At 42.6% G+C, this 121112-nt stretch overlaps 1 protein-coding gene and 1 long non-coding RNA gene across 4 annotated transcripts; both read left to right on the top strand.

Annotated features, from left to right (window-relative positions):
* Positions 1-4874: 4874 nt before the first annotated feature.
* On the top strand, positions 4875-99467 carry arih2 (ariadne homolog 2 (Drosophila)). Of its 2 annotated transcripts, none has more exons than XM_072280289.1 (15): positions 4875-5042; positions 19409-19756; positions 37196-37263; positions 41907-41970; positions 42071-42218; positions 49048-49169; positions 72133-72242; positions 80444-80561; positions 83717-83767; positions 83862-83883; positions 86801-86952; positions 87675-87818; positions 92662-92730; positions 96481-96564; positions 97531-99467. In XM_072280289.1, the coding sequence occupies exons 2-15, from the start codon at positions 19517-19519 to the stop codon at positions 97606-97608; spliced, it is 1470 nt and encodes a 489-aa protein (XP_072136390.1). In that variant the 5' UTR covers positions 4875-5042; positions 19409-19516; the 3' UTR covers positions 97609-99467. The 2 variants fall into 2 exon arrangements, with proteins under 2 accessions (XP_072136390.1, XP_072136391.1); XM_072280290.1 differs by lacking the exon at positions 4875-5042 and adding an exon at positions 11801-12155.
* Positions 99468-104195: 4728 nt separating this feature from the next.
* Positions 104196-112094, top strand: LOC140210828 (uncharacterized). 2 transcript variants are annotated; one of them, XR_011889302.1, is made up of 3 exons: positions 104196-104639; positions 107068-107133; positions 111873-112094. It is a non-coding gene; the product is annotated as an uncharacterized lncRNA (long non-coding RNA). The 2 variants fall into 2 exon arrangements; XR_011889301.1 differs by lacking the exon at positions 111873-112094 and adding an exon at positions 108265-109201.
* The last annotated feature ends 9018 nt before the right edge of the window (positions 112095-121112 follow it).

A 121112-nucleotide genomic window follows, 5' to 3' on the forward strand; every position in this document is an offset into this window, starting at 1 on the left:
GGGAGTCCAGAATGAGGGGTCACAGTTTGAGGATAAAGGGGAAGCCTTTTAGGACCGAGATTAGGAACAACTTCTTCACACAGAGAGTGGTGAATCTGTGGAATTCTCTGCCACCTTAAACAGTTGAGGCCAGTTCATTGGCTATATTTAAGAGGGAGTTAGATATGGCCCTTGTGGCTACGGGGGTCAGGGGGTATGGAGGGAAGGCTGGGGCAGTGTTCTGAGTTGGATGATCAGCCATGATCATAATAAATGGCGGTGCAGGCTCAAAGGGCCGAATGGCCTACTCCTGCACCTATTTTCTATGTTTCTATGTTTCTTGTGTCTTAACCCGAATGCCAGGAATCTGGCCCTCAGCAGGTGGCGGGGGATTTTATGTTTAATCCAGGGCCTCCAGTTGTGGAAGACTCTGAGGAATTTTGTGGCTATGACTGTTTATTTATAAAGTTCTTCACAAACATGATGTTTTCATTTCAATCCTCTGATGAGTCCTCGAACATGGTCAAGACCACCCACATGAAGCAGTTCCTCAGCTGCTCCTTTGCTTCCCACAACCACCCCCTTATTGTCCTTATTCCCGGAGCCTTGCCCTTCAACCTCTGTCTGTATGTAGGTGATCAGACTTCCCAAAATGCAGCCCGGGCATGACATGGTAGGTACTCCTTGTGGTCGAGTGTGTTGGGACCTCTGGTGCCGATGGTAATTGGGCAGGGATTTCTTCAAACGAACCTGGTTGAAGTCCCCAGCTATGATTTGAAACACGTTGGGGTGGACTGTTTCTTGTTTGGTGTGGCAGCGTTCATTATCTCAAGTGACTGACTATTTTGGTGGAATGCAAACTGCAGTCAGGTTCACAGAAGAGAACTCTTGGTAAATAGAATGGTCAGTACGTAATCGTTAGATATTCCATGTCAAGGGAACAAGAGTCTAAAAAAAACTGCCCCATGTGGATAGGGTGGTAAAGAAAGCTTTTGGTATGCTGGCCTTTATACATCAGAGCTTTGAGTATAGGAGTTGGATGTAATGTTGAAATTTTACAAGGCATTGGTGAGGCCAAATTTGCAGTATTGTGTACAGTTCTGGTCACCGAATTATAGGAAAGATGTCAACAAAATAGAGAGAGTACAGAGAAGATTTACTAGAATGTTACCTGGGTTTCATCACTCAAGTTACAGAGAAAGGTTGAACAAATTGGGTTTTTATTCTTTGGAGCATAGAAGGTTGAGGGGGGACTTGATAGAGGTATTTAAAATTATGAGGGGGATAGATAGAGTTGACGTGGATCGGCTTTTTCCATTGAGAGTAGGAGAGATTCAAACAAGAGGACGTGAGTTGAGAGTTAAAGGGCAAAAGTTTAGGAGTAACATGAGGGGGATCTTCTTTACTCAGAGAGTGGTAGCTGTGTGGAACGAGCTTCCAGCAGAAGTGGTTGAGGCAAGTTCGATGTTGTCGTTTAAAGTTAAATTGGACAGCTATATGGACAGGAAAGGAATGGAGGGTTATGGGCTGAGTGCAGGCCGGTGGGACTAGGTGAGAGTTAAGAGTTCGGCACAGACTAGAAGGGCCGAGATGGCCTGTTTCCGTGCTGTAATTGTTATATGTTTATATGGACAGAGGCAAGACTGGGGTTGCATACACGAGTCAGGAGCGAGACTGGGGAGCTGCACGCACGGGTCAGAGGCGAGACTGGAGTTACACGGATGGGTCAGAGGCGAGACTGGGGAGCTGGAGGCACGGTTCAACGGGGAGACTGGGGTTACACAGACGGGTCAGAGGCGAGACTGGGGCTGCATGCACGAGTCAGGAGTGAGACTGGAGTTACACGGATGGGTCAAGGGCGAGACTGGGGTTACACGCAGGGGTCAGAGGAGAGACTGGGGAGCTGCATGCATGGGTCAGAGGCGAGACTGGGGAGCTGCATGCACGGGTCAGAGGAGAGACTGGAGTTACATGGACGGGTCAGAGGCGAGAGTGGGGAGCTGCACACACGGGTCAAGGGCGAGACTGGGGAGCTGCACGCATGGGTCAAGGGCGAGACTGGAGTTACACGGACGGGTCAAGGGCGAGACTGGAGTTACACGGGGGGGGGTCAGAGGAGAGACTGGAGTTACACGCACAGGTCAGAGGCAAGACTGGGGAACTGCATGCACGGGTCAAGGGCGAGACTGGAGTTACATGGACGGGTCAAGGGCGAGACTGGGGAGCAACACGCACGGGTCAGAGGCGAGAGTGGGGAGCTGCACGCACGGATCAAGGGCGAGACTGGAGTTACATGGACGGGTCAAGGGCGAGACTGGGGAGCAACACGCACGGGTCAGAGGCGAGACTGGGGAGCTGCATGCACGGGTCAAGGGCGAGACTGGAGTTACACGGACGGGTCAGAGGCGAGACTGGAGTTACACGGGCGGGTCAGAGGAGAGACTGGAGTTATACGGGCGGGTCAGAGGAGAGACTGGAGTTACACGGGCGGGTCAAGGGCGAGACTGGAGTTACACGGGCGGGTCAGAGGAGAGACTGGAGTTACACGGGCGGGTCAAGGGCGAGACTGGAGTTACACGGGCGGGTCAGAGGAGAGACTGGAGTTACACGGGCGGGTCAAGGGCGAGACTGGAGTTACACGCGCGGGTCAGAGGCGAGACTGGGGTTACACGGGCGGGTCAGAGGAGAGACTGGAGTTACACGGGCGGGTCAGAGGAGAGACTGGAGTTACACGGGCGGGTCAGAGGAGAGACTGGAGTTACACGCGCGGGTCAGAGGAGAGACTGGAGTTACACGCACGGGTCAGAGGCGAGACTGGGGTTACACGGGCGGGTCAGAGGAGAGACTGGAGTTACACGGGCGGGTCAGAGGAGAGACTGGAGTTACACGGGCGGGTCAGAGGCGAGACTGGAGTTACACGCACGGGTCAAGGGCGAGACTGGAGTTACACGGATGGGTCAAGGGCGAGACTGGAGTTACACGCACGGGTCAAGGGCGAGACTGGAGTTACACGCACGGGTCAGAGGAGAGACTGGAGTTACACGGGCGGGTCAGAGAAGAGACTGGAGTTACACGGGCGGGTCAGAGGAGAGACTGGAGTTACACGGGCGGGTCAGAGGAGAGACTGGAGTTACACGCACGGGTCAGAGGAGAGACTGGAGTTACACGCGCGGGTCAAGGGCGAGACTGGAGTTACACGGGCGGGTCAAGGGAGAGACTGGAGTTACACGCGCGGGTCAGAAGCGAGACTGGAGTTACACGGGCGGGTCAGAGGAGAGACTGGAGTTACACGGGCGGGTCAAGGGCGAGACTGGAGTTACACGCGCGGGTCAGAGGCGAGACTGGAGTTACACGGGCGGGTCAGAGGAGAGACTGGAGTTACACGGGCGGGTCAGAGGAGAGACTGGAGTTACACGGGCGGGTCAGAGGAGAGACTGGAGTTACACGCGCGGGTCAGAGGAGAGACTGGAGTTACACGCGCGGGTCAGAGGCGAGACTGGGGTTACACGGGCGGGTCAGAGGAGAGACTGGAGTTACACGGGCGGGTCAGAGGCGAGACTGGAGTTACACGCGCGGGTCAGAGGAGAGACTGGAGTTACACGGGCGGGTCAGAGGAGAGACTGGAGTTACACGGGCGGGTCAGAGGAGAGACTGGAGTTACACGGGCGGGTCAGAGGAGAGACTGGAGTTACACGGGCGGGTCAGAGGAGAGACTGGAGTTACACGCGCGGGTCAGAGGAGAGACTGGAGTTACACGGGCGGGTCAGAGGAGAGACTGGAGTTACACGCGCGGGTCAGAGGCGAGACTGGGGTTACACGGGCGGGTCAGAGGAGAGACTGGAGTTACACGGGCGGGTCAGAGGCGAGACTGGAGTTACACGCGCGGGTCAGAGGAGAGACTGGAGTTACACGGGCGGGTCAGAGGAGAGACTGGAGTTACACGGGCGGGTCAGAGGAGAGACTGGAGTTACACGGGCGGGTCAGAGGCGAGACTGGAGTTACACGGGCGGGTCAGAGGAGAGACTGGAGTTACACGGGCGGGTCAGAGGAGAGACTGGAGTTACACGGGCGGGTCAGAGGCGAGACTGGAGTTACACGGGCGGGTCAGAGGCGAGACTGGAGTTACACGGGCGGGTCAGAGGAGAGACTGGAGTTACACGGGCGGGTCAAGGGCGAGACTGGAGTTACACGGGCGGGTCAGAGGAGAGACTGGAGTTACACGGGCGGGTCAGAGGCGAGACTGGGGTTACACGGGCGGGTCAGAGGAGAGACTGGAGTTACACGGGCGGGTCAGAGGCGAGACTGGAGTTACACGCGCGGGTCAGAGGAGAGACTGGAGTTACACGGGCGGGTCAGAGGAGAGACTGGAGTTACACGGGCGGGTCAGAGGAGAGACTGGAGTTACACGGGCGGGTCAGAGGCGAGACTGGAGTTACACGGGCGGGTCAGAGGCGAGACTGGAGTTACACGGGCGGGTCAGAGGAGAGACTGGAGTTACACGGGCGGGTCAGAGGAGAGACTGGAGTTACACGGGCGGGTCAGAGGAGAGACTGGAGTTACACGGGCGGGTCAGAGGCGAGACTGGAGTTACACGGGCGGGTCAGAGGCGAGACTGGAGTTACACGGGCGGGTCAGAGGAGAGACTGGAGTTATACGGGCGGGTCAGAGGAGAGACTGGAGTTACACGGGCGGGTCAGAGGCGAGACTGGAGTTACACGGGCGGGTCAGAGGCGAGACTGGAGTTACACGGGCGGGTCAGAGGAGAGACTGGAGTTACACGGGCGGGTCAAGGGCGAGACCGGGGCTGCAAGCACAGATAAGGGGAGGAAGGCGGCTGCGTGTATTGATCTGGGACGCGCGAGCTCACGTCGACGCTACTTCCGGCCGACAATCCCCGGAAGTGACGGGGACTGGTGAGTTCCGCTCGCGCTGCGTTTCCACGGCGGCCGCAGGAGTGGATCGCGGGCCTGAGGCGGAGTGGGAGCGGCAACGGCAACGGCGTCTGGCTCCGCCGTCCGGGCCTGAGGTGGGCAAGAAACGGGCTCCGAGGACCACCGAGCTGAGTAAGTGCGGCTGCCCGTGGCCCGAGTCTCTCCCGTCACCCCAGGGTAAAGCGTGCAGGGGGTGAGGGACGCGGCTGGTTACCAGTGTCCAGCATTGGACAGGCCACCAACAGGATCACCAAGCTGTACAGCAAAGGCTTCCAGCCTGAACTGAGGAAACAACATTTATTATTAACGTCTAGAACATATCACCATTTCTGGTATTAACGAACATTAACTAGGTTAAAAGAGACTGTTAGCAAGATTGCTCCAGTGAATTAACTAGATTAAAGATAAGGCAGGCAGAAACATTATTAGTTAACCCTACCAAGACTAGTTAAACGTTTCTAGAATTAACCAGAGCAGTGAGATTCGCAGCTATTAACAGCAGCACTACTAACTTGCATTAATCAAATTAGGCTAATAATCTATCAGCTATTGAGTAAATCAGTGGACACCAGAAAAGCTAAATTTTAACCAGAATAACACAGGCAATGCTGGAACTCAAGTCGGACAACATCTATAGGGAGAAATGAACTGACCTTAATGGAAGCTGCCTCACCTGCTGTGTTCTTCCAACAGTTTGTATGTGTTGCTCAAGGTTTCCTGCATCTGCGGAATCTCTTGTGCCTCTGATTAATGAGAATAAAATTACACTATCATTAACCATTCCTAGCAAAAGCTCCTTGTATGAACCACAACACTAGTTATCAGTTGGAGGAATAGTTACCAGTAGTTTAAAGGAAAACATGGATGAGTGGCTGGATAAACTTGGGTTGTTTTCTCTGGAGCAGTGGAGGCTAAGGGGAGATCTGATGGAGGTTTATAAGATTATGAGAGGCATAGATAGAGTGGGCAGGAAGTATCTGTTTCCCAGCATTGAAATGTCTAATACCAGAAGGCATGCATTGAATGTGAGAGGGGGTAGGTTCAAAGAGGATGTGAGGAGTAAAGTTTTTACTGGGAGAGTGGTGGATGCCTGGAATGCGTTGCCTGGTAGGGTGTTGAAGGCAAATGCATAAGCCTGCAGGAGACATTTAGGCAGACCCATTAAAATGAGGAAGAAGGAGCGATATGGACAATGTGTAGGCAGGAGGTGTTAGTTTTTGGGTTTTTTGGATTTACTTTTTAGCTGGTTCGGCACAACAAGTAGAGTTGATGGTGGTGATGAGAAAAGAGCATGGCCTGCATGGTGGGGCTCCCTGATGGATGCTGCTTTCTTGTGGCAGTGCTCCATGTAAGTGTGTTCAGTGGCATGGAGGGCTTTGCCTGTGATGGACTGGGCTGCATCCACCACTTTCTGTAGCCGTTTCCTTTTCTGGGCATTGGTGTTTCCGTACCAGGCTGTAATACAACTATTTAGGATCCTCTCCACTCTGCATCGATGGAAGTTTGTCAAGTTATTGGTGACGTGCTGAATCTGCGCAAACTTTTCAGAAAGTAGAGGCGCTGTTGTATCTTTTTTGTTATGGCATTTGCATGTGCTGGTCCCAGGACAGATCCTCTGATACGTTAACGCTAAGCTGCTGACCCTCCAGCTTCTTTGTCCTTTCATCGGTAATCAGCTCTTTGGTTTTACTGACGTTGAGCTTGAGGAATCCTTCCTTGAAGATGTCCTGAATGCTGGGGAGGATAATGCCAGTGATGGACACAAAACTGAAAAGCTGCAGCATTAAGGGATGGGTTGGGGGAATCCTTGTGCATAAAACAGGAGGCTAATAATTAAGTGCAGTAGACAATAAGGAGGGCTAAATAATTTTTTTCAAGAAGGTTGAAGTAGGAAAGTCTTAATGCAGCTATATATTGGATTAGTGAGACCACTGTGATCAGTTATGGTTCCTTTATTTCAGGAACGCTGCTGGGTATGAGAGATTGTCAAGTGAGGGTCGGTGAGCACGTTGGTGCCATAGTTATTGAGTGCTAGGAGGTCTCATTAAACAATGTAAGATTCCTCGGAGGTTAGATAGATGATAGAAATTTGAGAGAGCTGCAAGCTGGAGAACATTGTTTCAGATTAAGGCGGTGCTTATTTGGGGAAGATCATGGTGGGAAGATCATCTCTGACAGTTGAGTGTTTGCTATTCCTTTCTACAGAGGCCTATGGAGGCAGAGTTTGTGTGTATATTGAAGGCTGAGATTTCAAAAAGGAAAGGAATTAGATTATGAGGAAAATGCAGAAAAGTGATCTTGAGCAATATCAGATCATCCAGCATTCTATGAAAGAGACTAAATGGCCTACTCGCAATCTTCCTTTTGATAGGTGTTGGCCATTAATAATCAGTATTAACGAATGTCAGTGGTAATGATGCCAGAATTATTTAGTGTAATAATAACAATGCAAATTCATGGCTAACTGAGCATTGAAGGCTGCTGTGAGATAGATTAACACTCACCTCTAAAGATCCAGTGAACTGCTGAGTGTTCTGTGGTGCCACTGAGCATCAACTGTTGTAGCTGCAATAGTACCAACAGCATTAATACTGCCAAGAAAGGTTTACTGTGTATGGCAAGACCAGCATCATTAAATATTCTAACTCAGCACCTTCTCTGCAGGGTAACAGCAAAAGTGCTCTGTTCTCAGAGATATATTTTCTGTCAGTGGCCTTTTGAGTTATGCCAAACAGTCTGATGTTTTAAAGTTTGCCAAAACATTACCCATATTGGTACTCTCCAAGAGGTGAGTGGAATGCAGCAGAAGTACAAGTTAATGGCCATTAAGAACATCAACTGAAGTTATGTTTCAGGATTCTTTATCAAATGCTAAAATAATGAATAAGTATTTTTTTTGGTATTAAAGGGACTTTCAGTGTTGGCTTTAGAATGTATATTTACAAGATTTAATTTTGGTTGTGAGGTGTTAGTAAGGATTATAATTGTATTGAAGACATGAAAATTTATGCATGTCTTTTGAGGAAATGTTGAATCAGCTAGGGCCTTTCTCTTTGGCTTGAAGGAGGGTGAGAGATGATTTGATAGAGGTGTATAAGATGATAAGAGGCATAGATAGAGCCAGTGACTTTTCTCCAGGGCGGAAATGGCGAAACCAGGGGCACAAATTTAAAAGTGATTGGAAGAAAGTACGGGGGGAATGTCAAGGTAGTGTGTTTTTTTTTTACAGAGTGGTGGGTGCATGTAGTGCGCTGCCAGGGGTAGTGGTAGAGGCAAATACAGTATATTAGAGAATCTAATCTCTTAGATAGGCTCACAGATGAAAGAAAAGTGGAGGACAATGTGGGAGGGAAAAGGGTTATTAGATTGATCTTAGACTAGGTTAAAAGTTTGGCACAACATTGTTGGCCGAAGCGTCTGTACTGTGCTGCACTGTTCTGTGTCTGCCACTATTTAGTATTTCTTTTCTCCAGTTCCCCTGTGCAGCCTTTGATTACTATGCTGGATGCTGCTGGAATTGGCTCTTTTCTCAAATTAATGTTTGAGCCTAGCTGGTGAGTGTGATCAGGCTGTTCAGTGTAAGAGTTCATCAAAGGTCCGTCTTGTCACCATAGCAGAACGCTACTATTTTCTGGACATCACTTGACCATCTCAAATCGGTTCTGAGAAGGTGGTAGTTACCTGTTGTCTGTCTTAAACTGCTGCAGTCCTTCCAGAGAGTGCGCTTTCAGTGTGATGTTAACTTGGCAGCTGCGTGATGATCAAGCAATGGTGATATTTCTCCGAGTCAAGATGGAGGGTACCTGCAGGCACTGAAGTACTCATGTGCCTGCTGCCTGTCCTTCCTGGTTGCAGTTCTAGGGGAGGTGTTTGTGCAGGTTTTGGAGCTGCTGTTGCGTTTATGTTATTTCATCCTGGCATCAATTTCCTTTACAGGAATTTCTTAAGCAAACAGTTTTTTTTTGAGAGTTCTACCTTCTTGGCATTCAGTAACAGGAGGGTCTTTGTAGATATTCCCTGTAACATCTTTGCAGGAATGTTACTAAGCTTCTTCTTGGACCTTGTGATGCATCAGTGTGATCATTGAAACCTATTGAATGTTGAAAGGCATAGATAGAGTGGATGTGGAGAGGACGTTTCTTATAGTAGGTGAGTCTCAGCAAAGGGCACAGCCTTAGAATAGAGGGATGTCCATTTAGAACAGGGCTGAGGAGGAATTTCTTTAGATAGAGGGTAGTGAATCTGCGGATTTCATTGCTACAATGCTGTGGACGCCTGGTTATTAAGCATATTTAACGATTAGGTTGATAAGTTCTTGATTAGGTTGTCAAAGGTTACTGGGAGAAGGCAGGTGAATGACCTATTCTGCACCTGTGAATTATGGTCTTATGGACCCGTTGCTCCGGTAGGCAAATCAGAGTGGATCTAAGTTGCTTCTCAGGCAGGAGTTGATGTGTTTCATCACCAGCCTCTGAAAACACTCCATCACTGTGGATGTAAGTGCTATTAGGTGATAGTCATTGAGGCAGGTCACCAAGCTCTTCTAGAGCACCGGTATAATTGAAGCAGATAGGTATCTCAGACTGCGGAAGTGAGAGGTTAAAGATCTCAGTGAACACTCCAGCCAGTTGATCATTATAGGATTTTAGTTCTGAGCCTGGTACCCTGCCTGGGCCAGACGCTTTTTGTGGTTTCACTCACCTGAAGGCTCCTTACATGTCGGCCTTGGAGACTGAACTCGTAGGATCATCGGGGATTTGGGAGTTTGTGATGGTTTCTCCATGTTTTGACAGTCAAAGCGAGCATAGAAGGCATTGAGATTATCTAGAAGTGAAGCCCCACTGTCATCTTTATGGCTTGATTTAACTTAAGAGCTGATAATATTCAAGTTTAGTCCCGAATTGCCACTTAGCCCATGAGATTGGTTTTTGTGGTGGACGAGCTGAAATCTGGGCAGTACTTTCGTCTCATCTCTCTGTTTCTTTTACTCAGACCTTTCATTGCATTTTTTTGTGGGCAAACAATGCTGTTTCTGGATCCGTTACTTTTAAATCAGTCTTGGTGGAATTGCGTGATTTATTTTACAATCCTACGGATCAAAAGAAGGTGCAGCACAGTTAGTTCTGGTGTGGAAGAAACACTCTGTTGTCAACTGAGATGTCTCTGCAATTTCAGAACGTGAGATTCTTCAAACAATTAACGAATACAAGCTTTCATGAAGGCACGATGAAAGAAAACGGAGTGCATAAAAATAACAGATTGTAATCCAAAAGCAAGATACTGCAGGTGCTGAAAGTTTGAAATATCTGGAAGAAAGTGTTGAAGTACTCCCAGCCTCCATTCCGGGAAACTTCTGTACATGATATTGGTGAGACACTGCCTGGAATATTGTGTGCAATTTTGGTTGCTATGTTAACGGAAGGATGTGATTAAGCTATAGAAAATGCAGAAAAGATTCCTGAGGATGTTGTTGGCACTTGAGAGCTTGAGTTATACAGAGAGACGGGATAGGCTGGGAGTGTTGAAACATGGATGAATTAGGATGAAAGGCCTGTTTTCTGACTGTATAACTCTGTCTTTGTGATTAACAGAGTTGATATTTTGGATCGATGATTTTTTTATTGGTGTGCTGCAGGTGCTTTAACCTTGAAATTGGGCTCACAATGGTGGTGATCCTTTTGTGGGTCTCCATTTTGGAAGGAAATTTCCAGTGTCATGATTATTTTGAGTTTTTCTGTGAAATCTGTGTTACATATTGCCAAACAAATTGGTGTTATTTCTGCATCCCATGCTGATTTTTCATATATATAAATATCACATATTTAATGTTAATACTTAAAAAAAAAATCTGTGCTGGAGCTTTGGCAGATCCCTAGCCAAGGTCATTGCAAGGAGAATTAGTGGACATTCTTTGGTTGCATTGAAGCATGCTTTTCAGACAGTTGATGATAGTGCAGGGTAGCAAAAAGGGTAATGATATTCAGAATCTCTTGGGAAGGGTCAGAGCATAAAAGCATGTGTTTGTAGACCCAATTAGTATCAGAGCGTGGAAAAAATCTACAAGGACAAAACTGAAGACTCATTATCTAAATGTATTCACAACAAGGTGGATTAATTAAGATGAAATGGAAATAAATGGGTAGGATCTGATAGCAATTGTAGAAACGTAGTCATGCAGTGACCAAGATTGGGAATAAAATATACCAGGATACTTGTAGAATAAGAAGACTGAATGGAAAGGGAAGAAGCTCTTTTAATAAACAATATGATAAAGGCAGTTGATAGAATTTTGACTTGGAAAATCAGGAAGTAGAATGTTTGGAGTTTAGAAATATGAGTGTGGGTGCTATCTTTAGGCCCCCAAACAGTTGTGATAATTTAGGGCAAACCCTCTTAAGCTCATCATCCCAACTGGGCTACAGGCTGCTGACAGCAGTTCATTGTCGTCCTCTGTCCCGGGCCTGTGTGTGATGTATGTATGTGTGTATATACATACAACAATATTATGGAGGATTTATTTCTAAAGTGTATAGGGAACACTGTTTGAGATCTAATGTTTAGATTATTATGTTGATGAATCTTTGAGGGGATAGGCCATTTTAGACTTTGTATTGGGCAATGCGAAAGGGTCAATTAATATTTGGGTAAATTGGCCTTTTGGGAAGAATAGTCCAAATATTATAGAATTTTATATCAAGATTGAAAGTGGTTAAAACCAAAGAACACTGCAGAGGTACGAGGTATGAATTGGGAAACTATTGTGCTGAATGAGCAACAAATAATCTGCTAGGGGAACACAGCAGGTTGAATGGCATTTGTTGGGTGGGTTTGGATGGAGGGGGGAGGAGGAATTGTCAGCATGGAATGAGCATATGAACACATAGTTTACCGCAAATTTATCCATTTTAAGATGCACAACCCCACAGCACAAGTGGATCATTCATGGCTAATAATACATTAAAAGGAGTACAGTTGAGCACCTTTATCAGAAATTCCAAAATTCAAAAGCCTCCAAAATCTGAAAATTTTTTGAGCGCTGACATGACATCACAAATGGAAAATTCCACAAGGTGATGTGCAGATCTCTGCACACTACAGATAGTTCTGAGAACCGACCTCGCATAAGTAATGAACAGAAGTTAATGAAAAATAAAAAAATCATTGTAACAGTGAAAAATGAAGATCTTGAGGATGTATTGAAAGAGTGGATTCATCACCGTTGGAGTGAACATGTGCTGCTTAATGGTATGTTGATGTTGAAACAAAGGTCTATCACAATAAACTGAAAATTGAAGGTTGTTGTGAATATTCAGCAGGCTGGTTGCAGAAATTAAGAAAAGGCACGGCATTAATTTTTTACAGATTTGTGGTGATAAAGTGTCTGCTGATCATGAAGCAACAGTGAAATTCATTGAGGAGTTTGCCAAGATCGTCGCTGATGAAAATCTAAGATGCTATATGGCTGAATCAGTGCGTATGTGTGATAAGCAAGTGTGAGACAAAGACTGCTTATCGGTAGCACATAAATTTGAGTTGGGAATGATGACGATGTCACTGACTGTCCACCTGGGCGGCCTAGATAGTGATAGCTTTTAAAAAAAAATTATATAAAACTACCTTCAGAGTATATGCATAAGCTGTATATGAATTTTGTGTTTAGACTTGGGTCCCATCCCCTAGGGTATCTCATTCTATACTGCAAATATTCCAAAATCTGAAACATTTCTGGCCCCAAGCATTTTGGATAAGGGGTGCTCAACCTGTGTTATGTGAAAAGGAAACACCCAGTCCCTTTTGGGAAGGAGCAGTAAGCTTGACGACTGAGGTAGTTTAAAAAACTAAGAAGGACAAAAGATGGATAAGGAAAAGGTAAAATATTGACAGGAATCTCATGGGCACGATTAAAATGGGCTGTTAAAACTTTACATATATGTAAAATGGAAACAAATTTAACGCAGGTTTCTTACAAATTTGGGAGAAGTTATAGTAGAAAATAAGGACAGAAAATATTTTTTAAAGTAAAAAAAATTGCAGATGCGGGAAATCTCAAAAAAAGAAATTCATAGAAAATTCATCGTTTGGCTCTTTTAGAATTGATGAGGATAAAAAGTTGATGGCACAGCAAGGGTGGAGCAAAGGGAATTTTTCTGATCGAAATCTTGTTGAAGTTGGCATAAGCTGAAGTGTGATCCATTGAATGTGGTTACTGGTGGGGTCATTTGTACTTGCATTATAATAATCATACTGATAACTGGTGAAAGATATATTGCTTTATTCAAACTCTTAATTGCAAAGAAAATGAGCAATTTCACAGCCTGTATATTACTTTCTCTAAATCCCAGACTACAGATTTCTCCTTTGATTGTTGATCTGAGAATCTCGTGGTTTCGGGGCTCAGTAAAGAAGTAAATCCTGTTTGTGAGACCCATCCCACTCCTATTCCTCCTCTTCCTCTCAAGTGAATCGTTGATCATCCAGTCTAGAACTAGATATTTCATCCCCCTTTAACTCATTGCAGCTGACTATTGATTTCTGCAATTTGATCTCCATTTTCCACTTTAGTTGTGTTGCATCTTTTATTGGTTCTGAGCCAGTCACCTACAGAGGTATGATTGACGTTTCCTGACAGTCTATATCATGACTTTGCACTCCAAATGCATTTGACCAGGCCTCAGTACTAAGGCACTTTTCTGCCTTAGGCTAGGCCTCTAGTTATTGCATTCCCTCAAAGTTGCAATGTTAGTTAATGGGCTGGTTAAGAAGGTATCTGGTTTGCTGAGTCTCATTAGTTGGGAAGTTGTGTTCAAGAGCCATGAGATAATGTTGCAGTTCTGTAAAACCCTGGTTAGAGCACACTTGGAGTATTGTGTTCATTTCTGGTTGCCTCATTATAGGGATGATACGGAATCTTTAGAGAGGGTGCAGAAGAGATTTGGTTGTTAATACAAAAGATGCATTTTACCATGTTTCGATGAAAATGACATTTAGATCTGAAGCTGTCTGTGGCAATTCCTTCAAGAAGCTTACCACAATCTTTTCATCGATGCGTTACCTTCATTTTGAATTTCTCATCCTTATTTACAACACTCCACATTCTGTTTTTTTTCTTCCTGCATTATCACCCTTGGATGTCTGCTGTCTTCCAATTCTGGCCTTATGTTTACATTTGCATTTAAGGTTTCCACCAACAGGTGGTTGTCCACATTTGCCAGACCCTTCAGCTTTGGAATTCTGTTGCTAAACCCCTTAACTCCTTTGCCTCTAATTTTTGGACAACTTTGAAAACCCATCTGCTTTAATATCTTTTAAATTGGATTTTAATTTAATTTAGTAAAAATCATGTGAAGCACCTTTGGACTGTTAGAAGTCCTGTGCAATATAGATTGATCTTTGCAGTGCTCATTCAGTTTTCAAAAGTTAGAAACGATGCCTGTGCAAATATGTGATGGCCATTTCTCAGGTTCAGTTTCTCCTCCAATTTAAAAAAAAAAGATAATATATATAAATTCAATATTCTTGAAAACTATTTAATACTTCATGGTTGCAATATGTTACTAAATTTGTATTTCCCATTTACTTCCGCTTCTGGACATGTAAACTTCTTCGAAAAAGTATGGTGAGGTACTGCCAAAGGAAATTAGTTATCAAAGTATGTATATATGTCACCATATACTACCTTGAGATTTACTTTCTTGTAGGCATTCACAGGAAATACAATAGATTTTATGATCATATTGTGCATGTATGAAATTACTTAGATATGTTTTCACTTGTAGAGAGTCCAGATTCCTTGGAATGTAGAAGATTGAGAGGAGATTTGATTGAGGTATACAAAATTATTAGAAGTGTAGGTAGAGTAAATGCAAGCAGGCTTTTTCCACTGAGGTTGGATGGCTATATAACTAGAGGTCAGGGGTTAAGGATGAAAGGTGAAAAGTATAAGGCAAACAAGAGGGGAAACTTCTTCACTCAGGTGGTCATGAGAGTGGAGCAAGCTGCCAGTGCAAGTGGTGCATGTGAGCTTGATTTCAACGTTTAAGTGAAGTTTGTATAGGTACATAGATGTGAGGGCTATGGTCTCAATACAGGTCGATGGGAAGAGGCAATTTAAATGGTTTCAGCCCTGGCTGGATGGACGAAAGGGACTGTTTCTGTGCTGTACTTTTCTATGACTCTTAACAGTTAAGAGTCTGTAATTACAAGGGCATTACCAGTAAATCTCAATATCAATTCTGAAGAAATTTTGCCAAGTAAATGGTTACAATGTGAGATTTGTTTTGACATGGAACAGTTGGATGAATAGCAGAGATGTTGTTCAAGGGAAATATTAGGCCTCTATGAAGGAGAGAAGTTTCTGGAAGAAGCGTTAAGTGAAAAGGGATAGGAAGTGGCTGGCATGGAGCATAAACACCAGTAATTGCCCATGTGGAGAGTTGACGTGTTTCTTTCATATTTTGCAATCTGCAGAGCAGCTTCTCCTTTCTGTGTTAAGGAACAATGCACATTGAACTTCTGTTATTCTAATTTTATATGCATTTGCTTTGAGAAGATGTTGATTTTAGGGGACTTCTTTTTCCTTCCCTTTTTGACATGAAGATTGGTAGCTATCCTCTACTTGATGGGTTTGGCAATTTGGCGCACCAGGAAACATAGCACAGTTATGCATCTTACCCCTTTCACACAAAGTATTTAATTGGAATTACCAGTGGAATAATGCTTTGTAACCAAGTTCTTGTATTTGTCAACTTGAATTCCTATTTAAGTTCCAACAGTTATATTGTTTGATTGCTGGTTTGTACTGCTGCTAGGTGTGAGTCAGCTCAAAAGCAAGTGGCTTGCATTTGACTCTGTTTATGATTGGGCACTTGGCTTCCATTCCAATGATGGGTTTGGTGGACAAGTACTCTTTGAGGATATGGAGTGCAGAGTTGGAGTTAATTTACCTCATGTTGTTCAAGTGACTGGAAGGTTTACTTTTGTGGCCAGTTTTCTTTTCCTGTTTCAGCAGACCGCACCCCCCCCCCCCCCCCCCCCCCCCAGCATGGTAGTCTGCCAAGATGACGGCTTGACAGTTTCTGGGCATTGAGTTTAAGAACAGTCGTTAGTTGACTTGCTACTAGGATAAATCTACGCAACTGTTCTAACTGAGATTACTGGCTGTCTACCAGCAGGAAAATCTAGCAATTTTCCAGCCGTTTTTCAAATCAGCAACCTTCTATCCATCTCCCCCATTTCACGTACATCTGCTCTCACTCCATCCTCCCGCCACCCCACTAGGAATAGGGTTCCCCTGGTCCTCACCTACCACCCCACCAGCCTCCGGGTCCAACATATTATTCTCCGTAACTTCCGCCACCTCCAACGGGATCCCACCACTAAGCACATCTTTCCCTCCCCCCCCCCCTGCATTTCGCAGGTGTCGCTCCCTACGCAACTCCCTTGTCCATTCGCCCCCCCCCCATCCCTCCCCACTGATCTCCCTCCTGGCACTTATCCGTGTAAGCGGAACAAGTGCTACACATGCCCTTACACTTCTTCCCTTACCACCATTCAGGGCCCCAAACAGTCCTTCCAGGTGAGGCAACACTTCATCTGTGAGTCGGCTGGGGTGATATACTGCGTCCGGTGCTCCCGATGTGACCTTTTATATATTGGCGAGACCCGACACAGAGTGGGAGACCGCTTTGCTGAACACCTACGCTCTGCCCGTCAGAGAAAACAGGATCTCCCAGTGGCCACACATTTTAATTCCACATCCCATTCCCATTCTGACATGTCTATCCACAGCCTCCTCTACTGTAAAGATGAAGCCACACTCAGGTTGGAGGAAGAACACCTTATATTCCGTCTGGGTAGCCTCCAACCTGATGGCATGAACATCGACTTCTCTAACTTCCGCTAATGCCCCACCTCCCCCTCGTACCCCATCTGTTACTTATTTTTATACACACATTCTTTCTCTCACTCTCCTTTTTCTCCCTCTGTCCCTCTGAATATACCCCTTGCCCATCCTCTGGGTCCCCCTCCCCTCTTTGTCTTTCTTCCTGGACCTCCTGTCCCATGATCCTCTCGTATCCCCTTTTGCCTATCACCTGTCCAGCTCTTGGCTCCATCCCTCCCCCTCCTGTCTTCTATCATTTTGGATCTCCCCCTCCCCCTCCAACTTTCAAATCCCTTACTCACTCTTCCTTCAGTTAGTCCTGACGAAGGGTCTCGGCCTGAAACGTCGACTGTACCTCTTCCTAGAGATGCTGCCTGGCCTGCTGCGTTCACCAGCAACTTTTATGTGTGTTGTAACCTCTATCTACAGATTGATTTGCGTTAGGGATTCAATTGAACCCTTTCCCAACCTGTGTTCCTCAGCTACAGTCAGCTGCAAAGCTCTTTCCCCCCTCCATTGAACACATCTACATGGAGCGCTGTCACGACAAAGTATTATCTGTCATCAGGGACTCTCACCGTTGGGCAGGGCGTACAGGAGCCTTGGGTCCCACACCACCTTTTCTCATTGAACTTATGTTCCTGCTTATACAGACCAATTCATTACAACAGTGCATTGAGGTAGAAAAATGGGTAAAACAACAAGAATTCAGAATCAGGTTTAATATCATCAGCATATGTCGTGAAATTTGTTGTCTTTGTAGCAGCAGTACAATGCAATTTGTAGTAATAGAGGAAAAACTGAATTACAGTAAATATAGTTAAATAAGTAGTGCTAAAATAGAAATAAACGTAGTGTTCATGAGTTCAATATCCATTCAGAAATCGGATGGCAGAGGGGAAAAAGCTGTTCCTGAATCATTATGTGTGTGCCTTCAGGCTCCTGTACCACCTCCCTGATAGTAACATTGAGAACAAGGTATGACCTGGGTGATGAGAGTCCTTAATGATGGATGCCGTCTTTCTGAGGCACCACTCCTTGATGATGTTCTTATACTACAGAGGCTAGTGCCCATGATGGAGCTGAGTAATTTTACAAATCTGCAGCTTACTTAGATCCTGTGCTGGTACTCTCCCTCCCCTGTTTCCACCCCCCCAACCCCCATACCAGACAGTGATGCAGCCATTTAGAATGCTCTCTACGGTACATAAAATAAAGCGCTAGAGTTACAGGGAACGTGTAGTTCAGGTAAACAATAAGGTGCAAAGTCATAATGAGCTAAATTGTGCAGTGAAGATTCCATTTTATGTACCAGGGAACCTTTCTTGTAACAGCAGAATAGACAGGTTCATGTAGATTGTGGTCCACTATCCGGTTATCAGTTAAAATACACAAGGGTTATGCTAAAGTCAGATGTCAGGATTGCTGTTGGAGTTGTAGCATCAATATATTCATTTTGTTGATCTTGCCTTCTTGCTGGAGAAGGTTTCACATTAAAGAATAAACTGCAATGTTGCACCGTTGGAATTTCTCCAGTGCTACATAATTAAATGTTGACATGCATTTGACTTTGGATAAGCCAATGTGTTGTCACCTTTGCACATGAAAGGACAGCCTATTGCTGGTGATGCTAGTTGAAGGCCTTACTGTGACCAAAATGTAGAATTCTTTCTTGATAGCAAACAGATTCCATTTTTTAATTGATGCCATTAACTTAATCCTGTCTGTAAGTTGGAAAATGTACACAAATCACATGAAATGTTAGCTGTACCCTGTTGTAATGAAGATACTAAAAACACATAAGACTGATTAGAATGAACAATGCTTAAAAGTGGAGAGGAGGGAGGAAATTTGTTTTGCTGTTCGTTGGACTTCTGAATTTAATAATATTGCAGGAGCTTGTCTGTATGTAGAGAGTGCCTGTTTTTTTTTAAAAAAGGTATCCGTAGCCTGGAAGGGAGTAGGCAGCCTGTAATTCTTAATGTCCATATGAGCAGGAGATCATGATGTCAGTGCATAGCATCTCAGTATTGCACAGACAAGTTGAACTAAGTTTTTTCCTCATAAGCACAAGAGGTTCCGCAGATGCTGGTTATCTCAATCAACACACAGAAAATTCTGGAGGAATTCAGCAGGTCATGCGGCAGCTATGGAAATGAGTAAGCAGTCACCATTTCAGACTGAATCCTGAAGAGGGTCTCTGCCCGAAACGTTGAATTCATTTCCATAGATGCTGCCTGACATGCTGAGTTCCTCCAGCATTTTCTGTGTGTTCTAGCTTTTCTCCTCTCTAGCGCTGGCCTTCAACTCAGATCTCTCAGACTAAGACTTGAAATCAAGTAAAAATCTGTGTAATGGAGGCTTGTCTTCTTCCAGAGCAAATATTTTGCATGAGTTTGTATTGAATAATTTACCAGGCTTGGGGAAGATATTAAACTGAATTTGCAAGTTCTCTTTATTTGATATTTGGATTATATGTGGGTGTATAGTAGAATTGTGCCTCAATACAATTCATGTCCTCAGGACAGGAGGAAAAGAAATAAAAAGGAAGTATTTAAATGTGAGTACCTCACCTTTGTTTATACTATTAATGATTTGTTTCCCCCTCTTTTTCTAGTTAATCAAAAGACAGATGAAGAGCGGACGTGAGCAGGGACACTTTGTAAATACAGCGTTTTGCTCTTGGATATCATAAAATTTGTGGTCTATTATAGCAGCCTTGACCATGTCAGTGGATATGAATAGCCAGAGTTCTGATAGTAACGATGACTATAATGGAGACTCTGAGGAGGAGGAAGAGGATCAAGGGGATATGCGTGACTATTATGATGGGGTAGCGAATGATGTGGAAGTGCAAGGTGCAGACTCCTTTGATCCAGAAGAATACCAGTACACGTGTCTGTCGTACAAGGAGTCAGAGAATGTACTAAACGAACAAGTTGACTCAATGGCAGATGCTCTAAAGGTAAGACTTTGGAAGAGATTTAGTAATGCAAGTCTGATTATTTTGATATGTCAGGGGTCTTCTATTAGGGACTGCAAAGCTGTTGTTCTGATGGATTTTCAGTCTTAATGTTATTGCATGTGTCACGTTTCATAATGGCATAGTTACTTGAGTAGCAGCATCTGAACTATGAAATGTGTGTGCACTGAATTGATAGCAGGCAGTCGGGCAGGTAGATTCCTACCTCCACTTGCTGTGCTTTTCAACACACTTTAAAAGTTGGCATTTTCAAAGTTCAAAGTACATTTATTATTAGAGTATGCACACATTTTACAATCTTCAGATTCGTCTCCTTACAGGCAGCCACAAAACAAAGAAACTCAAAAGAACCCATCTAAAAAAAAAAGACCGTCAAATATCTGATATGCAGAGGGGGAAAAAAAAAACAAATTGTGCAAACAATAAAAGTAAGCAAATAGTTTTCAGAAATGAAATTTTATGAAAGTGAATCCACAGACACGAAGCCAGGCATCACTGCAGCTGGAGCAGGCCACAACCTCAGTTCAGCGCAGAGCGGAGTAAATGTCGTGGAGCACTGAGCAGAACCACTTGTGCTTTCTCTTATTTCTTAAGTGGTCGTTATCTTGCAGTAACTTGGAATCATGACAATACAGGGCCATTTGTACAATGGCTTTGAAAGAACTATACTTTCATTTCGAGTCATAAAGTATTTTCATTCTTGTGTCACGTAGAGTAGCAGTTAGTACACTGTTATTACAGTGTCTACGACCCAGGTTCAATTCCGCTGCTGTCTGTTAGGAGCTTGTATGTCCTCACCAAAAGCCACATTCCAAAGATGTGCATTTAGGGTTAGCGAGTTGTGGGCATACTATGTTGGCACTGGAACCTGTTGCAATCAGACCTGTATCTACCACTTTGGCTGGCAGCTCATTCTCCACTCGCATCACCCTTTGTTCAGCCTCTCCTTGTAGCTAATATTCTCTAATCCAGACAGTATCCTAGTAAACCTCATCTAAACCCTCATGAAAGACTCTAAATCTTTTTTGTAATAGGGCAAACAACTGCACACAATACCTTAAGTGTGCCCTGACCAAAGTTTTATATAACTGCAATATGACGTGCTGTCTCATGTACTCTATGCCTATAGTGAGAATACTTTTAGGTAGGTATGGACTTGGACCAAGCTCCCTCTGTGTGCGAATGCTCTTAAGGGTCCTGCCATGATCTATATACTTTACCCTTTCATTTGACCTCCTGTAGTGCCACACCTCACTGTGTCTGCCCTAAGATATGTACTAATTTGTAGCTAATTAATCCATCTGTGCAACTTCTGTGATCTCAGCCAAGAATGTTTTCAACTTTGGTTTCTGGGCAGTTCTTAGTGCTTTACATAACCTGGGAGTGTTTATACTTATTCAGGATGGTGTGTGACTTGGAGTACAGCATATGAAAGAGCAATTCTCCTGCTTGGAAGATGATGTTAATAGGCAATTTTTGTGGTCTGGACTTATGTGACCTGGCATCAATCAGGTCCCAAAGCTGGACATGTGTTTCAACCTGTACTTCCACCTGTTTATTTTTCCCAGTTTATTTATTCTTTTGTGGGATGTGAACCCTGCCTGCAGTGCCGGCTTGATTATTAACCTGCAATTATACCTGAACTGAGATGGTGGTTAAGAGTCAACCACATTGGACCTGGAGAAACAACTCACTCACACATGTAAGAATGGCAGAATTCCTTCCCCAAAGGATTTTCCTGAACCCACTGTTAATGATAATCTCTGATATTCCATTTTTCAAACTGAGGGTGAGAATTGAATTCAGATTTATCTCTGTTCCATTAAGTTAGATGGATATTTATTACTTTGGGATGAGGTCACTTGGTCAGTGGCTGGCCTTCTGTGATTGAATAGATCAAATTAAAATTTGGTTTTCAGTAGTGTCTAGGAATATGTTTGTATTTTCTTTAAATTTTGTTACAGCAAATGTTGATTCTGTGCTTCACAATTCAGTTGCTGCCTGACATGAGTATTTCTAGCATTTTCTATAATTTTGTCCTGATCGATTCTATTGTCTTGTTTCAATGTTTTAAAGTACTGATGCATGTTAATTTAATCTTAGAGTGATTCAGTGTATTTTGAAATCTGCCTTGTTTTGGTAACAGTAAAAATGCAAACTTGTGATTCTTGTTTCAGTCAGAATTTTGTTGTCAATTAACGTTGGGGCTAATTTATTTCTGGATTATTTCAATATTGTGACTGCTTCATTAATCGATGAGATCAGCAAATTTAGGATCGTCAAACAGTCCTGTGATTTGCAGTTCCTGTGTTTTAAATAGCTCTTCCTCCTGCTCTGTAGTCCTATTTCCCGTCAGGTATTCATTGGCCTTTTCTCAGACAGATAACAGTAGGAGCAGCAGTAGGCAATTCACCACTTGCACCTGCTCCACCATTCAACATGATCTTTTATATTGCTTTCTTTCTGTCCTACATATTCCTTGCTTTCCTTGCATCCCAAAATCTACTGATCCCAATCTTGGTGTACTTAAAACCTTAACTTCTGCAGTCATGCAGAAAATCCCAAAGATCCAGAAGATCCCAAAGATCTAGCCTCTGAGTGAAGTTATTTTGTCTCACCTCATTCCTGGATGGTGGAATCCAGAATAATCTGCTCTGTCAAGCCCTGTAAGGAGTTTATGTTGATAAATGACCCATCATCCTTTAAAACTCTGAAAAGCAGAGGCTCGATCTGCAGAGTCTCTTCCAGAGGACAGTTTCCTCTCTTACCCATCCTCAAATATCCCAGGAATCAATCTGATGAGCCTTTTGTTACCCCCTTGTCTATTGTAAATGTTTTTCGTTTGGTAGGGAAATTACACCAAGTGCAGTTTTAATAGTGTCCTGTATGATCCTAGTAAGACACCTTTACTCTTGTGCTCAAGCTGACTTGCAATAATGGTCTACTTTACCATTTACCTACCAAATTGCTTGCTGTACTGGCTTGTTAACTTTTTGTGGGTCATGCGTGAGAACATGCAATCTATCCTGGATAGTTTTTCATCTCTCGTTGCTTATGAAATACATAGCTTTTCCTCACAATACATGGCCTTTACTGTATTGTCTCCTCAGCTTTTTTTCTGCAGTCCTGCCGGAGGCTCTTGGCCTGAAATGTCAACTATATTCTTTATCATTGATGCTGCCTGGCCTGCTGAGATCTTCCAGCATTTTGCGTGTGTTGCTTTACTGCATTATATTCATCTGCCATGTCTTCACCCATTGACGTGATCTGTTTTTATTTCCAACATCCTACTCACACGATCAGCATATTTAGACTTACTGAGCATGACAACAAAGTGTAATCTTTTGAGGTAGATCATAAACAGCTTGGAACCCTAGCAGTGATCCATTAGTCTTAGTACAGCTAAATGTGACCTATGCCCATGGATGAATTGTTGTTTCTTTTTGGTGTAGTGCTCCCAATCCCATGTGCTTGGATTATTTCGTAATCTTTTTGGTGCTACTCCAGTATTTAAAGGCTTAGATAAAGTGGATGTGGACAGGATATTTCCTACAATGGTGAGTCTAGGATCAGAGGACACAGCCTCAGAATACAAGGACACCCTTTAGAAAAGAGATGAGGAGGCAGTTCTTTAGTCAGAGGTTGGTGAATCTTTAGAATTCATTGCTACAGGTGTCTGTAGAGGCCAAGCCATTGGGTATATTTAAAGTGGAGGTTAATAGTTTCTTGATTAGTAACGGTGTCAAAGGTTATGGGGAGAAGGCAAAGGAATAGAGTTTAGAGGGATAGTAAATGGTGGAGGAGTCTTGATGGGCCAAATTTTCTAATTCTGCTCCTATGTCTTATGGTCTCTTGGTACTTTATTGAAGAGCATTTTAAAGTTCAAATTCATTACATGAAATGGTTTTCCCCTTATCTGTTCTTCAGTTAAAATGACAAACTCTTAACAGATTTGTTAAACGTTTTACTTTCTTAAACCCAAGGAGGAGGAGCAGGAGCTTTGTTAACGCAAACTAGTATTACATCAGTTTCTTGAACGTTGTTTTTATCTTGATTGAATTCTTTTTAAGCTAAAGGGTGGGGAGGGGTGGGGTTCATAGTAAACAGTTTTTTAGACTGTTTCAACTGAATGTGAATTGTTAGAGCTGCTTGGCAGATTGAGGATATTTCATCACACCCTTGACTTTGTGCCTTTTAATAGTTTTGAACTGGATGATGAGTCATTTGCCACAGGATGTCCAACTTCTGTAACAACAGTGTTTGTGACTGATCCAAACACGTTTCAGGTTAACATTGGAGAATGTTTTGCTATTTGGAGCCTGGCATCTGTGATGCAAGTAAACCTGGCCATATCAGTCCAAGCCTTGACTGAGTTCAGAGTCAACACATTAGTGGATGTGGAGTAGCAAGTAACTTGCACCATATATTCACCTCCCCACTCTCACTGCGACCCAATTATCTGTGCATGCTATACTATTACAGTCAGGCCCAACACAAGCTTTTGGAATAACAGCTTATCTACAGTTTTGATACATTGCAGACTTTCAGAACTGATTTTGAATTCTGGAACTTTAGGTAGATTGCTTTGGGTAAACTTTGGGCAAGTCTCTCCAGGCTGGACATTCCTGCCTGTCATCATTCTGTGATTTTTGGCTTGGCTTTGCTCTTTCTTCTGACTACTTGGGAATATTTCACAATTTTGCAATTAACAATAGACACCACAAAGAGATATAATCTCATTCTAAATGCCATATCAACTCATTTCTCAGAGGTATTCTCTTTGTTCCACCCAGAACATTTTGTAGCATTTTCTATTTTAACTTCATATTTAAAGTTTGTTTTGCTTTTTTTTTAGTTCATCACCTGATGATGAGATATTTTTGGGGGACATGTATGAATCCTGATAGATTTCTGCTTCCCAGTTGCTCCAGTAAAGGTGGTTGCTGTGGATGTTCTCAGTAGTTAGCATTATGCTTTTTTAGAGTGGTTGGCAAATTGTCTGGATGATTATTTGTGCATATCCTAAAGTCTGGGATTATGAGCTACTTTGGCAAAAATACCCATTTTGTTACTCCTTACAAAATTGATGCAGTTTGTGAGACAGCATATCAAATGTCAGGGCAAGGTGACTAGTTGGAAATTAAACTATTGTTGACCTTGTATGATATTTGCAGCCAGAAAATCCAACTGAAGGCAATAGAGGGAGAGGGAAAATAGGCTGGTGTGAATGAAGTGTATTTATTGGACATTGCAGCACACCAATGTAAGTATAAGGACATCCCTGAAGATGTGGAATTTCTTTAGCAAGATGGTGGTGGATAGGTGGAATTAATTGCTATAGACAGCTGAGAAAGCCATGTTATTTCATCTATTTAAAGTGGAGGTTGATAGGGTCTTGATTAGTAAAAGCATAAAAAATTACAGGGAAAATGGCAGAGCGGGGTTGAGTGGGATAATCAGCCATGCTGGAATGGTGTAGCAGACTTGATGGGTTGAATGGCTTAATTCTGCTTCCATGTCTTATGGTCTTATGGTGTAACAAGACAATAATCTAATTTGAAGTTTATTTTCTGGCCTTCACTCGCCTAATAGCTTTGAACAGAATTATACAAGCTAGAAGCGAGGGACCTCGGACACAAGGGCTAGAAAATTACACTTGGCCCTCCTTATCCGCGAGTTCCGCATGCGCGAATTCAACCAACAGCGAGTCGGGAAAACCCGGAAGTTCCCTCTCCAGCACTGGTTGTTCGAGCAGTGTTTGCCTCACATCTCGTTCGTTCGTTACTTTGTTTCTGTGAAAAAAATGCCTCCTAAAAAGCAATTACGTGGTCAAAGCAATTCCTCAAAGGCTAAGAGGGAGCCTAAAGTGCTATCTTTCGCCGAAAAATTAGAAATATTAGATCTGTTGAAAAGTGGCATGTCGCATTCTGAAGTGAGCCGTAACGTCGGTTAGAATGAATCGAGCGTACAATAAAGCAGAAAGAAGCTGAAATTCGTGGAAGTGTTAGTGCTAGGGATGGCTGGTTGGCAGCGTAAAGCGCTACAGCCTCAAGAACTTAAAGGTCAAGGGAGAATCGGCATCGGCTGATGCTGAGCCGGAATCAGCGTTCCCAGAAGAGCTACGATAGTTGTGTCTATACTGAACATGTACAGACTTTTTTTTCTTGTCATGATTCCCTAAACAATACAGTATAACAACTATTTACATAGCATTTACATTGTACTGGGTATTATAAGTTAACGGAACAGAAACACTGAGGGCGGCGGGTCCTGTGGTGCCCTGGGCCCTAAAGTAAGTCCATCCGCACTGAGCCAGGTTAAATAAGGGACTTGAGCATCCGTATTTTTTGGTATCCGCGGGGGGGGGGGGGCGGTGTCTCGGAACCAATCCCTCGCGGATAAGGAGGGCCGACTGTACTTGTTTTCATTTTGCTGGTATTATATTTGGACCACATTTCCTAAGTTGGTGCTGGAGGCAAGTACTCTTACAATATTTAAGAAGTCTGTCAGATTCAAGTTGATCATCACTAACTTGTGTGACATGAAATTCCCATTCCCATTCCAATATATTGGTTTATGGCACCCTTTCCTCCTCTACTGCTGCGATGCGGCCACACTCAGGGTGGAGGAGCAACACCTTGTATTCTGTCTGGTTAGCCTCCAACCTGATGGCATGAACACCGATTTCTCAAACTTCCAGTAATTGCCCTCCTCCACCCTTCACCATTCCCATTCCTATTTCCCTCTCTCTCCTCTTCTCCTTACCTGCCCATCACCACCTTCTGGTGCTCCCCCCTTATTTTCCTTCCCTGATCTTCTGCCCTCTCATCAGATTCCCCCTTATCCAGCCCTTTATCTCTTTCACCTGTCAGCTTCCCAGCTCTTTACTTCATTCCTCCCTGTCTCCCTTTTTCAGTAATCATCTGCCACCTTGTACTACTTCCTCCCCTCCCTTCTTGCTCTAACTTCTCATCTTTTTTTCCAGTCCTGATGAAGGGTCTTGGCCTGAAACATCAACTGTGTACTCTTTTCCCTGGATGCTGCTTGCCCTTCTGAGTTACTCCAGCATTTTCTGTGTGTTGCTTCAATTTCCAGCATCTGCAGATATTCTCATCACTGACATGAAATTTGTTGTTTTACAGCAGCATTTCTGTGCGAATACATAAAAACTACTATAAATTTTGAAATAATAGTGTAAGTGAAAGGAGTAATGAGTTAGTGCTCATGGACCATTCATTATGTCCCACAGTGACTGTGGGTCATGCTGAGCAGAAAATCTGTCGGTATTTACTGACTTATCTCAGCTGAAGGAGCATTGGTCAGGAAAGTCAGCAGTTGCTATTCAGTGCGATCCTGCCGTAGATTGACAGGAGCTAGGCACAGAATTAATCTCAGCTCTGAGGCTGTCTAGCTGCTCAGTTAAATTAACATAAATGATCCTGAGATGGTCCTCTAATCTGAGGAAAGGCATTCTTGCCATAGAGGGAGTACAAAGAAGGTTCACCAGATTGATTCCTGGGATGGCAGGATTTTCATATGAAGAAAGACTGGATCGACTAGGCTTATACTCACTGGAATTTAGAAGATTGAGGGGGGATCTGATTGAAACATATAAAATTCTAAAGGGATTGGACAGGCTAGATGCAAGAAGATTGTTCCCGATGTTGGGGAAGTCCAGAATGAGGGGTCACAGTTTAAGGATAAGGGGGAAGCCTTTTAGGACCGAGATGAGGAAAAACTTCTTCACACAGAGAGTGGTGAATCGGTGGAATTCTCTGCCACAGGAAATAGTTGAGGCCAGTTCATTGACTATATTTAAGAGGGAGTTAGATATTGCCCTTGTGACTAAAGAGATCAGCGGGTATGGAGAGAAAGCAGGTACGGGGTTCTGAGTTGGATGATCAGCCATGATCATACGGAATGGTGGTGCAGACTCGAAGGGCCGAATGGCCTACTCCTGCACCTGTTTTCTATGTTTCTACCTCTTGAACTGGCTAACATTTAACCTGAAATGCACACCACAAGTTTCCTGAGCTCCTCTTGTTTTCTGTGCGACAGTTTATAACAGTGAATACGATTGGAATAGCAGCCCAGGGAATTGTGATGGCTGGCACAAATGTCTTTTAGGGGGAACCTGGATTAACACTGGAAGGTGAAGGGATGAGAAGGATGTGTTGATACTGCAGAATGAAGAAAGGTGGAGGGATCTTTTGTGAGGTGTGGATACTGTTCCCAGTTGTTAGCTTGAATTGCTGGCTTCTGTACTGAAAACAGTATAAGAGGTTTACGATGTTGATTGTGAGTAGTGCTTTGTTTTACTTGTTCTCCTTCATTTTTGCTTTCTTGTTCTCTTGTTTTATTATGCTTACATTACATAAGCAGCTTTACCTGCAAATATGCAAAATCGAATGCTATGGGTGTTGTAGATCTGAAAGGGTAAACTGCTGGAAGCACAGTTGGGCAGCATCAGTGCAGTGATAAACAGTTCCATTTTCAGCTTGATGAGTTTTAATCAGAAGGGGAGAGAACCATAGAACATTACAGCACAGAAGCAGGCCTTTTGGCCCTACTAGGCTGTGCCAAACCATTTTTCTGCCTGGTCCCACTGACCTGCATCTGGATCATATCCCTCCGCACACCTCTCATCCATGTACCTGTCCAAGTTTTTCTTAAATGTTAAAAGTGAGCCCGCATTTACCACTTCATCTGGCAGCTCATTCCACACTCCCACTACTCTCTGTGTGAAGAAGCCTCCCCCAATGTTCCCTTTAAACTTTTCCCCTTTCACCCTTAACCCATGTCCTCTGGTTTTTTTTCTCCCTTAGCCTCAGTGGAAAAAGCCTGCTTGCATTCACTCTATCTCTACCCATCGTAATTTTGTATATCTCTATCAAATCTCCCCTCATTCTTCTGTGCTTCAGGGAATAAAGTCCTACCCTATTCAACCTTTCTCTGTAACTCAGTTTCTCAAGTCCCAGCAACATCCTTGTAGACCTTCTCTGCACTCTTTCAACCTTATTAATATCCTTCCTGTAATTTGGTGACCAAAACTGTACACAATACTCCACATTCGGCCTCACCAATGCCTTATACAACCTCACCATAACATTCCAACTCTTATACTCAATACTTTGATTTATAAAGGCCAATGTACCAAAAGCTCCTTTACGACCCTATCTACCTGTGACGCCACTTTTAGGGAATTTTGTATCTGTATTCCCAGATCCCTCTGTTCTACTGCACTCCTCAGTGCCCTACCATTTACCTTGTATGTTCTACCTTGGTTTGTCCTTCCAAAGGGCAATACCTCACACTTGTCTGTATTAAACTCCATCTGCCATTTTTCAGCCCATTTTTCCAGCTGGTCCAAATCCCTTGGCAAGCTTTGAAAACCTTCCTCACTGTCCACTACACCTCCAATCTTTGTATCATCAGCAAATTTGCTGATCCAGTTTACCACTTTATCATCCAGATCATTGATATAGATGACAAATAACAATGGACCCAGCACTGATCCTTGTGGCACACCACTATTCACAGGCCTCCACTCAGAGAAGCAATTCTCTACTACCACTCTTTGGCTTCTTCCATTGATCCACTGTCTAATCCAATTTGCTACCTCTCCATGTATACCTAGCAATGGAATCTTCCTAACTAACCTTCCATGCAGGACCTTGTCAAATGCCTTACTGAAGTCCATGTAGACAACATCCACTGCCTTCCCTTCATCCACTTCCCTGGTAACCTCCTGGAAAAACTCTTAATAGATTTTTTTAAGCATGACCTACCATGCACAAAGCCATATTGACTCTCCCTAATAAGTCCCTGTCTATCCAAATACTTGTAGATCCTATCTCTTAGTACTCCTTCCAATAATTTACCTACTACTGACGTCAAATTTACCAGCCTATAATTTCCCGGATTACTTTTAGAGCCTTCTTTAAACAACAGAACAACATGAGCTATCCTCCAATCCTCTGGCACCTCACCCGTAGATACTGACATTTTAGATGTATCTGTCAGGGCCCCTGCAATTTCAACACTAGTCTCCTTCAAGGTCCAAGGGAATACCCTGTCAGGTCCTGGGAATTCATCTACTCTGATTTGCCTGAAGATAGCAAGTACCTCCTCCTCTTCAATCTGTATAGGTTCCATGACCTCACTACTTGTTTGTCTTATTTTCATTGACTCCATGCCAGTTTCCTTAGTAAATACAGATGCAAAAAACCCATTTAAGATCTCCCCCATTTTTTTTGGTTCCATACATAGCCGACCATGCTGATCTTCAAGAGGACCAATTTTATCCCTTACTATCCTCTTGCTCTTAATACACCTGTAGAAACTCTTTGGATTATCCTTCACCTTGATTGCCAAAGCAACCTCATGAATTCTTTTAGCCCTCCTGATTTCTTGTATTTTTTTGCACTTTTTGTACTCCTCAAGCACCTTATTTTCTCCCTGTTTCCTTTACATGTCATACATCTCTCTTCTTCTTTATCAGAGTTCCAGTATCCCTTGAGAACCAAGGTTCCTTATTCCTATTCACTTTGCCTTTAACCCTGACAGGAACATACAATCTCTGCACTCTCAAAATTTCTCCTTTGAAGGCTTCCCATTTACCAATCACATCCTTGCCAGAGAACAACCTGCCCCAATCCACACTTTTTAGATCCTTCCTCATTTCTTCAAATTTGACCACCTTCCAGTTTAGAACCTCAACCCGAGGACCAGATCTATCCTTGTCCATGATCAAGTTGAAACTAATGGTGTTATGATCACTGGAACCGAAGTGTTCCCCTACACACACTTCCGTCACCTGTCCTAACTCGTTTCCTAATAGAAGATCTAATATTGCATCCTCTCTAGTTGGTACCTCTATATATTGACTTAGGAAACTTTCTTGAACACATTTTACAAATTCTAACCCATCTAGACCTTTAACAGTATGGAAGTCCCAATCAATATGTGGAAAATTAAAATCCCTTACTATCACAACTTTGTTTCCTGCAGCTGTCTGTTATCTCTCTGCAGATTTGCTCCTCCAAGTTTTGCTGACTATTGGGTAATCTATAATACAACCCTATTAATGGGTCATACCTTTTCTGTTTCTCAGCTCCACCCATATGGCCTCAGTAGACAAGCCCTCTAATCTGTCCTGCCTGAGCACTGCTGTAACATTTTCCCTGACTAGCAATGCCACTCCGCCCCCCCTCCCCCCCCGCTCTTCTTCTTTCACGTCTGAAACATCAGAACCCTGGAACATTAAGCTGCCAGTCCTGCCCCTCCTGTAGCCAAGCTTCACTAATATCTATAATGTTGTAATTCCATGAGTCAATCCATGCCCTCAGCTCGTCAGCCTTCCCCACAATACTTATTGCATTGAAATAGACACACCTCAGAAGATTATTACCATTGCACACAACCCTTCTATTTATGACTTTGCATGAACTTTTAACATCATTTATTTTCACCCCCGCTCCACTATCTGCTCTGGCACTCTGGTTCCCACCCCCCTGCAAATCTAGTTTAAACCCTCCCCAACAGCCCTAACAAACCTCCCTGCAAAGATATTGGTCCCCTTGTAGTTAAGGTGTAACCTGTCTCTCTTGTACAGGTTCCACCTGCCCCAGAAGAGGTCCCAATGATCCTGAAATCTGAAACCCTGTCCCCTACACCAGTTCTGCAGCCACATGTTCATCCGCCAGAGCATCCTATTTTTACCCTCACTGGCACGTTGCACAGGTAGCAATCCTGAGATTACCACCCTCGGGGTCCTGCTTCTTTCTTTCTTTTTAAATCTTTTTATTGAATAAGTATACAAAAAGGTAAGCCATAAAGGCACTAATACACTGTTAGAATATAATAAAATTACAGGAGGTATTAATACAAAAAAAATGATACAAACAATGTAATTTAAACATAACATACTAAGGTAACATAATAGTATACTAATTTTTATATATATATACACCAATAGAGAAAAGGAAAAAAAAAACCCCAAAAAAACCACCGTGCAACTAACTAAAAGCAAAGCAATGGGCTAACTTGGAACCAAGCAGAGTTAAAAAACTTAAAATCACGTCCTCAATCCTGACCTCCATTAAAAACAGTAAAAAAAACAAGAAGGGTATATAAATATGGAGCAAAAAAAGAGGAGAAAAAAAAATTACATTAAATGAAAATATTGAATAAAAGATCTCCAAGTCTGTTCAAATTTAAGTGAGGAATCATAAAGATTGCTTCTAATTTTCTCCAAATTCAAGCATAATATCGTCTGAGAAAACCAAAAAAAGGTAGTTGGAGCATTAAGTTCTTTCCAATGTTGTAAGATACATCTTTTCGCCATTAAAGTAAAAAATGCAATCACTCTACGGGCTGAAGGAGAAAGATTACTGGAAATTTTAGGTAATCCAAAGATAGCAGTAATAGGGTGAGGAGAGATATCTATATTCAATACCTTGGAGATAATATTAAAAATGTCTCTCCAAAAAGTTTCCAGAGTAGGACAAGACCAAAACATATGAGTTAAAGAGGGTCCTGCTTCTTAACTTCCTACCAAGCTCTCTATACTCACTCTTCAGGACCTCCTCACTCTTTCTTCCTACATTATTGGTATTGATGTGTACCATGACATCTGGCTGATCACTCTCCCACTTCAGAATGCTGTGCACGCAATCAGAGACATCCCTGACCCTGGCCCCCGGGAGGCAATAAACCATCCGGGAGTCTCTGTCACAACCACAGAACCTCCTTTCTGTACCTCTAACTATCGAGTCCCCTATCACTACTGCTCTCCTCTTCTTCCACCCTCTCTCCTGCACTGCAGAACCGGACTCAGTGCCAGAGATCCCGCTGCTGCAGCTTGTCCCAAGTAAGTCATCTCTCTCCCGCCCCCCCCCCCCCCCCCCAACAGTATCCAAATCTGTATACTTGTTGAAGGAAATGGCCACAGGGGAACCCTGCTTTGCCTGCCCTTTCCCCTTCCGTTGCTTGACGGTAATCCAATTATCTGTGCACTGCTCCTTTGGCATAATTACCTCCCTGAAGCTACTTATCTATAAACTCCTCATTCTCCCGAATGATCCGGAGATCATCCAGCTTCTGCTCTAGTTCCCTAATGTGGTTTGTTAGGAGCTGTAGCTGGATGCACTTCTTGCAGGTGAGGCCTCCTTGACTTCCCACATCCTGCAAGAGGAGCATTCCAACATCCTTCCTGGCATTCTCTCTTACTCTAAACAAACAAAACAGAACTTACCGGAACCTACCCTTGCCTCTGTTTGTTCACACTGAAACCTGTTGAGCCAAAGCCGTCCCACTCTGCTCCCTCTCACTGTGCTGCTCGCTGCTCCGCTGGAGAACTAAAGTGACAGGTAACTGGAATTGGATCTGTGGATTGAATGGAGGTGTTGTGCAAAGTAGTTTTCCAATCAGTATTCAGTTTCCTTGATGTTTAAATGGGGATGCTGGTTTAATCAAGAGAACAGCTGAATTTTCATTTTGTTCTTAAGTGCATCACTCTGACTAGGGCATAGGCCTGCAATAGTAGTTCCCTGGAGTCCCTTGTCCTGGACCAGTTTTTCAAATTGTCTCCAGGCGTCGTCCATCGTTTTGGTGTATCCTTTTTCAGGGATGAGGTCTTTGATGCTTCTATTAACATTACTGTAGCATGGGGTTTTTACGGGATGGGGTTGCCAGCTCCATACCCAACTCCCCTTTCGCAGCCACGCTTGGGACTGTCCATGGTAGAGTTCTCAACTCCTTTAATATCAATAAACCTATCAATTTCTGCCTACAATATGAAGGCAGAAGAGGCCTCAGATGCTGGAAATCTGGAACAACAAACAAAAGCACTGGAGGAAGTCAGCAATTTGGATAGCATCTATGGAAGAATAGGACAGTTGACATTTCAGGTCAAGACCTTTCATCTGGGTTCCTCCAGCACCTTTGTATGTTGCTCTGTCTTCAGTGTAACCATACCACTAGAATAGCAAATTATAATGACTCACTGGAGTCTGGGTGAAGAGATTTCTTTGCAAAAGTGGCCATATACTGAGATTGGGACTTTTGGATCAATAGTCCCCAGACAGGTAAACGTCAATTCTGCATCCACCTGACAGGGCCCCTAAGACTTAAAAAAAAGTTTGAAGTAAGTTTATTATCCAAGTACATATGTGTCACCATATACTACACTGAGATTCATTTTGTTGCAGGCATTCACAGTACAACCAAGAAATACAACAGAATCAATGAAAAACTACACACAAAGACTAAGAAGCACCAATATGCAACAGATAGGCTGTGTAAATAAAAACAATCAAAAAAAATAAAGAAAGAAATAATACTGAGAACATGAGTTGTAGAGTCCATAAAAGTGAGTCCGTAGATTGTGGAATCAGTTCAGTGTTGAGGTGAGTGAAGATATCCACATTGGTTCAGGAGCCTGATTGTTGTTGGGCAATAACTGTTCTTGAACCTGGTGTTCAAGGAACAAAGGCTGTTGTACCATCTCCCTAATAGCAGCAGTGAGAAGAGAGCTTGGCCCGGATGATGGGGCACTTGATGATGGATACTACTTTCTTGTGGCAGTTCTCCTTGTATTGTGTTCAATGGCAGGGAGTGCTTCTCTTTTGTTGGACTGGATTACTTCCACCACTTTATGTAGACTTTTCAGTTCAGTCAGTGGTGAAGCATGATCTCATTAAACAGCAGAAAAGATTAAACTGCAGAGTGTAGTCTGCTCTCTATTTTCCTGAAATTTATGGATATTTAAATATACCAATATCAGTATTTATCACAAACACAAAATACTCTGCAGATGCTGGGGTCAAAGCAACACTCACAACACTCTGGAGGAACTCAGCAGGTCGGGCAGCATCCGTGGAAAAGATCGGTTGACGATTCGGGCCGGAACCCTTCGTCAGGACTGTAGGGGGAAGAGGCAGAGGCCCTATAAAGAAGGTGGGGGGAGGGTGGGAAGGAAAAGACTGGTAGGTTCCAGGTGAAAAACCAGTAAGGGGAAAGATAAAAGGGTGGGGGAGGGGAGGCAGGGAGGTGATAGGCAGGAAAGGTGAAGAAAGAATAGGGGAAAACATAATGGGTAGTCGAGGGAGGTGATAGGCAGAGTGACATAGGGATAGGGGAAGGGAGGGGGGGGGAATTACTGGAAGTTGGAAGTTCAACTATGTGATAAACAGTATTTATCACCTTTGGCTGGGAAGGCAGCCAGGTGAATGCTGGAACCACCAAGTCTACAGATGAGCTGAAGTCCGGTAGAGTCGCGGGTAGAAAGGAATAATGTTGATGGTGCTGATGTGTGGACATGAACCAAAGTTTCAGACTGGCATAGTTTCAACAGAGAAAGATGCAGTTGGTAGTGTAACACTCAGCTCTATCAACCCACGTTCGTCTAGGGGAAACTGCCACCTGCCCGCCAAACTCTGTCTCACGTTTGCATAGATGCTGTGTGATGCACTCCGGTACAACCCACAATGTAAAATATCAGGCAGTACACAATGTACGTTTAAACGATTACACTTTATAAATTTTACTGTGACAATGGGGTTAGTAGAGAAACAAAAATATAAAATAAAAACGCGCCAAGAATAGGGATTATACAGTTCTTGCACAACGTTGGAGCTCATGCAATCTCCTCGATCCACCATTTGATTTTCTCCGAACTCCACGACCCTCGGACTGGGACCAACCCTGTGATCTACCAGCGCGCGTCCCACATGTCCTTCCTCTTTGCCTCTCCTCGCCGATCTCCCACGCACTCACCCAGGTTCCTACGCATACAGATAGAATAACATGACTTCCATTGGTTAGTTCCCCGTTATCTATAACTATAACCCAAACATTTCAGCTACAAAGAACATTACCTCATCAGTTAACATTACAGAGAAGTCATTTCATTATAGCACTACAGAGAAGCCATCTTATTGTTAGCAGTTAACAGTTACCATTGCCATTAATATTGAGAACATTAACATAATACATTAGTTATGGATTTGATTTTAGTTATGGGACCATTGAGAATTAAAGCATGAAAACGAGTACTTCAGTCCACTGAGTACATGCCAATCATCAACTGCTTGTTTATAGTTAATATTACAGCATTTTTTTCTAGTTCTCTCCGTATTCTCATGTCAAATTATTCTTAGTAAGAGGCCTGGCAATCTCTTGTTAAGTGTGTAGTTCACCCAGCACTCTTCAACACTAATTGAGGTTCTCTTTGTAGCAGCATGGATTTTGTTGACATGTTTATTAATTGGTATCAATGGATGCTCCTTTTGGCATAAGGCAAAGCAGCAGAATTGGGCCATTTAGCCCATCGAGTCTGCTCCACCATTTGATCATGGCTGATTTATTCTCTCTCTCAAACCCATTCACCTGCCTTCTCCCTGAAACCTCTGATATCCTTACTAATCAAGAATATCTTAACCTCCAAAGACTTGGCCTCCATAGCAGTGTGTAGCAATGAATTTCACCAATTCTGTACTCTCTGGTTAGAGAAATTCCTCCTCATCTCTGTTCTAAAGGGACATCCTTTTCTGAGGCTGTGCCCTCTGGTCCTGGACTCTATCACTATTGGAAGCATTCTCTCTACATCCATCCTTATGTAAGCCTTTCAATATTTGGTAGGTTTCAATAAGATCCCCCACATCCATTCTTTTAAGCTCCAGTGCATACAGGCCTAGCCCATCGATTGTTGCTCGTATATTCTCCCTGAATGGGGAGAAAGCAGGAGGGTGGAGCTGAGAGGGATAATAAATCAGCCATGATGGAATCGCAGAGTGGACTTGATGGGCTGAATAGCCTAATGTTGCTCCTATATCTAATGGTTTTATGGTCTTTCATTCCCAGGTCATTCTTCTAGACCTCTTCTAGACCCTCTCCAATACCAACATGTCCTTTTAGATATGAGGTCCAAAACAGCACACAATATTTATTAAAGTAAATAATTGAATATCTCTACATTTAGAAATCTTCATAAAGGTGTGGAACTGTGCAGTTCTCATTTTGAACTTGTGGCCAAAAATCAAACTGTCTGACTATTCTCACTTATACTAATGTAGTGGGGGAATATTGACAACACTCTTTATCAGATTACAAGTGACTGATTTGAGAAGTACTTGACTATTTGGTTTAGTTTGACAAGGATGCGAGAAGAGCTATATAACTGAAAGTGCTTTCTTGCATTTGTGATAATGGTAACTGTGCCTGTGGCGATATTGGGGTGTTATATAGAAATACAATTAAATATAGTGGCAAATCAGTCCATTCAACTGGTTTCTATTATAGGCATTGAAGATGCAGAGGATTGCTTTGAAGCTTCAGTGTTTTAGACTTGAATTGCTTTCTGTTGATCACTTGCTAGTCCATTTAAATTTATTCATGTTATTTTCTTCTGTTTAATTTTAGGTACAGCCGTCTGTAGCCAAGCTTATTTTAGTTAACTTCCACTGGAAGACCTTTGATATTTCAGAAAGGTAAGTAACATCTTGGTCTGATATTTTGTCATTAGAGTGAGATATGTTTATTTATTTAGAGGTACACTGTGTAATAGGTCCTTCTAACCCTGCAAACCGCACTGCCCAGCAACCCTTGATTTAACTCCAGCTAAACACGGGACAATTTACAATGACCAGTTAACCTACTAACCGGTACATCTTTGGACTGTGGGAGGAAACCAGAGAGCCCGGAGAAAACCCACGCATTCCACGGGGAGGAGGTACAGACGCTTTACAGATGATGTCAGAATTGAACTCTGAACTCCGATGCCCTGAGCTGTAATAGCATCGTGCTAACTGCTACACTACCATAGTGTTCCACGCTTTATGCCTATGCTTGCAAAGTAGCTTTATTCTGTTTTTATTTGCTCTTCATTTTGTTTGTAAAAAAAATGTATACTTTAAAGTTAACTACCTTGACTTCAATCTATTCATGCCTCACCTTTGAAAAAACTTCATAGTTTGTTAATGCTGTGGAATATATTATGCTTTTTTTTTCAGTAGAAGTTTACTTGGATTTACAGGTGACTGTTTTGTCAGTGACTCCTCTCTTTTTGGGACTCTTTGCAAGCTACTTAAAGGGTATCTCTAAAAGTTAAAGAATTTATTTGTAAATTTGGAGGAGCAACAAGAATGGTGAAGGTACATCAATGGAAAGTCAAATTGTGTAAACCAAGTATAAATGGAATACTACATTGTAGAACAAAGCGTAGCACAGTGGTGCTGTCTTAGAGTTCTAGTTTGTACCTGACCTCTGCTGTCTCTGTGGAGTTTGTATATTCTCCCTTTGATTTCATGGGTTTTTCCCTGGGGTGCTTTGGTTACTTCCCACATCCCAAAGGACTACTATAAATATCCCTTTAGTACTGGAGTTCCCTACCTTTTTTATGCTATGGACCAATACCGTTATGCAAGGGTAGTAGGCAGCTGCTGAAAGATCACTGGAGAGAACCTGATTACATGGAAGTGAATGGGGTTGGGGTGTGTGGAAGTGATCCAATCGCTCTGAATGTTGGCAGAGCTTTGATGGGCTGAATTGACACTTTATTCCTAGGATAAATGGGAAAACAGTGTGGAGGAGAGGATGGGTTTTCCTGTTGGTGTTATAGACATAGACTATAATCTCCCCTCGATCTTACTCATTTTCAGTACTACTCTGCTTAGACATTAAACATTTGAACGGGCAGGACTCGACAGGGTGTCCTTTATTTCAGGAAGGCTTGTTATTTGTAATAGGTAATGGTAATGCATTCACATAGACCAAGTTAGTTTTTACTATCTCCCTGTTGCTTCTGCTCATCGGGTTTCTGATTCTAATTTGGATGACATTTGAAGTTGTTCTGTTACCTTGTATTTTTAAAGAAGCAAAAAACAGTTTGGCAAGTAGGCATTGGTAATAAGAGAGGGAAACAACACTTCAAGTATATCCATTGACCAAAACTGTATTTCACTGTATGAGTGCAATAGTTCAAGAAGGTTGCTTTACACCATTTTCTCAAAACTGGCTAGGAAAGAATAATTCATCACTGCACTTTTCCAGTTAGCACATAGAGTGAAACTTACTATCCCAGGCACTCTTGGAAATTTGAATAGTGCTGGACCACAGAAAATGCCTCCAGTCATCATCACCTGAACAGGAGAAATGTGTTTCTTAAGGGAACTGTTCATATCCTGCAGTTCCCTAACATCAGAAACACTATTGGCTGAGATTGCAAAAACTGCAGTGGTAGGATAATTAGCTGTACACTTGGACAGATCTTAATTTTAAATCTTAGTTGGAAATGGTTAATTAGTACAGATTTCTACTAGAGATGTAACATTTGGCGGACTAGAGTGTTTCAAACTATTAGAAAAATGTTGATGTAAATAGAATTGGTCAGATTACAAAGACAAGGATAGGAGAATCTATTACTCAAAGACACAGATATCGCTTGTTGATTGCTTTTGGTGAAGCTACGGCCCAGATTGTTTTGTTCGTACACGGCAGGCTAACAGCAGTGGGAATGTTACTTCATTGTCATGTTATATTCAGTTTAAGAGGTCTATGAAGATGTCTGTGACCTTCCTCCCACTCTTTTTAAAGTTCATTTTTTATCAAAATATTGCATGTATATTACAAACAACCTTGAGATTCGTCTCCTCACAGGCAGCTACAGAACTAAGAAACCCTCTTGAACCCCGTAAAAAAGACTGTCAAACACCCAATGTGCAAAAAAGTAAAAGTAATTGAATAACATTTAGAACTAGTGTTCATGTAAGTGAGTTCACAGCCATGAGGTCGGTCATCACTGCCACTGCTCCAGGAGCCCATTAGTTGCAGCTCACAGCCTCAATTCAGCACAGAGATGAGTAAATGTAGCCGAGTAGCGAGCTGACCGCCAGCTCATCTCAAACCACCAGCCCCGGCACCCTGGACTTTTCAATCTGTCCTGGCATTTAAATTGTCCAAACATTGGCTTGTTCCTCGCTCTCGGACCTGAGCCCCACTGTTTTAATATGCTCTTGGGCCCAGACCCCACTATCTCAATTCAGCATAATAACATAATCTTCTGTTCTCTGTATCATTGTAATAACAATCTTCTGTTTATAATATATATAACTAAACTGGGATGTACAGTATCAGTATTACAGTGGAGTAAAGGGAATTGGAGGCATGAGAGAGGAGTTGGCCAGAATTGATTGGAGAAGAATACTGGCAGGGATGATGGCAGAGCAACAATGGTTAGAATTTTTGGAAGCAATTCGGAAGCCACAGGATATATACATCCCAAAGAAGAAGTTGTTTTCTAAAGGAAAGATGACACAACCTTGGTTAACAAGAGAAGTCAAAGCCAACATATAAGCCAAATAGAGGGCATATAATAGAGCAAAAATTACTGGGAAGTTAAACTTTTGAAAATCAACAGAAGGCAAATAAAAAAAGTCATTAAGAAGGTAAGGACAGAGTAAGAAAGTAAGCTAGCCAATAATATTAAAGAGAATAACAAAAATTTCGTCAGATACGTAAAGTGTAAAAGAGGTGAGAGTGGATATCAGACTGCTAGAAAACGATACTGAAGAGGTAATAATGGGGGACAAGGAAATGGCAGACAAACTGAATAAAGTATTTTGTATCATTCTTCACTATGGAAGACACTAGGAGTATGGTGGAAATTCCAATATCAGGGGTTATGAACTATATGAAGTTAGCATAACTAGATAGAAGGTTCTTGGGAAATTGAAAGGTCTGAAGGTAGATAAGTCACTAGGTGGTGTACACCCCAGAGTTCTGAAAGAGGTGGCTGAAGAGGTTGTGGAGGCATTAGTAAAGATCTTTCAAGAATCACTAGATTCTGGAATGGTTCTGGAAGACTGGAAAATTGTAAATATCACTCCACTCTTCAAGAAGGGAGGGAAGTAGAAGAAAGGAAACAATAGGCCATTGGCTGATTGGCAGGAGACAAAGAGTGGGAATAAAGATAGCCTTTTCCGGCCGGCTGCTGGTGACTCGTGGTGTTCCATAGGGGTCTGTGTTGTGGCCGATATCTTTTTACGTTATATATCAATGATTTGAATGGTGGAATTGATGGCTTCATTGCAAAGTTTGCAGACGAAATGGAGATAGGTGGAGGGGTTTTGAAGGTTTTGAAGAAATAGAGAAGCTACAGAAGGACTTGGATTAAGAGAATGGGCAAAGAAATGGCAGATGGAATACAGTGTCGTGAAGTGTATGGTCATGCACTTTGGTAGAAGAAATGAAAGGGTTGACTATTTTCTAAATGGAAAGAAAATATAAAAAAACTGAGGTGCAAAAGGATTTGGGAGTCCTTATGAAGGATTCCCTGAAGATTAATTTGCAGGTTGAGTCTATATTGAGGAAGGCAAATGCAATGTTAGCATTCATTTTAAGAGGACTAGAATATCAAAGCAATAATGCAATGTTGAGAGTGTTTATAAAGCACGAGTGAGGCCTCATTTGGAGTATTGTGAGCAGTTTTGGGCCCCTTATCTTGGAAAATATGTGCTGAAAATGGAGAGGGTTCAATAGAAGTTCACAAAATGATCTCAGGATTGAATGGCTTGTCATATAAAGAGCATTGATGGCTCTGGGTCTGTATTCAGAAGATTGAGGGTGACCTCATTGAAACCTATCAAATGGCGAAAGGCCTTGATTGAGTGGTTGCAGAGAGGATGTTTCTTATGGTGGGAGAGTCTAAGACCAGAGGAGACAGTCTCCGAATAGAGGGGCTTCCTATTAAAATGGAGATAGGAATTTTTTTTGCCAGAGAGTAGTGGATCTTTGGAATTCTTTGCCAGAGGCAGCTGTGGAGGCCAAGTCTTTATGTATATTTATGGCAAAGGTTGATAGATTATTGTTTGGTCAGGACATGAAAGGAAACAGAGAGAAGGCAAGAGATTGGGGCTGAGAGGAAAGTTGGATCAGCCATGATGGAATGATGGAGCAGATGCAATGGGTCAAATGGCCTATTTCTGCTCCTATATCTTATGATCTGATATCCTGGTTCTCAATTATATCAGTGCTGTTTGCTTTAATAACCAGGTTCCATCTTCTATTAAAGATTATATACATCAGGTGTGAAGTAGGCATCATTTGAATTTTATTGTTCTTTCATTTTTTTCAGGCATAAATCTAACCCGACTCAGCTGCTGGTAGAGGCCAGAGTTCAGCCAAAAACAACAAAAAGTGTAAGTGTTTGGAGCATAGCTATACAATATTTCGATATGGAAAGCAACCAGATTGAAGCAGTTATGTCAATTTAGCTTGTGTATTCAATTTGTTTTTCAGACGTTTAGCCATTCTTCCCATCATTGTGGCGTGTGCCTGCAGAATGTTCGGAAGGAGAACTTATTGTCCTTGCCCTGTCATCATTTGTTCTGCCGCAGTTGCTGGGAACAGTACAGTACCGTGCTAGTCAAAGATGGCATTGGAGTCGGTAAGTTAAGACTGGATCTGCTTGCTCAACAGAGCTATGATGGTCATTCTTCCTAATGCTGGTCAGCAAATCTCTTGGAAGCATTCTTCTATCTGTAGTTTAAATGGGTTGTTGCCCAGAATGCCTTTTCAAATTTAGCAGGACCATATGTCTTCGGAAACTTCATCCGACTGCTGCTATGTAGCCTGCTGGTTAAGGCATTCCTTTTGGCAGCATGATGGCAAGACTTGGTTCATAACTCAGATTCTCTAAGTATCTGAATTTGTTTTTTATTTCCTGGGTGTGAGATGTTAAATGGAAATAATGACTTGCTTTAGAAAGGCTTAGTCATCCTACTACTGGCTCCTGTCAGTATTGTTTGAAACCTATCTTCATATCATTGGAAAACTTGGCCACAAAGCCATCGATTCTATCATTCCAAATCATTGACATATAATGTGAAAAGAAATGTTCACCGGCAGCCAACTAGAAAAGGCTCTCTTTATCCCCAGTCTTTGCTTCCTGCCAATCAGGCAGTGCTCTATCCATGCCACTATCTTTCCTGTAATACCATGAGCTCTTAACTTGTTAAGCAGCCTTGTGTGTGGCACCTTGTGAAAGGCCTTCTGAGTATCCAAGTACACCATTAAGGGTGCAGTTGAGCAAGCTCATTACCGCCAGATGGTCTCTTGATAATGGGCAGTTAATGCTGGCTTTGCCACCAATACCAAAGTGACCTGAATGACCTCAAAGATCATCTATTTTAAGTTTTATTTGTAGAATTATTTATTCCCATGCTTCCTACAAATTTCCTGAAGTTTGTAACTCTTGGGCTGTTACTGATATACGAGAACCCCCATTCTGTGCAATGAGTGTGGCAGTGAAATTGGTGAGCAAGAAAAAAAAAATTCTCTGTGAATTCCTTGGCTTTTCTCTCGTAGCTGCTGATTCCTGTGGAGATTTTGTACATGTTGTTCACTTGGTGCTTCACCTTAAGTGTCAGCCATGATGAGGATAAAGGTTAGCTTTATTGGTCACATGTACATCTAAACGTAACGTGAGATGCTTTGCTTTGTGAGAACAACCATCATGTTCTGAGGATTGTGCTGTGCTTCCAGTGCCAATATAGTATGCCCTCATTCACACAAACCCCAATCGTATATCTCTAGAACGTGGGAGGAAACCGGAGCACCCGGAGGACCGTGGGTTCTAGGGAGAATATACACACTCCTTGCAGACAGCGGCAGGAATAAAACCCTAGTCAGTGCTACCTGGCTCTGTAATGCGATTGCACTAAGCGCTGTGCTACCGTGCTGCCCCATGACTTAAAAAGGGAGCAATAAGATGAGTACCATTGAATGATTTGCAGGGGTGCACTTCCTTTAGTGCCTGAAACCTATAAACTGTTGGATTAAAATAACACTGTTGTTTAGTATAAATGTAAAGAATACATTGCTAGTTTGTAACTAGTATAACTTATTCTCTAAGTGGATGGGCAAGAAGACCATCTCCAGCTTCCAGTAGTGCTGGAATCGCCATGCTTTTGCTGGTGTCGGAACAGTGGCTGTGATTGAATTTAAAGTATCCTGGTTCCTTCAAGTGGGTGCATAGCTAAGGACAGGAGTAGAGGGCTTGAAGGGGTTTGCTATAACCCCGAGTCTTCATGATGGGGTCTGATGATAGCATATGCTGTTAAGGCTTCTACTACTGTCTTCTGTAGTGTTAGAGGACAACTTCAAAAAGCAATGCCTCAGAGAAATGGCATCTATCATTAAGGACCCAGGACATGCCCTCTTCTCATTAATACCATCAGGGAGGTGGTACAGGAGCCTGAAGGCACAAACTCAGTGTTTTACGAACATTTCTCAATGGACAATGAACCCATGCACACCACCTCTATTTTTAATATTTTTCTCTGGAGAACTATGTAAATATAGTGTTACAGTGTGTGTATGCCTATGTATATATTGTTATATATGTATGTACCTGTGTGTGTATGTATGTATATGTGAATGTATATATGTGTATATATGTGTGTGTGTGTGTGTCACAATAATAGACAAACACAATCTGCCTAAACTAATAACACACAAACAATTATACTTTTTATGTCTTTATTGAACCCATTGTTTAATGAGACTGGAAAACATATGGGAGCCCTTGTATTTAATAACTAATAGAACCTCCTTTTGCAGTAATAACCTCCACTCATCGTTACCTGTAGCTGCTGATCAGAGTTGCACAATGGTGAGGAATTTTAGACCATTCCTCCATATAAAACTGCTTCAGTTCATCAATACGCAAACATGAGGAAATCTGCAGATGCTGGAAATTCAAGCAACACACAATCCCCTCCGACCTTCAACTATCTGAGGCAGAGCGCTCTGTCCTCAGTAAGGGTCTTACCTTCGTCCCCCTTTGCCCACACCTCAGCGAGTTTCGCGTGTGCCATGATGCTGAGCCCTTCTTACGCCGGCTCCGTCTCCGAGCCTACTTTGGCAAGGACTCTCCCACCCCCACCGATGCCCCCTTCTCCCACCTCCAACCCTCCTCCTCTTCATGGACACCCCGCTCTGGATCTCTTTATTGCTAACTTCCAACAGGACATCAACCGTCTCGACTTCACCACACCTTGTTCCAATTCCAGCCTCACTCCTTCCAAGCACTCTGCTCTCCACTCCCTCCGCACCAATCCTAACCTTACTATTAAACCCGCCAATAAGGGGGGTGCCGTTGTTGTCTGGCGTACTGACCTCTACCTTGCCGAGGCACAGCGACAACTCGCTGATACCTCCTTTTATTTACCCCTCGATCATGACCCCACCAAGGAGCACCAGGCCATTGTCTCCCACACCATCACCAACCTTATCAGCTCTGGGGATCTCCCATCCACTGCCACCAACCTCTTCGTTCCTACACCCTGCTCTTCCCGTTTCTACCTCCTACCCAAGATCCATAAACCTGCCTGTCCGGGTAAACCCATTGTCTCAGCTTGTTGCTGCCCCACCAAACTCATTTCTGCATACCTCAACACTATTTTATCCCCTTTTGTTCAATCCCTTCCCACCTATGTTCGTGACACTTCTCACACTTTGGATTTTTTTCACTGAATTTAAGTTCCCTGGCCCCTATCACCTTATTTTTACCATGGATATCCAGTCCCTATATATCTCCGTCCCCCACCAGGAAGTTCTCAAAGCTGTCAGTTTCTTTTTGGATTCCAGACCTAACCAGTTCCCTTCTACCACCACTCTCCTCTGTCTAGCAGAATTAGTCCTTACTCTTAATAATTTCTCCTTTAGCTCCTCCCACTTCCTCCAAACTAAAGGTGTAGCCATGGGTACCCATATGGGTCCCAGCTATGCCTGCCTTTTTGTTGGCTTTGTGGACCAGTCCATGTTCGAAGCCTATACTGGTATCCGTCCCCCACTTTTCCTTCGCTACATCGACGACTGCATTGGCGCTGCTTCTTGCACGCATGCTGAGCTGGTTGACTTCATTAACTTTGTCTCCAACTTTCACCCTGCCCTCAAATTTACCTGGTCCATTTCCGACACCTCCCTCCCCTTTCTTGATCTTTCTGTCTCCATTTCTGGAGACAACTTATCTACTGATGTCTACTATAAGCCTATGGACTCTCACAGCTATCTGGACTATTCCTCTTCCCACCTTGTCTCTTGCAAAAATACCATCCCCTTCTCACAATTCCTCCATCTCTGCCGCACCTGCTCTCAGGATGAGGCCTTTCATTCCAGGACGAAGGAGATATCTTCTTTTTTTAAACAAAGGGGCTTCCCTTCCTCCACCATCAACTTTGCTCTGAAACGCATCTCTCCCATTTCATGCACATCTGCTCTCACCTCATATCCTCTCACCACCCCACTAGGGATAGGGTTCCCCTTGTCCTCACCTACCACCCCACCAGCCTCCAGGTCCAACATATAATTCAACGTAACTTCTGCCACCTCCAGCGGGATCCCACCACCAAGCACATCTTTCCCTCCACCCCCCCCCTGCTTTCCACAGGGATCACTCCCTACGCGACTCCCTTGTCCATTCGTCCCCCTCATCCCTTCCCACTGATCTCCCTCCTGGCACTTATCCTTATAAGTGGAGCAAGTGCTACACATGCCCTTACACTTCCTCCCTCACCACCATTCAGGGCCCCAGACAGTCCTTTCAGGTGAGGTGACACTTCACCTGTGAGTCGGCTGGGGTGATATACTGCGTCCAGTGCTCCCGATGTGGCCTTTTATATATTGGCGAGACTCGATGCAGACTGGGAGATCGTTTTGCTGAACACCTACGCTCTGTCCGCCAGAGAAAGCAGGATCTCCCAGTGGCCACACATTTTAATTCCACATCCCATTCCCATTCTGATACGTCTATCCACGGCCTCCTCTACTGTAGAGATGAAGCCACACTCAGGTTGGAGGAACAACACCTTATATTTCCTCTGAGTAGCCTCCAACCTGATGGCATGAACATTGACTTCTCTAACTTCCATTACTGCCCCTCCTCCCGTCCGTCCCTCCCGTCCGTCCCTCCCGTCCGTCCGTCCCTCCCGTCCGTCCCTCCCGTCCGTCCGTCCGTCCCTCCCGTCCGTCCGTCCCTCCCGTCCGTCCCTCCCTCCCGTCCGTCCCTCCCGTCCGTCCCTCCCTCCCGTCCGTCCCTCCCTCCCGTCCGTCCCTCCCTCCCGTCCGTCCCTCCCGTCCGTCCCTCCCGTCCGTCCGTCCCTCCCGTCCGTCCCTCCCGTCCGTCCCTCCCCCTCCCCTCCTTTTTTCCCCTCTCTGTCCCTCTCGCAATAACTCCTTGCCTGCTCTCTATCTTCCTCTGGCGCTCCCCTCCCCTTTTCTTTCTCCCTAGGCCTCCTGTCCCATGATCCTCTCCCTTCTCCTGCCTCGTATCCCTTTTGCCAATCAACTTTCCAGCTCTTAGTTCTATCCCTCCCCCTCCTGTCTTCTCCTATCATTTTGGATCTCCCCCTCCCCCCCCCACTTTCAAATCTCTTACTATCTCTTCTTTCATTTAGTCCTGACGAAGGGTCTTGGCCTGAAACGTTGACTATGCTTCTTCCTATGGATGCTGCCTGGCCTGCTACGTTCCACCAACATTTTGTCTGTGTTGCTTCAATTCATCAATATTTATGGGATATCTTGCATGAACAGCCCTCTTCAGGTCATGCCGCAGCATCTCCATTGGGTGAATGGCTCTGATTTGGCCATTCCAAAGTACAAATTTTCTTTTTTTTAAACCATTCTGTTGTGTTTCGTATGATTATCTTGTTGCATTATCCAACTTCAATTAAGCTTTGGATGACATTCTTCTGTAAAATGTCTTGATACACTTCTGAATTCATTGTTCCTTTTAGTGATTGCAAGCAGTCCAGACCCTGAGGCTGCAAAGCAGCCCCTAACCATGATTCTCCTTCCACCGTGCTTCACAGTTGGAATGAGGTTTTGGTGCTGATGTGCAGTGCCCTTTTTCTTCCAAACATAGCAGTATGCATTTCTGCCAAAAAGTTCAACTTTTGTCTCATCTGTCCCAAAAGCATTGTGCAACATCCAGCTAGCAATGTTTTTTTTTGGAGAGCAGTGGTTTCCTCTGTGGTGTCCATCCATGAACACTATTCTTGTTTAGTGTTTTCCTTATCGTGGACACATGAATAAGACTTTAGCAAGTTCTAAATTTTTATGCAGGTCTTTTGCTGTTACCCTTCGCTTCCTTTTCATCTCCTTCAGCATTGCAGGTTGTGCTCTTGGTGTGATCTTTGCAGGATGCCCACTCCTAGAGAGAGTAGCAACAGTACTGAATTTCCTCCATTTGTTGACAATTATCTCATACTGTGGACTGATGAACACTCAGGTCTTTAGAAATGCCTTTGTAATCTTTTCCAGCTTCGTGCATGTCTACAATCCTTCTTCTAAAGTCCTCTGAAAGTTGTTTTAATCGAGGCATGGGACACACAAGCAGATATTGAGAAGAGCAGGTTCTGTCAGTAACCTGACTTGGTGTATCTTTTTTATAGTGCAGAGCACCTCTAGAACCCACACCTCTAACCTCATCTCATTGATTGGAACACTGACTCCAAATAGCTTTTGCAGAAGGCATTAACCCAGAGGTTCACATAATTTTTTAAACCTAGACTGTGATTGTTTAAGTGGTGTACTCAGTACTGATGAGAAGAGGTACAACTGTTTGCGTGTTACTGGTTTAGGAAGATTGTGTTTGTCTATAATTGTGATTTAGATGAAGACCAGACCACATTTTATGAATAATTAATGCAAAAAACCAGGTAATTGCAAATGGCTCACAAACATTTTCATGCAACACATATACACACACAGTATATATAAATACACACACTATAACATTATTATATTATCTATTTTATGTCTTGCACTGTACTGCTGCTGCAAAACATCAAATTTCATGACATACTGTGGTAGTAAATTTGATTCCTCATGAAGGGTCTCGGCTCAAAATACCGACTATTTACTATTTTCTGTAGATGCTGCCTGAGCTGCCAAGTTCCTCCAGCACTTTGTGTGTGTGTGTGTGTTGCTTGGATTTCGAGCATTTGCAGATTTTCTCTTGTTTGTGTGAATAAAAGTCATTCTGTTTGTATTGAGGCATAGCATCCTGCCTCTTAATGGAAAAGCAGCTATGCACCTCATCTCATCATGTTCTGCTTGAAAGAACAAAGTGTGTGGAGAGCAATGCAGTTGTCTGGGATTTGCAAGATTGGTTTACAAAAATTATTAAAATTTTATGGGGGAAAATGAGTCCTTTAATCTATTGACAGATTTATTGTAGCAGTTGATGGAAGCTAGTCCTTTTTTCTCATTAGGCATATCCTGCATGGCACAAGACTGCTTGCTTCGAACGCCTGAAGACTTTGCTTTTCCTTTGATCTCTAATGAAGAACTAAGAGAAAAATATAGGCGCTATCTCTTCAGAGATTATGTGGAGGTGAGTGATTTGATTATTGAGATTTTTGTAAGGTGTGCAGGTGGGGTTGTCATTGAGCTTTGAAAGACTGAATGATAAATGCTGAACTTGTTAGATCTCTACTAGCATTAACAGGAGATGGTAACTGCATTTCTGATTTGTTGATCTAATCAGCTGATAAAATATCAGATAAACTGGATATAGTGAAGCTAGGATGGTACTGTTTTCTTGGTTGTGGCATTTGTATTTATGTTAAGTTATATTTAATAGATATCAAATATAACTAACAGTTCAGTTCAGGTCTACTTGGAGTATTGTGTTCAGGTCTACTTGGAGTATTGTGTTCACTACTGGTCACTTTATTGTAGGAAGGATGTGGAAGCTTTAGAGAGGATGCAGAGGAGATTTACCAGGATGCTGCCTGGATTAGAGAGCACGTCTAATGAGGAAAGGTTGAGCAAGCTTGGACTTTTCTCTGGAGTGATGGAAGATAAGAGATTGTAGAGAAATCAATAGTGGTAGAGTAGATAGCCAGAGACTTTTTTCCCAGGACGGAAATGGCTAATACGACGGGGGTATTATTTTAAGGTCTTTGGAGGAAAGTACAGGGAAGGATGTCAGAGTGAAGTTATTTTTTGACACTGTTATGTGTGTGGAACCCTCTACCAAGGGCGAATAGAGGCAAATACATTTGGGTATTTAACAGACTGTTAGATATGCACACAGATGTAAGAAAAATGCAGGGCTATGTAGGAGGAAAGGACCAGATTGAGCATGTAGTAGGTTAATAGGATGACACAACCTTGTGGGCTGAGAGTCTGTACTGTGCTGTATTGTTCTGTGTTCTAAAGCTCCTGGTTCAGAACAAAGTGGGTGATAAGATTAATGTAGACTCATGATCATTGCTCATTGATCATTTTGGAAAGTGTGTCGTTGTTGGGAAAGTAGTAGATTGAGAATGGAACAATGCCATCTACTGTGAACAGACTGCAGAAGCCTGTTCTCACATTTTTAAGTTCCACCATGGATAACAGCAGAGCTGTAAAGTGGCAAGATCTGATCTTTGGAGAGATCTTAACTATTGGGTGGACAATTGCAGCAATACTTGTTCTTAATTTATTGCTCATGTATTTTTCCTAGATTGCTCATTTTTCTTATTTGTAATCTAAATGCAAGAGACAATTAAATATACATTAAATTTACTTTGCTATTTAAATTATTTAAGATAATTCAACAAAAAATGTTGGAAATGTTATGAGCTGCAATGAAATAAAGAACTGTTTACTTCCCACACTGCTTACTGTGAGGAAGGACAGGCAGATGATGGGGCAAATTTGCAATTAGTGAAATGAGTTGAAGAGTACACGGGAGCAAAATCACGAAGGTGACAAATATGGAACTGAAGGTGTTATATTTGAATGCATGCAGTGTTCCCAATAAGGTAGGTGATTGGAGATGGGCAGGAATGATGTTGTGGGCGTCATTGAGTCATGGCTGAAAGAAGATCATAGTTGAGAACTTAACATCCAAGGATACACATTTTCTCGAAAGGACGGGCAGGTAGGGTGGCTCTGATGGTAAAAAATGAAATCAAATCCTTAGAGATGATATAAGATTGGAAAATGTAGAATCCTTGTAGCCAGGGTGTGGGACATAAATTAGATTAAAAAAAAAGACATAAAAAGGACAATGTTATGATATTCATGGGGAATTTCAATATGCAGGTAGATTGAGAAAATCAGATTGGTGCTGGATCTCGAGAAGAAATTTGTAGAATGTCTACGAGATGGCTTTTTCAGAGCAGATTATGGCTGAGCCCATTAGGGGAAAGGCAATGAACTGGATTTGATTAGGGAGCTTAAGGTAGGGGAACCCCTAGGAGGCAGTGATCATAATATGATCGAATTTATCCTGCAATTTGTGATCAATTTTACAGTGAAGTAAAGGGAATTATAGAGGGATGAGAGAGGAGTTGGCCAAGGTTGATTGGAAGGGGTCACTAGCAGGGATGACGGTAAAACAGCAATAGCTGGAGTTTCTTGAGGCAAATCGGAATGTGCAGGATGTATACTTTCCAAAGATAAAGAAGTATTTTAAAGGAGGATGAGACAACTGTGGTTGACAGGGAAGTCAAAGACAGCATAGAAGCAAAAGAGGGCATATACAGTAATAGAGAAATTTTTGAAAACCAGCAGAAGACAACTAAAAAAAAGCCACAAGGAGAGGAAAGGTGAACTATGAAGGCAAGCCAATAATATAAAAGAGAAGTCCAGAAAAATTTTCAGCTATATAAGGAGTGAAAGAGAGGCGAGAGTGGATATCGGATTGTTGCAGAAAGATGCTGAAGTGATAGTAATGGGGGACAAGGAAATGGTGGAAGAATTGAAGTATCTTGCATCAGTCTTCACCCTGGAAGACTCTGGCAGTATGCCGGAAGTTTGAGAGTATCAGAGGGCTTCGGAAGCTGAAAGGTCTGAAGGTAGATATGTTGCCTGGACCAGGTGCACTACACTCCAGGGTTCTGAAAGAAGCAGCTGAAAAGATTGTGGAGGCATTCATAATGATCTTTCAAGAATTACTAGATTCTGGAATCATTCTGAAGGACTGAAAAATTGCAAATGTCCCTCCACTCTTTAAGAAGGGAAAGAGGCAGAAGAAAGGAAATTATAGACAAGTTAGTCTGACTTCAGTGGTTGGGAAGATATTGGCACCTATTATTAAAAGATGAAGTTTTGGGATACTTGAAGGCACATGATAAAATAGGCCAAAGTCAGCATGATTTCCTTAAGGGGATATCTCGCCTGGGACACTACCAAGGATTAGATGGGATAGAATTTGTCAAGTTTGTCAAATGTGTTCAGGAAAGCTTCCTTCTTCCGTATGTAGAAGTCCCAGTGAGAGAGTACATGATACTTGATCTGCTGTTGGGGAGTGAGACAAGGCAGTTGACAAAAGTTTGTGTAGGGAACACTTTGTATCTAGTGATCACACTGCGTATAGTATCAAAGTAAATTTGCAAAAAGGTGGGTCTAGCCCATGGGTTGTGGTTCTAAATTATAGAAAGGCCAATTTTGATGGTATCAGAAAGGATCTGGCAAATGTGGATTGGGACAGACTGTTTTCTGGCAAAGGTGTACTTGGTAAGTAGGAGGCCTTCAAAAGTGAAATTTTGAGAGCACAAAGCTTGTATGTGCTTGCCAGAATAAAGGATAAAGATAACGTGTGTAGGGAACCATCGTTTTCAAGGGTGGTTAAGAGGAAAAGGAGGTGCACCACAAGTATAGACAGGTTGGAATGAATGAAGTGCTTATGGAGTATAAGGAATGCAAGAGAGCACAAGAAATACATTGGGGGGGAGGGGAATAACTAAAAGAGAGCATGAGGATTCCTTAGCAGATGATATGAAGGAGAGTCCTAAAGGATTCTACAGATATATTAAGAGCAAAAGGAGTGTAAGGGACAAAATTGGTCCTCTGAAATTTTAAGATGGTAATCCATGCATGGAGCTAAAAGAGATGAGGGAGATCTTAAGCAACACACACAACAAGTGCTGGTGAACGCAGCAGGTCAGGCAGCATCTATAGGAAGAGGTACAAGTGACGTTTCGGGCCGGGACCCTTTGTCAAGCTTGGGGAGAAAGAGAAGTGGGGAGGGGAGCCTGGAGGGTGGAGAGCAGGGAAGCAGTATAATGAGAGGGACAGAGGGAGAAAAAAGAGAGAAAAAAGTGGCCATACTTTTTAATTTCACATCCCATTCCCATTCTGATATGTCTATCCAGGGCCGCCTGTACTGTCGATATGAAGTCACACTCAGGTTGGAGGAACAACACCTTGTATTCCGTCTGGGTAGCCTCCAACCTGATGGCATGAATATTGACTTCTCTAACTTCCGTTAAAGCCCCTCCTTCCCTTCACACCCCGTCCCTTATTTATTTTATATATTTTTTATTCCCTCCCCCCTTCTTTCTCTCTCTGTCCCTCTCACTATAACTCTTTGCCTGCTCTCCACCCTCCGGGCTCCCCTCCCCCCTTCTCTTTCTCCCCAGGCTTCCTGTTCCATGGTCCTTTCCCTTCTCCAGCTCTTAGATTCACCCCTTCCCCTCCTGTCTTCTCCTATCATTTTGGATCTCCCCCTCCCCCTCCCACTTTCAAATCTCTTACTATCTCTTCTTTCAGTTAGTCCTGACGAAGGGTCCTGGCCCGAAACATCGACTGTACCTCTTCCTATAGATGCTGCCTGACCTGCTGCGTTCACCAGCATTTTTTGTGTGTTGCTTGAATTTCCAGCATCTGCAGATTTCCTTGTGTGGGGGAGATCTTAAATTGATTTTTTTGCATTTGTATAGAACTGAGGCAAAGCGGCATCAACTTCATGGACCCTATACAGATTACAGAGGAAGGAGGTGTTTGCTGTCCTGAGGCAAGTTAGGGTGGATAAATACAAATATTGCTGGGGCTCTGGCAGAGATATTTAATTCATCCTTAGCAAAGGTGAGGTGCTGGAAGATTGAAGGATAGCTAATGTTTGCTGTTGAAAAAAGGCTCTAAAATAAACTGGATACTTTTCCGGCTGGAGAGCCTGACATGAGTAGTGCAAAAGATATTGCAAGGTATTGTAAGGGATTGGATATATAAGTATTTGGATAGAGATAGACTGATTATGGATAGTCAGCATGGCATCGTGCGTGGTAAGTCATGTCTGACCAATCTTAGAGTTTTTCGAGGTAGTTACTGGGAAAGTAGTTGAAGGGAAGGCAGTGGATGTCGTCTTCAAGGACTTTAATAAGGTGTTTGCCAAGGTCCTGCTGGGTGGTTGGTCAAGAAGGTGTAGTTACTCGGCATTCAAGATGAGGTCATAAATTGGAATAGACATTGGCTTTGTGGGAGAAGCAAGAGTGGTGGTAGATGGTTGCCTCTCTAGGAGGCCTGTGACTAGTGGAGTGCCATAGGGTTCAGTGCTGGGTTCATTGTTTGTCAACAATCTGGATAATGTTGTTCACTGGATCAGCAAATTTGCAGATAACACCAAGAATTGGGGGTGTAGTGAACTGTGAGAAAGGCTATCATAGCTTGCAGCAGGATCTGGACCAGCTGGAAAATGGGGTGAAAAATGGCAGATGGAATTTACTGAAGATAAATGTGAGGTGTTGCACTTCGGTAGTACCAGCCAGGGTAGGTCTTGGACACTGAGGAGTGTTGTAGAACGAAGGGATCTGAGAATACAGGTCCATAATCCATTGAAAGTGGCGGCACAGGTAGATAGGGTTGTAAAGAGAGTTTTTGGAACATTGTCCTTCATAAATAAAAGTATTGAGTACAGGAGATGGGATGTTACGTTGAAGTTGGAAAATACAAACATGTTTGTACATTGGTGAAGCTTAATTTGGAGTATTGTGTGCAGTTTTGGTCACCTACCTACAGGATAGATGTAAGTAAGGTTGAAAGAGTACAGAGAAAATTTACAAGGATGTTGCTAGATCTGGAGGACCTGAGTTACAAGGAAAGATTGAATAGGTTAGAACTTCATTCCTTGGAACATAGAAGATTGAGAGGAGATTTGATACAAAATTGAGGGGTGTGGATGGGGTAAATGCAAGCAGGTTTTTTTAACTGAGGTTGAATGGGAATACAAGCAGAGCTCATGGGCTAAGGGTGAAAGGTGAAAAGTTTAATGGGAACATAAATGGAAACTTCTTCACTGAGAGGGTTGTGAGAGTGGACCAACACAGGTGGTACATGCAAGCTTGATTTCAACGTTTAAGAGAAGTTTAGATAGTTACATGGATGGTAGGGATATGGAGGGCTATGGCCCTGTTGCAGGTTTAAAGGGAGTAGGCAGTTTAAATGGATTGGCCCAGGCTAGCTGGGCTGAATGGCCTGTTTCTCTGCTGTACTCTTCTATGACAATGACAAATTTGTTAGAATTCTTTGAAATAACAAGCAGTATAGACGAAGGGAAGTCAGTGGATGTCATTTTTGGATTTTCCAAAGGCTTTTGACAAGGTGCTGTACCTGCTGCTGCTTAAGGTAAGAACCTATGGTATTACAGGAAAGATACAAGCATGGATAGAAGATTGGCTGACTGGTAGGAGGCAAAGAGTGGGAATAAAGTGGGCCTATTCTGGTTGGCTGCTGGTGACTATTGGTGTTCTGCAGGGTTGGCACTGGGACTGCATCTTTTCACGTTATATGCCAGTGACAAAATTCATGGGTTTGTGGCCTAGTTTGCAGATGATACAAAGGTAGGTGGAGGGTCAGACAGCATTGAGGAAGCAGGGAGTCTGAAGAGGAACTTGGACAGACTTGGAGAATGGGAAAAGAAATGTCAGATGGAATATAGTGTAGGAAAGTGTATGGTCATGCAGTTTAGTAGAAAGAATAATGGAAGATTATTTTTAAACAGGGAGAAAATTAAAAAAAAAATCAGAGGTGCAGAGTCCTTGTGCAGTTGGTTCACAAGAATGATTCTAGAAACGAAAGGGTTAACATGTGAGGAGTGTTTGATGACTCTGAGCTTGTTCTTGCTGGGGTTCATAAGAATGAGGGGTTATCTCGTTGAAACCTATCAAATATTGAATAGTCTAGATCAGGGTCCCCAACAGTTTGCGCACTGCGGATTGGTTTAATATTGACAATATTCTTGTGGACCTCGCGTGCGTTCAAGTTCAACAGTGGGCGTGACAGGGAATGAGGAAAGGTGCAGCTGACTCGTATTGGTTCATATCGCCAAATCATGTTGTTCCCTCGCGGCCCGGTAGCACATGCTCACGGCTCAGTGTTTGGGGACCACTGGTCTTGATAGAGAGGATGTTTCTGATAGTGGGGGATTCTAGGACCAGATGGCACAGTCTCAGAATAGACATTTAGAGTGGAGGTGAGGAGGAATTTCTGTAGCCAGAGGATGATGAATCAGTGGAATTCATTGCCACAGTCGGCTCTGGAGGACAAGTCATTGAGTACATTTGAAGTAGAAGTTGATATGTTCTTGATTGTTAGGGCGTATCTGGAGTTGTGGTATATAGCAAGTACTAATATCATTTTTAAAAACTTCTTTATTATTGAAAATCGACAAAAAATACATTAAAGTAATCAAATCAACACGTCAATATGTACAATAAGAATTAAATTATCAAATAACTGATTAACAAAGCTGAACAATGTATTTTAGATTCAACTTTATTGTCATTGTGCTGAGTACAGATACAAAGCCAATGAAATGCACTAACATCTGACCAGAAATGCAAAGAATAGTGTTACTTACAAAATAACTGCAGATAAAAAAAGTGCGACAGCACACAAATATAGAAGTACTGAGACAGTACAATATGGATTCAATACTGCTTAGCGCTGTGATGAGAGGTTCAGCAGTGTCGCAGCCTCAGGGAAGAAGCCCTTCCTGTGCCTGCTGGTGCGGGAGCGGAGACTCCTGTAGCGCCTGCCAGATGGGAGGAGAGTAAAAAGTCCATGGTTAGGGTGAGATGCATCCCTGATAATGCTTTTCACCCTGCCCAGACAGTGTTTATGGTAGATGTTCTCAATGGTAGGCAATTGGGTGCCGATAATCCGCTGGACAGTTTTCGCCACACGCTGGAGTGCTTTGCGGTCCGATACGGGACAATTGCCATACCACACTGAGATGCAGTTGGTGAGTATGCTCTCAATGGTACAGCGGTAAAAGTCCATTAGTATCCTGGGACAGAAGTGAGCTTTCTTCATGTTCCGCAGGAAATATCAATAATAATAAGAAAAAACAAAATGTTGAAACTTTTTTTGGAAAAAAGAAAGAAGGAAAAAAGAACCCCTACTAACTAAAACAAAAAAAAACCCCTACTAACAAAAAAAAAGAAAAAAAAAACATTGGGAGCACGACCCTGGAGCTACACGCCATACAAGCTTCCATAAAAGAGAAACATCAATCTGCCAACCAAATCCATTTAAACAAGAATCAGAAGGGGACCATCTTAATTAACTCAAATCAAATGATAGTAGCGGGCAAAAGAACTCCACCTTTTCTCAAAGTCAAATGGAGGATCAAAAGTTCGACTTCTGATTTTCTCCAAACTAAGACATAACATCACCTGAGAGAACCATTGTATCAAGGTGGGAGCCGAGGCATCTTTCCATTTCAATAAAATAGCCCTTCTGGCCAATAATGTGACAAATGCAATTACATGTTGGTCTGATATAGGAATACCATGAATATATTGAGAGATTACACCGAACAGAACTGTCAATTTATTAGGTTGTAAATTAATTTTTAAAGCTTTAGAAATTGTAGAGAAAATAGATTTCCAAAACTGTTTCAATACAGAACATGACCAAAACATATGTGTCAGTGTAGCTATCTCAGTTTTACATCTATCACACTGACCATTTACATTAGGAAATACTTTAGACAATCTCGCCTTTGTCAATTAGTAATGATGTACAATTTTAAATTGAATTAGAGAGAGACTGGCACAACTCAAAGAGTTAGCCAACTTAAAAATTTGCAACCTCTGTTATCAAGGTCATGTTAAGCTCTTTCCCAATCTTGCTTAATCTTAAGTAAGGGATAATTGTACTGTTGTAATATCAACAGTATAAGTACTAATATCAACAGCAGCCAGTCTTTAGCCTGAATGTGGATGTATACTGAGTTTGAAATACAGCCCTGAACAATGGTCTTCCCGGGGCTGCATTTTGAGGGTTGATTGCAAGCAAAGAAACACTCCATTTGACCGCATATGCATGAGTGCAGCCCAGAGTCAGTGGAAATTAACATTCATTTTTAGTTTCTGGAATGTGGGTGTGAAGATGGAGGTGTATGAAGTTTATAGTAATTCAAAGGAAGCATTGTAAATACATTGTGACTATAGAATTGTCCTGCTGTTACCTTTGATCTTTAGTATATCAAATGTCATGAAATTTTGAGTCAGGTGGGCTTCTTCCAAGAGTGTCTTGAATATGATACATGCTGCTTGTTTTGCTGAATAAAGGCTTTTATATCCACTATCCTCATAATGCAGAATAGGCAGGAGAATGGAGTTGAGAGAGATAGTAAATCAGCCATGATGGAATGGTGGAGCAGATTTGATGGGCCGAATGGTCTAATTCTGCTCCAATATCACATGGTCTTATGGCCTCATAGGAACTGGCTTGAAGAAAGATCTTGGCCTGAAATGTCAACTGTTCATTCATTTCCATGGATGCTGCCTGACCAGCTGAGTTCCTCCAGCATTTTGTGTGTGTTGCTGTAGCTGCACTTGATGCCCTCTACCAGGATAAGTTAACGTTCCAAGTCCAACATTGGCTACTGTTGTTGGGAGACCGAACCTTGCAAATGAACTCGTTGATCAGAAATAGCAGAGCTTTCTAGCATGAGATCTAAACAATGAGTTATGAAAACATTTTTAACCCATTCTCTTGCTCCTGAGTTTGATTTTTTTGTGAATTGACGCTTTTTTCCTTTGTTGAGCAAGAGTTAATTTTAGATCTTAGTCACAATTACTTAGTGTAGATCAATACTGAAGATTACAACGAAAGCTCAAGTTCTTAAAGTTTTAGTCATAGGAAGCTATGTGGTGCAAGATCATTTGAAGTCACCCATTTTACTAAGAAAAATGAAAAGACAGATTATTTTCTAAATGGAGAAAGACTGAAATTGAATGAAGTACTAAGGGATCTAAGTCTCTCAACACCAGCAGGTAGGTCTAAAATCCAGTTCAGAAGGTAAATGACGCATGGGCATTTATTGCAAAGGGATTGGAGCTTAAACATGAAGTTTGATGCAATGATCCAGGGTGTTGGTGAGGCCTGGAATACTCATATAGTTTTGGTCCACATACTGACAAAACAAAGCAGGAATACAAAACCAACAACCTCAATGCTTCATGCATTTTTTGCACAGCACCTTGCAAACGAAGGATAGCTACCACCTGGAAGAGCAATGACAACAAAAGCATGGGGAACATCACCAACTAGAAGTTGCCCTCCAACTGACACACTGTTCCGATTCAGACATATATCAGCATTCCTTTACTGATAGAAACCATAGAAACTACAGCACAGAAACAGGCCTTTTGGCCCTTCTTGGCTGTGCCAAACCATTTTCTGCCTAGTTCCACTGACCTGCACACGAACCATATCCCTCCATACACTTCCCATCCATGTATCTGTCCAATTTATTCTTAAATGTTAAAAAAGAACCCGCGTTTACCACCTCATCTGGCAGCTCATTCCATACTCCCACCACTCTCTGTGTGAAGAAGCCCCCCACTAATGTTCCCTTTAAACTTCCCCCCTCTCACCCTAAACCCATGTCCTCTGGTTTTTTTCTCCCCTTGCCTCAGTGGAAAAAACCTGCTTGCATTCACTCTATCTATACCCATCATAATTTTATATACCTCTATCAAATCTCCCCTCATTCTTCTACGCTCCAGGGAATAAAGTCCCAACCTATTCAACCTTTCTCTGTAACTGAGTTTCTCAAGTCCCGGCAACATCCTTGTAAACCTTCTCTGCACTCTTTCAACCTTATTTATATCGTTGCTGTAATTTGGTGACCAAAACTGAACACAATACTCCAGATTCGGCCTCACCAATGCCTTATACAGCCTCATCATAACATTCCAGCTCTTATACTCAATACTTTGATTAATAAAGGCCAATGTACCAAAAGCTCTCTTTACGACCCTATCTACCTGTGACGCCACTTTTAGGGAATTTTGTATCTGTATTCCCAGATCTCTCTGTTCCACTGCACTCCTCAGGGCCTTATCATTAACCCTGTATGTTCTATGTTGGTTTGTCCTTCCAACGTGCAATACCTCACACTTGTCAGTATTAAACTCCATCTGCCATTTTTTAGCCCATTTTTCCAGCTGGTCCAAGTCCCTCTGCAGGCTCTGAAAACCTTCCTCACTGTCTACTACACCTCCAATCTTTGTATCATCAGCAAACTTGCTGATCCAATTTACCACATTATCATCCAGATCGTTGATATAGATGACAAATAACAATGGACCCAGCACTGATCCCTGTGGCACACCACTAGTCACAGGCCTCCACTCAGAGAAGCAATTCTCTACCACCACTCTCTGGCTTCTTCCATCGAGCCAATGTCTAATCCAATTTACCACCTCTCCGTGTATACCTAGCGACTGAATTTTCCTAACTAACCCCCCCATGCGGGTCCTTGTCAAAGGCTTTACTGAAGTCCATGTAGACAATATCCACTGCCTTCCCTTCATCCACTTCCCTGGTAACCTCCTCGAAAAACTCCAATAGATTGGTCAAACATGACCTACCACGCACAAAGCCATGTTGACTCTCCCTAATAAGACCCAGTCTATCCAAATGCTTGTAGATTCTGTTTCTTAGTACTCCCTCCAATAACTTACCTACTACCGACGTTAAACTTACTGGCCTATAATTTCCTGGATTACTTTTCGATCCTTTTTTAAACAACGGAACAACATGAGCCACTCTCCAATCCTCCGGGACCTCACCTGTAGACAGCGACATTTTAAATATTTTAGCCAGAGCCCCTGCAATTTCAACACTAGTCTCCTTCAAGGTCCGAGGGAACACCCTGTCAGGTCCCAGAGATTTATCCACTTTAATTTTCATCAAGACAGCAAGGACCTCCTCCTTTTCAATCTGTACAGTTTCCATGGTCTCACTACTTGTTTTCCTTAATTCCATAGACTTCATGCCAGTTTCCTTAGTAAACACAGACGCAAAAAACCTATTTAAGATCTCCCCCATTTCCTTTGGTTCCGCACATAGCCGACTACTCTGATCTTCAAGAGGACCAATCTTATCCCTTACAATCCTTTTGCTCTTAATATACCTGTAAAAGCTCTTTGGATTATCCTTCATTTTGACTGCCAAGGCAACCTCATGTCTTCTTTTAGCCCTCCTGATTTCTTTCTTAAGTATTTTCTTGCACTTCTTATACTCCTCAAGCACCTTATTTACTCCCTGCTTCCTGTACATGCCATACAACTCCCTCTTCTTCTTTATCAGAGTTGCAATATCCCTTGAGAACCAAGGTTCCTTATTCCTATTCACCTTGCCTTTAATCCTGACAGGAACATACAAATTCTGCACTCTCAAAATTTCTGCTTTGAAGGCTTCCCACCTACCGATCACATCCATGCCAGAGAACAACCTGTCCCAATTCACGCTTTTTAGATCCTTTCTCATTTCTTCAAATTTGGCCTTCTTCCAGTTAAGAACCTCAACCCTAGGACCAGATCTATCCTTGTCCATGATCAAGTTGAAACTAATGGTGTTATGATCACTGGAACCAAAGTGCTCCCCTACACAGACTTCTGTCCCTTGTCCTAACTCGTTTCCTAACAGGAGATCTAATATTGCATCCTCTGTAGTTGGTTCCTCTATATATTGATTTAGAAAACTTTCCTGAACACATTTTGCAAACTCTAAACCATCTAGACCCCCCCACAGTATGGGAGACCCAATCAATATATGGAAAATTAAAATCCCGTACCACCACAACTTTATGTTTCCTGCAGTTATTTGCTATCTCTCTGCAGCTTTGCACTTCCAATTCTCTTTGACTATTGGGTGGTCTGTAATACAATCCCACTAATGTGGCCATACCTTTCCTGTTTCTCAGCTCCACCCACAAGGACTCAGTAGATAAGCCCTCTAATCTGTCCTGCCTGAGCACTGCTGTAATATTTTCCCTAACAAGCAATGCCACTCCCCCACCTTTCATTCCTCTGCCTCGATCACATCTGAAACATCGGAACCCTGGAATATTAAACTGCCAGTCCTGCCCCTCCTGTAGCCAAGTTTCACTAATTGCTACAACGTCATAATTCCACGTGTCAATCCACACCCTCAACTCATCCGCCTTCCCCGCAATACTCCTAGCATTGAAATATATACACCTCAGAAGATGTTTACCACCACTCACAACCTTTCTATTAGTGGATTTGCTTGAACTTTTAACATCATTTATTTTCACCCCAGCCACACTGTCAGCTCTGGTACTGTGGTTCCCATCCCCCTGCAAATCTAGTTTAAAGCCCCCCCAATAGCATTAACAAACCTCCCTGAAAGGATATTGGTCCCCCTGGAGTTCAAGTGTAACCCGTCTCTCTTGTACAGCTCCCACTTGCCCCAGAAGAGGTCCCAATTATCCTGAAATCTGAAACCCTGCTCCCTGCACCAGTTCCTCAGCCACTTGTTCATCCTCCAGAGCATCCCATTCCTACCCTCACTGGCACGTAGCACAGGTAGCAATCCTGAGATTACCACCCTCGAGGTCCTTCTTTTCAACTTCCTACCAAGCTCTCTATACTCACTCTCCAGGACCTCCTCACTCTTCCTTGCTATGTCATTGGTACTGATGTGCACCATGACATCTGGCTGATCACCCTCCCACTTCAGAATGTCATGCAATCGATCAGAGACATCCTTGACCCTGGCACTTGGAAGGCAACAAACCATACTGGATTCTCTGTCACAACCACAGAACCTCCTATCTGCACCTCTAACTATCGAGTTCCCTATCACTACCGCTCTCCTCTTTTCCCCCCTCCCTTCTGCACTGCAGAGCCAGACCCAGTGCCAGAGATCCGGCTACTGCAGCTAGTCCCAGGTAAGTCATCCCCCCCAACAGTATCCAATGCAGTATACTTGTTGTTGAGGGGAATGGCCACAGGGGAACCCTGCCCTGCCCGGCCTTTCCCCTTCCCTCGCCTGACAGTGACCCAATTTCCTGTCCTCTGCTCCTTTGGCGTAACTACCTCCCTGTAGCTACTATCTATAATCTCCTCATTCTCCCGAATGATCCACAGGTCATCCAGCTCCTGCTCCAGTTCCCCAACGCGGTTTTTTAGGAGCTGCAGCTAGGTCAAAATCCTGGAACTCCCCATGACAACTTGTGGGTGTACACACACTTCAAGGACAACAGCAGCTCAGCGCCATCTTCTCAAGAGCATTATTAGTAGGCAATTAACCCCTAGCCCTGACTGTGAAAGCCACATCTCTTGAACAAATATGTAAAAACATGCTCTACAAAGAATTCAGAGTGGCATGTTGATATAGCATTTAATGTTGCTGTCTCAAACTTTGCGACATGGGTTCAACCCAGACCTCAGGATTGCGTGGCTTTTCTCTGGGTGTGCTAGTATATTCTTACATTTCAAAGATAAGCTAATAGGGCAATTGCCTAGTGTAAATTACTCTGCAGCAAAAGAAGTACGAAATCTATTGAGTGTGTGAGAACACGTTGCAGGATTTCAGGGAATTGGGATTAATAATAATGTTTTGTTCAGAACTGGCATGAACCCAATGTGGCAAATTGCACCCTTCTATGTTGTAATAACTATTACAAATACGCTGCTTAAAATGAACTAGTACTTGGTTAGCTATGGTGTGGTTAGTTTCTGTGAATCCAGTGGCTGTGGGCCAAAGTCTTCCTGTAGAGCGCAGTATCCAGGTCAACGCTGTCCAGAGTATTATACAGACAAAAACGTTATCCTTTGGGTGAGAAACCAAATCATCACTTTGTCCTCCAGAATGAACATAAAAGATATCAAGGCTCTATTTCAAAGATGGCCAAAACATTGTTCCTAGCATCCTGAAAATTATTTATCCCTCAAGTACCAGGCCAGTTCATCAACCTTTTTCTGTTCAAATCATGGCAAGGAATTGTTTTCATACACATAAGAAGGATCTTGATCCTTTACTTTGACTTTACCCAACATACCGCGGCTATTAGGACAGTTAGGATGAGAAATGGCTTCTTCCTGCAGGCTACTGAACTCCCAGCCACCATCCAGGTCTCACCATTTATGAAGTAGCAGAAGCATGGGGTACTGTTTGCTTTTTAACTTGTGTCATAAATGCACCATATTTGTTAATTTATTTGTGGTAATATTACTTTGTGTTGTGTGAGTGTTATGCACCGTGTTGGCACCTTAGGCTGGAGGAACATTGTTTCGTTTGGTGGTGTACATGTACGTGATTGAAATGACAATAAACTTGATATTAAAATGCTAAGTTCTCATGCCTTTACAATAATATCATATGCTCAAAGGCCTCAATTCTGAGTCTGGACCTCAACCTTTTGGGAGGCAAGAATGTTGCCATTGAGTCACAACTTATGCTTCAAAGAGTATACACTCAGTGACCTCTATTAGGTACTGTAGTAGAACCTGGTGTGATCTTCCTCTGCTGTAACCCATCCACTTCAAGGTACGATATGTTGTGCATTTCGAGATGCTCCTCTGCACACCACTGATGTAATGTGTGTTTGTTTGAGATACTGCTGCCTTCCTGTTAGCTTGAGCCAGTCTGGTCTAACTTCTCTCATTAACAAGACGTTTTTGCCCACAGAACTGCCGCTCGCTGGATGTTGTTTGTTTGTCGCACCATTCTCGGCAAACTCTAGAGACTTAAGTGTGAGAATCCCAAGAGATCAGCAGTTTCTGAGATACTCAAACCATCCCATCTGGCGCCAACAATCATTTCACAGTCCGAGTCACTTAGAACATATTTCTTCCCCATTCCAATGTTTGTTTGGTCTGAACAACAATTGAACCTCTTGACCATGCCTACATGCTTTTATGCATTGATTAGATAATTGCATTAACAAGCAGGTGTATGTAATAAAGTGGCCACTTTGTTGTATAGTGTATAGTTTTGCACATGAGTAGATAAGGCCAACACAGTGAAGAATACTAACTGGCAAGGCAATTTCTGAATCCTCCAATATGAAATAATCATTTTAAAAAATGGCTGCTGTCCTATCTGCACTCAAGTAATGATTACATCTATTGGGGAGTCTTCTTGTTGAATCATTCCTATGCAGATTTGCATTTATCCATTGAGGACGCCAACACTGTTACATTTTTTATAAATCATGTTCAAAGTGAGTGTGTCATGTGCTCACTTCTGCAATGTGGTGAACTTTCATCTTGAACTACTACTTTGTCCACTGGCTTCAGTCTCCAGTATTTTTCAAGCCACCGCAGCAACTAACTTGAAAGAAGACTTCATAAGAGCCTCACCTGGACTTCACTGTACATTTTCACTGAATCAAATTAGGAGATCAAGTGAAGGTGATACGACCAAGGAACAAGGTGAACCATATGCTGGGCATTGTGGTTGGTACTGAAGTTCAGAGTGAAAGACAGACTGCAGTAACAGTGTAAGAAGTGCAAATGTCTGAAGTGGTAGGATTATTTTAAAAATTCCCAGAGAGTTCCATTCTGTGCAAATCTTTAAACAGATGGTCCAACTGAGTCTTGCAGCGTTTTAACAGTTCATCCTGTTGGAATGTCAACATGCTTACGACAATGAAAGCAAAATAAATTTCAAACATCAAAGCATTGTAAGGTTCCTGCTGCGCTTGGTGGAGGAGTTTTTGGTTGGGAGAGTGGTTGGGGGTGTAGAGAGCCATGGTTATTGTCTCCTTCAGAGATTTCTCTGCTGCATCATTATTTCACTATGTACCAATGACATCCAGTCACAGTTAGCGCGAAACAGATGCAGAAAAATGTTCCTTTCTTTGAGTTAACCTTGACTTGGGAGAAGCATGATGCTGCCACTCTCCAACTACACATTCCAATGGATATTTCATTTTAAATACTCAAACCTGAGAGTGATACTGTCTAGAACTTAGCTCCTGGTAGGCTTACCAATAGCAGTAAGGTCAATAGATGTTCCAGACAAAGAGCAATCCAACCAAGACCTCAACAGTGGAGCTGGCGGAAGATGACAACACATCACAATGACAGTGAAGGCCGAGGAAGGCTGCAGCAGTGATGGGTCCCCAGTCACCTTGCATTCAATATCACTGGATACTGACCCCAATCTGTCAAGGACCATGCGGTGGCTCTCCATGCATCATCATCATCCTCCCCACACTAAACAAAGTCACGCACAGGTGTTTTCTTTTAAGGGAATAACTCCTCACGGCAGGGGTCCTAGCCTGGGATCCATGGATCCCTTGGTTAATGCTTAGAGTCCATGGAATAAAAAAGGTTGGGAACCCCTGCCTTGAGAGAACACCGTACTCAACTCGAGTGGTAACACTAGTACTCAGCAGCAGCATTCATCTGATTTTGAGTGCATCATTGCAAGATGAAGGCAAAGCCAAGGAACTAGTTCAAGTTTAATTGTCATTCAGCCATACATCAATACCCTTAAATAAGCCAAACAAAATGATGTTCCTCCAAGGCACAAAACACAATACCAATGGTCACAGTACAAGGTGCATGTAGCATACATAATTACAACAGCAGTAAAACATAACACTCACAAAAAAATACAGCGTAGCCCAAGTCCCTGAGTGTCACGACTTGTAAATTGATGGTGCGTGGAATATTGTCCTGGAGCCACATTTTCTGCAAGACCGAGCAGCAGTTCCTCATCTTGCACGAGTACAGCCACAGCCAAACTCAATCCAATTTGTCTTCTACCAAGTGAACACTGGAAGGCAGCACTGACAGGAGCAGCCAGCCCCCAACCCAGCATGGATGCCCACCATGGCACACCACCTCTGATGTCTCCTCCTTTTGGGGGGGGCAGCACTAACCCCAGCTAAGATGCCGCGCCATATGGTGGAGTGTACCAGCACCAACATCCCCCTCACCTGGCGACGCTGCAGCTTGAGCCCCAATTGTTACACATAGAAGACAACAACCAAATATAGAATATCAGTAAAATATGACAAAGCAGAATGTCAGCATTTATAGTCCAGACCCCCCAAGAAGTCGAAATCTTCAGTCTACCACAATAGAGCCTGTCTCCTGCCAAGTGAACACTGGGTGGGTGGGTGTCCAGCATTGACTTCAGCCTGGATGCTGCTCCACACTGCCCCTGGTGGAGTGCGCCAGCCCCGATGCCCCCCTCCCCTCCCCCTGGTGACACTGTGATTTGTGACCCAGTCCTTGCATATACAAAATAACAAGCACATATAAAATATCAGCAAAATACAGTGGTAATGTCGAACAGGGTCTTGCGATCACAAGAAATCAAAAACCCATTGGAATTTATGTTGGGAATTTACAAAAACACTATATTAACAACACTTAATGGCTCAACAAAGCAAAGTCTTCTTTCTTTTCTACTGCTTGATATACTTTCTCTAAAGGGCTGCAGAGTTAGGGTGCACCAAGATTAAGGAGATCAGGATACCCATTTTGAAATCAATGAGCTGAGTCTGTGGATTCAGTAAAAGCCAGGGAAGATGGTGCATGGTTGCTATCCATGACCTGAATATCATCGTTCAATGTTGGTGACAGGTTTAATGAACTTTTTGATGGAGGTCCATTGGAGGAAAGTAAAACTGAGGGTCAAAATTGAGGGTTCAGCAGCAATGCTGAAGTGATAATAGCAACACAGGAGATGCAAGTTAACACAATTCAAGCCAACTTAAAACAATTAAGGTTAATATGGTAATTTAGACTTCTACAAATTTAGTATAACATCAACTCCTCCCCACTTTAACCTGTTATAGTTAAAAATCAGTCTTATGTATAAGAGGTAGTTAAAAGTTGTTGTCTAATCACCTCATTGGTCATCAGAAACCGTGAGGAAAAAGTAGATTAGTAGCTGTAAGCCCAAAGATTGCATATAATTATTCATTGAAGCATGGCCTGTTATGGAAACACTAATGTCTAAGAACAGGTATAACCTGCAAAAAGTAGTGGATACAGCTTGGTCCATCGCAGGAAAAGCCCTCTCCATGATTGAGTACATCTACAAGGAGTGCTGCTACAGAAGGTCTCATCAACGACCTCCACCATCTATTCCATGTTCTCTTCTCACTGCTAACATGGGGAAGGAGGTCCAGGAGCCTTGGGTCCCATGCCACCAGGTTCAGGAACAGTTATTACTCTTTAGTCATCAGGCTCTTAATCGTTGTAGATAACTCCCCACAACACTAAAGTGATTCCACAACTGGTGAACTTGCTTTCAGGGAGTCTGCAACTCATGTTCTCACTATTATCTATTTGCTGATTTATTTATTGCTTTCTTTGTATTTGCACAAATTTGTCTTTTGCACATTGGTTGTTTGTCAGTTGTGTGTAGCTTTTTATTGATTCAATTGGATGTTTTTGTTCTACTGTGAATGTCTGCAAGAAAATGAATCTCAAGGTAATATATGGTGACATATGCAGTGCACTTTCATAATAAATTTACTTTAAACATTGAACTTGGTAATTATGTACAAGCACTTCGATGAATACCTTGGATAGAAAAGCTGATTCAACAGCCATAATAGATAGTACATATGGGTGGATGCAAGTCTTGCTGGCTGTTGTATCTTCAGGGTTGGAACAGTTTCCTATTTATATTTAAGTCAGGGTAATATTTATTTCTTATTTGTTTTTCTGTTGTGACATAAACACTGTTACTTAAAACTTGCATATTGGTCAATTCAGTGACAAAACATGAAACTGAAATACCACAAGATCATAAGGCATATGAGTAGAATTCGGCCATTCACCTGAAATGATGACTGTACTACTTTTCCATAGATGCTGCCTGGCCTGCTGAGTTCCTCCAGCATTTTGTCTGTATTGCAAAAGCCTATCAACCTCCGCTTTAAATAGACCCAATGACTTGGCCTCCACAGCTGGCTGTGCTGATGAATTCCACAGAGTCACCACCCTACGGCTAAAGAAATTTTTTAAGAGAAATACAATAAGAATAAATGTTCATAACTGAACATTATTGAAGTATTTATACCATATGCAACCTTGAGATTCATGTCCTTGCAAGCAGCCACAAAGCAAAGAAACACAGTAGAATCCAGGAAAAAAGACTGACAAACATCCAATGTGGGGGAAAAGAAACATGCAAACAATTAAAAAGTAAGCAAATAATACATAGAACATGAACTGCAGAGTCCCCAAAAGTGAGTTCACAAGACACAGTGACAAAATTTCCTTCCTCTTCTTGTGTCCTAATGTTAACTCAATTTAACATTGAAATCTAGCGGGTGGGTATCTATAAATGAGAAAATCTGCAGGTGCTGGAACACAAAATGCTGAAGGAAGGCAGTAGGCCAGGCAGCATCTGTGGGGTGTAAAAAGTACAGTGGACGCTTCGGACCAAGACCCTTTATCAGGACTGGATAAAAAAGATTAGTTAGAAGGTCAAAATGTCAGAATCTGAATCAGGTTTATTATCACCGGCATGTGACGTGAAATTTGTTAACTAAGCAGCAGCAGTTCAATGCAATACATAATCTAGCAGAGAGAGAAAAAAAATAATAAGTAAACAAGTAAATCAATTACATATTGAATAGATTTAAAAGAATGTGCAAAAACAGAAATACTGTATATTAAAAGAAGTGAGGTAGTGTCCAAAACTTCAATGTCCATTTAGGAATTGGATGGCAGAGGGGAAGAAGCTGTTCCTGAATCGCTGAGTGTGTACTTTCAGGCTTCTGTATCTCCCACCTGATGGTAATAGTGAGAAAAGGGCATGCCCTGGGTGCTGGAGGTCTTTAATAATGGATGCTGTCTTTCTCAGACACCGCTCCCTAAAGATGTCCTGGGTACTTTGTAGGCTAGTGCCCAAGATGGGGCTGACTAGATTTACAACCTTCTGCAGCTTCTTTTGGTCCTGTGCATTAGCCCCTCCATACCAGACAGTATTGCAGCCTGTCAGAATGCTCTCCACAGTACAACTATAGAAGTTTTTGAGTGTATTTGTTGATGTATAGCCGCTGTCTTGCCTTGTTTATAACTACATCGATATGTTGGGACCAGGTTAGATAGTGATCTTGACACCCAGGAACTTGAAACTGCTCACTCTCTCCACTTCTGATCCCTCTATGAGGATTGGTATGTGTTCCTTCGTCTTACCCTTCCTGAAGTCCACAATCATCTCTTTCGTCTTACTGACGTTGAGTGCCACATTGTTGCTGCGGCACCATTCCACCAGTTGGTATATCTCACTCCTGTACGCTCTCTTGTCACCACCTGAGATTCTACCGACAATGGTAGAGGGACAGGAGGAAGAAACACAAGGTGATAATTGAAATGAAAGAACTGCTAAGTTGATTGGTGAAAGAGATGCAGGGCTGGAGAAGGGGAAATCTGATAGGAGAGAACAGAAGACCTTAGAAGAAAGAAAAGCAGGAGGAGACATGGGCAGGTAAGGAGGTAAGGAGGTAAGGTGAGAGAGGGGAATGGTGAAGGGGTGAGATGCATTACCAGAAGTTCGAGAAATTTACATTCATGCCAGCAGGCTGGAGGCTGCCTAGACGGAATATACGGTGTTGCTCCTTCAACCTGAGTGTGGCCTCATCACAACTGTAGAGGAGGCCATGGACTGGCATATCAGAATGGGAAGTGAAATTAAAATGGGTGGCCACTGGGAGATCTTGCTTTTCTGGTGGCCGGAGTGTAGGTGCTTGGTGAAGGGGTCTCCCAACCGTTGGGTCTCACCGATATACAGGAGGCCACATCGGGAGCACTGGATACGGTAGATCAGGGGTCCCCAACCTTTTTTGCACCGTGGACCGGTTTAATATTGACAATATTTTTGTGGACTGGCCGACGGGGTTGGGGGGAGGGGTGGTGTTCAAGTGGGGTTGCCAACTTTCTCACTCCCAAATAAGGGGCAAAAGTAGCAGTCAAATACAGGACACTTATGTTTACCCCAAGAAAGACTAACATGACCATGAAGCCTTGCGCGGGCACCTGTGTGCGCATACATGACGTGCACGTGCATGTACGTGCTGATTTTTTTTTTCTACAAATCCATTTTGGCTTCATCTTCCAGATTCTGTTAAGTGAAACTACACTGTACATACATTATTTCTACTTTACATACGCTGTGTATTTATCATATCATTCCTGCTTTTACTATATGTTATTATTATTTTAGGTTTTGTGTGTTATTTGGTATGATTTGGTAGGTTATTTTTTGGGTCTGAGAACACTCAAAAATTTTTCCCATATAAATTAATGGTAATTGCTTCTTCGCTGTAGCCATTTCGGCATGAAAGGTTTCATAGGAACGCTCTACCTTAGCGGGGGAAATACGGGACAAGGGCGGTCCCATATGGGACAAACCAATTTAGCCCAATATACGGGATGTCCCGGCTAATATGGGACAGTTGGCAACCCTAGTGTTGAAGTTCAACAGTGTGTGACGGAATGAGGAAAGGTGCAGCTGACTCATATTGTTTCATATCGCCAAATCATATCGTTTCCTCGCTGTCTGGTAGCATGTGCTTTGCGGCCCGGTACCACTGCAGTAGATGACCCCAGCAGACTCACAGGTGAAGTTTCGCTGCACCTGGAAGGACTGTTTGGGGTCCTGAATCTAATTATCCTTAGCAAGTTAACAAATTTAACTACCGCTTCTCAGCTCTATTGACGAGTTGAGAAGGCTGCAGCGTGCCTATTTCTTGAGGTACTTGTTCTTATGGTTAATTTAACTTGAACTTTCAGAAGTTATATTTTCAGGAACTCTACCCCCCCAATAAATCCATTTGAGTATTTGTGGCTCCTTTTATGTAACATGCGTGCAGTTATTCCCAAAAGTGAATTTTTGTACTGTTTTAAAATACACGGAGAAGCTGCATTTCTGCAAAATTCCCCTTTTCCCTTTCAGTAATTTTTGTTAGATTTTGTTTGGACTGAGTTTATCAAAAAAAAATTATAAACCTATGCCAATCCTTTGTCTGAGCAGAGTCACTGGATATATTGAGTCATTGCCTAAGAATCCTCTTGGGCCCTTTCTTATAATAAAGATGCAAGTTATTAGTAGGTATTTAAAATCGCGGTTGATGGGTTCTTGATCAGTAAAGGTGTCAAAGGGAGAAGGCAATTAGTATGGGGTTGAAAGGGATAAGAAATCACCCATGATGGAATGGTAGAACAGACTCGATGGGCCAAATGGCTTAATTCTGATCCTATGTCTTATAGTCTTATGGAATCTGAAAGGACCTGCTACTTTCACTCTGCTAATTGTCATTCTGTTTGCTTTTCTACTAGAGCCATTATCAACTGCAGCTTTGTCCTGGCGCTGACTGTCCGATGGTGATCCAGGTACAGGAGCCTAAGGCTCGGCGTGTGCAGTGCAGCCGCTGTAATGAGGTCTTCTGGTGAGTGACTGAAGTAGAAGTGTCAAAAAGTATTATTGAAGTCAGTTATACAGCAGAAAAACAGGCCTTTCGGTCTAACTCATTCATGCTGACCCTGTTGTCTACTTGAGTCCCATCTCCCTGCATTTGGCCTTTATCCCTCTGAGATACTTGTATATGTACACCTGTCTAAATGTTGTAATTGTACTCGCTGGCTGCTCATTTGATATATCTACTGTCTGTGTGGGGAAAAAATGTTGCTCCTAAGAGTCCTGTTAAATCTTTCTCCTCTTTCAATAAACCCATGCTTTCCTAGTTTTAGTTCTCCTATCCTGGGAAAGGATTATGGGTGGCACGGTGGAGATACATCTCTACCAAAGGAGGTCTAAGACTTTCCTTCCCTCCGCTAGTCTGCAGGTCACTCTTGGGCACCGTGCAGCACCTGCATAGCCTCCCTGAGCAGGGTCATGTGAAACCACAGGAGCAGGTGGTGAATGGTTTTATGAGCAGCTGGTGCATATCACAAGTCTTGGTTATGTGACTACTGACGACATCAGGCAGACAATCTCTGAAGAATTTTGATAATGGCTGGGGTCACCTGTCTTGTAAACACACTGCCCAGAAGAAGGCAATGGCAAACCACTTCTGTAGAAAAATTTGCCAAGAAAAATCATTGTCATGGAAAGACATGATCGCCCATATCATATGACACGGCACGTAACGAAGGAATGAACCTGGGAAAAAGACTGTAAGCATTCACCTTGTCTATGCCCCTCATGATTATTTTATATAGTTCTATAAGGTTGTCCTTAGTTTCCTTCGCTTCAGAGAAAAAAGTCCTAGCTTGTTCAGTCTTATAGTTCATGCCCTTTGGCCTTTGTGAATTTTTCCTGCATCATTTTCAGCTTACTAACATCCTTCCTATCCCCATGCGACCAAAGCTGCACACAGTTTACAAAGTACAGTCTTGCCAAAATTTTGTACACCTGCAACATGATATGCCAATTCTTGTATTCGGTGCCCTGACTAACAAAGGCAAGTCTTTCAGATGCTTTCCTCACCACCCTGTCTACCTGTGTCTCCACTTTCAGGGAGCTATGTTCCTGTACCTCGAAGTGCTATTGTTCTTCAACCCTTCCCCTGGCCGTGCTATCTACTGTGCAAGTCCTGCCCTGGTTTAACTTACTAAAGTGCAACACCTCAAACCTGTCTGAATTAAATACCATTTGCTAATCTCTAGCCTCCCAGGTTGGTCTATATTCCTTTGTAAATTTTGATCATCCTCCCACAGTCCAAAATGTGTAAGGCTCTGTATTCATATTTTGATGCTTGAATAATTTAATTACTCAGTCCTTTGAATGCATTAGTGAAGTAAATTTTGAATGGAGATGCTTGTTGTATCCTTTACATGCTTATAATTTATTGTAAAGTCAAGACAGTTTCACACATGGATGCCTTTATTAATGCAAAATCTCCACTGGGTGCTCTGCCTTGTGTTTGTGAACCTCACAGACTTTTACTCCTTAGAAGACTTTGGCTGAGGTCAGTTGTAAACCTCTATAGATCCTGTTATTGTTTTCCACCTCACCTCGATGCCACCAACAAAATCAGGAAAGTAACCACTCAAGTGGCTGCATTTGATCTCCTGCAAAAATATGTGATTGCCACTGACCGACAAATCGCATGCTTAATAATTTTGTTGTTTTTGAGAGGTAAAATACTGAAGTTTCTCCCTGTGCCTTGTTTGGCAACCCTTCTGTTTTTTTTAAGTGTCTGTCTGCCAGACACAGGACACAATTGTGAGCTCGACACTCAACCCAGCATAGTTGGAAGGCATGCAAGGAGCCGGCCGGGTTTGAACCTAGGAGCACTCGCCCTGAAGTCCAGTGCAGATGCCCCTACACCACCAGTCTACCAGACAGTCATGGAGAGGATTTTGCCTCTGTTTGTTTGTACCCCCTTCCTTTTTTAAAATTCTGTTCCTTTTCTGGACCAAGAATCAGCCAGAATTTAGATGTAAGGCTGCTGACACAATTAGGGGGAAGGAGAAAATGCAGTAAACTTTCTGGTATGGTTTACACATAATAATACTTAATAGACTTCAAAAGCTGACGACTTAAATGTCTCGGCGCTCTGAGAAATAATCTCAGAGGATCTGAGCTGCCAATACTTTTCTCCTTGAGTTTTTATTTCTGCCCCCTATCCCGGACATGTAACATGTGAGTGAACCTTTTGTTAAAGGAGCAGTTGTCTGTTGCCAGCTATTCAAAGGTCGGTGGTTTGAGTCAGTGTGACAAGAGTTGACTGGGGTTTAGACAAGATTAAGACACAGATCATTTGGGCCAAGCAGGCTTCACTTGAGCTGCCAGCTGTCTTTTCTAATCAATATCCATCAACATAATCCTCAATTTGCTTCCTTCCTTATTTGCCTGTGATGACAAGACCCCATTTTCTCTGATCTTTAGATTAAGAAGTTTATTCCAAATTCCTCTTTGGATCTCTTATTGATGGCTTCTTCTTGTGCTCCTCCTCACAAGTGAAGCGATGTATCAATGTTATCAAAACTTTTGTCAGTTTATAGACCTCTTGGGTTTCCCCTTCTCTCTGGGTTCTCTTTTGGGTTTCCTTCCTTGCAAAAATTTGAGTGCAATCCAAATGAATTTGAAGAGCGTATCATTTTACCTTGCATTTCCATGTTAGTGCAGTTGGCACTGATTGTGTTTATTTGTGCTGATTATTCTCTCCCGTGGAGTTGTTAAATGATTAACTACTCGGTTGTTGGAACAGAAAATGATGCAAAATTTCTGCTGTGTAGCTATTTTATCTTGAGTGGTGTGTGCGAACAGTAGAGGATCCATGATATTAACCTGCTTCTTTGAGGAGTTTGCATTGCAACAGTTGATCTATTCCGTATCCTTTCTGCTGAGGTCTGGAAGCTTAATTCCCCAACGACAGTGGTATGAACATGAGAGGTCCAAGTCACAGATACCGTGAAGCAGCACGGTAGCCTAGTGGTTTGCACAGTGCTTCACAGTACAGGTGACCTGAGTTCAATTCTTGTTGCTGCCTCTGAGGAGTTCTTCCCATGACCATGTGGGTTTCTTCCAAGTGCTCTGGTGTCCTCCCACAGTCCAAATACGTACCGGTTGGTAGGTTAATTGGTTATTGTAAATTGTCCCGTGATTTGGCTAGAATTTAATTGAGGGATTGCTTGAAGGGCTGGAAAGGCCTCTTCCGTGCTGTATATAAATAAATAAATAATAAAGCACTTTAAAAGCTGTGTCAGTGTAAATTGACAGGTGTGGGAGAATTGCTGACTTCGCTAGTGTGGGAAGCACAATGACAGAACTTCTGGAGTTGCGGCCTCATAGGGTCAGAGACCTGGGTTGAATCCTGACTTGGGTTGTCTGTGCGCATTCTTCTTGGCGACCATAGGTTTCCTTTGACGCTCCAATTTCTTCCCATATCACAACGGTTTGTGGGTGGGTAGAGTAATAGTTGAGAGGTAGAATTTGAGGGTGGGGGTAGGAGATGGAGAGAATATAAAACAGGATTACTGTAGGATTAGTCATTGGTAGTTGAAGGTCAGTGTGAATCTGAATGGACCGAAGAACTTGTTTCCATGATGTATCACACCAGCTTTATTTTCTTCTGACTCTTTCTGGAGGCTCCAACTCCTTTTGGAGGACAAAGCTTCAGTATAAACCCAACTAATAGTCTTAATGCAATATAAATGTCCAGGATGAAAGGCAAAATACTTCAGAGGAACCTGAGGGCGCACTTGGAGGGTGGAATGAACTACCAGCAGAAGTGGTGGATGCAGGTTCAAGTTTATGTTTTGTTTTATTTAGAGATGCGGAGTGGAACAAGCTCTTCCGCCCAACAGTCCACACCTCCCTGCAACCCACCTATTTAACCCTACCTTAATCACAGGACTATTTACAATGACTTTCACTTAATCACAGGACAATTTACAATGACTGTTTCACTTACTAACTGGTACGGCCAAGGACTGTGGGAGGAAACCAATGTTCTCACAGGAAGGATGTACAAACTTCTTACAGAACGGTGCCAGAATTGAACTCTGAACTCTGCCCTGGACTGTAATAGTGTCTGTGACTTTATAATATCATGTAGAAATTTATTGAATAGAACACCAGAGTGGAAAGGTTACATTGTGCTTCTCCCAGCATATTGCCTGACTGGTGATTTTGAGATTTTTATAAATGACCTGGGTGAGGAAGTAGAAGGATGAGTTAGTAAGTTTGCTGATGACATGAAAGTTGGGGGTGTTGATGATAGTCTGGAGGGTTGTCAGAGGTTACAGTGGGACTTCGATAGGCTGCAGAACTGGGCTGAGAAGTGGCAAATGGAGTTCAATCCAGCTAAGTGTGAAGTAGGTCAAATTTGAAGACAGAAATAATATTAATGGTAAGATTCTTGGCAGTGTGGAGGATCAGTGAGGTTTTGGGGTCCATGTCAATAGGACTCTCAGAGCTGCTGCGCAGGTTGACAGTGTTGTTAAGAAGGCATATGGTGTGTTGGCATTCATCAACCGTGGGATTGAGTTCAAGAGCTGTGAGGTAATGTTACAGCTGTATAAGACCTTAGTTAGATCCACTTGGAGTACTGTGCTCAGTTCTGGTCACCTCATTACGGGAAGGATGCGGATACTACAGAGATGGTGCAGAGGAGATTTAGAAAGATGTTGTCTGGATTGGAGAGCATGCCTTATAAGAATAGGTTGAATGAACTTGGAGCAACGGAGGATGAGAGGTGACCTGATAGAGGTGTATAAGATGATGAGAGGCATTAATCTTGTTGTTAGCAGGAGGCTTTTTCCCAGGACTGAAATGGCTAACGCGACGAGGCATAGTTTTAAGGTACTTGGAAATGGGTACGGGGGGGGGGATGTTAGAGGTAAGTTCACTTAGAGAGTGGTGGGTATGTGGAATGTACTGCTTGCGATGGTGGTAGAGGCAGAATACAATAGGATCTTTTAAGAGTACATGGAACTTAGGAAAATAGAGGGCTATGTGGTAGGGAAATTCAAGGCAGTTTCTCGAGCAGGTTACATGGTCGGCACAACATTGTGGGCCGAAGGGCCTGTAATTTGCTGTAGATTACTATGTTTTATGATGTGCAAGAACACTTGGCTACCCATAATATTAACCTGGTTCGTTAAGGAGTTTGCATTGCATCAGATGATATTTTTCAGTCTCCTTTCTATAGAGTTCTGCATGCTTAATTCCCTTGAGGGACTTCTGTCTCTGAATGTTCATACACACGCATTTAGCAATTAGGATTTCTGGATACAAAACAGTTTGAGGCCCCCATAAGCTTGTGTTTTTATAGTACTTTCATTAGTGGATTTGATAAGAATGACTCATTCACTTTGCTTCAGGAGTTAATCATGTACCGACCTAGGGAGCAAATCACTGGTGAGGATGTGTTATAGATTGGCATAATCCTGAAGTTAAGAAAGTACTTAGCTGCCTTGGCAATGTGATTCTTCAGCAGCTCAGCTAACGTGTTGAATTGCTGCCTACGTGCATGTTAGTTAAAAGTATTAAAGATAATATTGCAGCTCTGTGGTTAGACTGCACTTGGACTATTGTGTTCAGTTCTGGTTGTCTCATTATAGGAAGGATGTTGAAGCTTTAGAGCAGGGGTCCCCAACCTTTCTTGCACCGTGGACTGATTTAATATTGACATTCTTGCGGACCAGCCTGGGGGGCGGGGGGGGGGGTAGGTGGTGGGGGAGGGTGGGGTGGTGTTAATCACGACCAGAATATAGGTGATAAGTCAACTATAAGTCACTTATATAAGTAGCTAATACACTCAATTTCGTTTCTAAAAGGGTTTATCTAACAAATTTAAAATTAAACACACAGCGCATATTTTCTTCCCATGAATATAGTGATAAGTCAATTATAGGTCACTTATAAGTCAATAGCATCATAACATTTTAAGAAATGTTTGGATATTAAACACACAGCGCATATTTTCCTCGTATGAACATATAATATCATTGCAACACACCAATATCGCTGAATCAGTGGGAGCCCTAGGCTTGTTTCCCTGCAACAAGACGGTCCCATCGAGGGGTGATGGGAGACAGTGATACTTGAAGGGGGTTCCTTATGTCCAGTCTATCCCACAATTTAGTTTCGTCGCATTCATTGCAGAAAACCCCGCTTCGCAGAGATACGATGTTGGAAATGGAAGCAACGTTTTCAGTGCTGTCGTGGCTATCTCGAGATATTCAGCCTTGACTGTGATCCAGAATGCCGGCATTGATTCTCCTTGAAACTGTGGTAGCTGAAAAAGAAACCTTTGCCATCTTGTTAGCTGCAGCTTCTCCCAACAGTTCATGGCACAATCCCCTGGCAGCAGGCAGAATCAATTCTTCACCAACAGTGAAAGGCTTCTTAGCCTTAGCAATGCGGCTAGCCACAGCATTTGTGGAGGTGGTGGCTCCCAGCACTTGGTTCTGTCTTGCTTGCTCACGTTTTTTCTGCTCAAAAAACTCAACAGGTTTGTCTTTAAGTGCAGGGTGCTTGGACTCAAGGTGCCGAAGCAGTTTTGAGGGCTTCATTGCCTCATTAGACAGCTTGTCTCCACATATCACACACAGGGGGCTTGGAGTGTGCGAGTCACCAGTCACAATAAAGCCATATTTTATGTACGACTCGTCGTATTTTCTGTTGAAGGAAGCTTTCTTTTTGTTTTGCAGTCTCGGCCTCAGCTGTCTCTGCGTTATCGTCATTGTTAGGTCTTTAGTGTCCCCTACCACTTCTTCCAAAGAAACTCTCAAGCAACGTTTGTTTTCCACTCATCGAGTAGTTGTAGGTTATACTGACTGATGACCTCACGTGCGTTCAAGTTCAACAGTGGGCGTGACAGGCAATGAGGAAAGGTGCAGCTGACTCATATCGTTTCATATCGCCAAATTATATCGTTTCCACACGTCCCGGTAGCACATGCCTTGCGGCCCCGTGTTTGAGGACCACTGCTTCAGAGAGCATGCAGAGAGGAGATTTACCAGGAGGCTACATACATTAGAGAGCATGTCTTATCAAGAAAGGTTGAGCAAGCTAGGGCTTTTCTCTTTGTAGAGAGGGAGGATGAGAAGTGACTTGATAGAGGTGCATAAGATGATGAAAGAATGGATAGCCACATAATTTTCCTTGGACAAAAATAGCTCACTTAATCAGCTAGCAGTTGTAGAGAGAAAGAGTTAATGTTTCAAGGCAAAAAAATCCATTGCATTGACGCAGTGGTTTATCATATCATATCTATCTAATCTTTCTATGTACAGTAAATTGCTTTTTTTAAAAATGTAGTTACTGTGGGTGTACTTGGCAGCTATTTGAGGCAGTGCAATTTCCCACGTACAAGAATGAGAAAAACATGTTGATGTATTTCAGTGTTATGAATTGACCAAAAACTATTATACAAATCACATCATGATTCTGTGCCCTTGTTTGAATAGTGCAACATGTTCTTACACGTGTACCTGAATTGGAGCTGCACACAGTGAGACGCCACTCTCTGGCGTCATCTGACTCGTTGCAACACTGCCTGATATGGAGCCTCCAATGTACGGGATCAGAAAAAGATGCAGAGGGTTGTAAACTCCGCCATTTCCATCAAGGACATCTTCAGAAGACTGTGTCTCAAGAGAGTGGCATCCATCATGAAGGATCCTCACCATCCAGGACATGCGTCTTCTCATTACTACCATCAGTGAGGAGGTACAGGAGCCTGAAGACACACATTCAACATTTTAGGACCAGTCTCTTCCCCTCTGCCATCAAATTTCTGAAAGGTCATGAACCATTGAATGCTGCCTCGCTATATTGCCCTCTTTTTGCACTACTTAATTTTTAAAAATAAACCATTGTAATTTATAGTAATTCTTATGTATTGTACTGCTGCAAAACAACACATTTTGCAACATCTGTCAGTGATAATAAATCTGATTCAGATTTTGAACCGTCAGGGTAAGCAAATGGAATCTTTGTTTAACTTCTTCACCTTGCATCTGCAGCATGCCACATCAACAGTGAAGCACTCCATCTCTATTCAGTCCAGTGTATGGGCTTGATTAGTACTTGAAATAGAATCTTTGAAGGACAAAATGTATTCACTTTAATCTGAGTTGTTGTCTGGAAGTAGTGACGTTATTTGAATTCTAACCAGCATATCTTATCTTGCAGCTTCAAGTGTCGCCAGATGTACCATGCTCCCACCGACTGCACCACTATTAAAAAGTGGCTCACTAAATGTGCTGATGACTCAGAAACCGCAAATTACATCAGTGCACATACAAAAGATGTAAGAAGATAGCAACTTTTTGTGTATAATGATCATGTACCGGCCTAATGTCCCAGAGATTATTTTGTTCATTTACTTTTAGCTGGCAAAGCTTTTCCTGATATGTGTCCTTGAACATTGAATGGCTTCTGGAACCATTTCAGGTTAAAGTTCACGTATACAATTGAATGACAATAAACATGTATACTGCCAAATGAACAACATTCCATCAGACTAAGGTGCACAACACAGTAGATATAACTCACACAAAGCACATAAGTGATATTACAAGTAGTTAATAAATAATAAAATATATTCCAGAAGAGTGACTTTTAGCATAAGGTGCATTTACAATACAAGTTAAAAAGTACACATTATAATGTTACTGGTGCTTTTTGCATGAGGAGAGCTGGGTGGTGGCAGGAGTTCAATAGTCTCATGGCCCAGAGTGGAAGCTGTTTCCTACCTTGTCCTAATGCTATGGTGCCTTCTGCCTGATGGTTGGTGGTTAAAGAGATTGTGGGATGGATGGGAGGGATTCTTCACAATGCTAAAGGCCCGGTTTGGTGGAAGAGATGATCCTCTGAGCAGTCCTTTCAGTTCTTTGTCTTGTCTTGCAGTCAGATTCCCTGTAATTCCTATCCCAGAAGGTGATGCAGCTGATCAGGACACTCCCAATGCTGCTCCTGTAAAAATTGATTAAAATGGGGAGAGCAGGAAGATGTCAATATCCCTGGAGAATGCTTGAAACAGTGTAATTAGTTTGCTGATGAAGCTGCTTTTAGTTCCATATTTTTAAAGCTCAATTTAAAATTTATAAACTGCTCTGGTAAGATTTTAATTTACCTTTACTTGATCATTAATTGAGCCCATTGAATTAGTTATAAAATTACATAACATCAATGTTATTGTCTTCAGAGCTGTGGCAAATTCAGTAAACCTGATAATTTCTCGAAGTAGGAACAATGATATTGTCTTGGTAACTGATGACTTACATTGAAAAGGAACCTTTTAGGCTGATCCAGTCATTCCTGACACTAATCCTACACTTTGTACTTTGATGTTAATGCATTAGGTAGTCTGGTTGTGAGGTGGTTACTACCAAGGACTATTTTCTTGGAACTCTCAGAGAGGCAGTAAATGCAACCTCATTATCATCACCTATGTACAGGCTGGGAAAAAAGACAATGCCAGTATTTGCATTTATAGAGTATCATAGCATCTTTTTTTCCGTCTTCATCTTCATACTTCAAAATCAGAACTTAAGTACATACATAGGATAATCTTTTATTTGTTTTTGTTATTGCTCAGAACCTGATTAGCTGTAGTTCTGTCATTGTTTGCAGCATATTTTCTGTTATGCAAGGACTGGAATGAATGGTTCTGAGTAATTTGCAATACTTAACAATACTTATCAATCTGTGGCAATCAAGAGTAGGACTTCAACCAAAAAATATTTTGGATATTTTAACAGATTATCAGTTGATAGGGTGCCTCACTATATTATAAGGTTTCCTATTTCCCCCCTAAATAGTAGAAGCTTTTATGCTGTAAAATGCAGTGGGGTTATCATAATCAAGTTTGAAGCTGTTGTAATTGTTTTCTTCAGTCACGTATGCGATGGTCATATGCCAACCCCTGAGAGTTGTTGTGCATTCATTATTACTGGCAGAACTTAATGAAAGAAGGACTTGTTTCAAAATTTAGTCTAGAAGAAACCACTGATGTTGGTTTATTTATTCTTATAGTGAATTTGGAAGATTTTGTGGAGAAGGCACTAATGGCATTACTCCATTCCTTTGAGATGCTCTCTGTAGTCAGTCCAAGAGTCAGAAGAAGCAAAAAAAAAGTGGCAAGGATCACCTACTCTTTTTTTCCCTCGCAGTCTTAGTTGACCTAACCCTGTCTTCCCCTCAGACCCTCCACCTGCTGCTCTGGTTGCCACCCCCCCCCCCCCCCCCCCCCGAGTAGCACTTGCAAATCTGCAAGGATACTAATGCCCCTCAAGTTTGGGTGCGACTTGTCCTCCTTGTAAGTATCCCACCTGCCCTCGAAGAGGGCCTGGAGATACATGTACCTGAAACTCTGCACCATCGCCTTTAACCATGCATTCAACTATACGTTCTTCCTACTTCCTGCCTCATTCACACATGGCACAGAGAATAATCCTGAAATTACAACTTTAGAGGTGCTATTTCCTCTCCAACGTCTTAAATTCTCTTTGCAGGACCCCATCTCTTTCCTTTCTATGTTGTTAGTGCCAATGTGGACTATGACCTCTGGCTGCGAATCCTTCCCTTTCAGAATGATCTGTGCCTGCTGAGAGACATCATTGATCCTAACACCAGAGAGGCCATGCACCATTCTGGAGTTCTGCTTATAGCTACAAGCACTTGAGACCTCTATCACTTTTGCCAGCTTTCTTTTTGCTGTACCCTGCAGTACAACATGGTGCCATAGATCTATCTGTGGCTGTTATTTTTTTTCTTGAGAGACTACACATGCCCACTCCCCACCACCCCTCATTAGCATCCAAAACAATATGTTCGTTTGAGGAGACAGCCACAGGTGACTCAATTGGCTGCTGTTATCACAGTGACTAAGCTTCAACAGTGGTTCAATGACAGTGAAATGTTTTGGGATTATTTAAAAGAGATGTGATCAATGATTTTTAAATGCAAGAATTCCTTTAATGATTGGTGCATCTGAAGTAGGTTGAAATACGTAAGAACAGTTAAACTCTGATATCTATTCAGAAATCTGACTCTTCCACCCTCTCTGAAATTCACCAGAGTCTTAGTTCCCATGTCCATCTAACACTTAATTGGGTTCTCTGGAAAGCTGTAATACTGTGTAACATAAAATCAAAGTAAGTTAGGACATTAATAGAAGTAATATCAAGTAGTCCACATATTTCAAAGTTCAGCATGTTGGATTATTAGAGTGACACTGTGTTGTTGATTAGCTCAGTCAATGTTGAAATATATCATTTCTTCAGAGTAGATCTGAACATTGGTATTCTAGGGTCAAGTGTCAATCGTCACTATTAAAAGATGGAATGCTAAGCCATTAAAGTACTGCAACTTTGCAATAATTCCAAACCCTGCTTTGATAAAACTATAATGCACCAACCTATTTTCTTTGCTTCTAACTGTTTCTTTTAAAATATTTTACAGTGTCCTAAGTGCAATATTTGCATTGAGAAAAATGGAGGGTGCAATCACATGGTAAGATTGATGGATGCATCATGCAATGTGCTTGATTGATTTTCTAGTGTGTAAAATGAACTGTTTTATTACTTTTTCTTTCTTTTTGTTTCAGCAATGTTCAAAGTGCAAGCATGGTGAGTCATTATAAAAGCAAATAATATTATATTTTACATTATATAGATTTGGAAAATGCACACTTACTGTTGGCAGTTTGCAAGGAAAAGTGCCGTAGTCGTGTGTGTGAAATTAACTCTGTATGCCACAGAGAAATAAACAGAATATTAAGATATCTATACATTAAATTGTGACTTGGAAATTGTGAATTCTCTGGACTAGTGCCAATGGAGTATTGTTACTGTTTTTGGAAAAAATCCTTGATTTGGTGGATGCAAAATGGTGTATGGCTGTATTCAAAAAATAATCTTATTCTGGAATCTCATCCAGCATATTTTTCTTTTTATTTGTTTCTGGAATTTGCATCTAGTGCCCAATGCCTACGTACATTGGGCATCCTTAGTGGCCCTTGAACTGACAGACCAGCTGAGGGTCAACCTTATTGTTGGGTTTGGATTCAGATTTGCATCTGGACCAGACCTAGGAAGAAGATCAGGTTTCCTTCCCTGATGGAAATGAGTGAATCAGTTGGGATTTTGTTGCTACAAAATGGTGGTCATATCAGTGAAGCAAGCTTTCAAATTCCAATTTCAAAATTTTGAATTAATATTCCAAGCTGGCATATTGCACTTTGAGTTGACTCCCAGACGCTGTCATTGCTAGTGCAGTGACTTAATATCTTGTATTTGAGCATGATATTTTAAAGGATGATACGTTAGTGTTCATGATGCAATCTAAGTTCAATAGTATGAGAAAATCTGCAGATGGCTGGAAATACAAAGCAACACACAGCAGGCCAGGCAGCATCTTTGGAAAAGAGTAAACAGTCGATGTTTTGGGCCAAGACCTGTCATCCTGCTTTTAGAATATCCCTCCTTTGGGATGTATCGTATCCTGCACCTTCCAAACTGCTTCTAGAAACTCCAGCCATTGATGCTTTGCCATCATCCCTACTAGTGTCCCTTTCCAATCAACTTTGTCCAGCTCCACTCTCTTGCCTCTATAATTCCCCTTTCTCCACTGTAATACGGATACATTTGACTTTAGCTTCTCTCTCTCAAATCACAGGGTGAATTCTATCATATTATGATCACTATCTTCTAAGGATTCCTTTATCTTGAACTCCCTCTTCAAATCCGGTTCATTGCACAATACGCAATTCAGAATAGTTGATCCTCTAGTGGGCTCAACCACAAGCCACTCTAAAAAGGCATCTTGGAGGCATTCTGCAAATTCTCTCTCTTGGGATCCAAAATCAGCACCAACCTGATTTTCCCAATTTACTTGCATATTGAAATCCTCCATTGCTATCATAACATCACCCCTTTGACATGCATGTTCTGTCTTCTCATTGTAATTTGTAGCCCACACCTGGCTACTGTTTGGAGGCCAGTATATAACTCCCTTCAGTGCCTTTTTACTGTTGCAGTTTTTTAAACTCTACACACAATAATTCTCTTTACTCCACTGTAATACTGATATATTTGACTTTAGCTTCTCCCTCTCAAATTACATTCTTAAGATTTAAGCATTTAAGATTCTTAAGCAATGTTCCCTCTTCCAAAGTGCTGGAGGAACTCAGCAGATCAGGCAGCATCTGTGGAGGGAAATGAACGGTCAGTCACTGTTTTGGGCTGAGACCCTTTGTCAGTACTCTAGATTTCCAGCATCTGTAATGTACCTCATGTTGTAATAAAGTCAAAGTAAATCTATTATCAAAGTACATATATAGTATGTCACCATATACTACCTTAAGGTTCATTTTCTTGCAAACATTTACAGGAAATATAGAAATACAGTAGAATTTATGAAAAATTATACATAACAAAGACTGACAACCTGTGTGCAAAAGAAGACAAATTGTGGAAATAAAAGAAATAATATGAAGAACATGAGTTGTAGATTTTCTTGAAATGAGTCTGTAGCTTGTGGACTCAGTTCAGAGTTGTGTGTGAAGTTTTCATGCCTGTTCAGAGCCTGATGGTCGTAGGGTAATAACTGTTCCTGAATCTGGTGGTGTGGGATGTAAGGTTCCTATATCTCCTGCCTGATGATAGTAGTGAGAAGAGAGCATAGCTTGGATGGTGGATCCTGTTGCTGTTGATGAAATGTAATACGTAGAGGGAGGAATTGGCTATGTGGCTTCAGAATCTTGTTCCACACCTAGGTAACTTACATTTTAAAAAAAAAAACTAACTGCTGGAGGAACTCAGTGCCGAGTTTCCTGTGGGAGGAGAATGTACATTGACATTTCGAATCATTCAGATTCGAGCATCTGCCGTCTCTTGCACCTAGAGTTTTCTTTCCAAATGTGCAGTTACAAACTTTACATGGGTACATTTGACAGCGCATATATTTTCACTGGTTGAAGATTTGTAGTGTGTTGTAGACCTGATTTTTTTTTTTCCACCTTTCATGCATAATACAGAGGGGATGAGCACTGGTATAGTATCCACATTCCTGGCTAAAGTTAGTTAAAATACTGGACTCCTTTGTTCCACCTGATCCGTTAACAGGTGGTGTACTTAGTGATTTGGACCAGGAAGAGCTTGGTTTTAGATGTGTCCTTCAGAATAACATCTTTGTGGAGACATAGTTTGGGAACAATATCTTGACATGGTACTATTGAAACTTAACAAGTCAAGACTTTTGCTTTATGGAATTCTAAAATCTCTAATAGAAATCCAAAGACATGTGGGTTAGTAGGTTAATTGGTCATTGTAAAACTGTCCTATGATTAGGCTGGTGTTAAATATGTGGGTTGCTGGGCAGCATGGCTTGTTGGACTGGAAAGGCCTGTTCCCTGCTGCTTCTCACAATAAAAACAAATAAGTAAGTAAATCAATCAATCCTGCCAGTCCCATTCACACGGTTTTCCCTCAATAGTCCTGCGGTACGTTTCTCTCTCAAGCATCATTGTTGTGTTTATTTTCTTAGATTTCTGTTGGATGTGCCTGGGAGACTGGAAGACCCACGGCAGCGAGTATTATGAATGCAGTCGGTACAAAGAGAACCCTGACATTGTGAACCAGAGCCAGCAGGCACAGGCTAGGGAAGCCTTGAAGAAATACTTGTTCTATTTCGAAAGGGTAAGGGCTGTTCAGAATAGATGTCTAAAATTGCCTGTTCTTTTCAGCAGCTTTCCAAAGCTGGCACTCTCCAGTGGATGCATTGATCCAACATGTTTTCTGTTTAGTGTTGGCTGTTTTGCATGTTTTTCCATTCAGACACATTCCACTTTAGGTTTTAAGAGGCATAACTTGTGATTGTAATTCTGGGGGTAGTATGCAATTTCTTCACTTCAATATAGGTGGAGAGACAGGTAGTGTTGAGGAAGCAGGGAATCTGCTGAAGGAATCAGACAGATTAGGAGAATGGGCAAAGAAGTGGCAGATGGACTACAGTGTTGGGAAATGTATGGTCATGTACATTGGTAGAAGCAATAAAAGTGTGGACTATTTTCTGAACAGGGAGAAAATTTAGAAATCAGAGGTGCAAAGGGACTTGGGAGTCCTCTTACAGGATTCACGTGGAGTGGAATATATTTTGTAAAAGCAAAAATGTATTGCTGAGGCCTTACAAAGCATTGATCAGACTTCACTTGAGTATTGGGAGCAGTTTTGGGCCCCTTATATAAGAAAGGATGTGCTATTGTCTTCTGGTGATTAAAGGTATTCTTTCATTGTTTGATCGTTGTGGTGGGATTCCACTTGCTCCAATAAGCGTCCTGGCCCAAAAGTACACCCAACTCTTTCAAATGTGGCTTTCAAAAGTGATGAAGAGGTTTACCTTTGTTTTCCTATTTCTTCAGTGGGAAAACCACAATAAAAGCCTGCAGCTGGAAGCACAGACATACCAGCGGATTCAAGAAAAAATCCAGGAACGTGTTATGAATAATTTGGGAACGTGGATTGATTGGCAGTATTTACAGAATGCTGCAAAGTTGCTTGCCAAGGTAAGTTACTTGTTCAATAATTATGAAATTGAAAGAGTATAAACTGAACGTGAAAAAGCTAGATAATACTTTGTTTCTTTTATCCATGGGATGTGGGCACTGCTGATAGAGCTGCATCTATTGCCTTACTGAACTATGATTTGGTGAACTGCTGTCATCTGTGTGATGGATGTATTTGCTCTGTCCTGTTAGCAAGTTTTGATCTTTGACTGTACATCAGTGAATGAAAGGTGACTTATTCCTAGCTTGTGGTTGTGATCCAGAGGGCTACTTAGCATAACTGTAATTTTGCTACCCCTTTGGGCCCCTTATCTTAAAAAAATATGTGCTGGCAATGGAGAAGGTCCAGAGGAGGTCACAAGAATGGTCCTGGGAATGAAAGGGTTAGCTTATGAGGAGTGGTTGATGACTCTGGGCCTGTACTTCCTGGAGTTTAGAAAAAACGAGGGGAATCTCATTGAAATCTGTCAAAGATTAAAAGACCTAGATATAGTGGACATGGAGAGGATGTTTCTTATGGTGGTGGAGACTAGGACAGTAGGGCACATCTTCAGAACAGAAGGACATCCATTTTGAACGAAGATGAGAAGAAATTTCTTTAGCCAGAGGGTGGTGAACCTATGAAATTCTTCACCACAGATGGCTGTGGAGGCCAAGCCTTTGGGTATATTTAAAGTGAAGGTTGACAGGTTCTTGATTATTAACGATGTCGTAGATTACGGGGAGAAGGCAGGAGAATGGGTTAAGAACGATAATAAATCAGCTGTGATGGAATGGTGGAATAGACTGAATGGGCTGCTAATTCTGCTCCTATGTCTTGTGGTCTTGTCCTTTTAGTTTGGAGGTGCTCTCAAAGAAACCATAGCTAATTGTTGCAGTACATTTGGTATTGAAACTGTGGTGATGGGGAGTGTTAGTCACAGAGCATGGTGTTATGTCATGATGTTACACAGTCACTTTGAAATCAGCATTGAAGTTGTCCATCCACAGTCTATTCTGTAACACTGTTGTGCCTTAATCTGTATTCTAAATGCTGATCAGTATGGAGAAATGCAGATTTATCAGTAATGAAGGACAGCAGGTGGTTATCACCAACAAGTTTGCTATTCCACGTTTCTCCTGATGTGGTCTCCAGTTAGTGTTATTTCCTGGAGCTTCTCCCCCACCGACTGGCTGTCACTGTACCACCATTAGTCTGCTTGTCCTATGATGGATAAGAGCTTTAACATCTTCAGTTCTAGCTTAACTAGACTGTAGGGCAACACACCAATTCTGGTGTGTCATAATATTTGAGAGTTCAATTTTGTGTGCCAGAGTCAGAATCAGTGCAAAGTTATTTTTCATATACTTTGTGATAGCAGTTTGATTTTACACTCTAAACACTTTAAAGCACTTTTTATAATGCTGTTTACATTGTAATTATATGCTGTTATTTATGTATTTATGCACATTTTCTTCCATATCCATACTCTAACCTCTGACTTTATTTCTTTTTCTGACGGTAATTCTTTTTCATTTATAAATGTTGAATATTGTTTTTCTTTGCATGTCACACCCTGACCAACACACCACTGCAAATTTCCTAACACATGTAAATATATATGGTGAATAAAGTTGATCCTTGATCCTTACCTGTGTGGCTTGCTGGTTAATTAAGAGCCTGTGTAATGGGAGTTCACTGTACACCAGACTGGGTAGGAGTGGCTTTTTCTGTCAGATATTAGTGAATTGAAATTTACAGTAGTAGTTACATTATTGTAATCCAGATTTAATTTATTGAATTTAAATTTCCTGCCTTTTGCCCTCCCTACAGAGTCTAACCTCCTTTTGTTCTTACAGTTCCTGATTTTCATCATCACAGAGTTAAAAGTGGCCACAATCCATTCCAGCTACCTCCTCTTCTAAGATTCTCAAAATCTTACCTCCTGTCAAGCTTTTGTCACTTGTCCTAATATCTCTGTTGCTTATTTTGAAATTCTGTTTGGTTATGCTGCTGCGATTTTCCTTGTGGATATTTTATTAAATTTAAGTAGTAATCTGACAGATAAGTACACTGCCAAGACTGACCAGCTGCACACACCACTATTGTCTTAAGTTGTGATCTCAGGTGGATGCATAGTTAAGTTTCTTATATGCTACTCAGTGAGAAAGTTGGTGCTTTCAAGATGCTGGTGACCCAACAACAATGCGCAGTGGAATCATGACCTCAAACTTTGTTGATGAGTATGGATGCCATAGAGTGCCATGTCTTGGTTAGATTGTTGCCAAGTTAAGGTATGAAATAAGGCAGTTCCAAAAGAAGATGCATTATGCCTGGGAATTCATCACAATTCAGGAAAAAGAAAGTATACAGTGAGGTCACTTGAACTATCAAATTGATCTTTGTGTAGTTCAGAGTCTTTCTTGCAGTCCCCATAGGCATTCTTTGTTGCCCCAGTATCAGTGGGTTGGAGATTGTACAATTTTTAATGGGCAAGAGCTTTACACCATCTAATGTGAGAATTAGTTCTATTACAAAATCATGACTGCCATTTAAATGGGATTCAAGGTTTTTGTTTCGAGAAAAGGCAATGATTAATCATTCTGAATTCCGGAGTATTCTTAACAGTGAAATTCAAAGGGATAACTCCAATCAATGGTTATCTCTGGTTTGGTTTCCTCTTTCAATATTTTTATCAATATATAAATTGCATAAATACAAAATTCATAAGGATACAAGTAATATGAGTTACATTGCATTTAAATCACAGTAATATGATCACAGTATCCCATATTCCAAATCAATCATGTAGAAAAGAAGATTGAATTATGAAATGAAATAAAATAAAATAATTGTATTTTTTTTCAAAAAAAATCTACCCCCATTACCAAAATGAGCTGGTTGGTAAAAAAAAAGAGAAGGGAAAAAAAAGAAATACCTTACCATATAATATTATAATAATAATGGCTCAGATCCATACTTTAATAACTTCATAGATTATGAAAATAACTCAAAGGGTCCCCATAACATTAGAAAATCATGTTTAGAATCAGAAATCGAATAACGAATCTTCTCTAGATCAAGGCATAACATAACATCAGATAGCCATTGAATGAGTGGGCGGGGCGTCCTCCTTCCACTTGAGCAAGGTCGCCCCCCTGGCCATAAGAGACATAAAGGCCAAAACCCGCAAATTAGATGGCTTCAGTTTTGTAGTACTATCCTCAACAATACCAAACAAGGCAGTCAAAGGATTGGGCTTAAAACTAACATTGAAAAGTACAGAAAAAGTTTGGAATACATTTTTCCAAAATTTTTCAAGGCTTGGACATGTGAATTAGTGTGGCCACTCCATTAGTACATATATCACAGAAAGGGGAAATATCTGTGTAGAAACGAGAGAGCTTGTCTTTAGACATATGAACTCTGTACCACTTCGAATTGTAATAAAGAATGACGAGCACATAATAATGAAGAATTAATCAATTTTAAAATAATCTTCCAGCTCTCTTCAGATATGAAAATCTGTAAATCCTTTTCCCAGTCTCCTTTAATTTTATCTCGAGGCCTTTTTCAGTCCCAACAGCAGACCGTAAATGTAAGATATTGAACAAATTGTCAGAGGGTTTCAGATTAAAAATTGTACCTATTATATTCTTATCTGGACTTGTAGGAAATGTATGTAATTGGCATCTTAAAAAATCTCTAATCTGTAAGTATTGAAAAAGTGGGTATTGGAAAGGTTAAATTTCATTGAAAGTTGCACAAAAGAAGAGAAATTCCCTCCATCAAACAAATCCTGAAATCGTTTAATACCCAATCTATCCCATTCTTTAAAAGGTAAGTCAATTAAAGATGGTTTAAAAAAACAATTAGAAAAGATGGGACTCGAGGGAGAATCTCAATAAACCAAAATGTTTTCTAAACTGTAACCAAATCTTCAAAGTATGTTTGATGACCACATTGTCAGTTAGTTTATTTAAAGATAAAGGAAGCGAGGATCCAAGTAAAGAATGGTTTGGTTTCTAAGAATTGTGTTTAAAGATAAAGGTTCGAGCATAGTCTGTTATTACTTAATGCAACAGTGGGTCAAGTTGTGCTTTCTGATGTTACACAACAGTAATTACTTCTGTTTGCCCATGATTGAAAGCATTTGGGTCCTCCTTTATGATCAGGGTCCAGTTCTATTTTGTGCCTCATTTAAATACCTCGGCACTGTCAGTGCTGAAAAATAATTCTGTGGATTAGCTCTGAGAGGAAGGGAAAATCTGTTGATTATCTCTGAGAGGACTGGGAAGATTGTAACAATTAATATAATAGCTGATAATATTAACATTACAAATGACTTCAGTATCTGATTGAAGAAACATAGGTTATCTAACTGGGCTAAGAGTGTTGCTCAAAGGAAATCCCTTTCCAAGGGTGATGAACTTGCTATATGCCATAGAAAAGCAGCTGAAAGTGTGCATCCCTGCTATCAGGCTTGGAATTTGGCAGGCGTGTGTTAAGGAAGAGAGATGTAATTGTTGGGACCTCTCAAGATTGCATGGCAGTTTTGTCTTTGTAAGCATGTTCACAAGATTTGGGTTGTCTGCAGTCAACCGTCATCGGCACAACATCTCTGTTGTGGTGAGAATTGAATTTGACCAGTTAGATTCTTTCAAGGCATGGCTTCAAGCAAATTTATTCAGTCAGCCACTAACGCAAGTACAGGTGCACTGTACCATGCAACTCATGAATTATTTCAGTCAGCTGTGTAGGGACTATAAACAAATTGGTTTGGCAGAATGGCTTGTTTTTGGCAAAATGTTACTGGAAATTCTGTCCAAAAGTTTCTAATCATTTTTTTTTCTCTTTCCAAAGTGTCGGTACACCTTGCAGTACACCTATCCATATGCATACTATATGGAGTCAGGGCCCAGGAAAAAACTGGTAAGAGCTTTGGTCATATAGGAATTTTGATGGAGCAGTTTTTTATTCCCTGTTGCCAAGATGTAGTAACTTGATGTGGAGCATAGTCATTTTGCCTTTCGATCCACTTCCTACTACATTCATTCTAAAGTGAGAGATTGTTCTATTAAATGAAAGGCTTAATGCTGTCTTTTGTATCCAATTGAAGTCCGTCTTTACTGTTGACCAGTATGCGAGATGCAGAAGACAGAAATGCCCTTGTCTTTCCCTCCTCTCTAATAGGCCCTTGTGCTCATCAGACTTTATTTTATTTATTTAGAGATACAACACTGTAACAGGTTCTTCCAGCCTAATGAGCTGCATTGCCCAACTACACCCATGTGACTAGTTAACCTACTCGTGTATGTCTTTGGAATGTGTGAGGAAACTGGAGCACCCGGGAAAAAAAACACACAGACATGGGGAGAGCACACAAGCTTCTTACAGGTGGCAGTGGAATTGAGCCAGGCTTGCTAACCATTATGATACTGTGCTGGCCTTTTTCTCACTACCTCCACACGCCCCCCCCCCCCCCCATTGTTTCCTTTTTGGAAATTTGTAGTACTGTATCCTCTTTTATCCTCAATGGCGTAACTGTTGGTGCAGAGGAAATTTGGGGATCAGAGGCTTTCATTCATTCATAGCTTGTCACACCAGACAGCCAGCTACTCTAGTGTTATTTGGTTGACATTGAGTAGGTCAGTGTCAGCTAAGTCAGGTGAGAGTGGGCAGTTGCGCAGAACGTGTTCAGTGTCCTGCACCCTTTTGTCACACTCACAGGATTCGCTGGTCTTTAAATCCCACTTCACCATATTGTCTCCCGTCCTACAAACTCCCGCTCTCGCTCTGTTGAGAGTGCATCACTTCCGTCTGTCAAGCAGTGCCCCATCTGGCAACGTTTCTGTGGGGTCTTGCACTGTATTGTTTGGTGGGGTTCTGGCTTCTGTTTGTTGCCAGAGGTCAATCCTGTATGTTTGGGGGGATGTTCTGTGCGGTAGTTCCTCCACTGTAGCAAAGGTTTTCCTCGATTTTAGGCAGTTGGAAACTGGCACATGATGATGTAGTGGGTGCTGTGGATCCGAGTTCTGTTTACCTTTCTTCAATTTTTGTTGTAGTGTGTCTTCAGATCTCTGGGGGAGCCTGCAAGTCTGTAAATTATGCTAGCGGGTGTGGGGTGCAGTGTGCCTGTGATTATTTGGCAGGCTTCGTTAAGCAACTGGTCTATTTTCTTCGCAAGGGCTGATCTGCCCCACACAGGTGCACAGTATTCTGCAGGTGCATAGCAGAGTGTGAGGGCAGTTGATCTAAGTGTGTGAGCATTAGCTCCCCATTTCGTGTCTGCTAATTTTTTCAAGAGAGAATTGTGAGAGCCAACTTTCCCTCCGAGTTTTTGGATGTGGGTGGCAAATGAGAGCGTCCTCTCCAGTGTCACACCCAGGTAAATTGGAGTCGGATGGTGCTTGAGCTCCTTCCCACATCAGAAGATCTTGAGTTTCCGAGCTGCTTCCTGATTCCTCAGGTGGAATACACACACTTGAGTTTTTAAAAACGCAAACACGAGGAAATCTGCAGATGCTGGAATTTCAAGCAACACACATAAAGTTGCTGATGAACGCAGCAGGCCAGGCAACATCTATAGGAAGAGATACAGTCGACGTTTCGGGCCGAGACCCTTCGTCAGGACTAACTGAAAGAAGAGATAGTTAGAGATTTGAAAGTGGGAGGAATTTGCTCCATCCCTCCCCCTCCTGTCTTCTCCTGTCATTTTGGATCTCCCCCCCCCCCCCACTTGCAAATCTCTTACTAGCTCTTCTTTCAGTTCATCCTGATGAAGGGTCTCGGCCCGAAACGTCAACTGTACCTCTTCCTATAGATGCTGCCTGGCCTGCTGCATTCACCAGCAACTTTTATGTGTGTCTGAGTTTTTGATGGATTTGGGTTCAGGGACCATTTTTCATAATACTGCTTCATTGCTTCGAGGATTGCTGTAAGTCGTACTTCAGCTTCTCGGAAGGAGTTAGCTTGTGTTGCTATGCATAGGTCATCTGCATAAGTAAACCTGTGTGTGTTAGGAAAGGTTGGTTGGTCGTTTGTGTAAACATTAAATAGTAGAGGTGCTAGTACTGATCCCTGTGGTAGTCTGTTCTTTTGTGGATGCCATCTACTCTTAATTCCATTCATTTCTACATAAAATCTGCGATTTTCTAGGAGGCTTCTTATTACTTTGACTGTGGTTTTGTTCTTTATCATTTTAGATAATTTCAGTAGAAGGCCTCTGTGGTTCACAGTGTCGTATGCTGCTGTTAAGTCAACAAATACTGCCCCTGTAATTTGTCGCATTTCAAAGCCATCCTCGATATACTGGGTTAAGTTCAGGACTTGACCGCAGCAAAGGCGGCCTGGCCTGAACCCGGCTTGGTCTGGTGTTAGAAGGTCTTCGACTAAGGGGGATATTCTTTTCAGTATGAGTCTCTCGTAGAGTTTATAGAGGGTGCAGAGTAACGAAACCAGTCTGTAGCTTTTAGGAATGTTGGGGTCTTTATTGGGTTTTAGGAGAACAACAACTTTGGCTCCTCCACTTTTTAGGTATTTTTAATGATCTGAGGCAACAGTTAAAAAGGGACGGAAGCCAGTGGAGTGCTTTAGGTCCAAGATGTTTAAGGAATTCATTAAGAATCCTATCTATGCCAGCAGCTTTGTTGAATTTTAGCTGTGATACTTCATCCTTTAGTTCTTCTAGCGTGAGAGATGGGAAGTTGTTATTCCCACAAAAAGTGCTGGTGAACACAGCAGGCCAGGCAGCATCTATAGGAAGAGGTACAGTCGACATTTCGGGCCGAGACGCTTTGTCAGGACTAACTGAAAGAAGAGATAGTAAGAGATTTGAAAGTGGGAGGGGGAGATCCGAAATGATCCTGTCTTCTATCATTTTGGATCTCCCCCTCCCCCTCCCACTTTCAAATCTCTTACTATCTCTTCTTTCAGTTAGTCCTGACAAAGGGTCTCAGTCTGAAATGTCGACTGTACCTCTTCCCATAGATGCTGCCTGACCTGCTGCATTCACCAGCATTTTTTGTGTGTGTTGCTTGAAATTCCAGCATCTGCAGATTTCCTCGTGTTTAAGTTGTTATTCCCATTTGAGAGAGGTGACTCATCTCCTGATGTTGCTTTTTCTTTTGCCTCTGTTTCTTGTTATTTGGTTGATCATTTAGTATTAGTTGGTGGGCAACCTGATTGGGTGTTACGGCAGCAATTCTCTGTGGGGGTCAATTGTCTGAGTTGAGTTTCCGAACAGTTGCCCATGCCTTCTTCCTGTTCTTGGTCATGTCTGAGGCTGTAAAGCCCTTAATAAAGATACTGAAGAGGTTTACTTACAGGACTAGGTTTACACGAGAGATTGGAAAAGTTCTTTTTATTGGAACAGAAAAGGCCAAGAGTTGATGTAATAAGTGCTATTAAGGTGGAAGGCTCTTGCAGACTAGAATGAAAAATATTCTTGATGGGTGTGCCAAAGCCAGGGAGCCAAAAGTATTGGCAGAGTTCCTAAGATTTCTTTATCAGTGTTTCAGGTGCGGGTTGCTGCCCATGTAATAATTATAAAAGAACGTTTGGCAGGTTCTTGCATAGGCTGCCAAGGCCAAGCCATCTCCTGCACAGTAAGTTATTGATTCTCTGCAGGTCAGAACAACACTGGTCTCGCAGTTTTACTGACTTGAAAATTATCTCTTCCAGTTTGAATACCAGCAAGCACAGCTGGAGGCAGAGATTGAGAATCTGTCATGGAAGGTGGAGCGAGCAGACAGTTATGACCGAGGGGTAAGCAGTGTATTGGGATGGATTGCTGTTTATACCCATCCCCTCATCATTATGCACTCACAAGCGTACTGACAACGCATTCAGAGCTGCAGTTTTGCACACTGCTGTTGTAATGTGACGTTATTTGAGTTACCGTTGCCTTCCTGTCAGCTTGAACCAGTCTAACCATTCTCCTCTGACCTCTGTCATTAACAAGGTGTTTTCACTCACAGAACTGCTGCTCACCGGATGTGTTTTGTATTTTGTACCATTCTCTGTAAACTGTTGTGCTTGAAAATCCCAGGAGATCAGTTTTCCATGGCCAAAGTCAAATAGATCACATTTCTTCCCCATTCTGATGTTTGGTCTGAGCAACAACTGAACCTCTTGACCATGTCTGCATGCTTTTATGCATTGAATTGCTGCCACATGATTGGCTGATTAGATATTTGCATTAATAAGGAGGTGTACGTAATGAAGTGGCCAATAAGTGTATAACCACAAGCATCAAAAGTTCTTAGTCAATTGTTAGTAAATTGAGTTAATTAACTTTATCTGTTTACTTAATTACCTGTAAACCACATTTTACATGTGTCCAAGTTTTAGCTACTTAATCTTGCTGTTTGAATTTGCAGTGATAAGAAAATCCAACAGTAGAGTCAAAACAAATACTTAAAAATTAAATCACTCTTGTTCCACGCCTTCTATTCTCCATGGATATGGCTCTCAATGGGCTCTTTAGCAGGTGCTAAAGCTCACTGTACTTCAGTATAAGTTACAGATATATTTCGTATTTTTTTCTAAATTAAGTCACTCTTGTTCCACGCCTTCTATTCTCCATGGATATGGCTCTCAATGGGCTCTTTAGCAGGTGCTAAAGCTCACTGTACTTCAGTATAAGTTACAGATATATTTCGTATTTTTTTCTAAAGAAAGATTCTGGAGGTGTAGGAGCATATATTAAGATTAATCTCATTTGTATTTCAGGATCTAGAGAATCAAATGCATATAGCAGAACAGAGGCGTAGGACACTGCTTAAAGATTTTCATGACACCTCAGACTAAAGGAGTCCTTTGGACATGGTGACACTTCGAATAAGACCTTGGCTGGGGAAGATGAAGAAATACTGGCTTTAGTTCCTTGTTTCTTTTATCATCTGACATCCTTTGGTTTTCTTTTGTTTGTTGGAATAGTCAGAAACACTCATGGGTGTTTCCATTCATGAGTTATAATAGTGTTAGACTTTTTTTTTAGAGGAAAAAAAGATGTATTTCTTTTTTTTTAAAAAGAAGAATGTGTTAACATTTTAAGAAGTCTTGGCTTTTACAAACACTTTCACAGAGACTGGAAGGATTGCAGAAGCCTCAACACCCCACAGACTTTTAATGTAAGTTTTCACTAGAACAAGAATATTTGGGACATCTGTGGCACAACCTAATTATATCGTGCACACTGGCACCAACGCACGCTGCTTAAGCGACGGCTGGGAATTGAAAACTGCTTAAAGAGGAGTTGTTTGGGAATTATTTGGTTTTCTGGTATCTTGCTTTAATGTTAGTTGCCTGCTTTGGCTGGGAACAATCTTCTTTCTGTTTGATTTGAGGGGGAATAATGTCAACATTAATTTATATGTAGATGAAGGAAGTGGCCTGTCTTTGTGACATGTAGTGAACTTCCTAATACCTGCTGGAGAGCACAGTAAAAAATACCCCCTGCATTCTCCCCAAGGTGGAAAGGGAATGGGACAATTGAATAAGTTTGTTGTTGTTATCTCTATTTTGAGCAGAACAGCTGATGACTCGTACTGGTAACGATGCTCATGAATATTCATGAACTTCATGAAATACCCAACTCGCTCCCCACCCCACACCTTACCATGCACAGCAGTTTGTTACAACCTTGTTACCGGATCAGCATCAACAATTTTTAAAATAGTTTATACCCTTTTTTAAAAAGAGAAAAAAAAGTGTTTTGAGCTTTTTTCCCTAGACACACTTCTTGTAACGGTTTAGTGATGTACTTACTCTTGGTAAAATGGGTCCTGGTTGTGTATGTGGGTTACCAGGATATATAATAAGTATGTTTTTATACATTTCATATTTGTCACACTACCTCGAGTGCGTTCAGCATTCTGATCCATATTAGAAGAGTGAAAAATTAATTTTTGTTTCGCTTAGCATTGGTGAGTAGGGGAACTATTTATGACGTGAATCTTTTTTCTTTCCCCTCCCCTCTGACGATGCAGCTGAGAGGTTGTGTAACTGCTGTAATGTTTTCAACTATTTGTGCTTTGTGCAGCAATAGAACCACTGTATCCTTGTTACTGGTATAAAAGACTATTTAATTCTACAGGCTTGCCATTGTCTGAAACCTTGCTGACCCTTTTCCCAGTCGAGTGCCACCTTCCTGAGTGCAGCGCGAACTGAGCCCTGGGTGAATTTGGTTCTTTTCGACTGTTTGTCTTCTGCTGACCAGTGGCCGTGCTCTGAATTTAGATGACACCTGGTATCAGTGATCTAGCCACCTGTCTCACTGGCATGCGTCACCATAACTGCGGATCAGCTGATGCAGGATGTGGCGGCAATGTTGACCACTCTGTTTGATTTAATTTTTCTTCCTCTCAAGACAAGAGTTTTGAAATTTCTGTCCCTTGAGATCCAGTTTCTGGTTTTCTCCAATGGCAAGGAACTCTTTGCAAGCAATAAAAATGTGTTTTTTTTCTATTCTGCAGCATAACTGGTTGGAAGATTTCAACAACTAATTTAATTTTGAGCTTGTTACTATGCATGCTCAAGGTTTGCAGTGTTACTGGAACCACTTGATTGAATTATTACCTTGTAGCTGCTGCCCTCTTATCCCAATGTGAGCTGAATCACATGGATAACGTTGAATAAATCTCACAGCAATGTAGATTAACTCTTAACCCTTTTGCTTCCTGTTTCCATTTTGAATTTGGGCTATTTGCTGGAATTGGGGAAATGTTTCAATTGGATCCCTCTGCCTGGGGGACTGGAAGTTTTGATTGCCATCAGAAAGTCTCATCTCACAGTATTAGAGTCATAGAGTTATAGAACACTACAGCAGAGAAACAGACCCTTCGGCCCATTTAGTTGGTACCAACTTAATCTGGCTAGTGTCATCAACCTGCACCTGGACCATAGCCCTCCATACCCCTCTCATCTATGTACCTATCCAAAATTCTCTAAAAGTTGAAATCGAACCGGCATCCTCCTCTTCCACTGAAAGCTCATTCCACAGACCCACCACCCTCTGAGTGAAGAAGATCCCCTTCATGACGCCCTTAAACATTTCACCTTTCACCATTAACCCATGACCTCTGGTTCTAGTCTCGCCTAACCTCAGTGTATAAAGACTGTTTACTTTTACCCTTTTTATACTCATAATTTTGTTTACCTTTATCAAATTTCCCCTCATTCTACGCTCAAGGGAATAAAGTTCTAACATATTTAACCATTCCCTAGGTTGACTCGGGTCCTCAAGTCCTGGCAACATTCTTGTATCCTGCCTGTACAGCCTGTCCCTTTATTTCCACCGTAGAATCCCTGAAGCACTTTCTGCATCTGTTTGAATTTTATTTTCTCCATCATTTGAATTGACGCAGTTTCCTGAAGTGTAACCTGTCCTTGGCTTTTGAGAGGTTGCCATTTCAACAGAAGGTGTTTGGGTGTCTCAATGCTGACTAATCTGCAAATCTGAGCAGTTATTGAGACCTCTGACCTTGTGTCTGAAGCATTAGATTTAGTGGTCCGCTGGCTAATAATTGTAGTTCTTCCATGTGTTGCCAAAACAAAAACCAATGTAAAATCAAAATGCCCATCACTCTACTTCAAGTTGAAATTGTAACCAATTTTCCAGAAGTTTTCAGATAGTCATCACCCTTTCACTGTCATGGTTACTGAACCACCGTTAACAATCACTCAAAATCAAACTGTCAACAGTGTACACTGGGCATATAATACAGATGAAGTCCATTTAGCCTGTGGTGCCTCTGCTAGCAGTTTAATCTGATTGTCCTTTCCCCGTACCTTTGGTCAGGTTGTGTTACTTTTTACTTTCCATCCTTCTGAATAATGTTGGATTTCTGGAGGTGTTGGGGAATTCTCGATTTGTGACTTCGGAGTAATGTAGAAACTATATTTCTACCACCTCTTGTCCCCACTGCAACTTGCCCTTTTTTTTTGCCCAGTCTGGAGAAACCTCGTTGCCTCTCCCTATAAAGTGATGTCATACTTGTGGCAGAGCTAACCTGTAGGAATCATATACCTTCCTCATCTGTAAGTGGAAGTTCTGTATCTGGAAATTTCAGGGATGAACCGCAAGAACAATGGTCTCAGCTGTCTTCGCCTGTTGAGATGATTTGATGATGGAGCAAGTATCTCACTGCTCCTAAAGATCCACTGAGTCTGATAATCTCTTGTGTGAATAGAGTACATGCAACCTCTGTTATTTCCAACAAATACAGATTAGTCATTTCCAAGTAATCTAGTAATACAGCAGTGAAATGAGATTTAGGGAGCTTACACTGGCATTGATCAGGGTGACGGGCTTCAGAATTAACAGATTGATGCAAAAGGTTTACTGCAGAAATGTTTTGGAGAATCTTAATAAAACCATATTTTAATGGTGACATTTCTTTAAGAGCTTGACTTGTCACCAAGTCTGTTGGACAAAAAGTCATTGGAGTGGTCACAGTGATGTAGCATGAGCTGATCCATTTCACTTTTCAACTATTGTTAGCATCCACAAAATATTTTGTGTGACGACATATGACCTATCAGGTAAGTTCAGGATTACAGTGTTGCTGTTGGGGAATATAATGTTGATTAATATTGGAGCTACTTTCAGGGGCTTATCCATGGACAGTTAATTGCATGAAAACATGCACACTCTCATGCACACCCTCCCTACCCACGCTTCTGGAGGAACTCAGCAGGTTAGGCAGCACATATGGGTATCTGGTCTATAGTAGTTATGGGTATCTAAGATAACTTGTATACGTAGATTGATTAGTGTCCATGAAATGGTGCTAAGCACAGAAGTATAAAGTGACTGATGGGAAATGATAAAGTGGTGGTTGGGAAGTGGAGGGGTAGGTTAGTGGGTGGAGGTATTGATCAGCCTTACTGCTTGGGGAAAGTAACTTTTGAGTCTGGTGGTCCTGATGTAGGTGCTTTGTAGCCTCCTCTCTGAAAGTGGGGCAAACAATCCATGAGCAGGGTCTCCACCCCCTCTGGCATTATGTTCCAGATGCCCACCACTAAACCTTCCTCTGACATCCCCTGTTGTACTTTCATCCAATCATTTTAAGATTATGCAATCTTGTATTAGACTTCTTTCCTGGGAAAAAGGCACTGGCTAATCCTACATCAATCCCGCTTTATTCTCCACTACCCCCCCCCCGGCCAAGAGTCTTCCACTCACTTACACTTAATGTGGCCAATTAACCTACCTGCATGTCTTTGGATGCAGGAGGAAATCCACCTGGTCATGGAGAATGCCTATACTGTACCGAATGTAAAGATAACAAGAACTTTCCTAATTTCTTGTAAGCCAAGTTCCTTATTCTAAAGTAGCCCTCTTCTATATTATTAACGCCTTTACAGCTTGAAATACTCAGAACTCCTCTGCATTAACAGTTACACCATTGAGGATAAAAGAGAAAATGGTTTTATAAATTTTTCCCAAAAAGGGGGATAAAGGGCGACTACCATAATGGTTAGTTACACTGTTACAGTGCGAGTGACTCGGGTTCAGTTCTGCTACCCGCCTGTAAGGCATTCTCCGGGTTCTCGGGTACAGTATAGACGTCTGAGATCAGGGTTGAACTTCATTGTTCAAGTGGACATTATACGAAAGTCTCTTGCACCCGTTCATTACGTTTTGCCAGTCTTAAAGTCATCATCAGGCCAGTTTCAAAATCCCGGTGTACTTACGTATACAATATGTTAGAGATCTGACCTTCAACACGTATTTAAATACCAAAATATTTCAAATTAACCCAGGACCTCCTTCATTTAAACAAAAGCAATTGGAATATTACTGTAAAAGTACAAGAAGCAGATTTTAACAAGCATCTGAGAGAGCTATAGCTAGTGATGCTTTTGCAGCGGATTCTGGAGCTCAAAGCCTGAAGATACCAGTGGTGAAGTAACGGACGAGCAATGAGACAGAATTAGACGAGCACAGATTGTTCAAGATTATTAGATTTATGAAGGATGTAAGACGGTTTACAAGTTCTATCCTGAAAGACAAGAGCGAGTTAACAAAAACTTGGCACTCTTAAGTGCAGTACATTTTTGACCAGCTCTTCAGTGTCTTCAAAGTTGAGTCTATTGTCACAAGCACAAGTCATGTATGCAGAGGTACAATGATGAACTTGGAGCAACATCACAAGCACATAGCATAGTCTGAACACTGATGCATGTTACAACTTTGTGAAGTGTCATTTTAATTTTTGTGAGCATAAACTTGCTGTAAACACTTTTAGATACTTTCTGGGGAATTTAACAAACTTAAAACTACATTAAGACGATAGAGACACTTCAGAGGAAAAATACGTTAAATTATGCTGGGGCAGCGATGATGAATTTGAGGCATTATAGTACTCTGGATGGATTTCCGTTACAATATGATGGTTGAAGGGACATACACCATTTAGTTAAGGACGAACCGTCCATGATTCAGATGTGCAGTGTACGGTATATTTCTATGTGGTTTGGGGGTTCGTGTTCCATACCAGTGACATAAGCACAAACTCCAGGCTGACCCAGCATGGAACCAAGGCCTTCAGCTCTTCCTTTTCACCAGAGGTCGCCTCTGGTGCCTACCTGAGGTCGTGTCATTTGCCTACATTTGGCCCATGCCTGTCTAAACCTTTTCTGCCTATGAACCTGTGGCAATGTTTTCTAAACATTGTAATTTTACCGGCTCTACCGCTTCCTCGTGCAGTTCATTCCATGCACCCACCGCCTTTCCATGGGAATCTTGTCCTTCAGGTCCCTTTGAATCTTTCCCTTCTCACCTTAAACTGATCCCTTTAATTTTTGATTTCCCTACCCTGGGCAAAAATAGTAAGTCATTCACTTTAACCAGGCCCCTCAAAATTTTATAAACTTGTGTAAGTCACCCCTCAGTCCTATTCGCCCGTGGGAAAACAGTTCCAGTCTTTCTGATCTTCCCTTATTACACAATTCCCCCAGTTGTAACATATTCGTGAGTCTTCCCTGCATCCTCTCTAGGCTTGTGCAACTGGTGAAGGTTTTGTCTTTTGGATCAGATATTAAAGTGGTTCCCTGTGAGATTAAAGATTTGAAAATTGAGTTTTGAAGGTTTGTAGAGGATGTGTAATACTTTCATATAATGTAAAGCAGTACCATATAGTACAGGACCTTCAGCTCAGGATGTACCGACCAATATAAACCTTCCCTCCTACATAGCTAGTAATCCTTCATTTTTTTCTTGCATTCAAGTGCCTATTTAAGAGTCTAAGGCGAGAGTAGAAATGGGGGTTTTACAGCCGGTTAAGGGCTGAAGTTGAAATAGTTAAGCGGGAACTTCACCCAGAGGGTGAAGCAAGCTGCCAGCGGAAGTGGTGGATTGCAACATTTAAGAGAAGTTTGGGTAAGTACATGGATGGGAGGGGTGTGGAGGACGATGGTCCGGTGCAGATCGAAGGAACTGGGCAGAATAATAGCTTGGCACGGACTGGAAAGGGCTTGTTTCAGTGCTGCAGTGTTCTATGACTGACAGTTTCTCATTAAATGTGCTTCCTTTGTAGTAGAATGTAAAGGTTAGAGTTGGACCTAGTTTATTATTGTCACGAAGAGAGATCCAGTGAAAGATAGGCATGAGATGAGAAAGATTGAGATTAAAATTAAAATTCAGATTTATTTATTACGTGTACATCGAAACATACAGTGGAATACATTGTTTGCATTAACAACCAACACACACAGATGTGCTGGGGGCAGCCGGCGTCTGTCGCCACAATAGTTGATAGAACAACACAAAGCACAAGAAGCCACAAAACAACAGCAGCAGGAAGATCATTTCATATTCTCCTAGATTCCAAAAGGTAAGAGTCCTGATGAGGGGTCTTGATCGATACGTCAACTGTTTATTCATTTCCATAGATGCTGCCTGACCTGCCGAGTCATTTTGTATGTGTTACTCTGGATTTCCAGCATCTGCAGAATCTCTCGTGTTCGAAAAAGTAATTTATTTTGCCACTTGCGAAGGACAGCCCTCTCTTTCCAGGAATTAGGATTAGCATTTTCAGAGTAGGAAATTATTCAATCATCTGCTTAATTTGTGCTTTACAGTTATTACACAGAGACACTAAGTGCTGGTTGGAACACTTTGCCGTTAAATATGCAGCTTCTCTAATTTACTCGTGTAATCAGAGGCTTATCCTTTTGTGCTTCCAGCCATTGTTTGACAAAGATAATACAATTGATAATCAAGGGGAGGTGGTTAGATTATTTTTTTGTTAGAGATGGTCATTGCCAGGCGTTGCAAGATGCTCTGTCTGCACGTTGTTCTGATATCAAGTTGCAGAAGTGTGATCAGGCCACACATTCCTTTAATCCTTTTCTGCTGGTCGGTAAGATGGCTGTTTACTCACGACCTTCCCTTTCCTTTCTGATCTGCAGCTCTTGCAGTGCCCAACGTCTGAAGCTGGTTCTGTACATTTTAAGTTCCCTCACTGAACAATAGGTGGTGCTGTTGTGCTCTTCCCCACTTAACCTTAAATCCCCTAAGCGTCAATTGACCCTGTAAGCGAAATCTTGATTTCATTTATAAATCAAGGCGATTTGGACAACGCCCTAACAGCACCAAGAAGTAGGGTTAACCAGAATGACCCATTTCTCATTAAAATTATTTTTAAAAGTGCCCCCTTGTACTCTAAGCTCAAGAGATTCTGCAGATGCTGTAAAGCTAGAGCAAGACACACAAAATGCTGGAAGAACTCAGAAGGTCAGGCACCATCTATGGTGGGCAATAAACGGTTGGCAAATCAGTCTGATGGGACCCTTTATCATAAATCCTGATGAAGGGTCTTGACACAAAACGTTAACTAAATGCTGCCTGACTTGCTGAGTTCCATCGGCATTTTGTATGCATTGTTCTCTTGTGTTCAGAGTTAAATTTGGTGGGAAGACTTTTAGTTACTCCAACCTGATGTGAAATCTGACTGGATACCCTTCAGTCATGATTTTATCTTCATCGAATTTAATTTGATACCAGATTTTGAATGGTCCGGTGCAAATTTGAGTTGAATACCCAAGTGGTAGTGAAGAAGTAAGACTGTGTCCACTGACAAAGGTTGAAAACATACTGAGAATTCAGAAGGAAAGCTTTTTTGATCCAGGTCACAGATAGAAAATGGATCTGACCTCAAACACAATAAATTCTGCAGTTGCTGGAAATTCAAACAAAACACAAAATGCTGGAGTAACTCAGCAGGTCAGGCAGCGTCTACGGAAATGATTAAACAGTTGACGTTTCGGGCAAGACCCTCTGGACTGGAAAGGACGGGGGGGGTGGAAACGCTAGAATAAAAAAAGGTTGCGAGGGGTGGGGTGGGAAGAAAGGAGGATAGCTAGAAGGTGATTGGTGAAGCCAAGTGGGTGGGAAAGGTAAAGGGTTGGAAGGGCCAATATTTTATGGATCTGACCACGTCACAGGATGGTTGAGGTCAATAGTATCAGAGAGGTCAGGCAAACCTGATGCTTACAAAGGGAGGATGGGAAATGGGTTTAAATGGAGCACAATACACAAAATTGTGTATAATTTGGTTTTAGTCACCAAATTTTCCTATAATTTGGTTTTAGTCACCAAATTATAGGAAAAATGTCAACAAAATAGACAGAGTACAGAGAAGGAGTACTAGAATATTACCTGGGTTTCATCACTCAAGTTACAGAGAAAGGTTGAACAAGTTGGGTCTTTATTCTTTGGAATGTAGAAGGTTGAGGGGAGACTTGATAGAGGTATTTAAAATTATGAGAGGGATAGATAGAGTTGACGTGGATAGGCTTTTTCCATTGAGAATAGGGGAGATTCAAACAAGAGGACATGAGTTGAGAGTTAAAGGGCAAAAGTTTAGGGGTAACATGAGGGGGAACTTCTTTACTCAGAGTGGTGGCTGTGTGGAAAGAGCTTCCAGCAGAAGTGGTTGCAGTAGGTTCAATGTTGTTGTTTAAAGTTAAATTGGAAAGATATATGGACAGGAAAGGAATGGAGGGTTATGGACTGAGTGCAGGTAGGTGGGACTAGGTGAGAGTAGGAGTTCGGCGTGGACTAGAAGGGCTGAGATGGCCCGTTTCCGTGCTGTAACTGTTATATGGTTATAATACTGCCCACGTGCTGTTTTGAATGGCCTGTTTCTGCTGCTCATACCATCTATTCTTTGTTACTTTTGTGTGGTTGCTGTTCAGTTTTTATTTAGAATTTAGAGCAGCACAGATTATGACTCTAATAATTTGATGTACTTCTGTCAGGCCTTCCCGCAGCCTCTGCAGGTCCAGAGGAAACAATCCAAGATTGCCAATTTATGGAACACCAAGGTAGCGTGACATTATTACAGCTTGGGGCGTCGGAGTTCAGAATTCAATTGTGATGTCCTCAGTAAGCAAGTTTGTACACTCTTCATGTGCACGTGGGTTTTCCCCCCAGGTTCTCCGGTTTCCTCCCACAGTCAAAAGACGTACCGGTTAGTGGGTTAATTGGTCACTGTAAATTGTCCTGTGATTAGGCTAGGATTAAATCAGTAGGTTGCTGGGTAACGCGACACAGTGGGCCAGAAGGGCGTGTTTTGTGCCGTTATATCTAAATAATAATAAAAATAAATTGCCCGGCTCCTCGTAGCTAATACTGTGCAATCCAGGCAATGTCTTGGTGAGCATCCTTTGCACCTTCTCCAAAGCCTCTGCAGCCTTCCTGTAATGGGGGCAACCGGAACTCCAAATATGGTCCATCCAAAGTTTTCTGCATCTGCAACATGATCATTTGACCTTTATCCTTGAAGCCTGGCCAATGAAGGCAAGCATGCCACTCTTCTTTAGCACCCTATTCATTTGCCTTGTCATTTTCAGGAAGGTATGGACGTCTACCCCAAGATCCTTCTGTACATAGACTGGGTTTATTATACAGTGATGTTATGATTCGAGGTTTGTCGTTTTGTGGAAGACATAAAAATTATATTCAACAAATCAAGAGTGAGATAGTGTTCATGGACCGTTCAGAAATCTGATGGCTGAGGGGAAGAAGCAATTCCTGACTTATTGAGTATGGGTCTTTGGGCTCCTGTACCTCCTCCCTGATGATAGTAATGAGACGAGGTCATGTCCCAGATGGTTAAGGTCCTTCTTGAGGTGCTGCTTCTTGCAAATGTACTTGTTGGTGTGGAGGGTTGTATCCCTGATGGAGCTGCCTAAGGCTGCAGATGCTGGAAATCCAGAGTAACAAACACACACACACACACACACACACACACACACACAATGCTGGAGGAACTCGGCGGGTGAGGTAGCATCTATGGAAAATCTTTTTCTTGTGATTGCAAGACATGGACATTGGTAACACCAAATACTGCAATTCCAGTTCATTAGTTTATTGGCAGGACCAACAGCGGAAGAGCTGGGTGGTCTCATCGTTGCATGGACCAGAGCCTCATTTTGTGGCATCGTCTGTTACAGCCAGCCAGGAGAGGAGGTGTCGGAGGCGGTGCAGGAGAAAACCGAGGGATGGTGGGCACACTGGAATCCATGCTGGATTGGGGGATGGCTCCACTGTCAGTGCTGCTTTCCAGTGTCGTTCCCTGGAAGGCAAGCTGGATTGCCTTCACCTGTGGCTGACCCAGCATAAGATGAGAAACAGCTATATACTTGTTCTTGTAGAAATGTGGCTCAAGGACAATATTCCATGTCCATCAATCTTCAGGCCCTGCCACTCAGAGACATGTGCTAATATTATTTTGTGACTGTATGTGCCAGATCATAACTACAGTACTGTGCAAAAGTCTTATGCACAAATAGATATAGCTAGGGTGCCTATGGTACTGTAGTAACTGTACTGCTGCACAAAACCAATTTCATGACATGTGTAAGTGATGATAAACCTGATTCTGAGACGAGTCTCTGTTGTGGATTGAGAATTGCAGGGAGAGGGGAATCATGGCTGGGACAAGAGGAAGGGAGAGGGGAGGGATTGGGAGGCACCAGAGAGGCATTCTGTAATGATCAGTAAACCAATAGTTTGGAATCAAGTGACCTTGCCTGGTGTCTTGGAGATGAGTGTGTCTGAATGCACACCACCCCTGCCCCTGGAGCTCCTCTGCCACCTATCTCATACCCCTCCCGCGGCACTCCACCCTCGTCATTCCCAATGCTCCTGTCAGATTTACACACTTGCTCTGCACTCCACATTGACAAATACTGTACTATGCAAAAGTCTTGGGCACCCTAGTTATATATATATATATGTCCCTAAGATTTTTCCACCATACTGTATTTGCACTGCGTGTGACTGTATGTACTATGTTTTACACCTTGGTCCCAGAGGAATGCTGTTTTATTTGACGATATTCATGTGCATGGTTGAATGAAAATTAAATCTGAACTTTATAAATTTCTTCACAACCCTTTCAGATATCACTGAGTTCTTTATTGCTAGTTATAATGCTGTAATTCTAGTCCTTACCCATATGGGTATGTGTATCTTTAATCTGCTAAATCTTTAAATTTGTTCCTTTCACTGGATGTCAGTTCCCAGAACGTCCATATCTGCTTGGAGACACAGGGGACTACAGATGCTGGTACTGTATAGATGAGCTACATCCTCAGTTCTCTGTAAAATGCTCAAATTAAATTTGGGTGTTTGGGTTCCCAGTTAACACTCTGGGCTGGATTCCGTCAGCTGTTGTTAAGTATCGATCAGTGAGAGTTAAAAATTTTGCTGTGACGTTTATTCGATTAAAATGTGGCCACACATTTTAATTCCAGATCCCATTCCCATTCTGATATGTCTATCCACGGCCTCCTCTACCGTAAAGATGAAGCCACACTCAGGTTGGAGGAAGAACACCTTATATTCCGTCTGGGTAGCCTCCAACCTGATGGCATGAACATCGACTTCTCTAACTTCCGCTAATGCCCCACCTCCCCCTCGTACCCCATCCATTATTTATTTATATACACACATTCTTTCTCTCTCTCTCTCTCTCCTTTTTCTCCCTCTGTCCCTCTGACTATACCCCTTGCCCATCCTCTGGGTTTTTCCCCCCCTCCCCCTTTTCCTTCTCCCTGGGCCTCCTGTCCCATGATCCTCTCATATCCCTTTTGCCAATCACCTGTCCAGCTCTTGGCTCCATCCCTCCCCCTCCTGTCTTCTCCTATCATTTTGGATCTCCCCCTCCCCCTCCAACTTTCAAATCTCTTACTAGCTTTTCTTTCAGTTAGTCCTGATGAAGGGTCTCGGCCCGAAACGTTGACTGCACCTCTTCCTAGAGATGCTGCCTGGCCTGCTGCGTTCACCAGCAACTTTGATGTGTGTTGATTCGATTAGCCACCAGGTGACAGTGCCCCCTACTGCCCATCCAGAACCGGCTGTGGATCGGCTCGCTCATTGGTGGTGCTGAAGCTGCAGTACAAGCACGATTTGTTGTTCCAGGTCCAGAATACATAGTCCGGATGCTTTTCAGGCAAAGAAGTACTTTCTGATTGTGGGTTTGCGGTGATGTAGTGTGATGTCAGTAAAACAAAAGAGCTGGTCACTGAATTCAGAAAGGGGATCGACGCATAAGCTTCTGTCTACAGCAACAGTGTTGAGGTTCAGAGGATTGAGAGCTTCAAGTTCCTCAGAGTGAGCATCACTCGGCGTCTGTCCTGGTCCAACCACGTAGACCTTATGGTCAAGAAAGCTTACCCACACCTCTGCTCCCTGAGGAGGTTAAAGAAATCTGGCATGTCCCTGGGGGACAGGGGTTCAATTCCCGCCACTGCTTGTAAAGAGTTTGTACGTTCTCCCCGTGACTGCGTGGGTTTCCTTCCACAGTCCAACGACGTACTGGTTGGTAGGTTAATTGGTCACTGCAAATTCTCCCCTGGCAAAGCTAGGATTAAATTGGGGGATTGCTGGGCTAGTTGGCTTAAAGGGCCAGAAGGACCTATTCTGCGTTTTATCTCAGTAAATGAACAATGAATAAAACCTTTCCTAATTTTTAATCAATGTACCACAGAACGGATTCTGTCTGGATTCATAGCAGCTTGGTATGGCAACTTCTCTGTATGTGGACACAAGGGGCTGCAGAGATCTGTGGACACGCTGCAGCATATCACGGAAAACCTACTTCTCTACGGGCTGTATACTTCTCACTGCCTCAGTCAGCAGCCTGCATAATCAAAGACCCGACCACCCCAGACATCCTCTCCTCTTCCCTCCTCCATCAGGCAGAAGCACACACCTTCAGGCTTAAGGGCTGTTTCTACCCTGCTGCTCTAAGACTATTTAAATTGCTCTTTAGTACCATAAGTTGGACTTTTGACCTCACAATCCACCTCATTATAATCTTGCATCTTATTGTTTATCCACATGCACTTTCTGTAGTTGTTATACTTTATTCTGCATTCTGTTATTGCTTTACCTCGTTCACCTCAATGCACGGTGTAATGATCTGATCTGTATGAACAGTGTGCAAGACAAGCTTGTCACTGTATCTTGGTACATGTGACAATAATAAACCAATTCCGATCCTAATTTTCAACAAGGTCAGCTGAGGGATGGATCAGCAGCTCCAGGGAGAGCCAACACATCGAAACCAGGGCTGAGGCTTGATTGCCACCAACTGTATTCCGTGGGACGCTGGAGACTTGGAGTCGCACAACTTAGAAACAGGCTGTTCAGCCCACTACATCTATGCAGACTTTTGCATCCATCTACACCTCAGTTAATGATACGGGCCCACGGCATAAAAAGGCTGGGAACACCTGATCTGCACTAATCCTACTTGCCTGTATATCAACCACTATCTAAAAAAAATCATTAAATCTCCTTCCTCTCACCTCCTAAGCAGCCTTTATTTTGATACAACCATGAGAAAAAAGATTTTGACTGCCTACCCTGTTTGCTCCTCTCTTAAATTTACATAACTCTATTAGGTCAACCCCAGCCTCCTATGCTTCAGGGAAAATGCAGTCCCTCCCCATAATTAACGTCCTCCGATCCTGGCAACATCCTGGTGAAACACACACAAAACGCTGGAGAAAGTTCTTGGCCTGAAATGGTAAATGTTTATTTTCCTCCATAGATGTTACCTGACCTGCTGAATTCCTCTGGTAAGAGAAGCTGGGCTCTTGACCTCGCCGTCTACCTCGTCATGGCCTCGCACCTGATTATCTGCCTGCACTGCACTTTCTCTGTAACTGTAACACTTTATGCTGCATTCTGTTATTGTTTACCCTTGCACCTTAATATACTGTTGTAATGAAATGATCTCTGTGGATGGCAAAACAAAGTTTTCACACTGTACCTTGGCATATGTGACAATAATAAAACAATTGCGAATTTTCCAATTGGGACAAGTAATGATGAAAAACTGGCTAACAACAGGAATTCTGCAGATGCTGGAAAATCAAGCAACACACATCAAAGTTGCTGGTGAATGCAGCAGGCCAGGCAGCATCTCTAGGAAGAGGTGCAGTCGACGTTTCAGGCTGAGACCCTTCGTCAGGACTAACTGAGGGAAGAGTGAGTAAGAGATTTGAAAGTTGGAGGGGGAGGGGGAGACCCAAAATGATAGGAGAAGACAGGAGGGGGAGGGATGGAGCCGAGAGCTGGACAGGTGATAGGCAAAAGGGGATACGAGAGGATCATGGGACAGGAGGTCCGGGAAGAAAGACAAGGTGGGGGGAGGGGACCCAGAGGATGGGCAAGAGGTATATTCAGAGGGATGGAGGGAGAAAAAGGAGAGTGAGAGAAAGAATGTGTGCATAAAAATAAGTAACGGATGGGGTACGAGGGAGAGGTGGGGCCTTAGCGTAAGTTAGAGAAGTCGATGTTCATGCCATCAGGTTGGAGGCTACCCAGACGGAATATAAGGTGTTGATCCTCCAATCTGAGTGTGGCTTCATCTTTACAGTAGGGGAGGCCGTGGATAGACATGTCAGAATGGGAATGGGATGTGGAATTAAAATGTGTGGCCACTGGGAGATCCTGCTTTCTCTGGCGGACAGAGCGTAGATGTTCAGCAAAGCGGTCTCCCAGTCTGCGTCGGGTCTCGCCAATATATAAAAGGCCACATCGGGATCACCGGACACACCATATCACCCCAGCTGACTCACAGGTGAAGTGTTGCCTCACCTGGAAGGACTGTTTGGGGCCCTGAATGGTGGTAAGGGAGGAAGTGTAAGGACATGTGTAGCACTTGTTCCGCTTACACGGATAAGTGCCAGGAGGGAGATCAGTGGGGAGGGATGGGGGGGACGAATGGACAAGGGAGTTGCGTAGGGAGCGATCCCTGCGGAATGCAGGGGGGGGGGAGGGAAAGATGTGCTTAGTGGTGGGATCCCGTTGGAGGTGGCGGAAGTTACGGAGAATAATATGTTGGACCCGGAGGCTGGTGGGGTGGTAGGTGAGGACCAGGGGAACCCTATTCCTAGTGGGATGGTGGGAGGATGGAGTGAGAGCAGATGTACGTGAAATGGGGGAGATGCGTTAAAGAGCAGAGTTACTGGCTGAAAAACTGGCTGAATGTTTCCCCAAGTCAGGAGAATGTGCAGTGTTAAGGAGTGCCAGCAGGTGGCGGTGTTCCCTGATTTTTTTTTCTCTTTCTCTCTCTCTCTCTCTCTCTTTCTCTCTCTCTCTCTCTCTCTCTCTCTCTCTCTCTCTCTCTCTCTCTCCCCCTTTCTCCCTTTCTCTCTCCCTTTCTCTCTTTCTCCCTTTCTCTCTCTCTCTCTCTCTTTCTCTCTTTCTCTCCCCCCCCCCCCCCCCCCGTAAACCTTCATTGTGGCCAAGATTATTAAAAGGTGCTGTTGGAGTAGTCTTTGTACCAGACGCACTGAGGTACATAAAACACAGAGTAGTACAGCACATACTGCAAGCTGATGGTACATGGAATCAATATTGAGGTGCCAATCCATCAAACTTTGATAGACTACTATAGATGGGTGGTAAATTGTCTGGTTGCATCATGGCTTAATATGGAAGTGACAATGTCCTTGAATGGATAAAACTACAAAAAAGTAGTGTCTCGGCCTGAAACGTCGACTGCACCTCTTCCTACAGATGCTGCCTGGCCTGCTGCGTTCACCAGCAACTTTGATGTGTGTTGCGTGGATACAGCCCAGTCCAGATGAGTAAAACCCTCCCCACCATTGAGCTCATCTGCACATAGCACTGTCACAGGAAAGCAGCATCTATCATTAAAGACCACCCCCCAACCCCAACAACCAGGCCATGCTCTCTTCTCACTGCAGCTATTGGGAAGGAAGTAAAGGAGAATCAAGTCCCACTCCACCAGGTTCAGCAAATGTTATTACTCTTCAACACCAGATGGGAAAACTTCACTCACTCCAACACTGAACTGTTCCCACTACCTGTTAAGTCATAGTCAAGGACTCTTCATCTCATGTTCCTGATGTTTATTGTTTGTTTATTTATTATTATTTGTTTTCTTTCTTTCTTTTTCTACTTGCACGTTTTGTTGTCTTTTGCATGTTTCCTATAGTGGGGCATGATGTGTCCTATAGTTTCCTATGGTTTCCAGTGGGCACAACCTCAGAATAGAGGGATGTCCATTTAGAATGGAGATGAGAAGGAACTTCTTTAAGATCATAAGACATAAGAGAAGATATAGGCCATATGGCCCACCAATCCTGCACCGCCATTTCATCCTGGCAAATCCATTTCGCTCTCAGCCCGATCCTCCTGCTTTCTCCCTGCAACCTTTCATGCCCTGACTTATCAGAATCAACTTCTGGCTTAAATATACCCAATGACCTGGCCTCCACAACTGCCTGTGACAATGAATTCCACAAATTCACCCCATCCTCAGGCTAAAGACGTTCCTTCTCATCTCGGTTCGAAATGAACACCCTTCTGTTCTGCAGTTGTGTTCTCTAGACCTAGACTCTCCCAATATAGGAAACATCCTCTCTAATTCCACTCTATCTAGGCCTTTCAACATTTGATTGGTTTCAATGAGATCTCCTCTTATTCTTCTAAATTCCAGTGAGTACAGGCCCAGATCCTTCAAATGCTCCTTATATGATAACCCTTTCATTCCGTTCACTTCATTTTTGCTCACCTCCTCTGAACCCTCTCCAAAATCGGCACATAGATAAAGGGACCAAAATTGTTTGCAATACTCCAAGTGAGACCTCTCCAGTGCCTTATAAAGCCTCAGCATTACATCCTCGTTTTTATATTCTCGTTCTTTCGAACTGAATGCTAACATTGCACCTGCCTTTCCTCACCACCGACTCAGCTTGCACAAGGATACCCAAGTACCTCTGCACCTTGAATTTTTTAATTTTCTCCCCATGTAGAAAATAGTCTATGATTTTATTCTTTCTACCAAAGTGCATGACCATACCCTTCCCAACTCTGTATTCTATCTGCCCATCCTAATTGGTCTAAGCCCTTCTGCAACCCCACCTGCTTCCTCAATGCTACCTGCCTCTCTACCTATCTTTGTATTGCTGCAAACACGGCCAAGAAGCTATTAATACCATTATCCAAATCATTGACATACAATGTAAAAAGAAGTGGTCCCAATATCAATGCCGGCAGAACGCCACTAGTTACCTTCAGCCAATCAGAAAAGGTCCCCTTTATTCCCACTCTTTACTTCCCACCAATCAGCCAATGTTCTATCCATGCTAGTATATTTCCTGTAATACCATGGGCTCTTACCTTGCTGAACAGCCTCATGTGCGGCAGCTTGTCAAAGGCCTTCTGAAAATCCAGGTACACAACATCCAGCGATTCTCCTTTTTCTATCCTGTTTGTTATTTCCTCAAAAAATGTCAGTAGATTTGTCAGGAAGATTTTCTCTTAAGGAAACCATGCTGATATTATCCTTTTTTTACCATGTGCCTCCAAGTAACCCAAATCTCATCCTTAACAATCAACTCCATCATCTTCCCACCCACTGAGGCCATGCTAATTGGCCTATGATTTCCTTCCTTCTGCCTCTGTCCCTCCTTGGTCTGACATTTTGCAGTTTTCCAGTCCTCCAGAACCATGCCAGAATCTAATGATTCTTGGAAGGTCATTATTAATGCCTCCACAATCTCTTCAGCTATCTCTTCCCGAACCCTGGGGTGTAGTCCATCAGGTCCAAGTGACTTACCTGCCTTCAGATCTTTCAATATCCCAAGCATCTTCTCCCAAGTAATAGCAACTGCACTTCTGCCCTCTGACACTCTCGAGCTTCCAGAATACTGCTAGTGTCTTCCACAGTGATGCCTGATGCAAAATAGTTAATCAGTTTGTCTGCCATTTCCTTGTCCCCCATTACTACCTCTCCAGTGTAATTTACCAGTGGTCTGATAGCTATCCTGACCTCTCTTTTACTCCTTATATATATATAAAAAAACTTTTGCTAACAACTTTGATATTATTGACTAGCTTAACTTCATATTTCATCTTTACTCTCCTTATGGCTTTTTCAATTGCCTACTGTAGGTTTTTAAAAACTTTCCAATCCTCTAAATTCCTACTAACTTTTGTTCTATTGCATGCTCTCTTTTTGCTTTTATGTTGGCTTATTTCTCTTATCAGCCTCTATTGTGTCATCCTGCCTTTCGAATACTTCTTCTTTGGGATGTATCTGCTCTGTGCTCCCAGAAACTCCAGCCATTGCTGTTCTGCCTTCATGCCTTCCAGTGTTCCCTTTCAATCACCTTTGACCAGTTCTTCTCACATATCTCTGTAATTCCCCGTACTCCGCTGTGATACAGATATATTTGATTTTCTCCTCTCTCCTCTCTCTAATTGCAGGGTAAATTCCATCATATTATGATCACTGCTTCCTAAGGGCTCCTTTACCTTCAGCTCCCTAATCAAATCCGATTCATTGCACAACACCCAATCCAGAATAACTGATGCCCTAATGGGCTCAGCCTCAAGTTGCTCTAAAAAGCCATCTCCTTGGCTTTCTACGAATGTTCCCTTTTGGGATCCAAAACCAGCACTGACGTGATGTTCCCAATTGACCTGCATATTGAAATCCTCCATCACTATCATGTCATTGCCCTTTGACATGTATTTTCTATCTCCAATTGTAATTTGTAGCCCATATCCTGGCTACTGTTTGGAGGCCTGATGATATATAACTGCAATCAGGGTTTTTATTTACCCTTGCTGTTTCTTAACTCTACTCACAATGATTCTACATCTTCTGATCCTATGTCAACTCTGTCTAAGAATTTAATTTCATTTTTTACCAATGGAGTCACGCCACCTGCCTGCCTGTCCTTTCAACATAATGGATGTTCAGTTCCCAATAATCATCTTCTTTCATCCCGGACACACTGGTGCACATAACGTCCTACCTGCCAATCTCTAGCTAGGCTACAAGATCATCTACCTTATTTCGTATACAGCGTGCATTCAAATATAACGTCTTTCGTCCCGTATTTGTCTTCCGTTGCACCGCAACTCATCCCGCTGACTGCAATCTGTCCATCCTCACAGTCTCACTACACACTGCCTCTGCTGGTATGCCAACTTCCCCCTCCTCAGCCTTGTATCTCAGTTTCCTGTCCTCCTGCCATATTAATTAAAACCCTCCCCTAGAGTTCTAGCAAATCTGCCCACAAGGATATTGGCCCACCTCAGGTCACAAGACACAGGAGCAGAATTAGGCCAGTCAGCCCATCAAGTCAACTCCGCCATTTCATCATGGCTGATCCCGGATCCCATTCAACTCCATACACCAAACTTCTCATCATATCTTTTGATGCCCCGACCGATCAAGAAATGATCAACTTCCGCCTTAAATATACCCACGGACTCGGCCTCCATCGCAGTCTGTGGCAGAGCATTCCACAGATTCACCACTCTTTGGTTAAAAAAAAAAATTCTTCCTTACTTCTGTTCTAAAAGGTCACCCCTTAATTTTGATTGAGGCTGTGTCCTCTAGTTCTGGATACCCCCACCAGAGGAAACTTCCTCTCCACATCCACCTTATCTAGTCCTTTCAACATTTGGTAGGTTTCAATGAGATCCCCACGCATTCTTCTAATTATCTTCCCAGAAGAGACCCCAGTGATCCAAAAATCTTGCACCAGTTCCTCAGCCAAGTCATTTTCATTTGCCAAGTCATCTATTCACTGGCACATGACACAGGCAGTAATCCCTACCATGGAGGTCCTGCTGTTCAGCTTTCTACCTAGCTCCCTAAAATCTCTCTTCATGACCTCCTCCCTTTCCTAACTATGTCATTGGCGCCAATATGTACCAAGACCTTTGGCTTCTTGCCCCTCTCTTTAGATTGCCTTGGGTCCAATCTGAGACATCCTTGATGCTGGCAACTGGGAGGCAACATACAATCCAGGTGTTCCTATTGCGTCCACAGAATCTCACATCTACTCCTCTAACTATGGAATCCCCTATCACTACTGCAGTCCTCTTCTTCCTCCCCTTCCTTTCTGAGCTATAGTACCGACTCTGTGCCAGAGACCCTGTTGCTTGAGCTCCCCCCCCCACCCTAACAGTATACAAAGTATACAAAACTTGTTATTGAAGGGAAAGGCCATGGGGATACTCTGCACTGTCTGCCCATTTCCTTTCCCCCTCCTGGAGTTCACCCAGGTACCTGTCTCCTGCATTCTAGGTGTGACTATCTCCCTGCAGTTCCAATCTCTCACCTCCACAGTCTCCTGTATAAGCTGCAGCTCCATTTCCTTGACACATTCTCCGAGGAGCTATGGCTTGATGTATCTGGTGCAGATGTGGTTATCTGGGAGGCTTGAAGGTCTCTCAAAAGTCCCACATCTCGCCTAAAGAACATATTTCCTGGAGCCATCCTCCCTGCTGTAGCTATGATGAGAGGATGAATGAAGAATGAAGAAGAAACATAGCAGATACATACCTCACCCAAGCCTGTTCTCACCAAACCCTGATGAGCCAAAGCCTTCCCACTCTAACACTGGTCCACTCACACAATGGCCGCTCTGCTTGTCTCTGCCTTTTTTTTATTTGCCCTTGCTAATGAATCACTATTTAATTGGGCTGCCAGAAAATGACAAAAACCCATGAATTCTCCCTTTTAAAATCTCACTCACAGATCTGTGATTTCCCTGTTCTTTCACTGCAGATTTGAGAGAGGAGGCAGTTCACCACCTTCTTTAGCCAGAGGGTAGTGAATCTATGAAATTCGTTGCCACAGATGGCTGTGTGGAGGCCAGGGCATTGGGTGTATTTAAGGCGGTTCTTCATTAGTCAGGGCGTGAAAGGTTATGGGGAGAAGGCAGGAGATTGGGGTTGAGAGGGAAATAGACCAGTCATGATGAAATAGTGGAGCAGACTCGATGGGCTGAATGGCCTAATTCTGCTCCTATGTCTCATGGTCTTATAGCTTCTGTGTGATGGATCCTCTGAGATGCTGATGCTCAGCAACTTCAATCAACGGGGCAGTCGAGACTCTTGAGAGTTGTGACCCTGCCCTCCCACAAGGTTAATGGAGGTTATTACATTGGGCTCCACTTCATGCCTTGCAAATAGTGGAAAAGTTGTCAGGAGACGAGTCACTCATCATGGAATGCTTTGCCTCAACCCTACTGGTCCAAAAGAGGTTCAGGTCAATGTAGACCCCAGGAAATTGATAGTCAGTGCCAAGCCCCAACATATTGGTGTAATGATGAAGTCACACCAGCAGCTCTGCTGGAGACTGGAGGCCTATCTGTATGGATGAATATGTGGGACTTTGGTGCTTTGATGTTTCGAAGAGTATTTGATGGCTCTGTGCCTGTATTCACTGGAATTCAGAAGAGTGAGGGGTGAATTCATTGAAACCTATCGAATGGTGAAAGGCCTTGATAGAGTGGATGTGGAGAGAATGTTTCCTATGATGGGAGAGTCTAAGACCAGAGGTCACAGCCTCAGAATAGAGGGGCATCTTTTAGAATGGAGGTGATGAGGAATATTTTCAGCCAGAGAGTGGTGAATCTGTGGAATTCTTTGCCACAGGCAGCTGTGGAGGCCAAGTCTTTATGTATATTTAAGGCAGAGGTTGATAGATTCTTGACTGGTCAGGTCACAAAGGGATATGGAGAGAAGGCAGGAGATTGGGGCTGAGAGGGAAAATGGATCAGCCATGATGAAATGATGGAGTAGACTCGATGGGCCAAATGGCCTAATTCTGCTCCTATATGTTATGGTCTTATGGCTTCTATTGTTCTGTGAGGTTTCTTTGCTTTTGTGGATGTCTGAGAAGAGGACAAATTTCAGCTTGTGTACTGGATACATACTCTGATTATAAAAGTACTTTGAAACTTTGGGTGGGATTGAGTAAAGGCACTTGTTGTTCTGCTGAGACATGGTGTGAATGCTCTGTTGGTGCTGGAATGTGTGTGGTGACACTTGCTGGCTGCCCCCAGCACATCCTCGGGTTGTGTTGGGTGTTAACTCAAACTGCACATTTCACTTTTTTGCTTCGATGTGCATGAGATAATTAAGTGGATCTGTACCTGAGGACGCAGTGGAGTCTGAGGGACGGACATAACGATTTAGGAACCGTGCCCTCCCCGTCAAATCAGATTTCTGAACGGTCCATGAACGCTACCTCACTCTTTTGCAACACACTCACGACGCTGGAGGCACTCAGCCGGACTGGTAGCATCTATGGAAATGAATAAACAGATGACATTTCAGGCCGAGACCCTTCAGGACCAGAAAGGAAAGGGGGAAATGCCAGAAAAAGAAGGTGGGGAGAGGGGAAAGAGTACAAGCTAGTAGGTGATAGGTGAAGCCAGGTAGGTGGGGGAGTGGAGGGGGGAGGTCACACTTTTGCACTATTTATCTATATTTCTTATTGTAACATACAGTATTTTGTTTTATGCATTGCACTGTACTGTTACCGTAAAGTAACAAATCTCACGACTACGTTAGTGATGATAAACCTGATTCTGAAAGGCACTTCTCCCTTGCGGACAATGGGCACAGCCTGGTACTTTGGTGACACGACTCAAGCCCGGCAAACATGTGCTGCCTCGCATGTTGAGAAGCTGAAGACAATTTGAACGTTTTGACCACACGTTGGAGAGTATCATTGAAGCAGACAGAGATGATTGAGCCTCAGACGCTGCCCGGAGAAACTCCTGGGACTGGGGAGATTGTCCTTCAAGCACCCTACCATCTGTCTTTGTGAGAGAGATTCACTTCACACAAGGGGATTTGAGTGCAGGGATAAAAAGGTGTCTTTCTGTAAATATACAGTATTTAACCCAGGAATATTGTGTGCTGTCAGTGAAGAGTGGGAAATCGTGAACACAAGCGATACTGTGAATGCTAGAAATCTTAAGCAACACATGGAAAATGCTGG

The sequence above is a fragment of the Mobula birostris genome, chromosome 16, assembly GCF_030028105.1.
Source record: "Mobula birostris isolate sMobBir1 chromosome 16, sMobBir1.hap1, whole genome shotgun sequence".
Lineage (NCBI taxonomy): Eukaryota > Metazoa > Chordata > Chondrichthyes > Myliobatiformes > Myliobatidae > Mobula > Mobula birostris.

What these genes read in the sequence shown, in the direction of transcription:
- arih2 (XM_072280289.1), top strand. Translation starts at nt 19,517, where the DNA reads ATGTCAGTGGATATGAATAGCCAGAGTTCTGATAGTAACGATGACTAT. An exon ending in ACCTTTGATATTTCAGAAAG is followed by an intron (nt 37,264 to 41,906) that starts GTAAGTAACATC and finishes CATTTTTTTCAG; the next exon opens with GCATAAATCTAACCCGACTC. An exon ending in TCAGTGCACATACAAAAGAT is followed by an intron (nt 80,562 to 83,716) that starts GTAAGAAGATAG and finishes AATATTTTACAG; the next exon opens with TGTCCTAAGTGCAATATTTG.